The following is a 118,422-nucleotide window of genomic DNA, read 5'->3' on the forward strand; positions in this document are numbered from 1 at the left end:
TATAGCAAGGTGATAATCTCAATAAATACATTACTTCACTCTTCTGCCGTTTCATTTCTTCCCAAAAGACATGCATGGATGTAGAAATGTGCATTACAATGCTAAGAGCTGTGTGAGATGCTTTAGGCTAGACTTTTTCTTTAGACTTTACCGACCATAGCAGAGAAATACAAAGCTTTAAAACTCTTTAATCCCCCCCTAACACCACCTTTTCCTCACAACTGAAAGTTGATCTACAAGGTGAAATCAATGAGACATCAGAGCTTCACCCGCAGCCTGCACCCGAATCTATTTCAGGAAGCAGCTCTGCCTCATCTTTAAACATCCTGAGATTTTCTGTAGCTTTCTCCGACACACCAAGTAATGCAGAGCAAAAGTTGAAGGAAAAGACCTGAATTATTCAGTAGAACTGAGACAAACAAAATAATCTAACAAATCTAATCAGGGAAAAAGAACGTCTCTAACTTCTTGCGTTCTCGGGTCGTTCCGACGTGCGCTTGTCTCAGAGGCAGAACAAGGAGGTTAGCCAAGGCACTAGTGATGGTAAAGCTGCTTAGCATCACTGTCACTCTTTGCAGTTGTTGAGCACCAGGGTGCTCTGGAGCTCAGGTTCCACATCAGCAGATTACCCACACCACAAGGGATTGAAGGGGATTTCCTCGCTTCCATTTCTGCTGTGCTGTTTGTTAACCTCAATGTAAACATCAGCAAACAGAAAAAAGACTCACTTTCTGACAAGAAGGACTGCTTAGACCACAGAACCAGCAAAGGATTACACGAAGACACAAGAGACACTAAAATCTATGAAAAAGGATAGTAAATAATAGAGATAATAGAGATAGATCATATTTATGGGTGAAAGGAAAAAAAATAACTGTGTAGAAGGCAAATAATTAAACATATTTCCTTTATAGGTAAATCTATATCTAAACACTGAGCATTATTTGGTTAAAAATACATCTAAATATCTGAAATATCAAGATCTAGAAAAATATTTAGTCAGAACTAGTTAATATTGGTTTAGTAGCATTTGAATCTACATTTTGAAGACTAACAGATATGGAGTTGAAATAAAAATGTTGTTAAACATTGGATCTATCATGTTTGAACCGGAAGCCTAACTTGTTCCTCTGGAAGCCAAGCAGACAATGAAAGCAGATAAAGTTCATTTAAGAAATGTGTATCTATAATTAGTTATTTCTGTATTTCCTCTTGTTATGGAGTAAAGTTGTAATCAAGGCAGCAGCATCTCTGTCTAAACCATGTATAGATCTAAATTAAACCATCATCTGCAAATGGGATATTCATTCCATCCATCAATCTGTCAAAAAACTATCACGCGGACACACTGTGTATACTGTATATATCCCATGCACATTCTTCTTCTTTTACCATTTGAACTGATGTAACAAGTACATTTCTCCACTGTGAGATCAATAAAGTCAATCTATCAATCCATTTTCTCCTGCTTATTCCATCAGGGTCAAGGTGGGACTGCTGCTGATCTCCGGCAGTCTGTGAGTGAAAGGCAGGATCCACCCTGGACATGTCGTCAGTCTGTTGCACAGAGACATACAACCATGTCACCAGTTAACCTAACAGTCATGTTTTCAGACTGTGGGAGGAAGCCGGAGTACCCGGAGAGAACGCAAGCATGCAGAGGGAGAACCTTCTTGCTTTGAGGCAACAGTATTGTAAACAGAGCCAACGTGCAGCCTCCATGCATTTCTGCAGGTTAGTGTGAAGTTTTACATGAATATTGTAAAAATGCTTTGTTTTACGGAAGAGGAATAGGGCCACTGAAAAAAAAAGTTAACTAATTTTTAATTTTTATTTCAGTTTAACATGGGAAAAAAGTCAGAATTCTGACTTTTTTCTCAGAATTCTGACTTTAATCTCAGAATTTGACTTTAACCTCAGAATTCTGACTTTAATCTCAGAATTCAGACTTTTTTCTCAGAATACTGACTTTAACCTCAGAATTCTGACTTTAATCTCAGAATTCTGACTTTAACCTCAGAATTCTGACTTTAATCTCAGAATTCTGACTTTAATCTCAGAATTCTGACTTTAATCTTAGAATTCTGACTTTAACCTCAGAATTCTGACTTTAATCTCAGAATTCTGCTTTAACCTCAGAATTCTGACTTTAATCTTAGAATTCTGACTTTAATCTTAGAATTCTGACTTTAACCTCAGAATTCTGACTTTTTTCTCAGAATTCAGACTTTTTTCTCAGAATTCTGACTTTAATCTCAGAATTCAGACTTTTCCTCAGAATTCTGACTTTAACCTCAGAATTCTGACTTTAATCTCAGAATTCTGACTTTAATCTTAGAATTCTGACTTTAATCTCAGAATTCTGACTTTAATCTCAGAATTCTGACTTTAATCTTAGAATTCTGACTTTAACCTCAGAATTCTGACTTTAATCTCAGAATTCTGACTTTAACCTCAGAATTCTGACTTTAATCTTAGAATTCTGACTTTAATCTTAGAATTCTGACTTTAACCTCAGAATTCAGACTTTAATCTCAGAATTCAGACTTTTTTCTCAGAATTCTAACTTTAACCTCAGAATTCAGACTTTAATCTCAGAATTCAGACTTTTTTCTCAGAATTCGGACTTTAACCTCAGAATTCTGACTTTAATCTCAGAATTCAGACTTTTTTCTCAGAATTCTGACTTTAGCCTCAGAATGCTGACTTTAATCTCAGTATTCTGACTTTAATCTCAGAATTCTGACTTTTTTCTCAGAATTCTGACTTTAGCCTCAGAATTCTGACTTTAATCTCAGAATTCGGACTTTAATCTCAGAAATCGGACTTTAATCTCAGAATTCGGACTTTTTTCTCATAATTCTGACTTTTTTCTCAGAATTCTGACAGCTAACAAACATGTTAGCATCAAGCCATAGCCATGTCTGTTTTGCGACTAGCTCTTTTGTTTTAATGACCTTCTGCTCCTCCATTAATGAGGGGACCCCTCGGGCACGTAAAAAGTTGCCTAATTCACTGGCCACCTCAAACAACTCACATCTTTGTCAGTGAAGTTGAGTGCTCCACATCTCTGAGAAAAAAGTTCTCAGAATTCTGACTTTTTTCCCCATACTAAACTGAAATCAAATTTAAAAATCAGTTAACTTTTTTTTTTTTTTTTCCACTGGCCCTAATCCTCTTCCGTATTGTTTTTAACAAGAGAAATTCTACAATAAAAAGATGTTCTCATAAGAAAAACTGTTTGAAACATGAAAAAGCCATGTAATCTTTTATAGGAGAAAGAAAAAAAATCTTTAAAAAAATAGTACAGCTGAAAATAAACTAAACTTTGGCCTCCATGCAGACATACTGCACCAATCTAATGGTGAAACCTGGCAAAGGTAGTATTATAAAACCAGCTGGAGAAGCTAGCTGCTGTTTAAATGTGATTGCAGCAATAGGTGGTTCTGCAAAGTATTGCTTTAGGGCAGTTGTTCCCTACCATGTTCTTCGGGGGGCCCTGCCCTGCATTTTTCAGGTTTTTGGCTGTTATCTGATTCAAATGATTACATTACCTCCTCAGGACCCATCAAGGGCTGCAGAAGCCTGTTGATCACCCATTTCCTTATGTCAGGTGTGTGGCAGCAAGAATACACCTAAAACATGCAGGGTAGTAGTACTTTGTAGGTGGAAGGCACTAATTTAGGAGTCTGGAATATAGATGTAAGCCAAACACTTTAGTTTTTTGTTTTTGTGTTTTTCATTTCTAAAGATAAATACAAAAAAATGCATTCCACTTTAGAATCCTGCTCTGGTTTGTGTTAATCAATCACATGTAGTTCATATAAAAAGAGGTGCAGGTTGTGTAAGATTTCCAGAAAAATAAAGGACAGTTTTTTTTTTTCTTACTGTTTTTAGACTATTAACAATTAAAACTGCAATTTCAAAACTGAAAAGTCTGTCATGCTATTTTTTCACAGGTTCAGACCAAAAATCAGAGATCCCACTAATTGCTGATAAAACTTCTTAGAAAGCATCAAAATCAGATCCATGCATGACCTCAGAGATGATGTTTAAAGATAAATAGCTAATTTTTACATCTAAAACTGTAAATATATTATAGCTTCTTTCTCATCTTCCTGTTTTTCATCTTTTTTAGATGCTACACCTCGCGATCATTCAATTCATGCACAAGTAATCAAATAAACAAGCTTGTCGAGGACAAATGAAACCACTGCAGAGTTCAAAGCGTGATTTCTTTGTAGTTTTTTTTTTTTTTTTTTTTGCAGGGTTTGTGATCTGAAAAGGATGAAGGGTGTTTGCGTGGGAGCCACCAGAGCTAATGCAGTGATTAATGTTTAGCTGCATGTTGTGATTCACAGAAATATGACTAAATGGTTCACTGAGTGTGAAAAGGACTCTGACGCCACAGTGTATGTGTAACACACACGTTCACACACACACACACGGAGGAGCTTACTGAATGACTGTGTGATCTAGTTAGTGATAAATGTTCAAGGATCACTGGGTCAAAATGAAATTAAATAATTTCTAGCCCACTGAGTAGACTGCTGGGATGTTTTTTTTTTTTTTTTTTAAGGTGCTGATGTTTTCAAGAAAGATGACTCCATTTTGGAGCAGGAACAACAAAACACTAGAGCATTATCACATCTTCCACCCCGGCAAAACAAAAGAGGATGACAAATGTGTGCAGTGTGCCGTGCTTTTCCGCTATGCGTCAGAGAAGACAAAGAATGATGGTATTATACCCTTTTAATGCCACAGTTTCACAGTGATGATATTCCCCTCATGACCAGATGTCTTTTGGATCTCTTATATGTTGTTACTAACAATGCGTTCTGTCAGACTCTGTTGATCGATTTTTTTGGAGCTTCAAAAAGTCAGAAACTGAAATAATCTTTAATGCACAATGATTTTAAACACCAAAAAGTTCAAATGCTTTACAGCAGGCAGGATCTAGAGAGACACTTTGATAGTCTTTGGCTTATTGAAATTAGTTTTAGGTATTTTCTCTCTAAAACTTTGGCAATAAACAAGTCTGCAGCAGGTCTAAAGATATAATCATGCATTTAGTTTTACCAATATTGAGAATGAACTAAATGATCAAATACACAGAATAGATGACTTTCATATTATAAACAGCTGAAACATTCTACATATGGAATGCTCATTAGGGATGGAACGGTTTATGAAAACCGTCAGAACCGTTCGGTTCGACTGTCTCGGTTTGGTTCGCGTGTGTTGCGTTCGGTTCATGCGCTGGTCCTTTTTCTCATATGCGAAGCGAGTAGACTCCAGAGCAGAAGGTGGCGGTACTGCGAGCCAACCACCAGTACTAAACAAGAAGAAGAAGCGAAGCAGCGTAGCCGGGTGTAGCAGAAATAATCAGTTGTTGTGGAGAATTGTGTGGGTATGGCGAGTGGGTCTGCTGTATGGGACCACTTTGCATTTAGTGACCTACGATGACGGCGGAAAGAAAGTTCTGGATAAAAGTGCAACAGCGTGCAAGCATTGTGCAACACATTTTGTTTATGCTAACAGCAACACGACCAACATGTCAGGCTAACAATCAACATATACCGAACAGAAAACCATGACCACGAAACCGTGAACCGAACCGAACCGTGGATTTTGTGAACCGTTCCACCCCTAATGCTCATGTTAAGTTAAACATTCAGCCAAGCCTATTTCACAAATAAAATGTTTACTGTAGGCTAAAATTTAAGTTTATGTGCTGAGAAAGAAAACAAATTTACTAGACGAATACTTTCCAATGTGGAGAGTCAGTCCATCTAAAGCCCCGGTAACACATTGACAATTTAGACCAGCGTATGCCTGACGTATGGAAAATCTGGGAAAAATGATGGCATACATTGGATAAGTTATGAGGACGCTGAACCACGCTGGAACACGCTGGCATACGTCGACATACGGCGAGTACATCAAGAAGTTTTGAGCATGCTCAAAATTTCTCGATGTATGCCAGTGTATGCCATACGTGGGGCATAAGTTACAGGTTAGTTATCTGATTGTTGACATACGTAAAGTGTAAGTAACTCATAAGTATTGGTGTCCAACTTATCCAAAACCTATGAGTAACTTCTCTTCTAGACTTCATCCCCATCATTGGGTGTAGGGTGAAGGTGAGTGTGATGGATCCTCCCTGCGTTCATGCCCAACGGCCACGACCAACAAAATCCTAGCAGACATGACACTGAATCTGCTGCAACTGGAAACCTTTCTTATTCTTTTAAAGGCATACTATGCAAAATTTTTCAGTTAATTAATGTGTTCCATAACGTTTTGGATGATTAAATGAGTCATTTCAGGTCGAACAAAGGTTTTCCCAGCCGCCCTGGTGGTCTGTAGGAGAAATAACGTACTTGCAATTGCAGGAGTCCTCGGCCCGCACCCACAGGCTCAGAAGTCTCGTGCATCGTGAGAGTCGATCTTGCTTTACGGCAAGAACTGCTACACGCCCCCAGTGAAAGGCATGCTTGTTGCTAGCGCAGTGGCGATATTTGTGAGGTTATCATGGCGAAACCAGCGAGAAAACAGCGAAAGCTCATGTCGGAGCAGTTTTCAAACTCGAAAATTGGAACAAAATAGTCACTTACCGCAGTAGACATGGGGATTCGTTGCATTCGCCTGTCTGCTAAGCTCAAAACAACCGCGCCTGGCTTGATGGAGAAACCAGGAGAACAGCTGAGCATATTTACGACAGTGCACTTTTACTTTCGCCTCGCTGGAAAATCAACACCTGTTGCATAGAGTACCTTTTATTTATTCAGTTTTTTGGGGGGACAGGTGGTATCGTCGCTGCACGCCTCAGGATTCTTATGTATCATTTCCTGGGCATTACGCTGCTGTGCGTTATACATAAGTTAGGCTGTCGTTAGACATAAGTTCTGGACTTGTTTTAAATACTCTATTTATACGCCCAAAATTGTATAAAATACATAGTAAGTTCAGCGTATGCCAGCATTTTAGGAGATCCTGGGATGTCGGGCATACGCCGGCTAGATTGGCAAGGTGGGACAGGACCCTAAGAGACCATTAGACAGTAGAATTGTTTTGCATATATTCAATAATACAAATAAATAATGGTGATTTAACATTTTCTACACACTTATGAAGCCGGTGACAATATAAAATAAATACATATAATTAAATTGTAGAATCAACAGCTATATATTTTGATTCCTAATCATCATAGCAATACAAATGTTTCCACTGCATCTCTAAAGGGCTTTATTTTTGGTCAAATATCATATTTCAGGTGTCATACACTTAGACTCCATCTATCAATGATATGTTATCAGAGTTCGATGGAGTCTAACCTACATTAAGCCCAGGGGAAGCAAACATGACATTCGGACCACATATCTCAGGGCTAACAGAGTGACTGATAGCTACTCATACGTAGCATATACACTATATTGCCAAAAGTATTTGCTCACCCATCCAAATTATTGGAATCAGGTGTTCCAATCACTTCCATGGCCACAGGTGTATAAATTCAAGCACCTAGGCATGCAGACTGTTTTTACAAACATTTGTGAAAGAATGGGTAGCTCTCAGGAGCTCAGTGAATTCCAGCGTGGAACTGTGATAGGATGCCACCTGTGCAACAAATCCAGTCGTGAAATTTCCTCGCTCCTAAATATTCCACAGTCAACTGTCAGCTGTATTATAATAAAATGGAAGTGTTTGGGAACGACAGCAACTCAGCCACGAAGTGGTAGGCCACGTAAACTGACGGAGCGGGGTCAGCGGATGCTGACGCGCATAGTGCGAAGAGGTCGCCAACTTTCTGCAGAGTCAATCACTACAGACCTCCAAACTTCATGTGGCCTTCAGATTAGCTCAAGAACAGTGCGCAGAGAGCTTCATGGAATGGGTTTCCATGGTCGAGCAGCTGCATCCAAGCCATACATCACCAAGTGCAATGCAAAGCGTCGGATGCGGTGGTGTAAAGCACGCCGCCACTGGACTCTAGAGCAGTGGAGACGCGTTCTCTGGAGTGACGAATCGCGCTTCTCCATCTGGCAATCTGATGGACGGGTCTGGGTTTGGCGGTTGCCAGGAGAACGGTACTTGTCTGACTGCATTGTGCCAAGTGTAAAGTTTGGTGGAGGGGGGATTATGGTGTGGGGTTGTTTTTCAGGAGCTGGGCTTGGCCCCTTAGTTCCAGTGAAAGGAACTCTGAATGCTTCAGCATACCAAGACATTTTGGACAATTCCATGCTCCCAACTTTGTGGGAACAGTTTGGAGCTGGCCCCTTCCTCTTCCAACATGACTGTGCACCAGTGCACAAAGCAAGGTCCATAAAGACATGGATGACAGAGTCTGGTGTGGATGAACTTGACTGGCCTGCACAGAGTCCTGACCTCAACCCGATAGAACACCTTTGGGATGAATTAGAGCGGAGACTGAGAGCCAGGCCTTCTCGTCCAACATCAGTGTGCGACCTCACAAATGCGCTTCTGGAAGAATGGTCAAAAATTCCCATAAACACACTCCTAAACCTTGTGGACAGCCTTCCCAGAAGAGTTGAAGCTGTTCTAGCTGCAAAGGGTGGACCGACGTCATATTGAACCCTATGGATTAGGAACGGGATGTCACTTAAGCTCATATGTGAGTCAAGGCAGGTGAGCAAATACTTTTGGCAATATAGTGTATGTCTGAGCATTGTTACAGGAAACTGGAAAAGCCAGAGAAAACTCCCAGCAGTAACTATAGTACCTATACTGCAGCTAGATAAACATCAAGAGGAGATGTTTTTCCAATAAACAGTCTTTCAGAGTTCTCTGAAGGTTTTAGTAGATAAAGTGTTTCCCTGAAGAACAGGAACATTTTAATGGATTTTTACCCTCAAGATAGAAGCGTAATATATGTGAAGGCTAAGCTGATGTCACCCAAGATTAAATACTTTCTCCATTTTGTAACATTTTCCTATTTAAAACACTCCTACTGGTTTAGATAAGTTATTCCTGCATTGTTTGATCTTTTACCCCTAGGAGACGCTTGAACTGTAACTTTCAGGTTTTACCGACCAAAGGCCGCTGGAAACACTGCACTTTCATATAAGTCTTCTTCAGTATTTTGGAATCTGATAGCAAATAAATTTAGACCAGCAGACTTAGAAGTAAGTCAAGGAGCCGCTTGCAAATTCAAAGCCAGATTCACCGCACTAGATTAAATCCCACATCAGAACCACAAATAAGTCCAATCAAGTCTGTGTAGGATCTGTTTTGTTGTTTAACAAAAACCTTTAGCGAAGTTAGCTCTCTTGTTAATGGGGAACTCAGACTAGTGTAAAACGGCGCTCTGGGTCACGTGACTCATTTATTGACTGATCAGACCCTCTTAACTGAAGGCCGCCACATACGCCACGACGTACTGTGGGCATACTGACTGTCTCAGAATGTCCGCCCTAACCTCTAAATCCCTCAATTTCTATAAAAAGCGGGGACTATATACAGGACATTATAGTGAACTCTATTAACTGACCGTTTGGACAGATGATCGCTACTTTTCATCTCCCGTTGGTCATATAACTCCGCCTAAGCGCATAGTCTGTGCCATCTTTTATTTGCCGCCACAACAAATCCAGTGATTTGCGCATTCTCCGCACTAGACAAGCAGGTACAAATCCGATGATTTGTTGTACCTGCTGGGATGAACCTGCTTGTCTAGTGCGGAGTATGCGCACATTTTCTGCGGAGGGTGGAGACTTCATAATCAAATGTATCAGTCATGGCGACAGTGGCGTTGGATGTAGGAGTTTGCCCTGCAATCGAAGGGTTGACGGTTCAAGCCCCGACTCCGACTTTCAGTGTCGTTGTGTCCTTGGGCAAGACACTTCACCTGTATTGTCTACTGATGGTGGTCAGAGGGCCCGGTGGCGCCAGTGTACGGCAGCCCCGCTTCTGTCAGTGAGCCCCAGGGCAGCTGTGGCTACAATGTAGCTTGCCACCATCAGTGCGTGAATGGGTGAATGAATGTAGTGTAAAGCGCTTTGGTCAAGTCTCCTAACATGAATAAAAGCGCTATATAAGTACATGCCATTTACCATGGCATTTCTAACCTCCGCTGTGAGATGCTCTTCAAATTTTGCCTCCATTTTGTCCACGAGATGGCGCCAATTCTCTACTTATCTGCTTGATGTCACATAAAAAAACAGTTTGATTTGACCACTGTTTCTTGAGCGACATTGTGTAAGAGTACAGGCTCATAAGAACTAAACCTATCCGGTGGACGTTCGCTCCTTGACGTTCGGACCTCAACTACGCCTTAAAGGTATAGTGGAGGATGTTCTTTTTCCCAGTGGATCATCAAAATAAGTGGTCCTCCTAACTGACAATCATTCTGTTGATATGTTTACGTAAGGCCTTCCTACATTTTCAGTTACCATGGTGAGTCTGACATAGTGGAGAAATTACAAATCTTCCATTGGAAAGTAAGCTTTTATCAGCGATACAAAGAGCAACTTTTAAACAGAGCGTGCACAAGGAGACATGGGCTTGTGCATGTTCTCACACGTGTTTAATAGGGATTCCCACTAAGGAGCGGGTACAGGATTGTGCATGTGCATTTTTTTTTTTTTTAGTGGAGAGGGCAGGTCTTTTCAAAAATTTGCGAAAATCCTCCACTACACCTTTAAGTACACATTGGCCTTTGCGGAGTCAAGTGCATCTGAGTATATGCCTTTACATAGACAAGTTTAGGAGAATAGAACATTGACCTCAGAAATCATTTCATATATTTAAATTAAGATAATACTTGGTTGAAATGTTGGTGTTGCCTTCAGAATCTGCAACCTGTCTTTTAACTGAAAATGTAACATTTGTCTCCAGGCTTAAAATCTCTTCATCTGCTTCCTAATATTGCATTTATATTACAAAACTCAAAATCACGACTTTAATGTTAGACTGAAAAGTGCTTACTTCAAATCGCATGCATGGATCGGCGCCTTAGCTACAATTCTCTGCCCTTCTGTGTTGCAGCAACTCACTTTAAGCATAATACTGCCACCTAAAGGTCTGCAGTGAAAAGGTCAGCGTCTTACTTGGGAGTGTCATAGCCATTCAAAAAAATTTGGAAATTTCGATTGCTCAGCTGTAATTTATGCTATTCCAGTGTTCGTATTAACATCCTCACACCTTTGAGAGCGCTTCAGTCAACCAACCAGTCTCTCCTTGATGTTCAGTATCAAAGTTAAACTGTGGAGGCAGCTGCTGTTGCTGCCTCCAGACTGGAATAACTTACCTCCACATGTCCGCACCACTCAGAGCAGAAAATTATTTAAGTGTCTGTTTAAAAACTGTTTTTTTTTTTTCCTGACCTTTGATGATGAAACACCAAATAGTCCTTCGAAGTCTTAAAGTGTTTCCTACTTATTTCTTATATAGTTTTATTTCATTTGCAGTTTTAGGGTTGTTGTTGAAAACGTAAAGGTGTTTGGTAAACTGTTGTTTTTAAATTTTATAAATGGCGCTGACATTGGCCAAGGGTTTAATAGCTGGCTCTATATTTACATTACATTGTGCATTTTCTGCTTACAATATATTCTGTAAATGAGAAAACTTCATGGTTCACCAGGAGGTTCAAAAGTGACAAAGGTATTTTTCCAGTTTTTGTAAAACACTTGAGTTCCTTAAAAAAAGAAATCCCGATTCGGTTTTACGGATTTCGGTTTTCTCTTAAGCCAGAAATACTATTTTGCTTAAACTCATGCATGACGGTGCATTTGTTTTGTCTATGCATAAAGTCTCAAACAGTTCTTGTTGCCATATCAACCTGCGGGGAAGCTCTGGAGGATGTGTTTGCTCGCCGTGGTGCATGAGCCCATTGTCTTCCAGCTTGGATCTAATCCCTGTAACGAAGCGGCTGTTGGATTTATAGACACTCGTAGAGCAGACGGAGGGAGGTTCCCCTGTTCGCTGAGATAATAGCAGTGCACTGAAGTGGAGTGGTTTATACACACACACACATGAACACACACACAGCCTCTTAAGCTCTGCATGTGGCAATTATCTCTCCTCTCAGCAGCTTGTGGCATCTCCCCCATCTCTCTGCTCAACCTCGCCTTCTCTCATTTTATTAATCTCCTCCAAACTTTTTCTTCTTCTTCTTCTTCTCCTTCTTTCCTCTTACGTCTCACTATCGCTCCTTGTGATGTTTGTATCCCTCTTCTCATCTCTTTTCCAGCATGTTCCTTCATCTCTTTTCGTCAAAAAAAAGGAAGTAAAAGAAGGCACCACATCCATTCAAAGTAAAAACCCTTAACATTTTATCTCTGCTCATAAAAGCAGCAGTTTTTTAGTGCAGAGGCTTTGCACTACAGCAAAACATGCACTATAATAGAGATACAAAGCTGCACTACAAAGAAACAGAGTTTGCTTTGAATTCCACACTGATGTAGTTTCTTTTATACCACATTTTAAGAGGAGCTTTCTAATGCCTTTCTCCCCAGACACTCACACTCCTACTATAAGTCTTTTGTATATGTGCACAATTCTTAGAGCTGTTGACCTTTGCTCACTGATTAGCAGATCAGGGTTTGTAAAATTATGTTTCATTGGTTAAAAAACTGGAGCTTCAGATGTTTTATTTGGTAGATGACCATCACATCCCTGAATCAAGATGAAATCATTTTCATCAGGAAAATTGAAATCTGGAGAAAGTGTAACCATCCATAAACACGCAGCTATCTCCAGAAACAGAATAACTCTTCTCTCAATGAGATAAATACCTGGAGCCTTCAGGTTTTACGGGGGACCGCCTGTCTTCAGGTAAAAACCTTCTTTCTCCACTTTTAGGTGATTGTGGCCTTAGGATAATTATCATCAATAATGTGTGACTTTATTACACCCTAATATTACCCGCCTGTTGTGTGTCAGAACTGATGTTTTGCCAAATAGTTTATCTACTTAGAACAGTTCCTCTGTCATCTTCATTCTGCATTTGGCAAAGATTTGGGAATGGAATGAGAGCGGTGTCCTTCAGCTAAGAACAAAGTGTAATATTTTGATATGGCTGGAGCCATGGATGTCTCCTCATCTGCAAAGGTGAATGATGTAATGATGTGATGATGTGGCAGACTGGAGATGTATAAAATGCTTTACGAGATGCAAGCCTGATTGGTAAGCAGCTGCCTTCTGTAACCCTAAGCAACTTCTCTGATCCAGTAAGATTACAATTTCATAATCTGTTGTCATGTCTCCTGGTTATTTAATACATATACTTAATGAAGTGAAGTTTGTCCAGACAGATTTCTTTTCAGGAAAAAGAACCGGTGAGAGAAATCTTCAAGGTGTAGACACAGAGCTTTATAAATAACAAACCAACAGGAGCAGGCCACTAATTCAAAGTAGTTATTCACTTGGCATTGTTTTTAGTTATAAATGTTTAGTTAAATGCTGACTGGACCGGACCAGGTATTCGCACCGAGCCAGCCGGGGACGGAGCGGCCGAACCCGACCCAACAACGGCCTGCCGTACCGTGATTCCCCCCGCTTGCCCGATATGACAGGTTGGGGGAAGCACGGGGCCGCCCAGATTCGGGTCAGGTTCGGTCGCTCCGTCCTGGACCAGCCCCGAGTCGTCAGCCCCGGAGCTGACCAAAATCCAGGACGATTTTGAAATTCCCCCCTGACATTTTTTTTTAGGTATAAAAAGTAGGACATGTCCAGGAAAAGAAGGACGTCTGGTCACCCTACCATATCAACAATTTGATGTTTCAGTGAGTGGGTGCTTGTTGCTATGATGAGTCTTTGCTCAGCAGCTTTGTTAGTTGCCAATGAGTGCACAGCTCATCTAAATATTCATGAGGCTTGCATTAGGGGTCATAGAACAGCAAATATGCCATTTTCAGCCCAACCAATGTTACACACCCTATTCAGAGACCTTAAGGACCAAATACCCTATAGAATCATTCTATGACCCCTTCAATAAACAAGGATAGAAGAAAAAATAAGAGTAGTTGAATTTAAAGGGCAAATTTACAAATTTATGCTAATATAAACTGGATTTAAATGACAAAATTTGAATGTATATTTATTAATAAAAACAAAAATCATGACAGACTACAGACAATAAAATAAAAATGAGTCTACACACTGATTTTGTTGGGACGGTTATACAGAAGGATCTACGATGATGCTTCTTGGTCCACTCACATCAACAAACAGTGCAGTGCAGGTCCAGTTACCGAAGCTGTGCTGCTCGATGGAATGATGCCGATCAAGCTCCTGAATTTCACAATCCAAACAGGAAAGAGTTCCAGTGATTTTCATATAAAAATCAAACCAACATATTACAGTAACTTCACTAATAAAAACATTGAATCTGTAAACTGGCCGGCTTTTGGAGGATTAAAAGATTATTAAAAGATCATACAATAAACACAGGAAAGCAAATTTTCCCCTAAAACTCCTGGAAAATTGTTAACCCATATGGGAACTTTATTTCTCTTTAGTGCAGTTTCCGCAGCCGGTGTTACAACAAAATCTGTGACCCGTTATACATTGTGACCCAAAAGAGTTGAACATGGAATTTAAGTTATTAGACATTCGATTAAATGATTAAACTCACAACGCATTGATGTTTCACTGTATTTATAAAAAAATATAAAAAAATATAAATACAGTGGTCAGAGGAAAATAGGCTGGAATATGTAATGGGTGCAGAGAGGGACAAAGTGGAAAGATGCAGAGAAGAAATTGGACAGAAATTGGTAGATGAAAGTGGGATGAGAAGTTAGGGTAGAACATTTTAAACGTGTCGAGTTTGATCCGAACCGTGTTGATGGAAAAATTAAAAACTTAAATGACAAATTATAAGTTTTCCAAACTTTTCAGCCTTTCTAAATTTAAATCGCCTCACTTTTTTGCTCTTCACACAAGTTCCTGCACAACCAAATTGACTTGAAGCCAAATTCTCCCTTTAGGGAATTCAGCCAGAGTGTAGGAAGCAGTGCAGAGACTCTGCCATGAGAATGAAGGTGTTCCTAAGAATACAGAACTACAGCAGCTTCAGAGAAGAATCTCACCACAGTTTCTCAGTTTTTTTAGTCCCACCAGAGAATGAGGTGCCATCATTCCCTCTGCCAAGTGCCCCTGAGACCCCAGCTACAGTGTGACCGAGTTAACATATAATCACATAGCAGCACACCCTCCTTCACCACTGTCTACACACACACTTCATTGCTGTCCTATAAGAGATAAATGAGCCCCATCAGCCCCCTACCTCCCTGCTAACAGATGAATGTCTGTGTGTATCCCCAGTTTTCCCCTCCTACACATCATTCTCACTTTTAGAACACGCACACGTTCTCTCACACAGACACGAAGTGCCTTATGTCAGCCCAACAGCGAATTTCCCTCCTCTATCAACACAACAGATGATGCAAGGCGATGAACACAATACACGCTTATGCACATTAGCAAACCACATATGCACATGCAAAACCGCTCACACTTGCGCACGCAATCAGACACGCTGTCAGAGGCTGCGGACGAGATATTACAGGAATCAAGAAGCCTATCATCGAGGGGGAAACGTGTCAAAACAGCAGATGCACACCGTGATGTAGGTGGCAGTTACATTGATGGATTTTAGGCTCGTATGTGAGATCTGATCCTGGAGCCAGCTGTGCTGCTCACCACCAGCAACTACTCAAAACTACCCACAGTATAGGAAAAGCTATTAGTATCTTGGACTCATAACCAAGCATCGTTCCAGGTGTATACCCACTTACCTGCACATGAAAACATGGGGGATGCTTTCTTTTTCCAGTGGGCTAGATTCATTAAATACAAGCTGGATAGGATCATCAGTTTATTGCAACACTTTTACGCCAATCAATGAACCTCACTATTATGTCACAGAGTGAGTCATGTTGCTGTAGCTCATATGGGAAGCTGGATAACGGTACTGGTGTCTCTGGGTCTACTGGCTGGATCCTGGTCACTTGCTGCCACTTCGAGGACCTGAAACTGTTATACAGGGCCGTCCCAGGCCTCAATGAGGCCAAAATTAGATTTTTTGGCTAGAGAGGAAATGCAGTCGTTTTGATTCAGGTGTGCTGGAGCAGAGGGAGGGAGAACAGTGGGAGCTGAGAGCATCTGATCAAAACCTTAATTCGTTTACCTGTTTACAGTTGTGACTCAGTCAGCCCCTCTCTGAACTGTGATGATTCTGCCCATTTTTGAACTTTCTGCTTGTTTTTTTTTTTTTTTTTTTAGTTTAGTTTGATTTGGTTTGATTTTTATCATTCTGTGTTTTCTGGGTCATTGGTTTCATTTCCATTTTGGGTCATTCTTGTTGTTTTTCCAGTTGTATTTGAGTTTTTATGTATTTTTGGTTACTCTCTGTTGTCCCCTTGTACCAGTTTCCTTTCCCCTTAGCTCCCTTCTAGACCCTTCCGTCCACACCTGCTCCCAATCAGTTGATTACTCCAGTCTTTGTTCTATTTAGCATTTTTACTTCTCCTCTGGAGTTACCGGTTGCTGGATTTTCTTCATTCCTTCCCAAACCTGTTTCCTGTTTGATCTGGTTCCTTTGTTTGCACTTTTAGTCTTAGTGGAGATAAACCGATATGTTGGCAGACCAATATTTTTGGCCAGTATTAGTGAGGGGGCAGGTGTTCACTTACCTGACTCCGCCAGATGGATTTGCTCCGCATATCCATCTGGAAACCTTCCGTTGAAGTAATTTTGGGAAGTGGCGAAAATACTGGTTAGCTGATTGGCCTATGTTGGTGATAGACGGGCCAAATAAACCAATCAGATCAATGAAGCATATGACGTACTAACAGAGCGATGACGAAGAGGAACCAATTGATAGATTAAACTCTTGCTGAAACCAGTCGGGAGAAGAGCAAAAACATCTTTTCCTCTGAGAAAAGCCTCCAGAGCAGTGTTTTGCTCTTCTTTCAGTGAAGAAATACTCTGTAATTCCGATAAAACTTGCTCGATAGCCACGCTAACGCTAGTTTCATCGGCTGAAGCCGCCATGTTCTTTAGACTGAACTGTCGTGCTTCTCCTTGCGTCACACCTCAACCCGCCTCAAAGCCAACGCTGATTGGATGTTCGTTTGGTGAACGGCTCCAAATTTTCTTTAACGGAGAGTCTCCAGATTGATCTGCGAGTGAAACCTTGAAAGCTCGCGAGATCAGGATGGTCTCACGAGGCTAGGTGTTCACCGACTCATTTGTGCTTTCACCAGCTCTCCCTTTGGTTAATGTAAAGGAGATGCCAAGTTGTCCATCCTTCATATTTTGTTTAAATTTTTCTTTTTGCTTAAATTGAAACTTATATGACATCTGTTATCACTGTGTCATTTTTTATCATCTAAATGGAGAAGATAAAAAATATTGACTTTAAAAAAAATACTGCCAATATTGGAGCATTTTATATCTGACTATAATATTCAGTGCTGAAATCAACAGTCTGATTCTCAGATTTTTCCATACCTATAAATAAGTAAAAGGTACTGCAAACATTGCTATCTGCTATACTTTACTTGTACGAATCATCTAGTGTTACAAGAAGTAACTAAAATAAACTAGTATACGGTTTATTTACCATAACAACATTGTGTAGTCAATACTTATTGATATCAACTGCAACAGCAATGTTAGAAAACAATCTGTAGCACAAGAACAACAAATAAAATAGCTTTAAAATATATGACAATAAGAAATTGCATTGTACAAAAAAAGACCTAATTTAATTAAATACAGAATAAAACGTCAAACAATCTTTATTCAACAAAGATAATTTTGTTTCTGAGATGTTTACACTTGTTCTTCCATGACTGTGTGTTAATATGTTCCCAAGACTAAGTATAAGTGATGATTTCTACATGGTTAAAGATATATATCCTTTTCTAACTTAAAACAGATAAATACAAAGGCTGTGTGTCATCTGCTCTTCTAAGCAGTACAACAGGATATCATGTATAAATCTGTTTTTGTGAACAGAAAACAGTTTAGTCAGTAAACTGGATAATGAAGGCAGGCTGTAAGTAACACAGGACAAAAATCAAATGTCTCATACGTAGACTTGTCTCCTCAGCTTTTTAAGAGTTTATAGGTCATGGTGGTAGAACATCAAGTTCAAATTTTGGTTAATTATTGTCCAAAAGTAAAAGTTCCCCTGAAACGAGGTGTAAACATTAAACAAATGCTTGATTTTGGTCAAAATTGCTGAGAGTGAACAAATTATTTTGCATATCTTTGCTTTTTTTTGTTTTTGAATGTTTCTGTTTATTTACGTCAAAGTTATGGTCCACTCACATCAAGTGTGGAGTTTTATGAGTCATTCATAATCCATCTCATCAGGTTCTGATTTTTCATCATTAAATAAAGCAGCTAAACCACAACAACCACATTAGCATCAAGCTACCATAAAACCTCAGAGCCATAAATGACTGCAGAGCTGCTTTATTTGTATCCCTCTGCAGGTCCTGGGGTGTCTGCTCAGAAAGCAGGTTAGTTTGGGTTCAGAGAGAGTGCAAACAAACCGGGGTTTAAGAGTTCATACAGGCTCATAAAAACAATAATGGAGCTAATGCTATATCCCCAGAGGGGTTCTTTGTGATGAAGTGCTGTGATCAATTAAGATAAATCAAAATAAAATCATTTAAAGCTACAGTGTGTAATTTTCAGCGACATCTAGCGGTCAGACTACAGACCGCAGCAACATGAACATCTCCCCCCCACCGCTTCTCCCCCCCAACAGTACGGCGAGCGTTACGGGACAAAATTTCTTCTACGACGTCCACATCACCTACCCTCTCAAGTGATGAGGTTTGTTTACATAGATAATTTTACAGATAGTATTTCATTAGTCTGTGTAGGGTATAGATTTCATGTAGACTTAAGATAATAAATATACCCGTTATTTTTTCTACATCGTTTTGACGTCTTGGTGAGCTGCTTTGCATGGTGATATAAACAGACGAAGTAATTGTAGTCATTAGTTTAACAGCGAGATTGTGTTCGCTGGAAGAATATATATCCCCCGTTTACAGAGTCCAAGTCATTTTGGTGGCACGGGGGTTACAACGCGAGGGAGAGGGAGAGGACGAGGGCGAAGGCAGGGAGGCCGTGCAGCTAGGGCCAGGCGAGAGAGGGGAGCCAGCGGGGTGAGAGCAGAGGAGGAAAGGCTTGAAGATCTCCAAAGGAGCCGGAGAGAAGTAACCGAGGTATATATCCAGAAAATTATTTTACAGAAAATTACTGAATCATTACCTGTGAAACGTCAGGGACGTTGCTGAATAAGTATACTGGAGAGTAACAGCATCATCACGCAGCATGTTATTGTTTTAGACAGGTCTGAGCATCCTGTACTCCAAAAACTGCAGTGATATTAGACAATTGTGTGTGTAGGATTAATTACCTGTCCAAGAGAAAACTGGCAACTTGAGCGTCACTTTGAAAACCTTTTTCCTCCATCAGTGACTTCCATCGTGTAAATGCCGTGCCAATGTTGATCCGTGTTTTTTGCCGTTTCTTGTCACGCTTGCGTTTATTCTCGTCGTGTTTCCGCTTCTTAGATGACGGGGGTTCGGTGTCCGCCGCTTTTCGTTGTGATACAGAGTAGGCATGATCCTCCATTCGTCTGATGTTTGGCCACACAGTGCCAAACAGTTTGCAAAGTCACTCACGCCTGCCGCCTTGTTCACCTTTCTTGTTACTGAGGCGCAGTATACCTGCTTCTTCTTCTTCTTTGGTTTCAGGCAGACTAAACGCTTCTCAGGCATAATACTGCCATCTACTGTTCAGTACCGTCTCAGTTAATCTCTCTCAACTTGCCGTAGTTATTTTTGAGCGTCATGGGAGATCTCGCAATCGCTAGTTTGTTGCCTCTGCGCTTGCCGTAGCGCAAAGATGTCAGCCTCCATGGCTGCGAGACCCGCTCCTATGTAATTATAAATAACGAATTCTAAGGCAACGCAAATATTATGGTTAAAAGGCTGAGCTCATAGGTGATAATAAATAACATAGTTATGTATAATATATTAAATTTCTGACTTTATATGCCTGTAATTATTACACACTGTAGCTTTAAGGCTAAGATTAAATGTACTGAATGAGGAGATATTTGGGGCTAAATGAGTGATGTAAAGACAAAATGAGGAGTTTTATTCTGCAGTTTGTAATATCTTGACCGAACAGAAATAATAAACGAGCCATCAGTTGGAAATTGGACTTTTTCATGTTAAACATCTGTGCGTCAGTTGAAAGCTGTCAGAGAATCCAGATTGTGAAGATGGCTTGGTTTTTTTAAAACTATGGTTTCTTTGTTAAAACCACAAAATATAAGAGCGAGCTTTCAACAAAGTGAGATTTTGGTCCTGCTGATTGATAAACGTTATTATTAGAAGGTGCCTAACATTAGCCCTCCTTGCTACCACCACCTCTGTCTCTATTCCGCCAATCAGAGACTCACTTGCAGGCAGTGGGTTTTGCTGATTCGTCTTTACCTATTGTGTAAGACAGGGGGTGTGTTTGATTTCAGAGGCTGCATCCTCCAAGGACCCGGTCTATCTGGACTGGATCCTTTGAGGTCCTTGAAAAAAAGGAGGCCGGAGATGTTTTGACTATTGATTCAAACAGGTCCAGCCTTTAAAGGAAAAGTCCGGTCATATTCAGAATTCAAACTTCTGAAAGTATTTTAAACGTGGAATTTCTACATACTGTTCAAAAAATTATAAGTGTTTTTATTTAGGTTTTTATCTCCATGTTCGTCAAAGAACACTACTGCCACCTACTGGTTTGTGACGTCACGGTGCGGTATCGGCTGTTAAGCAAGCCCCAGTGCTGTATCTGGTGTTTGTCACAACGCGCTATTATCCAAGTCACAGTGTTTTTGTTTTTTTCTCTGGCAAGAAGTTAAATGGCAAATCCTTCCTCTTTAAGTTCGCAATCCAACGACAAACCCGTCCGTGGAGGATCATGAATGGGAAAGGGTAAATAATAATATTACAACATCCAGCTGCCATGCACGTGGGCATTGTCAGTTTCACTATAGCTCTGGTGAATTTCAATGGTGAAGTCCTCTAGAAATCTTCAATAATTGTTGTTGATTGCAGATGTGTCTAGTAGTTCCCATTGATTTTGCTTGTAAAGCGGGAGAATGGCGCTTTACACACCGTTTGGCGCTTTACACCGTGAATACACTCCTGGAAGATGTCAGGAGTGAGGTGTTACTATATTTGGGCAAAGATTTTAGGTATAGATAATGATCTATTGATTGTTCCTTGCTGGACTTTTCTGTCACAGTCTTAGTTCTGTTAAGTTTTCTTTTTAGTATTCAGTTTAACTTTGCTCCATGTATCCTAGTTTTATTGGTTTACTTCCTATTTTGTTGTGTTTTCTGGATATATTTGAGTTCTTAGGTTTTTATTTGTTGCCCTCTTGTGTTGGTCTCCTTTTCCCTACCTCCTTATACTGCTTTCTTCACACCTGCTCCCAATCAGCTCGTTAGTCCTCTCTTTGTTCAGTTTCTCATAAATACTCTCCTTGTGCAGTACCTCAGTGCTGGTTCCTTATCTTACCTTGTCTCTTCTCACCTTTCCCTGACTCCATGTGCTCTTTTCCCCCTGATGTCTCCATGGTTCTGGTTAAGTTTTACATTTTAAATTGGATTTTGGATCCCTGCCTCTGTTACATGTTTTGATTTCTTAAAAACTGCAAGACCCTCTGTCTCTCAGCCTCTGCATTTGGGTCCTAAAACCTCAACCAAACCTTGACATTTTCCTTTAACCACTTGTACGCTCTGTCGCCTTGCAACCCTAACAGTTGACACACAAATCAGGCAAAGAATGGATACCGTCACTACTGCTCTAGGTGTTAATAACATTGTTGAGGAGCTTCAGCAGCAGTACCATCGTTGCGAATATCGCATTTATAGTTCCCACCCTGCAGATATATTTGAATTTCTTCTTAAATATCAGCTAAACCCATTTGCACACGGAAGGATTAAAAATTCAATAAACCAAATATTATCTGCCACATATCTGACTCACAAACCATAAAAAAATATATATTTTCATTAATTTCATATGGTTCCTCTGAGCACGGAGCAGCCAGCTTGCTTGGACTCGCAATGAATCCTGGGTTAACCGAGGCTTTGTAGGATACACCGGACCCGTCCTTCAAAACGGGCAAAAACAAGGCTGCGTTTGTCTGCCGCATAACGAGGAGTCTTTCAATCCGAACAGGCCTCGGAGCCACACTATGACGTAATCAGCTTGCAAATCTAGACTTCGGAGGAAACAGCCCCTGAATTTGAACTCAGTGTTTTTCAACCCTGTTCCTCAATGCAGACTGTCCTGCTTGTTTTAGGTGTTTCTCTGCTTTAATACACCTGATTCAGATGATTGGAGTTCAGAAAATCCTGTTAATCTGTTATCAATTGGTATAAGGTGTGTGAAAGCCTGGATCATCACCGGGACCAGAGGAACAGAAAAAAACTATAAGAGACCGGCAAACAAAAACGTAAAAAAAAACATGGCCATCAACTAATGTTGCTAGTGCTACATGAACTTGCTAATGATAGTTGAAAAGACAAGTCAAATTCTTTTATGTAGCCTCTTTAGAAAATGATATGAAGAGGTCAGAATGAGATTGATTACGAATTATTTTCTCCTGAAAGTGAAATTGAAACTCAATTTCAGATGGATTGTATAAGTCAAACACAAGGTTATGATGCCTTTAATCAACTAATGACAAGAAAACAAAACCACTTCAAGTTCAAATTCATTCTGATGATCAGACAGATCGAGTTTTGCTTTTAGCTAAATATGCTCCTTAGATAGTAGCTGAGCAGATAAAAGAACAACAATTTTAGAAATATTATGGAGGAAATACAGATCTCTGTATGAAAAAAATAATATTTATCAGTATAGGGTTATAACAGCTAAATCTATGCAAATCAGGTGCAGCTTATGTTTTATTGCATGGTTTGTGTGTTCTGCTGCAGGCATGGCTAAATGTACACACATCCATCATCCATCCATACATTTAAAGAGAAAAGCATTTTGACCATAGGGACAAATATTTTACATACATCATTACATTTATATGCAATTTTCAAACAGCAGCAGGATGTAGGAAACTTTGCTCTGCAGTCAAAGTGGAAAAACTATCTGCAAATAAAAAAATGAACATCTGCAAAAGTCTAGAAAGAAATTAAATGAAGTTTCAAACTAAAGCAGCACCATTCCATTGTAATCTGATGAGAGGATACCTCTTGCTCTTAGTAAGCTTTAATACAAAGCCAAACCTAAGCTGAGTGCGGAACCGTAATCTCTAGAAGTGCTTATGCCATTAGGTAAACTGGAATCAGAGGCTGTCCAAAAGAGTTGGGTTAGTGCATCCAGAACGGTGTCAGCCCAAACACACTGGACCTCTGCACACTTTCCACAAGTGCCTGGAAGTATTTTATCTCTCCAAATGAGACTAGGCGGATGCTGTCAAAGCGACAAGCTCCTTATCTTCCCGCTGAGCGTCTTTCACACAGATGTGAACGGCGCTCCGCTAAGAGGATTTCTGTTTTGGTTGAAATTAATTTCTAACCAGACGGATGGATTGTAATTTGCTTATTTCTGTATGGAAATGAGTTTGTTTCTGTAATCAAAATTAGTTTTAGTGGAGAATAATTAGAAACTTTGAATGTGTGTGTGTGTGTACCTGTGATGCTCTGCGCTAACCTGTGTGTGTTTTTATGTTTCTTGATGCCTGCAGGCTGCAGGAGTTTAGCTCCTCTGTGTACTGATAAGCTCTCATCCTATGCAGAGCATCCTAGACAGATTCATACCAAACTGTGGAGTCTGATGGTAATGAAAAAAAATCAGTTTTTAAAAGAAACTGCTGCAGTACAAAGATTCTAGAAATATCAGTCCATCTGAGGTTTCACATCTTCACCTCATTTGCCTTCCTGATTTTGTGATAGCAGCCATGTTTTTGCATCTGGGGATTCGTACCTGTAGTGCCGCGTGTCTCTCAGGGCGCGGTCGCTGGGGATGCGTTCACTCTCTCTCTGGTTGAAGGCGTACAAGGTGTACGGGTCATCGCCGGGTTTCCAGCGCCGAGCGTTCAGGTAGCTCCGCTCATCAAACCCCTCCAGCATGTCCTCCCATTCTGCCTCTGAAATCTGAAAATAAGTCGGCGGTCAGATGAAGTACAGGATTATTCTAAGTCTCTGTTTTTAGACTTATTATATTTGCAAATAGAAGTCTTCCCACGCTTTCATTTAATGAGTATGTGTCAGTGATGGTTTTCCATATAGGCTTGTGTGAGAGTTGTTTTGCAAAAACTGTTATGGTAGGAAGTTCTGTCAGATCCTCGCTTAAAAAAAACTCTGAGAAAGGAGCTGAATATCTCAGAAATTAAATTCTTTGGCAGAAGTTTTTAGGTTAAGATGCCGTCTCTCTCTGTGAGGACTTTGAGAATCTCTGTAAATTGGGGCCTAGATTTGCACCTGAGCAGAGATAGAATGACGATTACTCACAGTGGCTACATTTCTTTAACCTTTTAAAGCCTGGACTATGAAATAATTGACAGATTATTTCTTTTTATATTGCAGTTTTTGAAGTTTCTGATAAATGAAATATGAAAAAAAAGCATTTGTGGAGGTAAAATGTATTTACATTAATTTTGGCACAATAGTTTTTTTGTATAATCTTTATTATGTTTTCTGTTCACTCCATGTGTCTTATAGTGTTAGTCAGGGTTTTTAAGAACAAAAATTTCACCCTCAAGTTACTGTAATTGTGTACTTTTTCTGAGTAGTTTGTAATTTTCTGAGTAGTTTTTGAAATATGTAATTTTTACTTTTACTCGAGTAAATTTTAACCTAAGTAGTTTTACTTTGCTACATTTAAAAACCCCTCACGTTACTGGGTAAAAAAAAAAAAAAAAAAATACTGATGGTGAAAAAATTTAATGTGGCCCTGCCTTGTAATTAAGTTGCTAATCACAACTTAGGGAGTATGGATGAGGAAAGGCCTGAAGAGGAAACATATTCTGGAGACAAAAATAATCCTTCCAAATATGGCCCTTGGCCATATTTGGAAGGATTATTTGTTTTCAAATGCACAAAAGGAAACAATGTGATAATGCAGTGCAACATGTGCCTGCCCAGCAAAACGGAGCTTTCGGCTTTTAAAACATCAACATCCAATTTACGAAAAAATGTGGCGGTAAGTTAGTTATCATGGTGTTGTCTGTTGGACAGTAGGATTGAAAATTGTTTGCACTTTATGGTAGAGGTAGCGACTGTCCTTGTGCTGTGAGGAAGTATGTTCCTTAGCCCAGCTGATCTTTTGCAAGTGTTGATGTCCACTGAAATAGGCCTTGAAATCGATTAAGACACCTTGTGCTCAATTCAATTCATAACTCATCCTTTTTTTGCATTAAATAACTAAAAGCAACTAAGTAACTTTTACTCAAATTACATTTTAAATGAAGTAATTTTGTACTTGAGTAAATTTTGAGATGGGTAATATTACTTTTACTCTGAGTAGAATTTAGACAGAGTAAAGATACTTTTACTCAATTACAATTTTTTAGTACCCTTTCCACCTCTGCAGAGATCTCAAAAACTATCAAATAGGATACAGTTGAGTTTAAAGGGTTTTACTACCGTGGTTTTCAGTTGAAGCCCAGTAGATTGGCTCTACTTCAACCTCACTGCAGAAAAACTTTTTTGTTTTTCTTTGTCTTAGTGTGGGCTTGAACGGATTGGTTTAAATCTGCCAACTTTCAGCTGCTGGTCTTTATTTATGGCTGAGCATGATAGATACAAATAAACGAGTTAATTGCTTTCATAAGTCCAGTTTATATCTTATGATTTTAACCCATTTGCCAATATTTTTTTGTATAGCAGTTTTAGTTTTATGACTCACAAAGCACTTTGGTCATCTAGACTCCCCCTAAAAGAGAAAAGAATCCAACTTGGATATTGATTTAGCCTTTATGAGAAACTTCCTACTAAACATAAACATTAAACAAACTAAAGCAAAGTTTAATTCATCACCTTTAGCACACATAGAATTAAATAATAAATAATATACAAACTGAGTGCTAATGTGTAATTAAACTACCAAGAAAAACTGCATTTCAGTTATTCTGAAGTGTTTCCAGCATTTAGAGGAAGTGTCATTTGGTTAAAAATAGGAAACATTAGCTCTAACTGCAGAGCAACACTTTTGTATCGCTCATCATCACATTGGATGAACAATGTGAGATTTAGTCATAAATGTCACATTCTGAGAGTCAGAAACTGGATGCTTTGCTGCATCTGCTGCTGATCAACCTTTTAAAGCATCTGAAGTCGTTTCACTGAAGGGGGATTCGGGACAGCTTTTAGCTTCAGCTCTTTGCTTTTTAATAAGATGAATGCAGGACTTAAGGTCCTCATTGCCTTCTCCATGTTTTGTGACTAAATGCTGCACTTTGTCTCTTGTAAAATGTTTGCTGTTTTAATCCTTGTCCAAGGCTGGATGGTTATGCCAGTAGAATATTCAGAGTTGATTGTTTTCAGATCACATCTAAAGATAAACATGGAAATCTGAGAAAGTTAAAATCAGCGTCAGGACCTTAACTCATGGTTTCTGTGGATTGAACAGGTGCAGCTCATGAAAGACCTTAGAAAAGATCTTTATTTCAATGATAAGTTTGGGTTCAGATTGCAATCAAGGAAGCTTCAGTCAGGATGTCTAGTCAGGGGCTGCTATGATGGACTGGTGTCCACAGTGTCTCCAACCGTCGATTTACAACCACTCTGAACATATATATATAGATATACAATACATAAATACATATTCAAGAAAGCCGCTTTAATGAACAACAACCTCTGACTCCATGGCAGTAAAATCTATGGTGGTCTATAGATCTATGGATCTATTGGCGGTCCAACATACTTCTCCTGAACATCAGAGCTTTAAAAACACGTCTTTTCCTTAAGTTCCTCTTTATACAACTACTATAGTTTTAACATAAATGATATATTAAAACCATAGATTAATCTTTTCTATCAAAATGATAAATTATTCAAACATGACATTTCCTCAGAATATCTAGAGTTGTAGGAAGAAAGTATAAAAATAGATATATCGACTGTTTACAAATGATTGTTTTATGACACTTTGATGTATCCAAAATATAAATATTGACTTCCTATTGGTGATTCTGCACCAATAGCAACAGTAGATTGAAGTCATGTCAGACGAAGAAATTACTTCTTCGTGGCATTACATTTCTTAGATTCAAGGAAAGCAAAAACAAAAAAAGAGGCAAAACAATGGTGAATGTCAGTTCAGCTTTTTAGTGTTTGGGCCGATTTAAGACGCAAAGTGGGAAGTTGGCAGAGGTTGTAAAGTTACAACTAAGGTCAACATTTGCATTGCTGGACTTGGTAGCCTGTTAGCAGTCAAGAGCTGGTGAGCACTAGTGCACCACAAACGACTTCCCATTCCCAAGAGGCGGACCCGTTCATCCGGTTCAATTTGCATGTTTTCTAACCCATAACAAGGCTACGTTGGGCTACGCTATAAAGCCTCGAACCCAACGCTAATTCTGACATTTTTAATTGGATGGGAAGCAAAACGTCTTCAAACTTGGAAACAAAGTCCTGTGCATCGTTGTTTTCAGAGATGGGAAGTAACGAAGTACAAATACTTTGTTACTGTACTCAAGTAGATTTTTCTGATATTTTTACTTTACTTTAGTACTTATTTTTATGGCGACTTTTTACTTCTACTCCTTACATTTTTACACAAATATCTGTACTTTCTACTCCTTACATTTAAAAAATTGGCTTGCTACTTTAGTTTTGAATCATTTCAATGGAGTTCCCGTTATTATTTTTCACGTCATCAAAACCAAATTCAATCTAATTGGATGGGAATCTACGTTGCATTTGACGCACCACTACAAGATGAATCGACAGATTCGGTGGTATTCATTCGCGGCTAAGCATTGCAGCTTGGTGGCGGTGGCGTTTAGCATAGTAGTATGGACGACGAGATGATTGAAAATGAACACAAGGGAGATCTAGTCCTATTGGCAGACATCCATTTAAAATGTAGGCAACGGCATGAAAAAAGTGGTTTCTACTTTTACTTTTATACTTTAAGTAAATTTACAAGCCTGTACTTTGTTACTTTTACTTGAGTAAAGAAGTTTAATCAGTACTTCCACTTTTACCAGAGTATTTTTTAACACAAGTATCTGTACTTTTACTCAAGTACGGAAAGTGAGTACTTCTGCCATCTCTGGTTGTTTTGAGGGTTTCAGACAGAAAAAGCAGCTAATAGATGATCATTTAAAGCCAATAATTTAAGCTAATTTCCTACTGTGCTATTATTTACTAACATACAGGTGCTGGTCATAAAATTAGAATATCATGAAAAAGTAGATTGATTTCAGTAATTCCATTTAAAAAGTGAAACTTGTATATTATATTCATACATTACATACAAACTCATATATTTCAGATGTTTATTTTGTTTAATTTTGATGATTACAAATGACAACAAATGAAAATCTCAAATTCATCATATCAGAAAATTAGAATATTGTGAAAAGGTTCAAAATTGATGGCCCCTGGTGCCACACTCTAATCAGCTAATTAACTCAAACCACCTGCAAAAGCCTTTAAATGGTCTTTCAGTCTAGTTCTATAGGCTACACAATCATGGGGAAGACTGCTGATTTGACAGTTGTCCAAAAGACGACCATCGACACCTTGCACAAGGAGGGCAAGACACAAAAGGTCATCGCTAAAGAGGGTGGCTGTTCACAGAGCTCAGTGTCCAAGCACATTAATAGAGAGGCGAAGGGAAGGAAAAGATGTGGTCGAAAAAAGTGTACAAGCAAGAGAGATAACCGCACCCTGGAGAGGATTGTGAAACAAAACCCATTCAAAAATGTGGGGGAGATTCACAAAGAGTGGACTGCAGCTGCAGTGAGTGCTTCAAGAACCACCACACACAGACGTATGAAAGACATGGGTTTCTGCTGTCGCATTCCTTGTGTCAAGCCACTCTTGAACCACAGACAGCGTCAGAAGCGTCTTGCCTGGGCTAAAGAGAAACAGGACTGGACTGCTGGTGAGTGGTCCAAAGTCATGTTCTCTGATGAAAGTAAATTTTGCATTTCCTTTGGAAATCAAGGTCCCAGAGTCTGGAGGAAAAGAAGAGAGGCACTTCATCCACGTTGCTTGAAGTCCAGTGTAAAGTTTCCACAGTCAGTGATGGTTTGGGGTGCCATGTCATTTGCTGGTGTTGGTCCATTGTGTTTTCTGAGGTCCAGGGTCAACGCAGCCACATACCAGGAAGTTTTAGAGCACTTCATGCTTCCTGCAGCTGACCAACTTTTTGGAGATGCAGATTTCATTTTCCAACAGGACTTGGCACCTGCACACAGTGCCAAAGCTACCAGTACCTGGTTGAAGGACCATGGTATCCCTGTTCTTAATTGGCCAGCAAACTCTCCTGACCTTAACCCCATAGAAAATCTATGGGGTATTAGGAAGAAGAAGATGCAATACACCAGACCCAACAATTCAGAAGAGCTAAAAGCCACTATTAGAGCAACCTGGGCTATCATAACACCTGAGCAGTGCCACAGACTGATCGACTCCATGCCACGCCGCATTGCTGCAGTAATACAGGCCAAAGGAGGCCCAACTAAATACTGAGTGCTGTACATGCTCATACTTTTCATGTTCATACTTTTCAGTTGGCCAACATTTCTATAAATCCTTTGTTTTTATTGGTCTTCAGTAATATTCTAATTTTCTGATATGATGAATTTGAGATTTTCATTTGTTGTCATTTGTAATCATCAAAATTAAACAAAATAAACATCTGAAATATATGAGTTTGTATGTAATGTATGAATATAATATACAAGTTTCACTTTTTAAATGGAATTACTGAAATCAATCTACTTTTTCATGATATTCTAATTTTATGACCAGCACCTGTAAATTGTGAAGCTTCTTCAGTCAATCTAAAGTTTACTCATGTGATACCTTTTAGATTCCCTCTAAAATCAGGCCATAACTCCTTTGCATTCATGACTACGGTAGATAAAAAAATAAAATATGTAGGCTTGAATTAGTTGCAGTATAAAAAACTTGCTAATTTATTGCATTTTAATATGATTTCATCCCTCGGGTGACAGAAAACCCTTGAACACAATGTTATTATTTCAGGGTAGTGACAAAAAACAAAGCCTTACGTTTGCAAAAAATATATAATGTTTTTTTACCTTCTAATCAACCTCAGAGCTTAGATGAGACGGAACTGGTGCCTAGAAGGCTTAAAATTATTTCTAAAACCTGCAGTGTTCTACACTTTAGAAAACAGACGCCAGTAATGAAAAAACATAAGCAGGGAGTAGTTAATAGGCTGAAGTCTGCTTTAAAAATGCTAATCAGGAAGCAAGACCCCAGATTTAGCAACTGTAAAGTCACTGATTCTGCAAAAGTGTGAAAGACTTTCTTTGCAGTAGAAGAAAATGCAAATATGACACACATCTAGTCCCTTTCCAAACAGCTGGTTGTGAAGTAGAGGTTCTTCTGAACTTTCTCTGCACTGACTTGAAGATGTGTGGTTTTGAACATCGTTTACAAGACAGTATAGAAAGATTCTGGCATGCAGGGGGTGTTGTGTGTTGCTTAGTGGCCCGGATGCTATCTGGACTTAAAGAGGAGAGAAGTGTGCGTTTCAGTGTGTATTTGTCTATTGCATAAGAGAGGGAAGACGTTGCTTTGAGGGTGAGATGTATAAAGAATGTGTTCCCTCCTGTACTTTCCGGATCATAAACACAACATGGGAGCTTCGGCTAAATCCCCTAAAGGCCATATTTCTCCCCAACGATCACACACACTGGCATATAAAGGAGATGAATGGAAACGCGCACATATATACACCTGCTCAGTGCTTCCATAGTGTGTGTGTAACAGAACAACATTTAGGGTGAAGCAGCTGTCTGGATGGAGGGATGCAGCAAACGACTCTTAGTCCACGTCCTCTTTATTTTACTATAGTCCTGCTCCTGCTTTTCCTCCGACTTCTCATTATTCAGCCGTACGACTTGCTGATGCGACACATTGTCTAAATGGGGCCATTAGGGGACTGAGAGTCGGAGCCCGTGTGTGTGAGAGTGAATGTGTTATTCCGTGTCGGCGGTTCTTCCCCTGGTGGCTGTAACAACAAAGCATGAAGAACGACATTAAGAGGGGAGGACAGGAAGAGGAAGACATGGGAGAAGACAGGGTCTAATGAGGAAGAGGAAAGGTGACGAAGGGGGACAAATGGGGCCACATGGGGAGGTGATGCTGTGGCGTCTCAGCGTTAAAACCCTGGGTTTAAATCCCGGCTGCTGTGTTTCGGTTCAAGGTTTGTTCATTTCCATGCATGCAGGAGTTTTCTTCTTCTACTATGGTGTCCCGCAGCGAATTATGCAATATGGCCAACAAGGAGAAACCCGATTGTGCCATATTCTGGTTTTCTGAGTCCAATGAGAGTCTAATAAGAGGCCTAAATAATAAGGAAAGCAGTGATCAAAGGTCAGCAACATCAAAATCTAATGATTTCTTAAAGTTATTTTACAGTTTAGTCAGTAAAGACCTGACAGAAATTTCTTCAAAATGAGACAAACTGAACAATAAAGGAGTTTTAATAACAAAACGTCCATATATATATCACTCCACAGGCAGCAGGAGACTGCTCCTACAAGGGGTGTCCACTTCCTCACTTCCTAATGTCAGCAACAATTTCTAGGGCATTTTAAAAACAACATAGAACCTATATTAATATATACAATATGAAGTATACGAAAGAAATAAACCAACACAAGTACAAGTGAAGCACAGATAAAAAGTGTGTTTTTAAAGGAGAAGTCCAGTCAGCAAGGAATAATCAGTCTATCGCTATCTATACCTAAAACTAATACGTTCATAGTTATTTCATGAATTTATCCGTTAATCAGTAAAAAAATAAAAATAATAATTATCGTCGCCATCACTGGCCATTTTTGCCCAAATATACTAACACCTCCCTCCTGACATCTTCCGGCAGTGACGTCACAATGCGGTAAGCCTAACGCCAAATATCCCCGCTTTAAGGGCTGGTTATACTCCCACAGCTATGTGCCGCAGTGAGCTTGTCACATATATTTTTTATTTGATTTATTCCACGCCACAATGGTCACGAACTAGCTGTGGGTCTAGGTACACCCGAGGCTGTGAGGAAGTGGGGGCAGGTTTGTGAGAAAACGGAGGGACATGAGGGCGAAATAGAGTGGGGATTCAGGTGGAAAAAAAGTCCCAGCGTTCTTGCGCACCTCGCTCTTCTAGGTGGTTGATCTTCACGAGCCATTTTCCACAATGGCGGTCATTCAAACAAAACAAGCCGGTTTTAAATACACATTGTTTTCAATACACATAGTGTAGAGCGGATGTAGATCTGACCAATCAGAGGCCTCCTGTCTGTGACACAGTCTGCGGTCAACTACAATTTTGGAGAGGTGCAGCAGAGAGTCTCCGGAAGTTTGCATTCACTGCCACACACACAGACGACCTGGTTTCTGAGTATAAATCAACCTTTACAGGTAAAATTAATGGGAACTACTAGACACATCTGCAATCAACAACAATTATTTAACCGCCATGGAGACCCAGGCCCAAAAAGGCCCAGATCTCCTGAATGATAAGTCATGATGGCTGACCAAGAACCAAACTGCTGCAAAACAGACTTTTTGCAACACATTTCTCTTGAGTTTCAGAACTTACAGAGCCAGACTGGATGAGAAAGTCTCCTAAGAATCCCTTGGTGTGAGCCACATGGACAAGAAAACCCCCATCTTGCTGTGAGCTTGCCTGCTAAGCTGCTGGATGAAAACTCCAGCATTCCAAATGGACATAGACAAAAAGGTTTGCAGGTCTGGCACAATTAGGCCAGGCCTGCACACAATATGTATTTTGATGACTTTGATCATTTCATGCATTTACTGATGAGTAAAGACAACACTAACAGGATGGACTGCATGCTATGCTATAGTAATATGTTTTGAGCTGTTGTTGAAACTTGGACAAGCTTTATTTCACTAAGGGTTTAAACACTGATATAACATTTTTCTTGTGTTCCTCATATGCTCATTACATTTCCATTACCAAGTATGACCAAGAGTAATTTAGTCTATTCGCTGCTAGTTGTCAGGACTCCTGTCTGTGTGTTTGTGTTTCTGTGTTTGTCTCCCTTCCTCCAAAAGGAGGCGCCTGGTTCTGGTCCACCTCCTCACACACCTGCTGATGGTTTCCTCGTTAACGGAGTGTTCTTAAGCTGCTGACTGCCACTACCTCGACGCCAGAGTGTTTTGCTGAGTCAAACTGAGTTTTTGTCAACCCGAGTTTTAACATTATTTTGTCTTTGCCTCTTGGCAGGAAGTCAACCTGCAAACTGGATTTTTCGGACCTTCTCTCCCTGGAAGGATCATCTGAGCTTCAAACTGAGCTGAATTTAAACTGGAGGTTTGAATCTACTTTCCTCAAGAGATCGTTTGAGCTTCGCACTGAGAAAGGGATTCATCTCCACTATGACCCGTTCAAGTACCGCAGGAAATCTGAGTGGCAGTCAGTTTCTCTGTTCACCTACAAACAACCGCATTCTGGGTAAACCCTGTTCCGCCCTCCACCGAATCAGACAAACACTGGAACTACAGCATACAGAATGGAGTCAAAGATTCAACAACTTCTCTGGAAATGTGAGTCAGCAACCAAATCCTCTTCTCCATGTTCACGAGTCAAGTTTCCCACTGAGCCTGAACTAATCGCTGTGTCAGTTCCGGTTGAGCAGTGTTCAGAGCAACCCTTCTCTCTGCATTATCTCTTCAATAAACCTGTTAAACCTTTTCCCCTGGTCTCCCTGTTTGGTCTTCTGCATTTGGGTCTGAACTTTAGTAAAATCCTGACACTAGTTATTTCAAAGAAGGTAAAGAATCATTTGACTAAAGGTTACTGGTTCCTCATTAAGCGAATCATTTAAGGGAACATTATTTGGCCTAATAATGTTTTATTCACCTCATGGATTTGCGTTCGGAATCTTATATTTTGAGCAGAAGTTGTGGTGAATTTATTCCATGTCTGTGCAGAATTAAGTGTTTGACCATGATAAGTGCTCGAATCACTCTTTCATTTATTGTTCTAACACACAGCTAGTAGGGCGTGTGTTCATAAACAATATATAACAGCCCAAATAATATCTGATTAAATAAGATATTCACCACCCCTAACAGGGAGGGAAATAAACATCTTAAAGTATCAGAAAATATGAATATATGAATTGAATATAACAGTTATTCACAACATAAATATGGCATCCAACCTGGATGGGAATTGAATATAAATTCACAACACATAGAATATGTATAAAACACAAAATAAAAGGAAATAGTTTTAAAATGCTTTGCTCCCTATGTAAAAAGGACATTTGTAAAACTCAAAATATGGAAAACAGGCAGATAACTAAGAAATAAGTTACTAGATAAAAGAATAAAATAATCTGAAAAGAAAAATGGCAAATCCTATGAAATAGAAGAAAAACAGCATGTAGTTAGTGCCTGAAATTGAATAGAAATGAAAAGTGGATTTAAATTGCAACAGAAAAGAAAAAAAATTACAGATCATTTTCACAGGAAGAAAAGTCACTATGGGAGAAACCAACTAATAGGCTGATAGTGATGACAGACGCAAAGAGGATTAAAAAAGAAGAGAAACTGTGAGAAGTCTGTATAGAAAAGGTAAAAAAATATATCACTCTAAAAAAGAAAAAGACAATAAAAGAAGAAAAGCTATGAGAGGTGGAGAGAAATCAAGTAATAAAGAGTCTGATGGAGAATTAATTAAAGTGAATCATCATGAGGGTTAGATAACAGGAACAAGTAGAAGGACAGAGGAAAGAGACTGCTGAGGACTGAGCAAAACTGAAAAAAGAGAAAACAGAACAAAGAAAACAAAGATTAAAATAAAAAAAAGGAAGAAGAGGAGGAGAAAAGAAAAAATGGAAAAACAAGAAAAAAAAAAAAAAAGAAAAAAAAGCGATTAATCTTCTCTCTGTTTAACACACACCTGCGGCCTCCCTGCCTCAGCATGGGTTTTTTTGTGTCTTGTCTCGCTAGGAGCTCAGGAGAATCTGCGTTCAAGGTCCAATCCTATTTACAAGACACAGACAAACACACAGCTTGTCTTCTTAATGCGCCGTGGCATCCTCTCAATGCCTCTCACCGCCGCTAACATGAACACAGACATTCAATTAACAGACCTGAGGCACCAACCGCTGGACCAACCGTCTGGGCCTGTATGTGTGCTTCACCACCAAGGGAATCTATTAATTCATCCAGACGAGACGGACTGATACTTTTAGAATTATAATGAGAAAGTTAAAGCTTATACACACACACACACACAGGTGTCACGGTCAATGCATGCGCTCTGACAGCTCTCAGTGCAGAGAGACAGCAGGGCGGAGGACACACTGAGGAACCTGCAGATTAAAACGCTGCTCTTGTAGCAGAAAGAAAGTGGATTTCTATCTCTACCAGAACCTCCAAAGACTCGAGCTGGAAGATATTATGATCCATCAGCGTGAATCTCTGAGAGGGTTACATTCAAGAACACATTTCTGACACTGAAAACTGTTTCAAATCTCTGGTCTAATGCTGTCTTAAAACACCTTTACACCTTGTTTCCTTCGCATCAAGCAGATCTTTACTTTGCAGAGACTTTTTTTAAGTAAAATAATGTAAATCTTTCCTCCAAGTTTTAAGCAAGCATCATTTCCATTACCTATACACACTTCTCCTTAATAACCTCCCTTTTAATTTATTTTAAAGCTGGAGAATAAGAGCAACAATGGAATAACCAAAAAAAAAGAAAACAGTATTTTGGAAAAGAAAGAGGAACATTATGGGTTTTTGGACAAACAAATTTAGAATATTAACCTGACTCCGCCAGATGGATTTGCTCCGCATATCCATCTGGAAAACTTCCGTTGAAGTACTTTTGGGAGGGGGCGAAAATACTGGTTAGCTGATTGGCCAATGTTGGTAATAGACGGGCCAAATAAACCAATCAGATCAACGAAGCATATGTCGTACTAACAGAGCGATGACGAAGAGGAGCCAATTGATAGATCAAACTCTTGCCGAAACCAGTCGGGAGAAGAGCAAAAACATCTTTTCCTCTGAGAAAAGCCTCCAGAGCAGTGTTTTGCTCTTCTTTCAGTGAAGAAATACTCTGTAATTCCGATAAAACTTGCTCGATAGCCACGCTAACGCTAGTTTCATCGGCTGAAGCCGCCATGTTCTTTAGACTGAACTGTCGCGCTTCTCCTTGTGTCACACCTCAACCCGCCTCAAAGCCAACGCTGATTGGACGTTCGTTTGGTGAACGGCTCCAAATTTTCTTTAACGGAGAGTCTCCAGACTGATTAGCGAGTGAAACCTTGAAAGCTCGCGAGATCAGGATGGTCTCACGAGGCTAATAGAATATGTGCTTTAAAGGTAAAGTACGGGATTACTTAGTCCGGAACCGGCCGTTTTTGCCTAAATACAGGTGCTGGTCATAAAATTAGAATATCATGAAAAAGTTGATTGATTTCAGTAATTCCATTTAAAAAGTGAAACTTGTATATTATATTCATACATTACATACAAACTCATATATTTCAGATGTTTATTTTGTTTAATTTTGATGATTACAAATGACAACAAATGAAAATATCAAATTCATCATATCAGAAAATTAGAATATTGTGAAAAGGTTCAAAATTGATGGCCCCTGGTGCCACACTCTAATCAGCTAATTAACTCAAACCACCTGCAAAAGCCTTTAAATGGTCTTTCAGTCTAGTTCTATAGGCTACACAATCATGGGGAAGACTGCTGACTTGACAGTTGTCCAAAAGACGACCATCGACACCTTGCACAAGGAGGGCAAGACACAAAAGGTCATCGCTAAAGAGGCTGGCTGTTCACAGAGCTCAGTGTCCAAGCACATTAATAGAGAGGCGAAGGGAAGGAAAAGATGTGGTCGAAAAAAGTGTACAAGCAAGAGAGATAACCGCACCCTGGAGAGGATTGTGAAACAAAACCCCTTCAAAAATGTGGGGGAGATTCACAAAGAGTGGACTGCAGCTGGAGTGAGTGCTTCAAGAACCACCACACACAGACGTATGAAAGACATGGGTTTCTGCTGTCGCATTCCTTGTGTCAAGCCACTCTTGAACCACAGACAGCGTCAGAAGCGTCTTGCCTGGGCTAAAGAGAAACAGGACTGGACTGCTGGTGAGTGGTCCAAAGTCATGTTCTCTGATGAAAGTAAATTTTGCATTTCCTTTGGAAATCAAGGTCCCAGAGTCTGGAGGAAAAGAAGAGAGGCACTTCATCCACGTTGCTTGAAGTCCAGTGTAAAGTTTCCACAGTCAGTGATGGTTTGGGGTGCCATGTCATCTGCTGGTGTTGGTCCATTGTGTTTTCTGAGGTCCAGGGTCAACGCAGCCACATACCAGGAAGTTTTAGAGCACTTCATGCTTCCTGCAGCTGACCAACTTTTTGGAGATGCAGATTTCATTTTCCAACAGGACTTGGCACCTGCACACAGTGCCAAAGCTACCAGTACCTGGTTGAAGGACCATGGTATCCCTGTTCTTAATTGGCCAGCAAACTCTCCTGACCTTAACCCCATAGAAAATCTATGGGGTATTGTGAAGAAGAAGATGCAATACACCAGACCCAACAATTCAGAAGAGCTAAAAGCCACTATTAGAGCAACCTGGGCTATCATAACACCTGAGCAGTGCCACAGACTGATCGACTCCATGCCACGCCGCATTGCTGCAGTAATACAGGCCAAAGGAGGCCCAACTAAATACTGAGTGCTGTACATGCTCATACTTTTCATGTTCATACTTTTCAGTTGGCCAACATTTCTATAAATCCTTTGTTTTTATTGGTCTTCAGTAATATTCTAATTTTCTGATATGATGAATTTGAGATTTTCATTTGTTGTCATTTGTAATCATCAAAATTAAACAAAATAAACATCTGAAATATATGAGTTTGTATGTAATGTATGAATATAATATACAAGTTTCACTTTTTAAATGGAATTACTGAAATCAATCAACTTTTTCATGATATTCTAATTTTATGACCAGCACCTGTATAGTAACACCTCACTCCTCTTGCTGCAGTGACGTCACAGTGCGGTAAGCCTAGCGCCATTCTCCCCGCTTTAAAAAAATCAATGGGAACTACTAGACACATCTGCAATCAACAACAATTAGTGAAGATTTCCAGAGGACTTCACCATTGAAATTCTCAAGAGCTATAGTTAAACTGACAATGCCCACTTGCATGGCAGTTGGATGTTGGAATACATCCAACTGTATCCACGTTATTTCACCTTTTACGATTCCTGTTCCTCCACCGACGGGTTCGTGGTTTGATTGCCAAAATAAAAAGGGAGGAATTGCCATTGAATGTCTGGCCAGAGAATAAAATAATAGCACGTTGTGACAAACACCAGATACAGCACTGGGACTTGATCAACAGCCGATACCGCACCGTGACGTCACAAACCAGTAGGTGGCAGTAGTGTTTTTTTTTTCTTTTTACAAACATGGATGCCTCCAGTAAAGCACATTAAGATGAAATTACTCTTAATTAAAAACACTTATCATTTATTGGACAGTGTGTAATAATTTCCTATTTAAAGTACTTTCAGAAGTTTGAATTCTGAATATAACCGGACTTCTCCTTTAAAGATTTTTAGAAAAACTTTCAATTTAATTTTACAGATCAATTACCTTTTTTCCATTCTACCTTGAATTCACAAAAACACCTTTATAGTAACCCTTTATGGTGCGCAACTAGTTTTTGGAAACAAAAACATCATCTTATTTGGTAGATTGAACGATAATTATTAAAAAAAAGACAGCTTTGGGATCATTCTATTGTTAACTAGACGAATTATTTGCTGATGTAGTTTAATATTTATAGAAATATCTGTTTGTTGAAGAACAGGGTAGAAATCCAGCCTAAAATCTGGGCAACAGCTTGAAAATGATTGTCATTGAGTAAAAAGCTTTACTGGCTGTAACCAGAGAGGAAAAAGGCAGAGAGAGAACAGAGGGACATGAAGCAAAGACTCAGCACTGGTAGTAGAACCCTGTGACCTCCACCCATATGCCAGGTGACACCCTTTGGTTTCTGTTTTTAAACAGAAAATAAGACTCATGTCTAACGGTTTGTATCAGGCCACATGCAAGTCACACTAACACAGACTGAAGGGTTTGGGACAAGCGTTGGGTGAACAACCTTTAACCCTTTAAAGGTCGTTCATCGGACAGAAACTGCTCCGCTGTAGCTTTATAAAATTGACATTATAGATTTTTATTCTTCTGAACTCTAAACTGACTTCAGGTCTTTTCAGTAAAAGATAAACTTCACTTTGCGGGTGAAGATTCTCAGTCATCCAGGTTGTAGTCATTCCAAAAAATGTTTAAAAAAAACAATCCACTGGACTTTTTTTCCAAGTTTGAGGACGTTTCTCTTCCCATCCAGGAAGCTCTTTCAATTCAAAATTTCAGAAATAGTGTTGAGTTCCAGGCTTTATAGAGTGGACCAAAAACAAAACCTTGTTTTGGCTCAGAAAACATGCTGATTGAACTGGACAAACAGGAATCGTTTGGGTTCTTTGTTAGCCTGCAATACCTGGTACCCGTCTTTGTCCCGAAAAGGGGAACGTTATAAAGGCGAGATGTTCTGTTCCTCTGTGAGGGGGTGGGGGTTGCAATGACAGTGGTCATAGCCATTCCGTAAAAATTCAAAAAATATCCACTGGACTTGGTTTCCAAGATTTCAAATCTTGGAAACCAAGTCCAGTGGATATTTTTTGAATTTTTACGGAAAGTTTTTTGTTTTGTTTTTTCAGAATAAACTTCACTTAGATCTTAAAGCGGCACCATTGCAACAAATCTTTTATGGCTTAAAATAAAACATCTTCTACTTAAGTAGCTTTAAACTAAAGACTGGGCGCAGCGGTGGAGCAGGGGTTAAGCATGTAACCCGTGTAAGAAGACTGGTCCTTAAAGGAATAGTACACCCAAAACATGATTAGCCTTCATTTTCTACTCACCCCCATGCTGAAAAACACTCTGGAGTACTTTTTTGATATCTCAAATGCATCTGGAGATCTGGGAGGCTTCTTGCTGTCTGCTGACATTCAAATAATGGAGGTCTATGGTGCCCGAGACAGAAAGGTCCATAAAAGTCCACAAAAGACGTGTCAATATTCCTCCATACTGCTCGTCCAATGTATTCCAAGTGTCCTGAGTGGGTAGCATCCAGAATTTACTCGAAACGAAGTCATTTAGAATATTTTTAGAGCATAAACAGTAGTGTATAAGATTTCCTGAAAGCGCGCACATGCGCGCTCACGACGCTACGGAAGCCGGCAGACCAAACCAGATGAAAGTGCGCATTCAGCGTCTGCTCTGCCAATAATGCAAGCGTAGAAGAAGAAATGTGCTGTTTACCTGTGCAAAGAAAGAAACAACGAAAGAAAAATGTCTGAGGACTTCAGTGTTGAGGAAGAGGAATGCGCTGGTTTGGTCTGCCGGCTTCCGTAGCGTCGTGATCGCGCAGGTGCGCGCTTTCAGGAAATCCTATACACTACTGTTTATGCTCTAAAAACATTCTAAATGACTTCGTTTCGAGTAAATTCTGGACGCTACCCACTCAGGACACTTGGAATACATTGGACGAGCAGTATGGAGGAATATTGAAACGTTTTTCGTGGACTTTTATGGATCTTTCTGCCTCGGGCGCCATAGACCTCCAATATTTGAATGTCAGCAGACAGCAAGAAGCCTCCCAGATCTCCAGATGCATTTGAGATATCAAAAAAGTACTCCAGAGTGTTGTTCAGCATGGGGGTGAGTAGAAAATGAAGGCTAATCATGTTTTGGGTGTACTATTCCTTTAATGCGACCCTCACTGGTTCAAATCCCAGCCTGGTTTTCCACCTCTATTTCCTGTTACCCTACTATAAAAACAACGAAAATAAAAGCCACAGGTGCCTTAAAAAAACAAATACTCCCTCATTCTTAAAAAAAAACCCACTTATTTCTAATCCATCAAATTATTTAGATTTGGGTGGGATCTGATATTGTCAAGTTCTCTGTCAATAACAACTTGAAACAACTTGAAAGGGAAGTCTCTTCTGTGAAACATAACTGGTGTCCATTCAAGGAGATTTAGTAATCTTTATTATGATGGATATAATTTTCCTCCAATCACACAGCTAAAAACCCTCAAAAGAGACAGAAACATCTAATTACACTGAGAGATCAATAAGAAAAGAAAAAATAATCAATTTCCACCTATTTAAATAATTTAATCCTAAAGAATAATAAAGATTAAGTATTTTATAGTGAAATTAAACAGCAATTAATAAATTAGCATTTTTATCAATTTATCAATTTTTTCTGCTTTAATTAATAAACACAAAGTGTATTTTTTATTTATTTATTTTTTCCTTTTAATAATATTAAACAATCAACCAGATAATCAGAGTCAGTCCATGTGAATAAGCCTACTTCATGTTGTATTTCCGTAGCAGGGATATTTAATTATTAAAATCTGTTTGATGATTAAAATGTAACGAAAAATAAGAAACAAAAAAAAAGTGTGTACATTCTTTTTCATTGCACGGCTTATGAGGCACTAAATAAAGGAGAATGAATAAAACAGAGGAAGTAGCTGGAGTTTAATGAGCTTTTACAAGGTGAGTTATAATAAAAGTATCTATTATCCCAATTTACAATCTATCAGTTCTGTTTTAATTCAGTTTATGCCTTTAGCTCCATTTCACAACATGTCATCTAAATGCACCGTCACTCAAATTGGTTAAAATTTTAGTATCTAAAGAAACATTGTAGGAAAACCGAGAGCATCTGTCTGATGATCCATCATTTTACCTCAATAAGCCTTTCTTTTTAATTTTCCTTTTACCTAAAACATGACTGTACATAAACATACTTCTATAGAATGTTCCCTTTATCATTTATTTAATTTCCTCTTAAGTTTATATGGTTATATGGTATCAAAGTACTCTGTCAGCATAGGAAACTGAGCTCATAGTGCTTGTTTGTGCACAAAATCTTTGCCATTAAAGGTGATTCTGATTCTTTGAGTCTCTTTCTTGAAACTCGTTATTACTGTCTAGGGAGAATCCCTTTTAATCGCTGCCTTTGCCATCTCTCTGTTTTAGGATATATGTGGCGTCTCCTCCCTCTCATCTTATTACAGGATCCACAAATGTGAGTTAAAACTATTATTCCAGCTTCTGGGAGCTGAAATGTAATTAAGACGGCCCGGGGGGAAAACAGCGTAAAATAGAAACTAGAAACTTCTTATGGGAATTGTGGACACGGGTCGGCAGAGTTTTGACTACCATTATGAGTCTCTTGTTCCAAGAATTTAATAAAAGGATATGGAAAATACACCAACTCTCATTTTACAGTGATTTCTGTTCTTTATACATCAGACCTCTTGTTAGGTATACGGATATGGATTTAGCCGTTTCAAAGTCTGTTCTAAAGAATTACAAGCTCTTGCTGTTGTACTCCTGTCGGCATCAGCCGTCTTATATTTTGCGTCACAGCTTGTCACAGCGATTCAAGCGCAGAGGCAAAGAGCTGAAGAATTAAGGAAGATTGGCGACCGCTACTAATGAGATAATGTTTCTTTGAGGACATGTTTGTGCTTGCCTGTGTCAAAGGAGCAGAATTAAAGCTTTTTGCAAGCTGTGTGCAACAACCATAAGAACCGTAGCTAGCATAAAAGCAGGGCATTTTTAATAAAAGGAGATATTACAGAAAAATCACTTTCTGTTAAATCCTGTTCCTTCACGTTAAAATCTCCAGCAGTCAGATGATGAATTACCTACTACAACCCAAGCATAAATCCTGTGTCTGTGTCTTTATTATCTCCCTTTCTGCTGCACAACATGAACACACAAACACATGTGTCATCCCCCTCCATTATATTGTGATGAATCACCTTTGTAATGACTGTAATAAAGCATCAAAACAAGTCTTATTTCCATTAGTTTGCTTCGATTTGCTTAAAGGCAAATTAAAGTCGGAGAGATGGTGGTTATCATTTTAGAGAAGGAGGAGAATTTCCTTATTTTCCTGTGTACTGCAAAATGATCCGACTCAGACAATACAGCCTCCTCCGCACTTATTGCTATTCTCAGTAGAGATGTGTACGAAGCCTGACAGTATATCAGTCCTATTTACAGATTCTCACATTGCAAATAATAATCTTTGATCTTAGTAAAGTTATTGATTTAATTTCCTTTCTTTTTTATTTAACAAAAATTCAAACAGTGCTTTTATCGTTGTATTGCTTTTAATATGTATTATTACCACCTTTTGACAACAAGACATGAAATGGTTTACTAGAAAACTTGGAAAATACAAAGAAAATGTGCATAATTTCTTTCAATCTAAAGGTTTATGTTCCTAACAGAGCACTTTGCTCTCAATCTGCAGGTTTACTAGTGGTTCCTAGAATTTCTAAAAATAGAATGGGAGGCAGATCTTTTAGTTATCAGGCTCCTTTCCTGTGGAACAAACTACCAGTTTTAGTCCGTGAGGCAGACACCCTGTCTACTTTCGAGGCTTAAAACTTTCCTTTGTGATAAAGCTTATAGTTAGAGTGGCTCAAGTTATCCTGAGCTATCTCTATAGTTATGCTGCTATAGGTTTAGACTGCTGGAGGACATAAGGACCCCTTTTCTCGTCATTTTGCTTTATTCTCTCTATTCTCCCACTCTGCAGGATTTGTTAGTTCAATCTTAAACGTTATGCTCACTCTGCTTTTACGTATAGTAGCTTCAACTGGTCTGTTCCTGCAGATGGCCGCTCACACTGAGCCTGGTTCTGCTGGAGGTTTCTTTCCATTAAAAGAGTTTTTCCTCTCCACTGTTGCTACAAGCATGCTTAGCGTGAGGGATTGCACTCGAGTCAATGAGTCGATGCAATCAACTGGTTTTCCTTAGATAGAAAACTGTATCATATGGTTGAACTTTAAAGTGTTTTGAGATGACGTGTTGTGAAATGGCGCTATATAAATGAATTGAATTAAAATCCATAAAGGCCTGTGACGATAATAACTTACACTCGACAATGAACTGTTGCAGAAATTATTGCAATAAACAATCGTATTGTCATTGGTTTTAAATCGTAAGCGCTCCCACACTGCAGCAGTTAGGTTCAGCTTTGCAGGCATTTCCAGCTCTGTTTTTCCAAATCACATCCAGCATATCTCTGGCTTGCTAATCCTCAGCACGAGGCTCTTATCCTACAACTGCTATGCTAAGAAAATGAGAGGATAGGTAAGGGATGAGTGGAAACCGTTATCCCTGATTGAGACCTCATGTCATCGAAGTCTTTAGTAGAAAGAGAGGAAAATAAACTATTGAGTTTATTAATGTGATTCATTTTTTTTGTTTGTTTATTGTTAGAGGCCTAACTCCATAAAGACCAAAATAACTTAACTAACAAGACAGTAACTTAAGCAGTGCTGTGGTCTATCATAAAAGAATAAAAACAATATCCATGGGCACTAAATGAAGGTTGCTAATTAACAGGAAGGTGTCTGGAGACTCAAAAACTCCAATATGGCTGCTTTTCAAATCGAACTCTTTGATAGCCAGACGATAGCCTGAAATATTTAAACCATGCTTGTTTTTAAACTTGAAACACAAGTTTGACCACAGCTTAATTCTTATTCCTTTTCACCTGCTTAAGTTTTCATTTTGAGGTTTTACTTTCTCCTTACTGGGGGGGGGAATCGATTTGGCAATATATCAGGATTTTGCGGCTGCCTGACGTAATTATTGATCTTTTAGTTTCTAGTATCGAAAACTACCTGAACGAACTCTATAACCGCAATGAAATCCACCTCTAAAAAATAAACGGTTGCATGATAGCTCCGTTTGGGATTAATACCCCGAGTCTGGGTCCACAGTTTCCATTAATGAATACTCAGCTTGTGCTGTTGGCCGTTCCCCTTTTAAAATGTCTAGAATTTCCTCAGACCTAAGCAAAAAATCGTTTTTTAAAGCCTCTTTTAACTTCTTCCATAACTAAACATTTGCTGCTGAAACCACAGATACATCGTTCCTTCTTAACGTTTGTATTTGTCAGCTGCTTTGGGAGTCAACATGGAAAACCAAGCGGTAAAAGGTTTCTTAGTTGACCTGACTCTCTCACAAAAACATGGTGTCCTGTGTTTTGCATTTTGGGCAACACTAAGAGAAATTTCCTTCCATATCAGATATTCTTTCCAAAAAGAAAAAGCAAGAAAACTTTATTCATTAACACGGAAGATGATTAGGGCCACTGGACAAAAAAAAAAAAAAAGTGAACTGATTTTTAAATATTATATCAGTTTAATATGGGAAAAATATGGAAGAGGATTAGGGCCAGTGGGAAAAAAAGTCTGAATTCTGAGATTAAAGTCAGAATTCTGAGATTAAAGTCAGAATTCTGACTGTTTTCCCAGAATTCTGACTTTTTTCCCATACTAAACTGAAATAAAATTTAAAAAATCAGTTAACTTTTTTTTTTTTTTTTCCACTGGCCCTAATCCTCTTCCGTACATTAAGGAAACTCTCTACTATCAAATTAAAAAGCATAATTTAAAAATGCTTCAGTAAAATGTATTTATTAGGAATGCTAGTGCTGCTTAGAAGCTGATCTGTCTCAATATGGGATTTTTCTCTTAATAAATAAATGTTCTCATAATAAAACATCTCCAGTATGCAATTATACAACCGCCACAAAGGATTAATTTATTCTCCTTTTTGTTTCTATACATTTACTATGAGAACTAATTAATATGAGGGGTCCTTCTTAGAGACATGGCTTTGATTTTGCTGGGATTTCATGGCCTGTCCTTTCTTATTAGTTTTCAAGCCACCTTGACCATAAGAGAAGAGCTTTCCGAGGGTCATTCTTTAATAAAACGACATAAATAGCAGAGAAAAAAATAACCACGCTGAGATGCTAACTATATTTTCAAGCTTTAGTCATGCATAGCGCACAAGAAAAGGGCTCTGCAGAAACGAGGCAAACACATGAATATGGATTCTCAGCTGCGGATTAAGCATAATGCGGCAAAGCTGGAAGTGAAATCCTTAATTCAAAATCCTCACAGAGATAAGCATTGGGAAGACGGCTTATAGAGGCTAAAGGAATAGAACAAACAAAAGAAAATGGAGATGGGTGGCATTAGTCACAGCGAGGTCAGATGCTGAACAAACCATCAAAGCTAGATGCATCTCACAGCACCGCTGAATTCATTTGCACTGTTTCTTCCACTAAACATGTTCCCTGAAGTGGCCTAATTAATTTTCTTGTTGTTTTTAATGACTATCTTGTTATGCGAGGAAACAGCAAACTGCTGTGTAAGACAACTTCAGATCTTTAGATCAGTGTCAGAGCGCCGCCTTCGCTCTTTGTAGCTCAGCTCACTGTAGAAGCCGCAGAGACGCCGCCATTGGAGATGGTGGATCAGTGCTTCACGTCCCGTTTAAACTAGAAGGGTAGAAGTAGAACTTTTAGAAAAACATATTTTACAAGGAAGCTTCAAAAGTCGTAAAACCACTGTTGTTGCAACAAGAATGCAGTGAAAGCTGGAAATAATGAAAAAAAATAACCCATTCTCCATTAAAACTCCTTTCTTTTAACTTTTTCTTATTTTCTTTTGATAAACATCAATGATAGATGACTCCTGAAATCACTCCCTCTGACAGTCCAATTACTGATACTTTGTTTAAATCAAGGCTAAAAACTCATCTGTTCAGACTGCATGATTGCCTCTCTTGTTATTCATATTGTTTATTGTTGATTATTTCTACTGTCCTTGGGTGTTTTGAAAGGTGCTTTAAATAAAATAAAATATTCCTGTTTTATTTGCTCCAATAAACAAGTTTTTTTTTTTTTGTTTTTTTTTTTTTTTTATAATCCTTGTTTCATCATTTTCCCCCATAATTACTGTGATCCAAATCTCAGCATGAACAAATTATTCTAATCCAGCCTTTTGTGGATGATTTCAACTCTTAAGGAAATTATCTGTCAATAATCTTTTGAGTTCTAATCCTATTTTTGTTAAATAACAACCCAGATTATTGGAAACATCTATTCTCGATAGTTTCATCTTCAGCAGGCATTTTATCAAACTTTTGACACTTTACATCCCAGCAACACAAGCAGACAAGGAATCAGAGGTGTCAAGTTATTAGTTACGAAAGATTTATCAACAATTATTTGAGTTTTTATTTTCATGAGGAGTTTTTAGTTTTCCTCCCCAAGTTTGAACACATATTTGCTCTATCTTTCTCCTTACTTTCTCCAAACTGGCCTTCTACCTCTAAATATATAAATAAAAGCATGTTAGGATTATTTTAATGATGATGTGTGAGCCTGTTAAACCCTAACAATACCTGCGTCTCGTGTGTCAGAGCTAATAGTTTATCTAATTAGGATAGTTCCTCTGTCAGGATAAAAAGTCATTTTCATTAATGTATGCAGGTGGCAAAGATTTGGGAATGGAATGAGAGCAGTGTCCTTGATCTAAGAACAAAGTTTCATATTTTGATAAGGCTGGAGCCATGGATGTCTCCTCATTTACAGACGTGTATGATGTAATGATGTCGGTAGATTACAGTTGTACAAAAAGCTTCTCTAACTTTAATAGGGGCCACTTTAACAAGATGTGAGCCCGGTTGGTAAGCAGCTGCCTTCTCTAACTCTAAGCAACTTCTCTGATGTGAGTAAGATTACAATTTCTATCAAAATCTGTTGTCATCTCTCCTGGTTATTGAATATATAAACATTATGAAGTGTTATGTAAAGATGCTGTTGAAGATTCTGAGTCATTCATGTCATAGCCATTCTAAAAGGAGATACATTTTGAATTGAAAAAGCTGGATGGGAAGTGAAACATCTTTAAACTTGAAAGAAAAGTCCAGAGGATTGTTTTTAATTTTCTTTTTTTTACTTTTATTTAAAGAGTTTTTCTAGAGTGTTCTTTTCTCAGGAAAAAAAAAACTGGAGAGAGAAAGATTCAGGGTGCAAACAGAGCTTTCCTTAACAAACATGATGCAGAATCTGCAACAAGGCTCAGAAAAATCAAGAGCATGAAGAGAATCTGTCCAGTTGGAGCCCAGTTAGTTTATAGAAAAACAAAGATAGAGCCATGATGAAGACAGGAGACTGGGAAACTGACTCAGATTCTTAGACATTCTCCACCCATTCCCCTTTTAAGGTTTAAACTGATATGATGAAAATGTTTAAATTTCTACTGTAATGCTTTTTGTAGCTTCAATGCTGTAAAACCTGATCTTTACGAATATGCAGTTTCTCAGGCAGGACTTCTGTTAGTTTTAATCTGTATTATTATGTCTGAATGTTTTCTTTAGAATAAAGCTAGAAAGACTAAAAATTCCATCTAAAATCACATGGAGGAAAATGTTTTTTTTTTACCTATTTAAGAATTTCGTTATAATAGTGATGTTATGAGATGAGCCGAGGCTTCGAGGCGTGTGTCGAGTATTGGAGGGGGCGTTTCCCGAAGCGCGTGTCGAGGCGTGATTCAACGTGTCCGCTTCAGAAAGTGGTTCTGAATGCGCAAGAATTTTGAAAGGCATCTAAACAGCCTCAGTGTTCAGTCAAGATGTGGGAGTTTGGAGGAGAGATGCTCTCAGCTGGATAAAGTTTGGATAGATTCTAATAATAGATTGGTTGGAAAACCACCAATCTAGTTGCTAATTTGGTTAGAATAAACAATGTAATGATCAAAATTTGAGCAAACCACCGGACAAAGCCCGCGTTAATGAGTCAGTGTTAAAAAGTATTTTCTCCTGAGTGAGATCATTTACATAGGGGGCGTCAGCTGTAAGAGTCAGGCTCCCACTCTAGAGGTTGATGGTTCAAGACCTGTCTTTGACTTTTGAAAATTTCGATTAAACATAATTATTTTGGCTGATGAGACTAATTTGCATTTTTTTGCCCGAGTAAAAATAAAGATTGGGTAAATTAGGTCGGTGCAGCGAAAAGATTGGTTGAACAAAACTTCCAACCTGATTAAAACCAAAAAACGTGGAAAAACTATCATGTTTGAATAAAAATGACTAACACCTTTCATTTTGCTCATCATTACCCAATTTGCACAAACACTGTCACTTGAGTTTATTTCACTAAAATGGCAGAAAAAACGGTTCACCTTAAATTATTGTTCTAAGAAATTTTACACTTAAAAAAAACGTACAAAAGATTTTATTATACACACCAACCATTAAAGCTGCAGTCTGTAACATTGAGGAGAGAGCAGACTTCGACTGAAAATTTGAAGAAAAACAGGTTTCACGCCACTCCCCCACCCTCTCTGCTTCACTCATGCCCCACCTCCAAGCTCCACCCCTCTCACAGCATCTGCTACCGCATGCGACCAGAAGGGGGGGGGGGGGATTCAGCGTGTGAGCTGTGATTGACACTCCATCAGACGCTCCTCTGGCTGTGATTGGTTGTTTTGACTCGTCCCGAATTATTCTTTCCAGATTGAAATACAGGCAGTAGGCGGTACCAATTGAAGCAGTTTTTTTTCACAGGTTACATATCACATGTACTGCTGTCTGGGCATAGGGACAGTTTTAGCCAATATGACAAAAAAGTGATTTTTAAAAACTTACAGACTTCAGCTTTAATAATTTAAAGGGAACTTAAAAGGGGAAAACAAGTTGCAAAAAAGAAAATCACAGATTTTATTACAAACTGTAGTTCTGCACTCCACCAGTAGGTGGTGACATGTTCACATGAAGCCTCATGAACTGTGGGGATCGTTGAAGCAATTTGGCCAAACGGTTCAATGCCTCATGAGGCTTCATCGCACCATCACTAGTTTTTAAAAGTTATTTGCATCCTCAAAAAAAAAAAAAACTTAAATCTCACAGTTCAGTCGTTAGTTTTACCAGATCCGTGTATCAGGGTTTGGTTGAGGTTTTTAGGATCAAAATTCAGAGGCGAGGAGGCAGATGCGGGTCTGGTAGTTTTAATGCCGTACTCACAGGCAACTGAGGCAGGAATCCAAAAATCCAACATATTAAACCAGAAACTTGGACACATCAGGGGAAAAAAACATGCATGAGGAGCCAGGAAAAGATGAGGAACCAACACTGAGGAATTGCACAAGGAGAGTTTATATGGGAGACTGAATAAAGGCAGGACTAATGAGCTGATTGGGAGCAGGTGTGAACAGAGGATTCTAGAAAGGAGCTAGGGAAAAGGAGACCAACAGAGGGCAACAGAGGGCAATCAAGAAATACACCACAAAATAGGAATTAAACCAATAAAACTAGTACACAAAGAAAAGCATGGACCAACATGAAACTGAAAACTCAAAAGAAAACTTAACAGAACCAAGACCGTGACACCGTGTTTTTTTTTTTATTTCTTCCCCTCAGCCATCTGTACTTTTCCTTAAGTGTTATAATTATGAGTAGATTTTACACCTCTGCATGTAGTAAACCTGTTTTGAACATGTGAGCAGACTTTCTGTTGAGATGCACACACATAAACATTTTCCATACTAACAGCTTCTATCGATGCCAAATACTTTACTTCATTCAAGTCATTCCAGAGAAAGTCTTGTTAAGTCTAATCTTCTCCAGGAAACTGAGGAATATTTGGTTGGTTTTGTTTGTTTATAGCTCGTTTCCGTTCTCCCTGAGTGCTGGGTGGAGGAAAAAAAAAAAAAAGGTTTCCTCCTAAATTACAGCCTGCTTCCAACCATGTCGCCTTTTTTTATTTCTTTCAGAAACCCTCAGATTTTAGAGATGTGTTGTTTGCTGAAAGACTAGTAATTATTCACAGCTCAGTCTACAGCAGAGAGCCCTGGTGGTTGCACTCACTCTTTGATACTCTTGTAGAAATGTTCTTTATAGGAAAACACGGGTAAATCATGCAGGTTGGAGGTCAGATATTACTCACCGCTGAACCTTTGCTTTCTTTTAAACCTTTTTAGCAACTATGTACATATAAAGAGCCATAAATGAAACCATTTTGAGTGAATCTGTATTTCTGTGGTTTCAAACACTCTTAGACATCTCATTAATTTAGATTTCTTCTAAATGTGACAAAATAAAAAAAGCTTTTTCCTTTTTCTTCATTATTTTGAAGAAAATGTATACGTTGTTTTAACACTGCCATCAGCAGGAGGTCGAATGTTGTTTTTATCGTGTTTTCCGACCCTCCGTTGTGGTGTTCAAGTTTTTCTTGGAAACTTTAAAGGTAAGGTAACCCTAATTTGACTTGAACTGTTTCTGCTCTAAAAACAAAAATCAAAGCCTTGGTTGCATCAGCAATATGTGGTGGATCATTTTGTTGGCCTTTTATGTTTCTCATCCTACTGTTTGTTTCAATCCTCTATTTAACCCCCCCTCAGCCCACTTTCCTCTTCCCACTCACGATTTCTCTCCATCTCTTCTTCTTCTCTCTAATTTCATACAGCCAGACTCCCCTGCTTATTTTCTTGCCCTGTCTCCTTTGTCTTCATTTATTTTCACCTCCTCATTCCTTCTCCTCTCCTCCCTGGGTGAAGTGGCTGCTGTTTGTTTGAAGTCAGGGCTTATTGAGCTCAGGTCTGGGGAGAGTACCCCAACATCAATACTACTCCACAAAGACAGAGAATATACACAGTAAGACAAACACCACCTCATCCATTTTCTCTCATCTTTTTCTCTCCAACGCTGTTTTATCCGCCCTAGGAACGAGGAGAATACACTTTCACATCCAGGAACGTCTCTGTCATCAATTTAAAGCCTGGTATAGATCTCTCCTTGAAGCAGCGCGGCTTGTTTTGTTTCTACATTGTTTTATTGTCCGGCTCAAACATCTCTGCTCATATACCCAACTCACACACTTAAACCCAATATTTAGCTGGATTACTTAGGAACTGGTTTCTCTGATTCAGCTGTTGTGATTTATTGGCCTTATCTGTAAAATGATCATGAGGAGCTTTATGAAATTTAAAGTAATTAATCATTTAAATTTAAAACATTTAGGGATGCACAATATTAGGATTTTGGCCGATATCCAATATTTTAAAACTCATGTAGCCGATAACTGATATCGATACCGATGTTAAAGCTGGACAAAAATAAGTAGTCATTGAAAATAGCAGTTTTGTTATCCATTTCTGACACTTTGAAAAATAATATACTCAAATATATTTTTATATGCTGATATCAAATTGATTTTTAAAAACGCGGTATCGATCTATTTTACTTTCAAAATCTCGTGAAATTTCATCGTTCTGTTACAAACTCTCCTGATATTTAGCAAATTCTTGTGAGATTTTGTTAGTAAAATAGATCGATACCGCGTCAATATATCAACATATAAAAATATGGCAACATTTCGTGAATTTTCGGGGGATTTCGTAGCATACCGATGACATATAGCAATATTTCATTAGTAGAAGAGCTTGATATGGTGTTTTTAAATGGCAATATATCAGCATATGAAGATATTGTGATATTTTATTGTATCAATATTTTTTCCCTCATCTTTAGAAGTTTTTAAGTCTGTAAAAAAGAGGTTTTTGAGGAAGAAGTAGTAGTATTTATTTTTTTTTTTAGACTTTAGAAACTCAGAAGCTGATCAAATATCGGGTTAAATATCGGTGGGGTGGCCGATGTCCGATATTCAGTTTTATGGCCGATACAGGCTAAACCAAATTCTGAAAACTGTATTGTTTTCAGAATTTGGTTTAGTGTTTCAATCACAGAAGATCTATGAAATCAAAAGACAAATTGAATTATAGGTTCAGTATTTTAATGATGTTTTGTAGGAGAAAATGAGTAAATATATAAATGGTTAAAAGAAACTGATTAATGAGTGACTTAATTTGGAGGGGAATAAATTGATCTCAGGTAATAAAGGAAAGCCTCCTTTTGTTATTTTTTACCAGGAACTGTCATTTCAATCCCATATCAAAGAGGTTTCTAGAATTTCCTTCTTTCATCTGCAGAATATTGCAAAAAATATTATTAGAATTATAAATATCTGACCTAAATCTTTAAAAGTGCAATGCAAAAAAAAATAAATCTAAATAAGTCATTTCTCTCTTAAAATAAGTGCATGTTTTATTGAAATTAGGAGGTAAGGGAGACACTTTGCCAATGGAACAAGACAATTCACATTTAAAAAAAGAAAAAATCTATTGCATTGTCTTATTTCAAGTGCATCTTATCAGATTATCTTATTTTAAGAGTAAAATACTCATTCCATTGCAAATCGTCTCATTTACCTACTCAGATTAAAAGGTAAATACACTTAAATTTAGCCTAGCATACTAGCCCCACCCGCCAGCGGCCAAAATCCTTTTTGTAAGTTTGGTCTAGCCTGGATCAATGCCCCAGGCCCTAAATCTGGCGGGCCAATCACAACACAAGATGTGTTTTATATGTCTAGATGCAAAGCGGACGGGTTTTGAGGGCGTGATGACAAAGCTGCACGACACAGTAGCATGCACTGCAGCAGCAGCAGCTTTCAATAGAGCACTCCATTGAAAGTTAAAAGTTCTCTTTTCTGTTGCTGTTGTTCAATAAAAGTACGTTTTAAGATCATTTGAGGCGATAATATTATGCTTTAAAGCGTCACTATGTGATCCCTTTACCATTTTAATGCATAATATGAAAAAAAACATTTCCATAGTTGAGAGGACAGCGGCAACCAGCGGACCTTCGAGGCTAACGCCAGCCAGGGCTAACCGCAGCACGCCTGCAGCGGCCCTCTCTACGCATAGTCTTGTGTGAAGGACCGCTGGCTCTGATAGCGATTTTTGACTCAGCTTTGGAATCAGTTTTGGAAGGATTAGACTTGGAACGTAAGCAGGAAGAGGCTCTACGCTCATTAATCATGAGAACGTATTCACCGTTTTACCGACAGGCTGTTTGTTTACACTCCCTCAACAGCTTTCTGTCACGCTTCCTACATCAAACTCAGTTGCTCTCATTGGTCAGAGTGTTCGCCATTAGGCACAGACATGGTTTGAAAAACAACAGGCTGTTCTCATCAACAATCTTCCAATGTCTCATTCATCAGAGCCAGACTAAATTACACATTTAATCTCACATTTACTCTGGTTTACCAGGCTAACTTAATTTAAGACATTTTCATTTCTTTGTAGATGGTTTTTGCTGTATGCTGCCCTCTATGGGTTGAAGGGTGACTAATGCATTTGAAATTTCTATTGGTTATAAACTACAGCTTGGTAAATGCCTATAACAGCAGTTTATTTAAGGTACTGTGATTCTTTTGTCAAATTCAAATCAACTGTTTATTCAGTTTATATATATATATATATATATATATATATATATATATATATATATATATATATAGCGCCAATTCACAACACATCATCTCAAGCTACTATACAGTTCACCAGATCATCCAGTCAGACTGATTCAAAGTTTTCTATCTAAGGAAAACCAGTTGATTGCATCAACTCATTGACTCTTCAGCAATCCCTCACACTAAGCATGCTTGTAGCGTCAGTGGAGAGGAAAAGCTCCCTTTTAACCAGAAGAAACCTCCAGCAGAACCAGACTCAGTGTGAGCGGCCATCTGCTGAGGCCGACTGGGGTTCAAGGAGACAGAAGTAGAGATACAAAAGGCAACTGTAAAAGAAGTTACTTCTCCCCTGCATATCCCACTCCTTTTTTTCCTACACTTTGCAGTGACCCTTAGTGTCTTGGGGCATTTTCTATTTGGGTGTCTGGGTTTGGGTGTTTTTTCATTAATCCATTTGAGCTTGTCCAACCAAGGTTGGTAGCCTAAAGCTGTTTTGATGAGTCAAGCAGCAAAGGATGTTAATATATTAAACTCTTTTAAAAATGGCACATTAATTAGCTTATGTCTCATACATTTAAATTAAACTCTTTTGTCTTAATGGTGAAATACATTTGCCTTTCTTGGTACAGAATGGTTGGAAAAGAGACCAAGAACACATGGAGGTTCATTTAAGGCTAAGTTTTTATAAAGTTTCCTATCAATTTTTATTATTTTTAAACAAAGACAAGTTCAGTCAGGAGTTAAAGAGCAGCAACTGGGTATAAGGAAGTAGATCTGTATTTGTTTCAGGTTTTGTCCACTGCACATCAACCTCTGACTTCTGACCTCCTTGTGTAGGCAGCCAAGCTGCGATGAGGTGGAGAGTCCCAATGGGGATCAACACAGGATCAAATTGCATATTCATGGTGGAGGAAAGTGCCAGGCATAAAAGCTTCTGTTATAGTTTTTTAATATTAAAAACAGCTCCGGAGAGCAGACCAGATAAACAGACATGTGCTTTTCCGGGTTTTCATGTAATGTGTGCCTGATATTTACAGACTTTTTCCAGCAACCCTGAAAGATTTTAAGTCTCTGTTCAATCAAGTTCGTAACCATGAAGAAAAACAACCAAGGCTGATTTTCTGAGAGTGTGTGCCTTAATGCACGTGTGTTTCTGCATGCATATTTATGAGACGACAGATGGGAAGTGATTTAAAAGTTACCTTGTACAGATGCACATTTTACCCTTCACACATGTATATAAAATCAACCTATGCAGTGAAAAGCAGCCAATGAATACAGAGGAAAAAAACAAATATATATATATATATATATATATTCTGCAATAAAATTTAAAAATACTACTGGGAAAATTTTATTTATTTGATAAAATTGGTAAATGCTAAGTGCTAAGTGCTGTAAGTGTTACAAACTGAGAGCGGGTGGATTTAGAGGAGCGTTTCAATTTAACATGTTTCCTGATAGGTATTGCATTTTTTTGGACCAATCATCAGTATTTTCTGCCTGCTCCAGCAGCCACATTTCTTCTCCAATTCAGTCCATTCAGAGAGGAGTGAGCAGCAGCTCCTATTAATCAGCGGTTTGCACATGTGCGGAGATGATCGTCTGGGTTTTTTTTTTGTCCCAATGAAGTGTATGCACTGAAAAAAATCAACACACACAAAAAAAAAACAAAAAAAACAAAACATTCTGTCTATTTTCCCTGTGTGATTGTTTGACTCGTAACCACAGCCAAAAATCACAGCACATCCATTGTCTTTATTTTCGGATTCGGAGGATTTGTGTCAGGAGACGCTGTGGTTGCAAATTAAGCCTCTTAAAAGTGTTTGTTTTAAGCGAAACAGAACATGTGTTTATCCCCAAACTTTCAAAATGTGCTGATGTTCAGGGGCAAAGATGGAGACATGTTATGAAATCAACATAAAATAGATGATTAAATATTGGCCTTTATGAATCATAAAAGGTAAACAGGTCTGGCAACATTTACCGCCGCCCTGTGTAAAGATTTTTTAAGTGGCTTAGAGTAAATATCATTTATTGCAACAGCAGAGTCTGAAAAAAAAATTCAGTTTGAAAAGGTTTATTCAATAAGTTGACAAAGATTGTTTTTAATATAAATCAATATAAACATATATATTGGGAACCCTTCCTTTTAAGAAGAGAACAACATTTGGTCTACTGTGCCGACTGGGTTGGAGCAAACAGAGACGGGGATCATAGAGCAACATTAAAGCAGAGTTATTTGATTTCTGTAGAAGCATTTCTGAGTGGATTTTAGCCACAGGTTTGAAATCATTATCCTGCTGAAGGATCCAAAGTTAGGCTATCCCAGTGGTGTAGTCTATGTGATACGCGGGTATACGCCGTATACCCACTAGAAAAGCTTGTGAATTTCCGTATAACCACTTAAAAGTGCCCAATAATGTTCACACCGGACGCAGCAGATGCGCTGCAAATGCTCTGCTGCTCGAGATTGAAAAATTAAACTTTTGCTGCTTGACGCACTGCGTCAACCAATCAGAGACGCTGATCTGGGAGCTGACAGGGAGACAGCCAGATCACAGATGATGGAGAGCACTGTGATCACTCCTCTGAAACAGTTTATTAACGCCTAAATTAACTTAAAATGCTGAAACCTGCCAACAAAGCGTCTTTGCTTTTATCATCCTGGTGCCTGCAGTTTGGATTATGTACATGAAAACCACCTTCCAGCCACCGCAGCGAACCACCAGGAGGCGACCGGGCCAGAGGCTGCTGTTGAATGGGATTCCTACTGACAGCGCACCGCCGGTATGTGGGGGTCTGAGCGGCTCCGACAGAGTTAATATTGCAAGGCAGGATGGTAATCTGGATGAACTGACTGCACTGATTACGTTTTCAGGTGGATTTTCTCGCTTAAAAACATTAAAACTACTTTATTCCCACTGATCACAGTAAATATAGCTGCAAGGCAGAGAAAGGATAGAGTAGGGAGCTATCCCCATTATGGGAGAAGAAACAGAGATGGTGGAAGAGTATAAATACCTCAGTCTTCACCAACAGAATCAAATGGAGACACAACTGTGAAGCTGTCTTATAAGAACAGAGAGCAGACTGTAGTTCTTAAAGGAAAAGTCTGGTCAGCAAGGAATAATCAATGGATCATTATTTATAACTAAAACCTATACGTTCGAGGTGATTTAATGAATTTATCAGTAAAAAAATAAAAATAGTAATTTCGCCGTGATCGCTGAGTCCTGGACCGGCCATTTTTGCCCAAATATAGTAACGCCTCACTCCTGACACCTTCAAAAAGCCTTTAAAAATAAAAACAAGAGTAAATTAATAAAACTTTCCTTATTTCGAAGGAATTCTTAAAGGAATAGTACACCCAAAACATGATTAGCCTTCATTTTCTACTCACCCCCATGCTGAACAACACTCTAGAGTACTTTTTTGATATCTCAAATGCATCTGGAGATCTGGGAGGCTTCTTGCTGTCTGCTGACATTCAAATAATGGAGGTCTATGGCGCCCGAGGCAGAAAGGTTCATAAAAGTCCACAAAAAAAGTGTAAATATTCCTCCATACTGCTCGTCCAATGTATTCCAAGTGTCCTGAGTGGGTAGCGTCCATAATTTACTCGAAACGAAGTCATTTAGAATGTTTTTAGAGCATAAACAGTAGTGTATAGGATTTCCTAAAAGCGCGTTCACGAGTCTACTGAAACCGCGGCAGACCAAACCAGATGAAAGTGCGCATTCAGCTCGGCAAAGAACTCATGCTCTTCCTCAACACTGAAGTCCTCAGACATTTTTCTTTCGTTGTTTCTTTCTTTGCACAGGTAAACAGCACATTTCTTCTTCTACGCTTGCATTATCGGCAGAGCAGACGCTGAATGCGCACTTTCATCTGGTTTGGTCTGCCGGCTGCCTCGGGCGCCATAGACCTCCATTATTTGAATGTCAGCAGACAGCAAGAAGCCTCCTAGATCTCCAGATGCATTTGAGATATCAAAGAAGTACTCCAGAGTGTTGTTCAGCATGGGGGTGAGTAGAAAATGAAGGCTAATCATGTTTTGGGTGTACTATTCCTTTAAGGGTACCACTGACTGCACTGGCTGTCATATTGTCAAGAACTAGATCGTCATCATGGGTTGGATAAATGAAGCCGTATTAAAGGAGGAATGTTACATACAGAGATGTAAATAAATATGATAATTTAATATATGCACATTACTTCGCTACGGAAATAAATCAAAAAAAAAAAAATAAACCGACGCAAATAATTAAGGCAAATATGGGAGAAAGTTCAACTGTCTAAGGAAAAAATATTACCTTTGTTAGAAAATATTCATTTAAAAGGAAGCTGTTCATATATACTAATTTAGGTAAAGTCTAAACTATTTAGACAATGTTTTTGTGTCTCAAAGTATTTTTTAGTCATTAAAAAGGGGTTTCATTTAGTTTGAATGAAATTTACATTAAACAGTTTGATTAGTTCTGAATCTTTTTAGGTCAAATATTGGTCCGATGAAGGTTTTGGGATAATGTTGGTAAAAAGGTGCAAAGTTAAATCTGTTATGATGTAACTCCAGGATGAATCCAGCCAATCAGCTCTTTCTTCCCTTTAATTTCCTCCATCTTTACTTTCTGCTTTGACCCACAGGCTGTAAATCTTTACTCCCAGTGAAAGTCGACAGAAATCCAAAAGTGCTGTTAGAGACAAACACAAACCAGCATGCCGCATCCTCCCTGTTAGCATCTTATCAGCCTCAAAGCCTTGATTTCCGTGTTACAACCAAGGTTACGTTTCTCAAACCAACACCGACAGTACGCCGTCATAAACGGCGGAGTCTTTCTGTCTGTTCTGCACGATAAAACTTCCTCCATCTATAATTCAGAAGATATTTCTGCCCTCCACAAACATCCAGGCAGGGCTCTTCAGAAAATGCTTATCGAATCATAGCTGTTCGAAATTCCTCACCTCCCCCTGAAAAAAAGCCTCCCTTCCCTGCGTGTGTTTATATAAACGCCCAGGATTGGGTTCATGTGAGATGAAGAGGGCAGGTCAGCAAACACTGCAGAGCAGCTTGCAAGCGGGGCAATAATTCAGCCTCAGCAAAAGGCATCAATAAAAAACTAACCTAACAGAGGAGACAAAGTGCATCACGTATTTGTTTTTTGCCTCCGCTTCTTCCTCTCAGCTCCCATCTTTTACACACAAAAAAAAATCCATCCCCTTTCTGGCTCACCTTTAGACTTAATCAAACTTTTGCAAAAAAATAGGACAATAATTGACATTAAAAATAATCTAAACAGCTTGAGGAAAATTTGACAGCAGCTGTAGCTTTTTACTGCGGTTCAGGGTTCAAATGTGGACAGATCAGGGGAAAAAATAATTTCAGAGGAGTTGAGGAGCAGGAAATCCTCCTGGTAATATTGCTTTCTTCCCGCTCTTAGCGAAGAGATTAACAGCTAATGGAGCGGATATATCTGCTATTAGCCCCAGCAACCACAACAAAAACAGCCATGACAACCCTGACAGCTTGGAGCGTGCACTGCTTAAAGATGACAGCTGTAACAGCAGCATTACTTACAAACACCACAAGCATATCGGCTTTATTCCTGCTGCAGCTGGTGGCTGATATTTAAGAAACAAAAAACCAAAGTGGGACTAGCATCTGTCCAGAGAGCAAAAAAAACAATAATCAGAAGGTCTGAGCCAAAAACACAACCCTGAGAACCTTCAGAGGCTGAAACAACACTCATTTCTGCAGAACTGAAATTGTTTTTTAAAAAACAGGGACCAATGGTTTCCCACTTGGGTAAGGCTTGGTCCTAAAACATAAATACTTTCAAACCAGGTACAGAAATATGGGTTTATTTGGAAGTACTCTGCTGTATTTGTTGACGAAGTTGGGTTTTCAGAGGCATTCTTGCAGCTTCTGCATCATGCATTTTTAAAAAGACAGAGTTCATATGTCCTGTAGGGTGAAATTAGAGAATTTAAATTTAAAGTGAGGAGATATTTACAGATGAGACATTATGTGACGTCCAAATTTAATTTCTTGTAGATTAAATTAAGATCCAAGGAAGCACCATGCAACTTATTAGTTCAATAAATTAATTTGGTTTTAGTGGTGAATCATCAAACATGTAACTTTTTATGCAGAAATCTTTGAGAATAACACGGAAGATGATTAGGGCCAGTGAAAAAAAAAAAAAAAAGTTAACTGATTTTTTAATTTTATTTCAGTTTAGTATGGGAAAAAAAGTCAGAATTCTGACTTTAATCTCAGAATTCTGACTTTTTTCTCAGAATTCTGACTTTAATCTCAGAGTTCTGACTTTAATCTCAGAATTCAGTCAAAATTCTGAATAATTCACAAGCAAACAAACTTCCGACATGGAGAACTTGTTCAGAACGGAGAGGTGGAGATGTATCGGTGTGTAATACATGGTTGAGACTGAAGACAGTAGCTCTGCATCAAGTTAAAGTCATAAAGGACTCACACAGTCTCTATAAGCTACTGTCTACCCACATTGAATACAACAGAAAATCCTTAATTGTCCAAAATTCAGGAAATGCTGGTTTACAGCAGCAAAAAGATTTCAGAAAAAAATATGGACCTTAGAAAAATGTATAAGATGACATAATAGTGGGCCTTAGTCCTCGATGCGGGTTCGAATCCAGCCTGTGGTCCTTTGCCGCGTATCTCTCCCCCTTTCCTGTCAGCCTACTGTCAGAAAAAACATGCCACTAGTGCCATAAAAGCTAAAAAAAAAAGAATAAAAGAAAAACATAATTCTGAAGAGTTAAAAGATGAATAATAAAATACTGTACTGTAAAGTGTTTTAAAAGTATAAAAACTGTGCACCTGGAGAATAAATAACCAATATCCAGCTATGGACATTCTTACAGTAATGGATATTTAAAAATAGCAGCATCAGAGACGTGAAAAATAAGATAGAAACTGTCAAATCAGCATGAATGTAACAACTTTTTGAGGTTGTTGGGAATAGTGGTGGTTATAGAGTCTTACAGTCTTAGTGAAGATAGCAAGGCCATGCAGCTTCACACAGGTGTCACACCAGTTTTTCCTGCAGGAGGTTATTACATAGAGAGAAAAATGATCCAGAGCCATCTCCTCACCACTTGCTCTAAAGGGAATGTTGGGTTCAAAAATGTAGGTTCATAAAAGAGAAACTGAGTCCACACAGAAGAGGGATTTTTTAATGGCTTCCGCAGAAGGAGAGAGCTAAATTCAGCTACATCTACTCTCTGGTGGGTTTCCTCAGCAGAAGCCTTTTTATTAGCAGATCATAACACATGGGGTGGGTTACAAAATAGAGTGTTCTTCTGGCTAGGCAATTGATCAGGTCATAAGACAAAATGCTCCTCCAATTGAATCACAGAATAGAGTGGTCTCCTGATAACTGTGATTAGCCTTGCACAAACATCAGCAATTTTCTACCACCGTTGCATTACAGTTTGCAGTAAACAGAGTGAAGCGTCTCCTTTCTCCAATGTTCCATATGCACACACATTAACTTTATAATCATCATTGAAGAAACCTAACAGGGAACCCACGACTTAATATCCTTGTTGGCTGATGTCTCAGATTCATGTAACAACATAGCTTTAGTATCTGCGCACCAATGACCTGTATGTACTCTTCTGTGGATGAAAAGTGTGTGTCTAAAAGAATGATAGGAAGACAAAGCACTATGAATTAGGGCAGAGGCGTGCACAGACATTTTGGGGGGCAGGTGCTCGGGGGGGGGGGGGGGGCACTTTTTAGCGCACGTGTAACACTTAATTATTAAAAAAAAATAAACGCATGTTGAATGAAATTTGACTTTTATTTGAAACATTCTCTAAACGTGAGTTTTCAATGGAAAAAAGTCACATCACCAACAGAACAGACTAAAGCATACTTCTTTCATCTGGCTCATCTCCCTGTTTTCCCTCACCCATCGGCTCTCCCTCATCCTGGTCTTTTTCTGTCTCTGTGTCTTCCCTGAACTCTTCCTCATCTCCTGTCCTGTTATATGTTGATGGTATAGAGCTTCCCTGCTGTGACTGGCTACAATATATTAATAATAACCATCATGACAATAATAATAATAATATTGATAATAATAATAATAATAGCTTTAACAAATATGCCACATTAGTTTAAATAATGGGCTATTAGGGCAACATGACTGGAAGTCTTGTCACGTGGATATGACTTATGGTAGCCTACAAAATAATAGCTATTTTAATACCTGCTTCACAAACCACTTAAAAATAAAATGTGAACAGCTTTTAAGATTTTTCAATACGATTAACCCTCCTTTCTTGGCATTGTGCTGCAATTACTAAATCAATATACAATTAAGACAATAAAGAGACCAAAATGTGTTAATTTATGTTGCCTAACAAAACCTATACAACAGAAAACGTTTGTCTTAACACATAGATTTGTACAGAAGAGGATTAGGGCCACTGAAAAAAAAAAAAGTTAACTGATTTTTAAATTTTATTTCAGTTTAACATGGGAAAAAAGTCAGAATTCTGACTTTTTTATTGTCAGAATTCTGAGATTAAAGTCAGAATACTGAGCAAAAAGTCAGAATTCTCAGCAAAAAGTCAGAATTATGAGAAAAAAGTTAGAATTATGAGATTAAAGTCAGCATTCTGACTTTTTTCCCATACTAAATTGAAATAAAATTTAAAAATCAGTTAACTTATTTTTTTTTTTCAGTGGCCCTAATCCTCTTCAGTAGATTTGCAATTGCAAACTCTACCAAAATTATTTGTAGCCTATGTGGTCGTCCTCACGTTATCTGTCATTGATTTGGGCCACAGTGTAAAACTTTCAGAATCAGAATCAGGTTTATTGCCATTTTTAGTGAAGGAGTTCACAAACTAGGAATTTTTTATGGTACAATCGTGCAACATGAAACATATAATATGGAATAGGTAAATAAAATTATAAAAATATCTAAAAACTGTGGGTATACGTCATGCAATAAAATAGACTAATGTATACACTTAAGATAAAAAAATATGGATACAAAATATAAAAAGTAAAATAGCATCTTACAAGGAGACAACTAGTTTATCTGGTGACCAGTCGGCAAAATGCGTGTTTGGTGCTGCTGAATGAGACATTTTAATGCACAACAAAATGATTCTGCTTGATCTGTATATTACCTGGCTAATGGGGCACGGGAGAAGCAGCCTGTCAGCGACCGTTCCTGCTATCTGAAAACTGCTATGATGCTGCGCATCTGGCATGCCCTGCGGGCGACCGAGCGAGTTCACGTGACAAAGGAAGAGAGAGAGGCTGGTCGGGTGTGCGAGAGTAGGTCGGTCATTTCGGGGCATTGTTTCAGTCGTTTTTAATGGCTCAGGTTTTCAAAAGATCATTTCAAAACCGACCTCAGTAAAATCTTAATAATATTAATAATAATAAAAAAAAAACTGAGTTTCAAAAGGGCATTTTCTTTGATAGAGGGCAAACTTCCTAGTGCTTTAGCACCACCTAGTGTCTATGTGTGCACGCCCCTGAATTACGGGCACCCTTATCAGATATTAATATTAATAACTATCAGATTATATCGGCCAGCATCTAAGATATCCAATATTGGTGTGCTCTGTATCTGTATAAAGTATCTGTAACTTATTGTTTAAAATAACTTGGAGTCAGTTATTCTCAAAGCTTTTGTTGTTCACCGTTTTAATAATAGCACTTGGTCAAGCCTTTTAAAAATTGTACAGAACAAAATAAGTAATAAATGTAGGCTTGAATCATGCTAATATTGTATCGGGTAAATATGAGTATCGCTCGATTCTCAACGCTGCAATATCAATGTCGTATCAAAAATGTAAAAGTTGTATCAGGACAACCGTACTATGAATGAGCAGAGAGTTTTTTAATTTTTTATTTCATTTCCAAATAATCGTAATAATTTAACTTTATTGTTCTCACATTGTAAAAATTTACCTCTGAATTTAACCTAACCCCTTGGGGAGCAGTGGGCTGCCATTGTGGGGAGCCCAGGGTGCAATTAGGGGTTAATTGGCAGTCTGTGGGAGTGGCGTTTGAACTCAGAACCTCAGGATTCCAAGCTCTATGCCCTAACCACTAGACCACCACTCCCCCAAATGTTGAGGTAAAAGGGTGATGAAATAGCAGCTGTCCACTGGCTGCCTTTCTAATCTCCATAAGCACGACCTCATTGTTACGGCAGGAATTATTTAGACACCTGCTTGGTGGAAGATCCACCTTCAAGTTCAAAAAGTTACACTAAATTACAGGTTTTTCTGGTATTCCTGTCCACCTTCATGGACTTAAAGAATGAAAACATTTTGCTGGCCAAAACATTATGCCCTTTCATCTTATTATCCTCCAAGTTCACTATCATAGCCGGTAGAGGAATTGATTTTACTTTTTTTTATGAGAAGAAATGAGAATGAACCAGTTTTAAAGCCATGGCTATCAGATGTTAAATAAACTCTGACCTCGTTTAACCTGAAACTAGCAGCAGAATTAGAAGTCAATCGGAAACTGTGAGACTTGTTAACCCTGCAGAGGGGTTGATTGAATGGTCACTGGGGTAGAGGCTGTTGTCTGACCTGGACAGGTCACCATCCATAACAGGACAGGACACGGACGCAAAGGAGAAAAAGACAAAAAGCACACAAAGCCATGTTTTGATTTTTTAAATTGGTAAAACTGATAATCTGTTAAAAATCAGACTTTTGACGGATGTTGTTAAAAACTTTAATAAAGTTGTTTCTGTCAGTGAAACTTTAATATTCACCTTTCTTTATGCTTTCTGATTAACAGACAGAGTAATATTGTCATAATCGGCCCTGATAGCTGACCTTCATTATTGACTTCATTCACCTGCAGTTCCCTCCTCACCCTCTAATTATCATTCATCTTATTCACCTGCTCCCTCTGCTATGTATATATCTGGCCCAGATAGGTCAGTTTTAAGTCCCATAAGCCTGGCTCCTAGTTGGGGACCAGTTTAAAGTTCCTGCAATTATTCCTGGTACCATGTCTTGTCTCTGTCCCTCAACCACTGCGCCTGTGCATGTTTGTCTGAGCTCGCTGTTGGACTCGGTGAACTCTGGACCTGCCAGAACGCTCTGTGGAATCCTGGAACCCTGTATCTGTCTTTTCCTGTGTGGATCGGAACCCCAGACTGGGCTAAGGACTCCTGGATTCCAGAACTGTTCCTGTCTGGTCTGTTTTCCTGACTTGGATCAGATTTCTGCCTGCTCTCTGGGGTTGCTGCATCGGGGGACACTGATAGACGGCTCAGGGCCGCATTTCATTGGCAGTGCATCAGCTGATCCTGTCTTTGATTGAGAGGATGGACTGAACTGTTAAACCAGGTAAGTGACTCTCCTGTCATCTCCTGTCAGTTTGTGTCTGTTCCGTTAATTATTTTGTTTGAATAAAGGCTTTGAAATTTCCCACTGACTGTCTTACCTTGAATACTGGGTCCATCTGTCCGATTCCTGACAAATATAGCTTTAATAAATGATTAATAAAACGTAAAGGTTTTTAGCAACATTTTCTCCAACAGTTTCTTTGCAGTTTTTAGAGTAACTGAATACAAGCCAAGTCTTAATACAATATCAGGCCATTTTCAGAAAAAACAAACATCAAAGCTGTGAAAGTTTATCTTAATTGATAAAATTACAGATAAGAGAAAAACCAAATGGAAAGCCAGAGTCCTGCATGGCCAACCTACTGCTGAGTGAGAGCTGACATGTTTTAAATAATAACCTACCAGGAAATGCAGGGAATGCATTGATAAAAGGTTGGGTTAAAGCTGGCTGTGACTGACACTGAAAGGAGAAATGACACGTGGAGCCAAAATGACTGGTGACAGTGAAAACAGCTTGTACTCTGTCTGCTCTGAACCAGTTCATTTACTCCCTGTCGACTCACTGTTGTTCCTCTAGTAGTGGGTGATTCGCTTCTTAGCTCTTTATCTCTTTTCCTCTCATCGTTCTGCTGCTCATATATTTCTAAATGATCTCATTTTATCTTCATCCTTTTCAGGAACCAAATATTCTAAATGTGGTTTTGTCCTTTTGTGCCGCTTCTCCGTTTCAATCTGTCCAATTTCCTTGTTACTGATCTCTCCGTTTGACTTTCCTCCCGTTACCTTCACAGTTTTGCTCCACATGTCTCTGTTATCCTTCTTTCCAACTCTCTTTATCCTCCTTTTCCACTCCACTCTCTATAAACTAGATTGATAGCTCAATCCTTCATACATCAAGGTGAGAATTACAATTTTCACACCAGCACACACAAAATGTCAGCAGACAATTACCCAGCCATTCACGCAGCGTTTGAACACACACTCACCCACATACCGCGTCTTTCCTCCATCAGACCACTTTGACATTCACAAAGCGGCGCAGATATGACTGAAGATGACGTCTGAAGGAGAATATCAGCAGGGACGGCAACATACAGCTGACCAGTTATCAGAAAAACACCTAAAAGCCTTTCTTTTTTTTTTTGACAAACACGTAAAATTTTAAATCTTTAGTTGCATTTATTTGGAATTTTAGACATATTTTTTTACAAGATTTCCAATAAAGGAATAAAAAAAGATCCTTAATAATCTAGATTTAGGCCAGTTTGTGTTAAAGTTAAATAGAAATGACAGAAGAGCATCATTGTTTATATTTTATCATCCAACCATCACCTCTAGCCATCTTCCTATTCTGCATCCGTGAGAAAAAGACACTTAAATTTCTCGCAGTTAAAGGGAATAAATGACTATTTGAAAAGGTATCATCTCTTTGGAACACGATTTGAAATTTTATTAACTTTCACTATAGATTTCTATGCGTTTAAACCCAGGATCCTTCCTGGTTTAAATTATAAAAATCAAAGCTTTGATCTTTGCTTGCTGCCTCATCAGTGTGGACACACACAGAGCCTGCCCTGAAAATGAGTGATGAATAATGTTAAGTGTATGCTCTTGTTTAAAAGTGCACTGTGCAACTTTAAAGGGTAAATATTACTTCGCCTTTCCCAGAAATGCCCCTAAAATGACCCAACATCTGAAACGAGTTTCCCTCTATTGGCAGCAGTGGCCTCTATAGGTAACCTCGTGAGACGATCCTGATCTCGCGAGCTTTCAAGGTTTCACTCGCTAAGTCTGGAGACTCTCCGTTTAAGAAAATTTGGAGCCGTTCACCAAACGAACGTCCAATCAGCGTTGGCTTTGAGGCGGGTTGAGGTGTGACGCAACGAGAAGCGCGACAGTTCAGTCTAAAGAACATGGCGGCCTCAGCCGATGAAACTAGCGTTAGCGTGGCTATCGAGCAAGTTTTATCGGAATTACAGAGTATTTCTTCACTGAAAGAAGAGCAAAACACTGCTCTGGAGGCTTTTCTCAGAGAAAAAGATGTTTTTGCTCTTCTCCCGACTGGTTTCGGCAAGAGTAGCCTGGCTTGTGGTTGTGTTTACGTCGTAGCTCTGTTAGTTCGTCATATGCTTCGTTGATCTGATTGGTTTATTTGGCCCGTCTATCACCAACATAGGCCAATCAGCTAACCAGTATTTTCGCCCCTTCCCAAAATTACTTTAACGGAAGGTTTCCAGATGGATATGTGGAGCAAATCCATCTGGCGGAGTCAGGTTACTCCATAGGCTCCATCAGTCAGTTCAGACTGATTCGGGTTGGACTCTCTGGGCGTGACATGGTGCGTGCTCTCGTCCGCCCCGCTACCATTGACCAATACATGAGAGAGCACATGTGATGGCTTTTATAGACTCTGCACAACAGTTACAGTAGTAAGAAAATAACATTTTGGCCTGGTGCAAAAAGCCAAACTGGAGTCTGGTGACAAATCAAGCTGAGGGTAAACATTGAGGAAGCTTTCAGCATAGAGGGAGCTGATTCCTCCAAGATGCTTTGCTCAAATAACTTAAATAATTATAACTTTCTTAACTCAAATGATATTTAAACTAGGGTTAGGCACAGAGGATTGATAATCGGTCTAAACGGGCTCCAACCTTTCAAATCTTGCATAAACTTTAAATTTTCTATTTACAATTCCTAGTTTCGCTTTCAAGTCCACCAACTGGAAATTAAAGTTTCAACTGTCTGTTTGTGCGCCACCATATGTAAACATAAATTAAAGTTTAACAATAACCATTCGGCTACCTTCCACACCGGCGATAGGATTATATTATATCTCATGTGATTAAACATAACAGTCTAATGTAGGTTTTCAGAAGGAATTTGTTGCTTTTATTCATAGATAAACAGAGAACAGAGCCTTTTTTATGCTTTCTCCCTCTTTATATCTTAATAGATACTCGCCTCATTTCCTATGATCCAAGATTCCAGGTTTTTATTTGCCATTTGTACTTAACCATCAGTCAGGCACACTGAGATTCTTGTGCAAAAACTCTGTCACTGCTTTAAAAAGTATAGAAAATATAAAAAAGACACTGAACAAAACAATGCTTAAAATATAGAAATAAAAATGCAAAAAAGGTACAATACTAGTGCAATCATTTTCAATAAATATAATATAAATAAATATACTTGTTCTTTTCACTGGGAGTGGACAAAGGAAGAGGTTATGCATTCTAGATCAATTAAAAACCATTTTAACGTAGAGCTGCTAGACTGAAATTTTAAATGTAACTTCATTAATTATTTATTTAAATTAATTTGGAATCTGTTTTACATGATGAAACCCACTAACTAAGTGACGGAGTATAAAATTGCATCGTTCTTCTGTCCACAAATGTAAAACATCACGACTTCTATGTCTGGTTGAGTGGAACTGAGCTGCCATAAACAAATCTGAGGAGAAACAATCTGTCAGTATTCCTGTTTGTTATGACCATCACTGCTTTTTTCCTCCAGACACTAATTGTAGCAAAACACAACAGTCAGAATAAGTTAAATCAAATAATATAATTATCATTTATTGCTTTAGTACCTGCAGCATCAGGCACTGGATATATGTAAATATATTTGCATGTTTGTTTGTCTTAAAGAAAGCTACATGTAAAAATGTGACCCTGTGAAAACAAAATTTATGTTGGATTTTATAGATTTGATATTTAAACACCGGTTAAAAATAACTGATAGTTTACGGCAATATTTAAAAAATTAGAAGTTCAAGGAATTGTATTTTATTGAAAAGTTCAGACCAGTTCATCCTGACAGAACAACACTTATTGTTGTTTCGTATACACATAGCGTATATACATGTATATACATTGAGTATACAAAGCAAAATTTTGTTTTGTGCAGCTTTCATAACATTTCTATAAAGAGCAGCAGTGATAAAATGTAAACAGTGTGGGAGACAAAAAAAGAGTGCAAAAAAAACGCACTGATATGGAAGTTCAGAGCATTAAATATAAAGGGTGCAATTCTGCAGTGTTTCAGTTTGGTGTTATCAGTGTGACACAGAGTCTCAACAGCTCAGCTGTCTGATGGCGGTGGGGAAGAAGCTGTTTTGTGGAACATTATTCTTAAAAGACTCTGAAAAAGGAATCTGAATCAGAAACGTTAAAATTCAAACAATGTCTTGCCCTAATAATGATGCTAAACAAAAGACCTGCGCAGTCATAGCTGCAGACAACAACGTTTGCCCACTTCCCCCTTTGGTGTCATTCCAACTTCCTGCCACAAGGGGCAAACTTCTATAAAATGCCAGATCCTCTTAGCAGTGTTGCCAACTCAGCGACTTTGTCGCTATATTTAGCGAGTTTTCGACCCCTCCAGCGACTATTTTTCAAAAAAGCGACTAGCGACAAATCTGGCAACTTTTTACGGTGTCACTGGCGGCTTTTGGAGACTCTTACTGCTCCCGCAGGAGTCCCTCTTAGCGCTGCAGTCAGAGCCGCAGGATGTTTACCCTCAGCGTCCAGACTGCAAATGAAGCACGCATGTGCCGGGATTAACGGAGCAAATTGATCATTTGGTGCCACTCCGCCCTGACTTACATTCAAGGCGGGAGCGAGCGGGATGTAAATGTAAAATGTTATTTGGTCTAAATATATATTGTTTAGTAAAGTGAGTAAAAATACTATTATATAGTGTTTTTACTCACTTTTTGTCTTTCTGTAATGACATTATTTCTCCCACAGCATCAATAACAGGCACATCACTTCCTGTGGCAGATTATGCAAATTAGGCGATGACGTAATTTAGCGACTTCTAGCAGCTTTTAGCACAGCCAATAGCTACTTTCCTTAGTGAGGAGTTGGCAGCACTGCCTCTTAAGTGGTTCTCAGTTTTTGTAATTGAAAAGCTGAAGCCTTCTGTTCCTTGATTTTTTAAGTCTCTATTTATCACTAGCAGTGTAATGCAATGACACACACTGTGTTTCCATGCTTCCAGTTGTTTGTCCTCAGTTAATGATACTTAAAATGTAGCCCACTTTGAAAGGGAGGGGAGAAAAAGACAGCATATAAAAGAAGACAGAACTTTAGAAAGCTTCACTCTAAAGGAGATCAGATATTAAAATATCAAAAGAAATGGAAAAACATTCCAGATGTTTTAACTTTTGTCGTAACAGTTATAACAAGCGAGACACAGTAGGGAGAAAATGAGACGGCAGCAAGTTTAACAGCATTAAAACGGTCAAACTGAAGCCGGTTCAGTCAGTGCTGAGGCTGCACAATACAATCTCATTTAATGGGCTGAGATGGACTGAAGCGCACACAGAGAACAGTGGTAGACGAGTGGTAAAATGTGAATCACAGAATAGACAGCAGAAACCCCCAACTCCTAGGGAGGAGGAGTCAGAGCTGGAATCCCTGCAATGGCAGACAGATTAAGAAAAAAAAACTCTAGGATGGTTTTCCTCCTCTGCCCACAGCTTTCCACAGGCTTCATTGGGGAGGCCACAAACTGAACGTTTTGATCTGGCTGAGAGAGCATCTTCTAAGAAACATTGGATCCAAAGTAAAGTACAGTGTATTTTTATTACATCCAGCAGGAAGAAAGCTAGCCAATCACAGGCCACCCCTACCAGGTGATTTCTTGTTCCCAGGTGGAGATAATCCACAAACCCTGGAACAAGCAGGAATGTTCTAACTTATTTGATTAAATTGGTTAATTATTAGTGTTGCCCCTATGCCATTTTTTGGCTGTGCCCCGATACCTGGCTGTGCAGTATCGGCCCATACCGATACCATCTGTTCGAAATTGATGTGTGTGTATATATGAAGAACTGCATAGTACCGTATTTTCACGACTATAAGGCGCACTTAAACGTCTTTTTTCCCCTCAAAATGTGCAGTGCGCCCTATGGTGCGGTGCTCCCTATGTGTGTTGTAACTGCGACTTTTGAGACCACCTCATTGAGGAGATGATGAAAGAGTGGCTGAATGTAAGGAGACCAGGTGTTTTTTTTCCACTCATCACCATCGCTGTTAATATGTAACTCCATGCGTGCCCATCTCACAGCTGATGTGAAAAACATGGGGAAACAAATTAACCCTGTGCTCGCTGTTCAACCGCTGGACATCGGTGTGAACCGGACCCAGCAGGTGCAGCAGAAGCAGCGAGTTTACATGCAAAGTCAATGGTTGACGCGCGAATAGGTGCAGCAAAAGGTCCCGCAGCGCGTTTTGAGCAGCAGGCGCTGCGTCGGGAGCGTTTAAGCATCTGACGCACCGCCAACGCGCTGCTGCTGCTCGAGATGGAAAAATTGAAGTTTTGCTGCTGGACACGCCGCATCAACCAATCAGAGAAGCTGATCTGGAAGCTGACAGCGAGACAGACAGCGCTCTGATGACATATGATATTAACGCAAATGAAAAAGGCTGGATGGATGAGGAGATGATGAAAGCGTGGCTGAGGCAGGTGTATGTGAGGAGAACAGGTGGTTTTTTCATCGCATCACCATCGCTGCGTGCCCATCTCACAGCCGATGTGAAAAAAAAGGTGAATCAAATGAACGCTGTGCTCGCCGTTATCCCTGGGGGTCTGACAAAGGAACTTCAACCGCTCGACATCGGTGTGAAGCTGCCGTTCAAAGTAAGGCTGCGAGCGGCGTGGGAGCGATGGATGACAGACGGAGACCACAGTTTCACGAAAAGTGGAAGGCAGCGCCGGGCAAGTTACGCCACCGTTTGCGGATGGACTGTAGATGGACTAACGTGTCTGCTGGCTCTGTTGTTCGAGCTTTCGCAAAAGCCGGCATTATTTCTGAGGAGCACGGAAAGTGACTCTGACAGCGAAGAAGGGGAAACTGGCATGTCTGATTTAGCGCAGCTGTTTAATTCAGAAACAGAGGATGATGACTTTGATGGGTTTGATTAATACTTTGTAATAAATACATGAATAAAGCACAATCATACTCAGTTTTGCTCCCACTCTATTTTTCTACCTGAAAACTTAATTCAACAGCAGCCTCTGGGCCGCGTCTCCTCCTCTTCACCGCGGTGGCTGGCAGGTGTTTTTTCATCTAAATAATCTAAATCTTGCAGCTATATTTGCTGTGATCAGTGGGAATAAAGTAGTTTTAATATGTTTTTAAGTGAGAAAGTCCACCTGAAAACTTAATAATTGCAGTCAGTTCATCCAGATTATCTATTTCTGTCGGAGGCGCTCAGACCCCCACATACCAGCGGTGCACCGACAGTAGAAATCCCTTCATCAGCAGCCTCTAGGCCGGGCAGCCTCCGGGTTCACCGCGGCGGCTGGCAGGTGTTTTTCATCTAAATAATTTAAACTGCAGGCACCAGGATACCGGTAATAAAAGCAAACATATTCCGTCGGCAGGTTTCAGGATTTTAAGTTAATTTAGGAGTGATCACAGCGCTGTGTCATCTGCGATGTGTCTGTCTCACGGCCAGCTGCCAGGTTTGATTAATACTTTGTAATAAATACATGAATAAAGCACAGTCATACTCAGTTTTGCCCCCGCTGTATTTTTAAATACGCAGTAGAGGTATTTAAAGGTAGTAGAGGACATGTACCTGTATATAAAAAACACGCCCTATAGTCCGGTGCACCTTATGTGTGTGTTAAATACATAAATGGGACACATAACTGAGAGTACGCCTTTTAGTACGGTGCGCCTTATGGTCGTGAAAATACGGTACTTGAATGTAGAATAGTTGCCATCATGGCTTTGTCAAGCTGCTGCCTACCTTTGTGAAGCAGAAAAACAGACTAAAACAAAGTGAATCTAGTAGAACTTTTTATTGCCTACCTGGAATCAGTGACAGTAGTTGAATAAACTTTTGGTTCTCAAAATGGTATCGGTGTCCTATTTGTTGATACTCGCCGATACCGATACCATCATTTTAGTGCTGGATTGGGGCCCGATACTGGTATTGGTATCTTTGCAACACTAATTGTTATCATATTAACCACAAACTAACAAAAGAAAGGAATTATTAACATATTCTAACATTAGAGGTAAATAGTCACATTATTCCGTAAAAATTAAAAAAATATCCACTGGACTTGGTTTCCAAGATTTGAAGACGTTTCGCCACCTCTTCAGGAAGCTTTCTCAATTCAAATGTCTGGATCTGCATTGAGTTTGAGTCTTATATAGACAAAGCCTTGTATCACTTGGAAACATGCAAATGGTAACCGATGAATGGGTTGTTTGGTTCCATTGTTAGCCTGTAATATCTGAAACCTCTCTATGATTCTGAGGGTCAGTCGTTATAGGGGGGGGATTGTCTCCTGTAATACCTGAAACCTGTCTATGATTGTTAAGAGTCGTCCTTAAGGAGGTATTGTTCACCGGCTGGAGCGGGTAGGTCCCTCGTTCCTCTGTGATGAGGGATCTACCCGCTCCAGCCGGGAATGACTATGACCGGGATGACTGAGAACCTTCATCAGCATAGTAACATTATACGCCTAGAACAAAAGCTTTAGCTCAAGCTTCAGTCATTCCAACAGTCTGAGAGATTTCGCAGCATATCCTAACTTTCAACCATCTTGAAATCAAACGTCTTCTTGCGCCTTTTTACACGTGATCTTGAACTTTCCTTTTTATCCCAACTAAGCTGGGAGTTCCACATTTGCCTTCATTTATTTTGGATTACAATAATTGCTGTAGGCGTTTGGTATCATCTCGTTAGAACAAATGGCATGAAATGAACTATGAAACCGGATGTTGTGTTTCTTCCTAGCCCTAACCCCAAAATCAGGAACAGCATCGCGTATCTATGCTCATAGGGCGTTGAACGAGCATATTATGCGACCAGTGTAAATAATTTTACTATTTTAAACAGAAAGCTGTGACACGTGTAGCCACTTTGCTTATGTGCTGTTATGCATCAGTGTATTTACTGCTCAAGACAAAGTTTTTATGCCAGGATTCTTCACTAAAACGTTGCATGCAACCAGAGTGAATTATTTATGCATAATTAAAAAAAATAATAATAACCTGACTAGATGAAACGTGCAGGATTCTTGCTCTTTTCAGGACTAGTTTTGTGTTTTACACAGAAAAAGAGAAAGTTACGTTTCTCTCCTGTTCATCTAAGAATCTTCTAAGTTAAAGAACTGCTCAGTTTCTGGCAGTTTCTGGCGAACCTGGAGTGTACATTGGTCCCTGTCTGGCCACCCCTGTGAAAATGAAAATATTATGCCTCTGCCACAGATATCTAGTGAATGCACCCCAGCCAAAAAATTAGCTGCTGGAACCTGGATGACTGAGGTAAAGTGTCAAAGAGATTTGCGAAGAAGAGACTGTGTCTTGTTCCAGGACGGAGCAGTTTTCCTTTCACTGCCCTTAGTAAAACCACAACTAAAAACGTTGGTTCAGAATATAAAAGGTAAAATATTGTTTTCATTCAAATAGAACAGACCCTTCTTTGAGCCCTTCCTTGTTTATCTGATGCATAGGAGACAAATGCAAGCAATTCTGCAGTCAAAATGTTTGATTATATCACATCCTCAACATTTATGGAAATCCTATCAGTTTTTTTTTTTTTTTTTTGAGTTGACAGAATCATTTATAAAGGATGAAAGAATGAGCAAGGCTAAAAATGCAAAACACCCCTTCCTTATGCTTTTGTGGGAAGCACAGTTGCTGGTGCAGGAATGGCACAGTGATTGCAAATTGGCTGTCTGTGTGTAATATACCAGCAACAGTCTGTTCATTTAGCTGAAACCTGCAGGAGCAAAACAAGAAATCAATGCAGTTCTAAAACACCTCACTTACTTATCTGTAATTTTCACAATGTTCTATTTTATTGCAGTCCAACATTTAAGTGTCCACAGTGAGAGGTAGCATGAACCCTCTGCTCTTTGGATAGACCAGCATTTCACTATTATACTGCAATGCAAGGGAGCCTCAACTTAAACCAGAGCAGAATGCACACCTGAACAAGCTGTTCATCTAAAATGAAGCAACGGCAGAACTCTGCATCCATACTTTTTTACAAACCACCATACACATTTGTTAAGTTTGAGATTACAGACCATGCAGGTGAAGAGATTAGGTGCAATCTTCATTCAGAAATGTTTTTACAGTGTTTTATTGTGATTACACTGTTACAAGTACAGCGCAACAAACTTCACTCTCTGCATTTAACCCATCCCCTTGGGGTTAAGGGTCTTTTGCTCAGGGACCTAGAGTTGCAGTCTGTGGGAGTGGGTCTCGAACTTAAATTTTAAGCTCTATGCTCCAACCACTAGGCCACCACTCCCCCTTCATGCAGCCCCAAGTCAAAAACAGAGAGGATTTCCATACATGTTGATGATGTGGTACAATCAGAAGGTTCCTAAATATAAATCAGGAACCTTCCTGTTAAGTTGCATTACAGATCAAACATGTCTGTTTTTTTTATCCTGGACAAGGGCGGCCAAATAATTTAATATCAATGCTTGTCTGTGGTGCGACTTTTAAACAAATTTCAACTATTTTGATACACATTACAGTCTATAGTTTGTCACTGAGTGACGTTTAGGGAGCATCTTTTTAAAGTTGAACAGAAAGAGGTAAAACACCACAGACACTAAGCCTGTTGGTGCAGCAGTAACTTAGACTTAGACATCTTTTTATTTCAATAAATTTTGTTTAGTACAGCTTTCAGACAGTGAATGAGCAGCAGCTTCGCAGTGAAATAAACATTTCCATAACATAAAGTGCAGCAGTAATCAAATGTAAACAGTGTAGAAAAAAACAAAACAAAACATGGTGCAAAAATGCATTGCCGCACAGTAAGCTGTGCTCAGCGACAGGCTAAGCCAGCGGTCACCAACCTTTTTACAGCTGAGGGCTAATTCAGGGGCACTGAGTCACAGGAAGGGCTACCAATATTGACCTATGAATGGCAAGGGTCATTGTTCACCTAAATTTCATATATTATATACATATCTTAATCATTTCTTTAAATTTATAATTTTCTTTTAGACATTTTCATTTTGAAATCTCTATAAATGCTTAAATGTCATATATGATTAAATGATAAAATGTTCTATAACCCAATTAAAAAAAGAAGAGCAACAGAATACAGTGAAATTTCAAACGTAGCTCACTGTTGAGTATTTTCAGAAGACTCTAAGGGCACCCCTTGTGGTCCTCGAGGGCCCCTTGGTGCCCACGGGCACCATGTTGGTGACCCCTGGGCTAAGCTATAACACAGTAGGTTTGAGCTTAGCGTCTATGATAAGGTGACCAAACCCCCGTTTTGGATGACCTGTACCTGGAAAACAACATAATTGCAGATACTCTGATTTTAGCCTCTGATGAATGATGTGGACAGCATGAGGGTCTTAAACAATAGCAGTTTGTGCAAGAAAAATGTTACTTATGTCGTCAATATCTAGATGAGAAGTGAAAAGTAAACTGAGCATTTATTAACAACCAAAACAACACAGGTCAACAGTAGAGCAGGGGAGGAGCCGTGCCCAGGATCTTAACAAGAGGTTTTTTTAATGATGTCAATAAGGGTTAGATGTTTTAGATTTGACTGAGGACCTAGTTTGCATTTCCAGACCTGATTATGAGTTGTTTTCCTATCTTATTATAGTGATTTGTAAACATAGTGTTTAAGGCTGAGGTGTGTTTGTCTTCCTAAACACATCTAAGTTATTAAAAAAAATAATCGAGGTAATAACAGGTAAACTGAAAAAGCCAAGAAGCCATGAACTGAAATATGAAGTAAATGTGCATTTTATTTGCTGAGCTTGTAGCTACAAATATAAATAGTTAAATTTTTTTCAACAAGTATCTCTTATCTTTTATTGAGAGAGCTTCTTAGATTTTCTTATTTTCAAAACAGGCATCTATCTGGGCATTTCTACGGGTCTTCCCACTGTTTTCATATCGTTTATATCGATATCTGAAATAAATTTTATCAAGAGAAATAGAGATTATATTAGCGGTTTGGGTCATTTCATCCAGCCGATCCTGGACCATTTAAAAAAAAGAAAACTTGGGCATTAAATGTTTCCAGTTCTATGGAAGCAGCAGTACACAGCAAAAATGGATCTAAACATAAGGTAGAATTTCTTGAAATATAAGCAAATTTTCCTTAATTTGAGCTGTTAAATAAAATTACAAGCCAATAGGAAATAAGTTATTAAGTAGTTGAAATTAGAAAATTGGACTTAGATAATCACCTTATTCTAATATTCTTACTCAACTTTGCAAATAAAAGGAAAATGCATTAGTTTTAAGAACAGAAATAATATTTAAACTATTAGCTGCTCTAAAAATGATCACAGTTTTTCTAAACTACCTTGAAACGGTCAGTACTAGATGTACTCCTATTTAAACCTGTTCACACTACTCTAGTTAAATGTATATAAACAATCTATCCCATAGGGATGTGGGGAAAAATCAGATTTTCGGCTGCCCAATATAATATAGATCTTTCAGTTCCTAGTATCGACTTAAAAACGACATTTTTACCTAAAACAATGAGGGATAATGGGTTTCATCTGCACCACTGCTCTAGTAGATGGCGCCATGGAGCCCTTTTGCTGTGCAGCACAGCACTGTTTCTGTACTTCAGGCAGTCACAGTAGAAGAGATGGACTGAATCAAACCAGAATCAGCATAGATTCTGATCAACATATAAGGAACTTGCTTTTTTATTTTTTTATCGATACATTTCATTTTAAAAGGTGGGTAAAATATTGCGATACTGATCTCCAGGTCTTTTCTGACCCAGTTATAAAATGCACTGAAAGCTCATCATGAAAAGGTATTTATACAGTAATCAGATATTAAATGCAAAAAATGCCGGGCGGATTCACAATAGATTGAAATAATATAACTAAATTAAAATTGTATGGGGTAAATTAAGGTCAATAAAAACGTAAGTGTTCTTTAAATTTGTAAATTTAAGATTTATTGTTGTTTTTTGTCAGTATATATGTGTTCAGAAGTTACAAATAATAATTATTAATAAGTTGCAGTTTTGCAAAAACATGAGTACAAATCCAAAATTACAAGAATGAATCTACAACCTCTGATGAAGCTGTTACACTCATGAGCAGTTGGGTGTTAAGGTTGTTCACCAACCGTCATTTAATGAGAAGAAGAGGTCAAAGAATTTGAAATTTATCATTAATGATATATTTGGTGAAATGCTGGTAAAGATTATCAGTCATCCAGGTTGTAGTCTTTCCAAAAAAGTAAAAAAAAAACCAATCCACTGGACTTGGTTTCCAAGTTTGAAGACATTATGCTTCCCATTCAGGAAGCTTTCTCAATTCAAAATGTCAGAATTAGCGATGAGCTCAATGCATGGACCAAAAACAAGCCTTGTTTTGGCTTAGAAAACATGCAAATTGAACCGGACGAATGGGTCCGCCCCTTTTGGAATAGGGGTCATTTGAGTTCTTTCTTAGCCTGCAATACCTGTCTATGTCTCTGAAAGGGGGGGTCATAAGAGGGAATTGTTGGCCTGGCTGAACAGGCGAGGTCTTCTGTTCCCCTCTATGAGGGTTGGGGTTGCGATGATAGCCAGAAGGAATCAATTCAATTGCTTAATGGTAGGTTTTTGTAAGCCACCCCCTCTGTTTATGGTTGTTTTTTTCTTTTTTAACATAAATGGCTTCCTTCACGCCCCTCTTAAACCACCTGTCTTCTTTGTGCAAAAATTTCATGGTTCAATTTGCATCTTTTCTAAGTCAAGACTTTGCTTTTGGTCCACTCTATAAAGCCAGAAACTCAACGCTTTTTCTGACATTTTGAAATGAAAAAGCTTCCTTGATGAGAACCGAAACATCTTCAAACTTGGAAATAAAGTCCAGTAGTTTTTTTTTTTTTTTTTTACCTTTTGTGGAATTTGGTGAAATGCTTCTTTTTTTTAAAAATATGCTTGATACGTTTGATCTACAGCTCTGATTTCTGGAAAAAAAAAATGTGATCAAAATCAGACCCTTTCTGGAGTTTAAATTAAACTTATTTTAAAAACATAAAAATATCACTTCCTTGGAGCAAGAAGCTTAACACAGAGGGGAAAAAAGAACTTTAATATTTAAACAAGTCAACAAATATTTTATTTTTTCCTTTTTTCCAAGCTGTAAGGTTTAGGTTCAGTAAAAGAGGGCAAACTATCAGTTGACTCCAGTGATTTATCGGCCCCTGAACCTTTGGAAAAAGGTTTGTTACCCATCTGATAAGACTTTTACACAAATAACGCCCTCAGAGCCAGGAGCCAGTTTAGTTAGCCAACCTGGTGCCCCACTGCTCTACAAGCTTCATATAAAACATTATTAGCATTATTCCCACCCTGGGAGCTGGTTATAGCTCCTCTGAAAACTCATTTCCCTCTCCTCTTGTCCATGTGAATACCTCCTGATAGGGAGAGGGAAGGAGAGAGGAACAATAACCGCATTTCATACGGGGAAATGAATAATTTCAACTGCGAATGCGCCTCCAGTTTGTGTATGTGTGTAATTGTGTCACTTAGTGTAGTGCGAGGCCTATTGTGTTTGTGTCCTGTCCTATTGTGGAGCGGCTGGGCGTTGTGATACACAAGGCGAGCACAGTGATTGGAGCATCGATCATGTTTTTTTAGGGAAGGACGGACAGAAACCTGTAGACAAGTCAGAGATGGTAAACATCTGGTTTGCAGATAGAATTCCAATGAGATTCAACACTTTAAAGATTAAAAACAAAACAAAAAAATAAATGATGTCAGTTACCAGTTTTTAAGTGCAGTGACAAAGAAGGAAGGTAGATGGTTCCCAGGACTCGGTGTCTGATCATAAGAACCAATGAGATCATCACTGAAGCTGCACAGAGCAGCTGGCTGGGAAAGTTTGACCGTTTCCATTCAGTTCCTGTCAATTAGTCATCTTTAACCTCTTAAAACCTACTAAGTCGCCGGCGACCTGGTGGACCTTAAGTTGGGATAATAATTCAGAATGCATAAAATTCCACGGGTAAAATTTTTTACCAGCAGGTGGAGCCATTGCGCGCAGCTCCAAGCTGACACCAAAAGTTCATAGCCCCACAGCTCTGGAACTGTTATAGCTAGAGGTCTGGAATTTTCTACATTTGTAGTTGACATGGTGTAGAACACATATAATGCATTAAAACCTGCTTTTTCTCAAGAATGTCTTTATTACTGCTGTTAAAAAAAGACCTATCATTTTCGAGAATAAAAAACAACAACTTTGAGTCATGTTTGAACTGATAAAGCTTGGTCTGTGTTCTACTCACCCAATTTTACATTTTATATATTAGAAAACTAGAGGGTGTTAGCTTTCAAATAATGTATTGCACATGTAATTTGGGATTACAGTTCCTAAGTTATTTGCTTTTCCATCTGGGTATGCAAAATAGGCGAGGATTACCCAAAATGAGGTGGATGTTAAGAGGTTAAAGCACAACCATGACACTGCAAAGGTATTTTATTTTATTTTTTTGTTTGTTTGTTTTTATTTTAGAATAAATAATACTTTTAAAAAGATCTAATTAAATAAACAGCAACAACAAAAACACCTAAAAAGGAGCAATTTCAGCATTTTAGATGCTTTTAACCTTTACCTGGAATAAAAAATAAAATAAAAAAATCTATATTTTCTCGAATAAAAATGTCCTGATCTGGAAGAAGCACTTTCTGAACATCGACAGATTGTCAAGATGTTTGGTTATGTGCAGACCAACTATCATCCAAGGACCTTCTCTTGCAGTGTTTGAACTTCCGCACATTTACAAAATCTGCATTTTGTTGTCATGTTTTTAAAATTCACAAAAGATTCAGATTTAAAAAATGCTTTGTTGTTTGCTTTGTTAGGAAATGACAGAACTTCACCACAATTTGCATGTTTGGCCTTAAGTTTCTTATTACTGCCACCAAATGAACTGGAGCGGACTGGTGTGGTGCAGTTTTCACCACAACTTCCCCATAAATCCATAGACTAACCTAAATAGTATTGCTTAAATTCCAAAAGACAAAGACTCTAAAATCTCTTTGAATGTTTGACCTGAAATCACAAACAATAATAATAATATCAAATATGATACATTTGGCATTACAGGGTTAACTCATATTAGTGCTTTAAAAAAGATAAACTAATGCAGAAAGTTTAAGAAAATATTTCAAAGGAAAATATTTTCTTCTGGCTTTTTATTTAGAGTCCAGCAAAAATAGGTAATTTCAATTCTTCAAATGTTCTTCATTTGCAGTTTTGTTAATTTTGTTGTTAACTTTTTCACGAGGGAATTTTAACTTTCTTCAGATAATACCGACTTCAGGAACTATCTGGGAAAATGCCAAAAAGACGCCGGGCCATCTCTCATTCAACATACTGGGTTTTAAAAAAGTTATCAGCTTTATATGAATTTCAAAGTAAAGGTGATGTCTTCATTATTAGAGGCAAACAGGTTTAATCAATGTACTAACAATAAATCTAAGAGGCCAATACCTTTCAAATTATCAATGAATCTATTATTTAAAAATTTTAAAAGCCTATTTTTGCAGTGACTCCTCATTGTGTTGTAGGCAATTAATTGCATTTGAAATAAAATAGCAATTTAACAAAATTAAACCTTCAAATTGCAGAGGCACGCAATTTTAGCCACATTACATTTAACACGTGTAAGACACAAAATGTCTCTCTGCAACCATTTAGGTGGCAGTGATGTATTTAAAGTGGGTTTGCTGCTGCGCAGAAATGAAGAGAAAATTGCAGCTAGCATGCAGATGCATGCATGCAAGTAGAAGTAAGCACTTTTACACATAAAGGTTACCGTAAAGTCCTGCAACAGGGGACTCTGCACCAGCAAACTTTTAAGGCAACCGAAACCCTAAACTTAAACACCTGCAAGCTTGTGATTAGTGCAAAGGGAAATCAAAATAAAATGACAATTTTGATTTTTGGTTAAATCATTCAGCCCTACTCCTTGTACAATTAATATCATCCATTTGTCTGAGGCTAAGGAGTCGAGCTAAAAGACAAAACATCCTGCTGAATCTCTTAAGACATCAATGACAAAGTAATTTGATCCACTGAAGCAAACATGAACTTTCAGCTGTAGTTAAGCCAAAAGTTGCCATAGTAAAGCATGGTGGTGGCAGCATCATGCTCTTGATTCACCTCCCTTATCTACTTTAAGAAAAGTCAATAAAATCATAAATATTAATCAAAAGAAGCCTCCATCAAAGTGTAGTTCATGGATTTCATTCGTCTACAGACAGACAAGAGTAGTTTCTTTATTCTTTTGTACCCCCTCCCTTATAGATTTGTTTGTTTTCAAGGTGAATGAAACAGGATGAATGAAAAAAGTTTTAAAAGGACTTATAATTGGTCTCATTTTCTATTTTTATTTATTTTTTTTATATCTTCTGGGTTGTTTTTAACAGTTTCTAAATGTTTCAGCTTAAAGAGTTTAATAATATATGGGAAAAATCTAACTTTATTCATGAAAAGTGATAAAACAAAGCTTGTTCACCATCAGATGTTGGTTATATTTAGCTGACAGCAGCTGCAGTACATCTAAACTATGAAGCATTTGGAGAAATAAGACCAAGAAGCAACGCAGCGGTCAGTCATCCAAAGATTCAGAGAAACGTTCAGTTCCGGTTCAAAGCGTCTCCAACCCCAGTTTGAACATGTATTCTAGTAATGAGCCCTCCCACCAGATAAATCCCAATTAATCATGTTATTTCCGTAACAGGAGCAGACAGTTTGCTCAAGTGAGGATCACAGGAGGCCGTCGTTACCTGCCGACGGATCCCACAGCTTCACAACGGCTGTGAAATTCTGTGGGATTAAGTTGGCAGCTCTGTGTCTGGTAGAGTATTAGCAGAAATGCATTAAGGCACGTGTGTAGTGACTTCAAAACATCCATTCATCCACATCCACGCACAACGAGACTCTGCTGCAGAGATTCCCTCATTAGCACAAACCTTCCAGAACAATCCAAACAAGATTGTTTTCCTCCTTTTCTTTCTGTTCGTGATCAACCAAAGCATTTTATATCTGTTTCTATCTCTCCAACAAAAGAAGTTTATTTTCACTTCAAGTTTCAAACTGAGAGCTGAAACAAATAATCGGATTAACTGGGATTATTTGTTATAAATTGATTACTGAAATAATTGTCAACTAATTTAGTATTAGATTAATCGTTAACTGGAGTATAGAGACTGTAAAACGTGCTTTTGGCTGACAGAGTGACCCACACAGGGCAGGAATTATATCAAAATAAAAAAAAATTAATAGATAATAGAATTATCATTTAAAATAAAACATATATATATTTTTTTCATCTGTCAATATGCTCTACCCTGAATTCCTAAAATGGAAAAGTTTTAGTTTCACCTGGTTTAATGTTATAAAAAGTCTTCTTTAAGGAACCTTTGGCTTTCCAATTATTAATCAATTAATCGAAAAAATAATCAACACATTAATCGATTTGCAAAAAATGTGTTAGTTGCAGCAAGGGCTGAAATAAGTAATCAGATTAATTGTGATTAATCGATTATTAAAAATAATTGCTAACTTATATAGAAATCAATTGTTAACTGGAGTGTAGAGGCTCATTAACATAGCTTTAGCTGACATAGCAACTCATTTAGAGCAGTAATTATATCAAGATTGTAAAAAAATATGTAAACATTTTGCATTTAAGATAAAACAAACTTTCATCTGTCAATATGCTCTATCCAGAACTCCTAAAATGGAAAAGTTTTAGTTTCACCTGGCTTAATTTTGTAAAAAGTCTTCTTTAAGGAACCTTTGGCTATCCGATTATTAATCAATTAATCGAAAAAATAATCAAGAGATTAATCGATTTGCAAAAAATTAGTTGCAGCAAGGGCTGAAACAACTAATCAGATTAATTGGGATTAATCGATTATTAAAAATAATTGTTAATTTATATAGAAATCAATTGTTAACTGGAGTGTAGAGGCTCGTTAACATAGCTTTAGCTGACATAGCAACCCATTTAGAGCAGTAAAAATATCAAGATTGTAAAAAAATATGTAACAATTTTGCATTTAAGTTAAAACAAACTTTCATCTGTTAATATGCTCTATCCAGAACTCCTCAAACGGAAAAGTTTTAGTTTCACCTGGTTTAATGTTATAAAAAGTCTTCTTTAAGTAACCTTTGGCTATCCAATTATTAATCAATTAATCAAAAAATAATCAACAGATTAATCGATTTGCAAAAAATTTGTTAGTTGCAGCAAGGGCTGAAACAAGTAATCAGATTAACTGTGATTAATCGATTATTAAAATAATCATCAACTTGTTTAGAAATCAATTGTTAACTGGAGTGTAGAGGCTCGTTAACATAGTTTTAGCTGACATAGCAACTCATTTAGAGCAGTAAATATATCAAGATTGTAAAAAACCAGGTAAACATTTTGCATTTAAGATAAAACAAACTTTTTCATCTGTCAATATGCTCTATCCAGAAGAAAAAGTCTTCTTTAAGGAACCTTTGGCTATCCGATTATTAATCGATTAATCTAAAAATAATTGACAGATTAGATTAGATCGATTTGCAACTGAGACAATCAGCAGAGAATTTAGTTTGGGTCAATTTACAGTGAGATTAACAGATAATGAATCTAAATACAAGTTCTGCTCAAACAAGCCTCAAAAACAGACGGAATGGTTCAGAGATCCAGAATCAGACTGAGGATGTCATTATCCCAACCAGCTGAAGCCCACCATCAATGGATTCATTAAACATTTGTATTTAGAGCAGCAAGACAAAAGGAAACATGCAATATTCCAATATACTGGTGAAAGTTGTGATCAAATTATGACTTGAATTAAATAATAAAACAATTAAGCTATCAAAAAATGACAAATGTTAAAGATGTGACTTGTTTTTCTGCTCGAGGACACAAACAGACACACTTCCTGGTTTGAGCTTCCAGCAAACATGGACCCCAGAAACTGAGCCGTTTATCCATTAACTAGAAAACATTGAATGAATGTATTTCATTTCAAAAAGTTGCCTTTTGGGCGACATCTGCTCGGTTGGATTTTCTTAATGACTTCCCCGCTTTACAGCCTCCATTTCTTGTAAAACATTTTTATGCTGCGTTAAACAAGTTTCACCAAATATATTGCAGGCACACAGAGCCTGTATGCGGCATGCTTTAATATCCAACAAAAAAAATGTATTGCAGTACAGGCAGTTTTTCGCAACATGCATTTTACGTGAAGGGATGATGATAAACTTGGAGCTTATTGTGCAGCACTAATGTGAGAGTACGTGTTGGATCAGACAGAGTTCCTTTATGGTTCATAACATTTTAACTTCATTCTAAACCGGAAATCTCAAAACACAATATAAGCCTTGAACCTCTGTGGAAAACTCTGAAAAGATGGAGAAGAAACAAGACAGACATGATTATGGATCATTTTTAAACTGCTGATTACCTTTTCTATAAAAGAACTAATAACTTTTGATGTTGATGAAGTTGATAAAGGTTTATATATTTGAAAAAATGGTATTAAATAAAGGAAATTGTCTATCATTGTGGAATCCAGCATCTCTTTTTCACTTTTTGAAGGTTATTTCAGGAGCACAGTTTTTCTTCTGTTAAAAATTCCAATAAAAATCCTTAAATCACGGCCCATAATAACTGTTAATCAAGCAGGTTTCAGAAAAAGCTACAACTTACATGAAACATTTATAGTAAAGTCACTGGTAAAGGATTAATTACATATTTCTTATCCCCTTGATAAGAAGTTTAGTTGTTTATTTCTTTACATAGTGCGTAAAGAAATAAACAACTAAAAATGCAGATAAACATGGTTTAATCATGTTTTACCTGACTGCTCTGAGCATGTCCCATGATGTCAGAGAAGCTGTTTAGCAAAGAAAATGTAAAAAACATCAAAATTGTGTCACAAAAGTCATAAAACATTTTTAAAGATGTCTATTAGCATTCTTTAGTGAGTTAAGGATAGAAATAAGTAGTTTTAGTACCATAATTACATTATTTATGGACACCCAGATGTATATCTATGGAAGAGGATCAGGGCCACTGGAAAAAAAAAAATAGAGATAACTGATTTTTAAATTTTATTTCAGTTTAACATGGGAAAAAAAAAATCAGAATTCTGACTTTAATCTCAGAATTATGACAATAAAAAAAAAAAAAAAAGTCAGAATTCTGAGAAATAAGTCAGAATTCTGAGATTAAAGTCAGAATTCTGACTTTTTTCCCATACTATACTAAAATAAGAAAAAAAAAATCAGGTAACTTTTTTTTTTTTTAGTGGCCCTAATCCTCTTCCGTATATATCTGTTCATGCATGCGCAGAACGGATCGTGCTTCCGGGACGGATCGTATAGTGACAGTTCCCTCATGGACTGGAAATGTTTGCTAGTTCCTCCAGACCAGATTTGGAGAGAGTTTGGTTATCAGTTAACTCTGCTAGTTGTGAAACTAATCAAGAAGCAGCAGAGGGAGCAGGTAGAGGGATTTTATTTAAATGTAAAACATCAACTCTGGGTTGAGATAACATTAAACTAATCTAATATATTATTTGTCCTGTTATTGAAAAAAATTCTAGACTGGGTAAAAATGGGACCAATCTATGGGGCAGATCTAATCACGTTAACCCTGTAATGCCAAATGTATCATATTTGATACATACGGTTTCTGAAATGTTTTGCGTCTGACACCTTTTGCACAATTTAATGGTAAAAACTTTGCTCAAAATCCTATTGTACACAATCAGATATACCTGATAACAGAGCGCAGAAGACTACACAAAAAATAATATTGACTTATCGCATAGTAATAAATTATTAATATCAAAAATGTGTTTCTGTTTTTACTTTTTTACATATATGGTTAAAAGGCCAAATAAGGACTTCAAACAAAAAAAAAAGTAATTTTCTGTTTCGTTTTATTCTTGGATCGGCCTTCAAAGGGTTAAAAAAAGACAGTGACGATGAAAATATTACAGCAAACAAGAGTTCTGAGATCAGATCAGCATCAGATTAGCGCAAATATCCAAAGAGAAGTATCAGATGAGAAGTGAGAGAAGGTGTGTTTGACCAATGTTGTCATGGTTACTGAGGTCAGACACACCTGGATTAATCAGTCTATCTGGTTATGAAAGACAGGAAACAGCAGCTGGTTAAAGTTCAGGAAGTAGTGAAGCATAAAGGCCAATTTACATGAAGGAATGGTTCATTACAGACGGTATCTTAACAAGGGATTAGATTTCACCGCCCAACAGGTAATCCAGCCGGACCGCTAGCAGGGGAATATTCTCATAAAAATCTGACTGCTCTTAATTTGAATGCTGACACCAAGGTTGGGTCCAACGTAACTGAGGCAATATTGTGAGCTGTAACAGCGCCGGGCTCAGTGGAGTTTAATGACAGCTTTCCACTGCTGGATTGTGAGGAAATAAAATAAAATAAAAAAGTTGGCTTTACAGTTTAAAGCTGCGGCTTTAGCTCTTTACAGAACGAGATATCCAAACTGATTTCCTCCTGAAACAACTCTTTCTTTATAGCTTCCACTTCAGTGCATCACATCATCACAGAAATATAAACAAACAGTGCAGGTGTTCTCGCAGCAAAGCATGCATCTATGCCCAGAACTCTGTGAAAGCTTCAGATTAGAACCCAGTTTGCATTTACAGCTCTGTCTTATAACCTGGAGAGCAGCGAGCGACTGTTAGAGAAACTGGGAACAATCTAATAGAGGCCGAAATTAAATGTTTATCCGATCACTACATCCAAATACAATGTATATATATTTTTACATAAACATATAAGAAATTGTATTATCCGTCTTCTGGAGTTACTGCCATCTTTGCATGGTTACTGCATTAAAAATTATGATAAAAACTTGTAACCTACCCCCAAAATTTGTGATTTATGTAATTTAATGGATATAATATGAGTAAACATACCAATATATTTGTACGATGTATAAACAAAGAAAACAACTTTATTTTAAACAGAGTTGACTCCAACATTATGAATTTTTTAATTATTAAAAAATTTTAACCAATAACATTTTAATTTTCCTGTCTTTTTATTTTTATGCAATGTACAAATATATGCAAATAAAACAAACTGTATATATTTTTAGGAGAATTTAGTAGATAATTTAGTAGAAACGGTTAATCGCCTTTGAGGCAGACATAAGGATTGTCTGAGAACCAAATTATTGTGAGTTTTGAGTTTGTCAGTTTCAAAAGCATGGGAAATCGTCAAGTCTGCTTTGAAAATCAAAAACTGTTATTTTTTGAAGAGATGCTTACAAGAATATGCAGCTCTCTGCAGCATTTATTTGGTCTGTAAATTCATGCTTTTACCAGAACAACGACAAAAAAAGACAAAGACTGATGATCCCAGATGAATGTGCAGCATCCTTTCCACACAAACATCAATAAAAATGCCTTTCTATTAAAATCCTTTCATCTCTCTGTTGGAGATGTTCTTTAAATGCAACTCAGCTTCTGATGGAAAGCAGAGAAACTTAAAGGTCTGAGATTTTAGCTCCAATGAGCAGAAACTAAACAACTCACTGAAACATCAATAAAATATATTATCTTTAGCTTCCTTTTCATACAAACAGTGTTTATTTCTACGATTCTACAGATTCAGGCATTGCTTTTTTTTCATTATTTAAAGTATATATTGTTCTCTGAATCTTAGTTTAATCAGAGATTCCTAAAAAACTTCCAAATAAAAGGTAAAATGAAGGAGATCAGAGCAAGAAGCTGAGAGGAAAGCCTGCAGTCCAGAGATATAAAATCTGGTCATCTTCCACAGGTTACTAATAAACTTTGACAGAAAGTGTCCCTGTATGGACAATAAGGGAAGTTCATAAGAGCTGAAGATTCCTAAAGTGAAAATAAAGTGAAAAAGTGTAATAAAACTGAATCAAATCAGAATATAAAAGGGACTGAAAGCAAGCAGACTGTGGGAGCGATCTGAGCTGAAGAGGATCTTTGTGGGATGTTTGCTTTACATCTAGTCCTTGAGTTTTATGAGACCAATTACTTTAAGCACCACACATTAGGGGACCTTTACTTTACTGAAAGTAAAAATGCAATTTGCAGTTAAATAAACTGCCCTCTAAAAAAGGACACAATAAAAGAGTAAGCTGAACTCTTTCTTAGTTTCTATCAGGTTCTTAGTTTTGCATCAACTGTAATAATTATAAACTACGGAAGAGGATTAGGGCCACTGGGAAAAAAACAGTTAACTGATTTTTTAATTTTATTTCAGTTTAGTATGGGGAAAAGTCAGAATTCTGAGAAAAAAAGAAAGAATTCTGAGAAAAAAAGTCAGAATTCTGAGATTAAATTTAGATTTCTGAGAAAAAAAGAGAGAAACAAAGTCAGAATTCTGACTTTTTTCCAATACTAAACTGAAATAAAATCAGTTAACTTTTTTTTTTTCCAGTGGCCCTAATCCTCTTCCGTAATAAACTGCAAGTTTCCTTATAATGAAATTCTAAATGCATTTCTATTTCATGAGTTCTGTGAATATTTTACCTTAAACTCAACAAACACTGACATAAAGTTGTGTCAAACATCAGGAAACGACTAAAAACAAACATGTGGAGAAACTTCTCCCAAACAAACAGAGTGGAGCTGCTGGATGGATGGTGTCTGTCCTTCACCTGCTCGTTCCCAGTCTCTGCACCTCCTCCTGCTCCTGCTGCTCCTCCTGCTCCCGCACCGAGCTCCGGTAACTTCCTCCGACTCAGCACCAGCAGGTAAACCAGCGCTCCCAGCCACACCAGCACCGCCACGGCCACCGCCAGCCTCCGACAGAGACGCTTCATTTTCCGCTCAGGAGGAGCCGACGGCGCCGGCAGCCCTGCAGCTGTCAGAATCCCATTTTACAAACACGATGCAAATAAAAGAAAAACAACAAATAAAAGCGGCGGAGATGGCACGAGCCTGTCCGCTGCGCGCGCGCCGCGTCGCGCTCTTAACTCTGTGGATCTCCGCCCGGATCCACGTGCGGGCGGGCGAGGTCTGAGCGTGTTACGGAGCGAGTGGATGAGCGCGTTTCTGGGAGGCAGTCCTGGACCCTGCTGGAGGTCTGAGTGGGATGGAGGAGCTCCACCTGCCGACACCCACAGCTGCTCTCACGTCTGCAGCGCGAGGGAAACCAGGTGTGCCTCTTTGCTTGGGACTGGATGGAAGGGAACGCCTTAAAGCCACCAATTACATCCTATCTACCTGGGAAAATATGTCACACAGAGCGCACAGCTCTAAAGCAGAAGAAAATGATTTAATTTTAATATTTTGTGAATTTACTTTTTACAAATAACACTAAGTGTTGCAGATCTGGTCTCCAGGGATTGTCAAGGTTGATTGGTCCTTAATAAAGCAAGTTACCAATCAATTGCATACCCCTTACAAATGGAGCCCCTGTCCCTCAGTGAGATCTAGAAGCAATTAAATTCAGTTTATTTCTATAGCGCCAAATCACAACACATGTCATCTCAAGGCACTTTACAGTTCAACCAGATCATCCAGTCAAAATTATTCAAAGTTTTCTATCTAAGGAAAACCAGTTGATTGCATCGACTCATTGACTCAAAGGCAATCCCTCACACTACGCATGCTTGTAGCGACAGTGGAGAGGAAACGCTCCCTTTTAACAGGAAGAAACCTGCAGAACCAGGCTCAGTGTGAGCGGCCATCTGTTGAGGCCGACTGGGGTTCAAGGAGACAGAAGCAGAGACAATAAGTAACTGTAAAAGATGGCCCCGTCCAGGAAACACACAGCCCGGCAGACGAGCTCTGAGCCAGAGGATAAAGAGAGCACATCCAGCCAGAGAAACAGGACTACACCGAAAAACAGGCCGATCTTCAACATCTATATAAGGTGTTGATGGCAGCAGCACAGCTGATATTTCTCTCCAGGATTCTCCAGGTGGCTTGTGGATCTGGTTGACCGTTGCCTTTTATATCTCTGCTTCTGTCTCCTTGAACCCCAGTGGGCCTCAGCAGATGGCCGCTCACACTGAGCCTGGTTCTGCTGGAAGTTTCTTCCTGTTAAAAGGGAGTTTTTCCTCTCCACTGTCGCTACAGGCACGCTTAGTGTGAGGGATTGCCTTTGAATCAATGAGTCGAGGCAATCAGCTGGTTTTCCTTAGAGATCTTTGAACCACTCTGGCTGTATGATTTGGTTGATTTTTCTCTGTAAAGTGCCTTGAGAGGACATGTGTTGTGAATTGGTGTAATAGAAATAAACTGAATTTAAAGGAGCCGTGGACCGCAAAGTGACCACAGGACTCTTTCTGATCAGCTATCTGCTTGGTCGTGTTCAAATGATGGATCTTACAGCTCTGGTAGATGTCAAAGGTTGGAGTGTTGTTTTTAAAGTTTTCCCCCTGACCTGTCTGCTGGGTTAAATCTAAAAGTGCAGCTGTTATTATTTATACTGAGATTAGATAAGCTCTGTTGGGTGACCTCTGAGGCAGCTGGTTTCACACGATTTTATTTAGGTGCATTAGAATAAATAAAGGGGTTGAATACTAACTGAAACCAGATCTATAAGCTTAGTTCTTTAACCACATGCCCTGTGTGTTGGTTTATTTAACATGAAAAACCAGGAAAAGACAATAAAATGTATGTTGTTGCAACATCGTAAAATTTTAACATAAAATTTCTCAAATTCACCTTTTGTCCTGCATTTAATCATCCATGTTAGTGATATAAATCTGATCCATAATTGTTAAAAACAAAACAAAAAGTGACTTTCCCGGTGAGATTCCCGTTTCCTGATGGGGGCAAGAAGTAATCAAAAATAAAAACATGTGATTAACACAAATAAAACAAGTAAGATTTACTGGAAGCACAGAGAATAAGAAAAAGGCTTTTCCATTTTCTAGCTGCAGTGGCTCCAAGCACTGAAGGAAATAAAGGGGAGAGTCAGTTATTCCAGGTTTTATTTCAATAAATTATCAGACATCCCACAGAGGATATAGCTCTGTCTTAGAGTTCATGAATAAAACATGTGGAGCAAAGTATAAAAAATGATCCCATTTATCTAAGAAAGGAGCTTTAAGACTTCCAACTGTCTTAGTGCCCCATCTAGTGGTCAAGTAAAGCAACTGCTTCTGCAATTTTACTGATAAGAGTATAAAGATAATATAGATTTTCTTAAACATTAAATCATAAGAAGATACTCCCGCATATATAAAATATTCACAATAATAATAAAAAAAACTAAAGCTTGGGATTAACAAGGACATAAACCACCTACATTCTGGATATGTATTCTGCTAACTAAGAAAAGATGCTTACATTTGATCAACATTTTCACTCAAATTTCTTATTTTTCATGGAAATATCCTTTAAATAAAACAATGAAACCATAGATTCACATTCTGCGGCTGCTGTTTTACCGGTTTTCTGACATTTAGGCATTTATTTTACAGCTGAACAGGTCAGATCAGTCAGTCTTGTCCATATTTTCTTATTTTTTCGTGCATTTTCTTGCAGTAGATTAAATCCAGTCATTTGTTGCACAGCCAAACGACGACTCTAAACCGTCTGCTTTGCATGTTCAGTGATAATGACTGTCATCTTCACACCTTGAAGGGAAATATGCTTTTTCAACTTAAAGGAATAGTACACCCAAAACATGATTAGCCTTCATTTTCTACTCACCCCCATGCTGAACAACACTCTGGAGTACTTTTTTGATATCTCAAATGCATCTGGAGATCTGGGAGGCTTCTTTCTGTCTGCTGACATTCAAATAATGGAGGTCTATGGCGCCCGAGACAGAAAGGTCCATAAAAGTCCACAAAAAACGTGTCAATATTCCTCCATACTGCTCGTCCAATGTATTCCAAGTGTCCTGAGTGGGTAGCGTCCATAATTTACTCGAAACGAAGTCATTTAGAATGTTTTTAGAGCATAAACAGTAGTGTATAGGATTTCCTGAAAGCGCGCACATGCGCGCTCACGACGCTACGGAAGCCGGCAGACCAAACCAGATGAAAGTGCGCATTCAGCGTCTGCTCTGCCGATAATGCAAGCGTAGAAGAAGAAATGTGCTGTTTACCTGTGCAAAGAAAGAAACAACGAAAGAAAAATGTCTGAGGACTTCAGTGTTGAGGAAGAGCATGAGTTCTTAGCCGAGCTGAATGCGCACTTTCATCTGGTTTGGTCTGCCGCGGTTTCCGTAGCGCCGTGAACGCGCTTTCAGGAAATCCTATAAACTACTGTTTATGCTCTAAAAACATTCTAAATGACTTCGTTTCGAGTAAATTCTGGACGCTACCCACTCAGGACACTTGGAATACATTGGACGAGCAGTATGGAGGAATATTGACACGTTTTTTGTGGACTTTTATGGACCTTTCTGTCTCGGGCGCCATAGACCTCCATTATTTGAATGTCAGCAGACAGCAAGAAGCCTCCCAGATCTCCAGATGCATTTGAGATATCAAAAAAGTACTCCAGAGTGTTGTTCAGCATGGGGGTGAGTAGAAAATGAAGGCTAATCATGTTTTGGGTGTACTATTCCTTTAAGAGCATCATCTCCCCCTCTGTCTTTAGCCCTGCAGAGAGGGGGGGCTACTCTCCTAACATCAGCACCAGATGTAATTAGGGTCTCCATCTGCAAGGAGGATCTTTTTGTAGTTTTTTTAACTGTAACACAGTTCAGAACAATAAGTTATTTTAATTCTATGCACTCACCAGTTGCTGAACTCCAAGTATTCAGTGCATCTTATTTAAATATGAACAGTGATAAATGTGCTTGCTATGCTTTCATTGCTGAAGGCTAAATGTTACCTTGACATCATTTCCTAATCAGCCTCACTGGCTCTGTAGTTCCATCTAAAGAATGGCAAATATAGCGTCTGTTTGGTGAAATCCTAAAGCAGAGATATTTTATCTGAACCTGCAATTAGTTTTCAATGAAGCAATCAGTCTGATCTCTAAGTGGTTTAAAAAAACATCACCAGGTGAAAGAGCTGTGCTCAGGCTGGAGTATATGCTGCTGTGCTTTTCAAACACGTCAAAATAATGGATTAACACGAAGTCGGCGTGAGATTCACTGAAAGGCTGTTGGTCTCACAGATCAGAATGACAACCTTTTATTCCACGTTTTATTATTCAAGCTGGATTCATTTAATACTTTATATCATTTCCTAAACAAAGATGGAGGGAAGTGAATGGACTCCAAAGAGCAAATAGAATATAAATATGTTATACTAACACTTTAAAATCATTCAGCTCATAGCAACAGATGTCTAGGAGGCAGAAACGTGGATCTAACTGAATTACCTGATCACTGAGGCTGTTTAAACCTCAATGATCAATGAAGCCAAAAAAATTTTTTTCTCTACATTAAAAATAAAATTTTCTTCTAATCATCTAGGATGTCAATTTCTTTGAAAAAAAAAAAAAATAACAGATGTTAAACTAGTCCAGGATCTGCTGCATCTGCAGAAAACCTTCCTGTTCCAGCTAAACTTCAGCTCTGTGGTTCTGTCAGAGCAGAACTTTTAGCTCCCTTTAACATCTAACAGCAACATTAGGAAGGACATAAAAGTCTTTAAATTAGAACGTCATCAAAAGCGGTTTTATTACACAGTGAAGTTCAGATATTACATTTTTTTTAAGGTTTATTTCTGTTCAGTTTGATGATTGTGGCTTAAAGCTGAAGAAAGAGTGAGAAAATTACAACGTTCCATTAAATCAAGAAAATAGTTTAGTTTTTTTATAGAAATTTTTGGGACGATGTGGTCTGATAAAGAGTAAACTCATATACAGTACATGTTTAAGCCCGAATTATTTGAAATTTAAAGGATTTCCCTACGACATTAAGGAGTCCTATTATTTGTTATTCACACATTTTTTCTGAGCATAAGTAAAAGTTGTAACAGATAATATGAAGGCTAAATGTTACCTTGACATGATTTCCTAATCAGCCTCACTGGCTCAACAGTCTTACATCAGACTGTTGAACCTTTGATCCACAAACCGAACTCTGCACCTATTGCACATTATCGGGCATCAAATGCTGCTGAACGTTTAACTTTTAGCCCTTTAATTGTTCATGTCATTTCTATTTTCAATAACGCATTTTTTGCACAAATGCCTATTTGCACTGAACCACTGCAACTTGCACACTGTCTCTTATCCTCTGCACTGTTCACACTTTCACTGCTGCACTTTTTGTATATTTGTATAACTTGTGCCATTGGAAATATCAATGCAACGTTCATAAGCTGTATGTAACGCAATTTCGTTCTGTATGCACTCTGTACATACAAAATGACAAATAAAGAAGTCTAAGTCTATGACAGATTCTTTCAAAAAAGATGAAAAGTCTTTCTAAAAAAAGCTGACTGTTATACTGCTTTACTTCAGGCATAAATGGAAAGTTAGGTGGAAGGAGGAAGTGCACTGCCAGAAAATGTAATCTACATAAGTCATTTTTTCATAAAATAATTGCATTTTTTTCTTGAATTGAGGAGGAAAATTTGACATTTTGCCAATGGAATGAGACAATTTACATTTAAAATAAGAAAAAAAATTGCGTTGTCTTTTTTTCCAGTGCATATTATCTAATTATCTTATACTAAGAGTGAAAATACTCATCCCATTGGAAAACTATCTCATTTACCTGCTCAAAATAAGGGTAAATGCACTTAATTTAAGACATTTTTACTTATTTCTAGATCATTTTTCCAGTATGCAGCTAAAAAAAAGATTCACTTGGAAAATTTTGCTTTAGAGTTGAATGAAAAATGATATCAAAATCACTATCTTAATATCAAAATTTCCAAACTGCAAAGGTTTTCAAGGATGTAATATTTACTTAACTAAAAAACTCCCACTGCCATCAGATAGCAGTTCTTAGAGGCTGTGAAGCTCAGAGTGTTTGCTGACTGTTCTGGTTAAAGGAATCAAAAAAAAAAAAAAAGCAGCCAAGCAGCCGTTAATCAAAGGTAAACCAGAATAACCAATGCTAACAGAAGGAACCATTTGGTCCTTAACTCAAAATGTTAATGTGGGTTTAAAGACATTTCAATTAGTGGAAGAAAATTGCAGGGGGGATATAAAAAAAAAATGTAACTTTAAATTAAACAACCAAAACTTTCGCAACCGCCATGCAGTACCTCCGTTGACCCATAGCGGTCGCGGACCCCCGTTGAAGACCTCCGCTTTAGGTTAATAGACTATATTAATTAGGCTATGATTGCTTCCAGGAACAATAAATATATCCATTTATTTATTTATTATTATTTTTAATTTTTTTTACAACTAGAATACTGTATATACTTGAACTATGGATGTTCTGATATTGATAGATTTTGTTGACTTTTGTTCTCTGTTTAGTAACATAACTTGATAAAACCTTTTCTAACATTTTAAAGTATAAAATAATACAATTATGTATGAGTCCTGTTAATATCAGTCACTTCTCAAAGCTTCATTGGTATTTGAAAGTTGTTATCGGGACATTTGAACTCAACTCTCCTGTAATAAGATGCAGCAGCACTGGTTGGGTTTATGGTGTCCGATGTATGGAAAGAAGTCGACAAACACAAATGCACCATCCTCTAATCCAGTTTAATTTCCTCAGCAGAAAAATAAAAGTGGAACAAGATAAAATTAAGAGAGAAAAAAAAGGACAGAATTATGTTCTTGTTTTATACATTGAACTAAATATGCCACTCTATGCTAGGGTGTAAGTAACTCAAACTGATATAAGGTTAAATAATTTTCTTCTTTAAAAAGATACAGAAAGATAATCTTTTTTTTCTGTTTCTCATAAACACTCAAAGGAAAAACAAAAAAACACATATGGAAATGAGAGCCAGTCCCAGAACTTCTCCAGAATCCTCTCACGCTTCAACGCGTTCTCAGAAAAGGCAGGAGAGGCGAAGGAGGGAGGAACGCCGGGGTGTGCATGAGGGTTAGCATAGCCAGTGGTGTTCCACGGGTTTTCAACCCGCATCAAGTTTTACGACTTTACTTTGCAGAAGATCCCGTTTCTGTCTCAGTTCTCCAGACTTCAAGTTTAAAAAAAACAAAAAAAAAGCAACTTTGTATAGTCCGGCTTTCCCTCGCTGCACAGCGGGTAACGCTGCTCTCTACGTTTATTCAGAACCTGTTTTCAACAGATTTAAACCTTTAACTTTTACAAACACTGGTGCCCAATGCCCAAATGAAAACAATGAGGAGGGAGCAAACTTCTGCAAGTCATGAACAAAACATGTTAGAAGACTGAACAATATGCACAGCACGGAGTCCAAGCAGTCAGGCTGTGTGGGCGAATCCGGAGCGAGCTCAAAGCGTGGCGGCGACAAAAACACAACCTCAAAAAAAAAAAGGGGGCGAAAAAACAAACAAATTTAAGAGTTCACCTCATTTCTGCAGCCAAAGGATCAATGAAACAATAGAGACGGTTTAAATCTGTGATGTCACAAAGTGGAAACGGCTCAGCCAATCACGAATGAGAAGTTTAGGAAACGTAAACTTGTTTTTAATTTTCCACATCAGCGTGTTTTCATCACAGGTTTAAACCACATTTTATTCCTGTTTTTATAAGTGAAAGCTCAGAGCCAGACAAGGTGACTTATGCTAAAATCCACAGAAAGGTGAAAATAAAATTCTAATCATTACGTTTCTAACAGCTTTTTTCAATCCCAAAGAGAACGAAATCCATCACAGAATGATTTCAACTTAATTAAACACCATCGAACTTCAGGTGACATTTTCTGTCCAAGTTTCAGTGAAAACGAAAAAAAAAAAAAAAAAAACAAGGTGTGGTTGTGTCCTTCCTCTCCGTGTTTGGAAAACCAGTACCACTCAGAGAGACAAACCGGGACGGCGGCGAGGAGGATCTGCTACAGAGGATTTATCTGATTGGTTTCTGTCCGTTAGTGTTTCCTCCTCATGAATGTTAATATTTATGATTTAGTCCATGTGAGCAGAGGCAGGGACTGGTTGGAAAAAAACTCAACTAATCACCACCACAGCCACACATTTAAAAACATGACAGCATCAGACCTGGACGCCGTGCTGCTGCGGCTAGAACCGAGCAGAATGAGATCCTGGTTCTGATGCTGCACATGGATCCAAATATGATGAAAGGAAAAAAAAATAACAGAACTAAGGAAGAGACCCCCTGATGGTGACCTGAGGAGTGGCCACGGGGCGGAGCTGCGCCCACGTCACGGCAAACGGAAGAAAGAATCAAACGGCTGAAAAAGAATCCAGATGAGCCAAAAACAGGAGAACAGTTCCTGTGATGAATGCTTGATGAAAGCCTGACTGGATCCGTCTCTGAGTCCTTCCTCTGGAGGAGGGGAGGGTGGGGTTAAGGCTGTGTGTGTGGGAACATGCTTGACTGAACGGGGCCCCCTAGTGGCCATGAGGGGCCTGGAACAGAACAGTCTGAACAGATGCTCCAGGCAGGAAACCAGGACTTCAACAAGCTTAGATCCAGATTTATTGGGTCAGATGCAGGATGTTAGAACCTAACCCCGCCCCTCCCCTCCTCTTCGCTTTAACCACCCCTCCCCTTCCCTCCCGTCACCCAATATTTCCACCTCCTTTTCCTCTTCTTTGTAAGTGCCTCATCTCTTTAACGGGATGGCTGGTCACCAGGTGGCCAATCAGGAGCACTCCTCCCCGATGCGTTGGCATGAGCGGCCCACCTTACGGTCCAGCTTCACCATCTTGAGCACGGCCTCCTCGCGCCCGCGGCCCAGATGGTCGAACACGCAGTCGTGCTGCTCTGGTAGACGGTGTAGCATGCAGAAAACGTAGCCTGGAGGGCAAACAGGAAGGGTAGTGAGGCAGGAGGCGGGGCTAGGAGAGGGATTTTATCCAAATAAACACAAAGTAACAAAGAACTCTGAAATTAATCATAATCTAAAATTCTATAAATAGGAATTAACAGATTAACACAATCTTCTCGGTCTCTGAGGAGAGGGGTACCCTACTGCAGCAGAGCGCCACCATGATGGATCATTATTTATTTGGACTCAATTCAATAAATTCTTTAACTAAAAACTTTAGTTAAAGAATTTATTTTCAACTTTGAAAAAGCATTTCAAAGTTGATATATACAGTCAAAATTTCCTGAGAAACCTAAAGGTCATTAAGGTCATTAAATGTGAAACGTCTCATTGAAAAAAAAACAGCAGCTCCCTGCAGTTCTGTCTTTAAACACATAAATACGCCTGTTTTTTTATTTATTTATAACCATCCTTTTCTACCTCCAGATGTGAATTTACACTTTCTCTCCTGCTAGAAGGTGCAGCTCAGCTCAGTCCTGCCAGGAAATCCATAACGTCTCTTCTGTATTCAGCTCTTTCCTTTTTTTCCCCCTTTCATTCTGCCAGGCAGCCCCCAGCATAATACCATCACCGCCATGTTTTATGAGGCTTTGGTTAAAGCAGAGATTTTCTATTCCACGGAGCGCCTTATGATCATTCCTCTGCTGTACTCTGCCAGCAAGGATTTCTGGGGATTTTGTTTCAACAAGGTTTCTATTCTTGTTCCCTTTCCATTAAAAGATACATTTGTAAACAGATCATTTTAGTTTTAAACTAATCGGGCAAATTCTGACTGCATGGATTAGATTTTGGAGTGTCAAGATTTTAGGGCAACTAAAAAACACCTTTTAAATCTGAAATATCCAATTAACTATGTCCTGCTTTTCTATCAATCTATATGATGAATCGTCCAAATGGATCCTTGTGTGGGAACTAGGAAAACTTTTATGAGCTTAAAGTCGTAGGGAAGCGGCTGTTCCAACCGTTGCAGTTCCAAATTCTCCCGATTGGTGCACGACTTTACACGAGTGAATAAATTTAAGGTGATCGGTCGATTATCAAGATTGTTGTGGCGGAAGGTTTGCATGCACGTTTGGTTGTGGCCGGTGTCTCAGAAGCATCTTGCTAACCAGTTAGCAACTTAGTGCTAGCAGGTTCCCAATGGGAAATTCCATTGGGACCAAGTAGCACTAAATTGGTGACTTAGAAACAACACTGTCAAGGAACGCTATGGACAGAGGAAACATGCAAGAGGAGGAGAGTTTAGTGTCGGAGGTCGTGGATGAGTCTCCTCCGTCATCCATTTTTTATTTAGAGGAGGAAAGCGGGGACGAAGATGTTGTGGAAGAGGACGCCAGGGCAGCAGAAGCTTGGTTTGGTGTAGAAGGCTTCCAGCCGTACATGTTTGAGCCCTTGCCTCGCAACGCTGCCAGTTCTGTTAGCTCTACGCCTGCTGAAGACACAGACGTCCATCCCCGTGAACACTGGGACGGAACTCAATGAGAAAGGAAATCATTCTGATTTCTTATTCCAACCGTTGCGTATATTAGCTGCGACATATGAATAAAGATGCATTGACCGAAAAAATGTGATTGACAGATGACCGTTGATATACGATTGGCTGAATTTAGGTGTACAGGCTGACGTAAAACTAACTGGCCTGCATAAAATAATGAAAAAAATAAAATAAAATTTAAGAGAGTATTTTCTTTTTAAATAGACATTTTCTAACTTTTCGGACAATATGGTCTAATAAAGAGTACATTTATGTTCGTTTTTTAAGCCAGAATGATTTGAAATTTAAATATGACGACTTTAAGATGAGTCCTATTATTATTTGTTATTCACACTTTTTTCTGAGCCAATAAGGGAAATAAAGAAAATCACTGAAATTAAATACCGTATTTTCACGACTATAAGGCGCACTTAAACGTCTTTATTTTCCCTCAAAATGTGCGGTGCGCCCTATGGTGCGGTGCGCCTTATGTGTTTTGTAACTGCGACTTTTGAGACCACCTCATTGAGGAGATGATGAAAGAGTGGCTGAATGTAAGGAGACCAGGTGTTTTTTTCCACTCATCACCATCGCTGTTAATATGTAACTCCATGCGTGCCCATCTCACAGCTGATGTGAAAAACATGGGGAAACAAATTAACCCTGTGCTCGCTGTTCAACCGCTCGACATCGGTGTGAACCGGACCCAGCAGGTGCAGCAGAAGCAGCGAGTTTACATGCAAAGTCAATGGTTGACGCGCGAATAGGTGAAGCAAAAGGTCCTGCAGCGCGTTTTGAGCAGCAGGTGCAGCGCGTCGGGAGCGCGCCGCCAACGCGCTGCTGCTGCTCGAGATGGAAAAATTGAAGTTTTGCTGCTGGACGCGCCGCATCAACCAATCAGAGAAGCTGATCTGGGAGCTGACAGCGAGACAGACAGCGCTCTGATGACATATGATATTAACGCAAATGAAACGGGCTGGGGAGATGATGAAAGGCATGGTATGTGAGGAGACCAGGTGCTTTTTTCATCGCATCACCATCGCTGCGTGCCCATCTCACAGCCGATGTGAAAAAAAAAAGATGAATCAAATGAACGCTGTGCTCGCCGTTATCCCTGGGGTCTGACAAAGGAACTTCAACCGCTCGACATCGGTGTGAAAGCGGCCGTTCAAAGTAAGGCTGCGAGCGGCGTCGGAGCGATGGATGACAGACGGAGACCACAGTTTCAGGATAAGTGGAAGGCATCGCCGGGCAAGTTACGCCACCGTTTGCGGATGGACTGTAGATGGACTAACGTGTCTGCTGGCTCTGTTGTTCGAGCTTTCGCAAAAGCCGGCATTATTTCTGAGGAGCCGCGCTGCACGGAAAGTGACTGACAGCGAAGAATGGGAAATTGGCATGTCTGATTTAGCGCAGCTGTTTAATTCAGAAACAGAGGATGATGACTTTGATGGGTTTGATTAATACTTTGTAATAAATACATGAATAAAGCACAAACATACTCAGTTTTGCTCCCGCTCTATTTTTCTACCTGAAAACTTAATTCAACAGCAGCCTCTGGGCGCGTCTCCTCCTCTTCAGCGCGGTGGCTGGCAGGTGTTTTTTCATCTAAATAATCTAAATCTTGCAGCTATATTTGCTGTGATCAGTGGGAATAAAGTAGTTTTAATATGTTTTTAAGTGAGAAAGTCCACCTGAAAACTTAATTGCAGTCAGTTCATCCAGATTATCTATTTCTGTCGGAGGCGCTCAGACCCCCACATACCAGCGGTGCACCAACAGTAAATCCCTTCAACAGCAGCCTCACACGGCTGCTGGCAGGTGTTTTTCATCTAAATAATTTAAACTGCAGGCACCAGGATACCGGCAATAAAAGCGAACATATTCCGTCGGCAGGTTTCAGGATTTTAAGTTAATTTAGGAGTAATCACAGCGCTGTGTCATCTGCGATGTGTCTGTCTCATGGCCAGCTCGCAGGTTTGATTAATTTGTAATAAATACATGAATAAAGCACAGTCATACTCAGTTTTGGGCCCGCTGTATTTTTAAAATACGCAGTAGAGCTATTTAAAGGTAGTAGAGGACATGTACCTGTATATAAAAAATGCGCCCTATAGTCCGGTGCGCCTTATGTGTGTGTTAAATACAGAAATGGGACACATAACTGAGACTGCGCCTTTTAGTACGGTGCGCCTTATGGTCGTGAAAATACGGTACTTAATTTAGGATCCTGAGGGTTTTTATGGACGTTTTGCTCTCAGTGATTTATTCCTAAGCAGCAGTGAAGCTGAGACACTGACCGCAGCGACATGAGCCCAGCTCCTGCTGCACCAGCTCTAGTTTGGTTTGGCAGCGATAGCAGCGCCGGCGGTTCTTCTGTTTGGGCGTCCCGCGGGCCTCCTCTCTGTTCCCCTCCTCCTCTTCTGTCCGTGGTTGTTTCTCTGGCGTCGCCTCGCTCTCTGGGCCTGAGGCTGGGTGAAAAAAACAAACAGCAGGGTTACATGTTGGCGCTTAAAGTGGGTAGGATGAGGCGGGGCTGCCGGCGGGAAGCAGGAGAAAGCCTACCTGATGCCCCCTGACGCGGGCGTTTTGTGGGCGTGCAGAGTGTGCCTTGGGCTGTGTCTGTGGATGTCACGCCTGCAGATGGAGAATTACAGGATGAGCGATACATAAGGAGAACTGACCTCATTCCACGGCCAACGTCCTATTTGAGGGGAAGAGGTTAGAAATCAGGAAAAATCCACATCATGATGCTTGAAAGCAACGTTCTTAAAAGGAAAAACATCACATGATTTATATGTTAGCAAAGCGGAAGATGTTACCTTCAGAGTTCTGAGGAGTCTTGTTGGACATGAGTTTAACTTGAGAGTGAAGCAGGAAATGTCAGTATGCAAGACAGCTACTCTACATTACATTCCTGACTGATGGGGTTTGGAGCTTTGAACAAATGCATGACTCAGCACGGCTAAATCGGTCTAACCTGAAGCTGAGCGACACACTGCGAGGACAATTAAAGGTCCAGTGTGTTCAGTACAGTGCCATCTAGTGGCAGCAAACTGGAAAAACCTTCTGACCTCACTATAACGAACCAAACGGATCAAACTATGACAGTCTGTCATTTTTCTATTAAAGGAGCTTTCATTCTTCAATGGGATCCAACTTAACATTTTCAGACATAATCTTACCAAAACAAGGCAACATAATATAGCTAGTTTAGAGTTCTAGTTACAAACTTCTGGTTTTTCTTCAATAGAATAATTACTCTTGAGGTGGATTTCAAACAACAGTTTATATGTTGAGCTGAAAACGAATCTGGTCAAACATCAAGAAATCGCCTCCCGTCTGTCAAGGAGAACTTTTTTTAGGCTACGTTCACACTGCAGGCCTTGATGCTCAATTCCGATTTTTTTTTTGTGAAATATGTTTTTTTGGCGTTTTTGCACATTTCCAAATATATGCAACTTTTAAGTGATCTCTTGTGTGAGCTGCAGCCATAAAATGCAAGTGTCCTGCATGCGCAGTAGAGGACGCAATGACATCACAGGCCAGCGTGCTCTGCGTTTACGGAAGTAAACATGGCTGGTGGTGTCAGAGCGATCTTTCCCAACCATAAAAACTCAATCTTTTCAAGATGGTGAAACATAAATACTGCTCTCCGCATCATCATCTGCATTGGTTATTGTTTTTCTTGCCGCTACTTCATAGCAAGACCCAGAAAAGTGAACTTTGTTGAGTATTAATGCGTTTAGGTCGGATAAATGCAACTTGGCCGTTCACACACAGGTCACATTTGAAAAGATCAGATTCGTATCGGATTCAGGACCACATAGCCAAGTGTTCTGGGTCGCAGTGGAAAAAAATCGTGTCTGTCGTATCAGACAGCCATGAAATGATCATATGCAGATCGCATATGGGCAAAAAAAAAAAAAAGGGATTTGGGTCATTTTAGGCTGCAGTGTGAACTTAGCCTTAGACCATTTCTAGAATGATTAGCAGCGACATCTTTCCAATGGAACCATGATTCAAATCAGACTGGTTTAAAACTTCCTCGGCCTCTAAAAGCTTGATTCAAAGCAAATTTAACAGACTCACAATATACAAACCAATTAGCATCAAACAGAAGTCAAACATACGAATGATTAAAAAAAAAAAAAAAACATTTGATCAAATCAGCTCAACATTTATCCCAACTTAACTTTGACTGGCACCAAATGAGTCTGAGAGTAAACTGCTGAGGTAGCATTGTTTGTGTGGAAGAAGAGACACCCTGCTTTCTACTCGGACTTAAATCGAGCTTTTCTTTGTGTGAATACTTCAAAGATTGGGTCCAGCACCATCTTGTGTCCAGTCAGAGTTTTACATCCTAGGTCAGCCATGCTCTCTATATGTCTTTGTACTTTCCCACTGGATACAAGACAAAAAGAACATCAAGTCCAATCTTTCTTCAACATGTTGCAGACAGAGAAATCACTTACTACTTTGTTAAATATGAAACAAGAAAATTTAGCCAAATTTCATTCACCTCTGAAATTATTGATCCATCGCAAAGCAGGCGTCTACATTATCCTGTTTGTTTTTTTTGGACTTGATATGCCTTAAGAAACAGCTTAGTTAAGAGGATAGGAATCAGTAACGGTCAAGGGTCTTACCTTCTGTCCGGCTGGAAAACATGGTGGAGGACTCTCCGGCCGACGGGGGCTCTGAGCCGGACGGCAGTGACAACGATAGCGACTGGCTACTGCTACTGCTCGTCTCGCTAATGAAAACGGATGACTGGCTACTCCCGCTGGTTTGCATTGGCTTGGAGGTGCAATCGTCCTCCGGCTGCTTCTTCTGAACATCTGAGGTTTGGAGACGGCAGAGGAGAGAAAGGGGAAAGTAGGACATGGGTGGATGGAAGCAGCGGGTCGGAGAGAGAAGCAAACGGCACAGGAGATGTCAAAACACTCAGATGCATGAACCGTTTAAGAGTCCAAATCCCCCTAAACCATCATATTACAATGGTTTATATAGCAATGAAACAGAAAAAGTCTGAACTGAAAATCCCATTCTAACCATCTGTAATGTGATAAACTTCTAACATGTCTATCGGTTTCTGAAGGCAATGAACTCCTCATACTTGCAGCCTTTTATACCCAGAAATCTTAACTTTCATTGACTCAACAGCCACTGAAACCCTTAGATTATTTAAAATGTGAAGCAAATAAACATTAGGAGAGAAAGACGGCAGTCTGACTAATTATTTAATTTGCACGAGGAAATGTGAGGTTTGTTTTGATAATAACGTTTGTTACCTTTCCCCATTTCAGCTTGTACTCTTAAGCCGGGCATACACTGTACGATTTTTTTTGTCCTTTTCGGGCCGACTTTCCAGTGTTGTAAGAATTTTTTGGATCGGGCCGACTTTCAACCTGATCGTGCATCGTGTATTGTACAGGGGGTAACGAGGGGCGATCAGCCTCTCACAACCAACCCCAGATCAGGAATCGTGAGCTCGGGAGAAAATCAAACATTTGCTTCCATTTTCCTTTTTATCTTAAACAGTTTTATTTAGACTTAAATTTTATTTTGTCATTTTGTGCACGGTATAAACAAGACATTTCGTTAAGTACAGCTCTCTAAACTATTTCATTTTTTAAAGTGCAGGTAAGAAGCGGTGATAAAAACATTGTGATGAAAAAAAATTATGTAAACATACGACTGTATAGTTACAGCTCCAACATTTCAGTATTATTTTAAAGGAATATATGTATGCATCGTTTTAAGCAACAATCGTGAAATTGTCGAGAGCCGTCCTTGGCCGCTGCCTTGGAGCGCCGCCATGGTAACCAGTAATTTAAATAATTTAAACCAATAATTTAATCCCAGTATGGCCTTTTTTTAAATAACTGGACACCGTTTTATTTTCTGTGATATTTTTTGTTTTCTCTTGGAGTTCAGTAGGGATGTTTTAAACAACTAAACACTCTAATTTGATTACCCTTCTTTAGTGTCCACGGTTCGGTTCACGGTTTCGTGGTCATGTTTTTTTTCAGTTCAGTTCGGTTGAGTATATGTTGATTGTTACACCGATATCCCATAAAAATGAATGAAATTAATGAAAAAAAAACCTAAAATAAATTAATGAATTGTAATTATTTTTAATGATCCGTGGACACCCTGGATCATTTCCGCATGTTTTGCTGCTTTGAATTTAATCATCTCGCGCATGATCTCTACGATCTCCAAGGAACTCAGAGGGGAGCGGACGGGAGCCACAGTGGGGGCTGTAGGCTTTGCTTTGCGCAGGCGGTCTGGAGCGCAGCAGGGCGAAGCGGAGCGCTGACGGAGTATGAGGGATTTCGGGGTTAGCCTGACATGTTGGTCATGTTGCTGTTAGCATAAACAAAACGTGTTGCACAATGCTTGCACACTGTTGCACTTTTATCTACAACTTTCTTTCCGTCATCATCGTAGGTCACTCTAAATGCAAAGTGGTCCCATACAGCAGACCTATAAAGTGCTGCTGGCGCGTCTTCCAACTCCTGTTCTTTCCCACTCGCCATACCCACACAATTCTCCACCACAACTGATGTTTTTCTGCTACACCCCGCTACGCTGCTTGTTTATTACTGGTGGTTGGCTTTGGTCGCAGTACCGCCACCTTCTGCTCTGGAGTGTACACGCTTCGCCTATGAGAAAAAGGAGCAGCGCATGAACCGAACGCAACACACGCGAACCGAACCGAGACAGTGGAACCGAACGGTTCGGACGGTTTTCATAAACCGTTCCATCCCTAGTTCAGACGCAGCTAAATCTCACAGCTCTTGTTTTCAGTGGATTTGTTCTGCATTTTCCACTCCTGCTAAGAACCACCATCATATTTTCTGATTCCATTCTGAGCATCGGTGTCTCTGAAGGCAGACTTCGGGCCCTTAGGTCCTCTGTGTCTGCAGCCCCCAGTGGTTGCCATGGTCACAGACAGAGCTGCAGCACATCTTCAGTGCACCCACCACAGCAACACGGGTGTCCTTATTGGGAAAACTTTATGCTTCTAAACATCTTTAAACTTTAAATGAGGGCGTTTCTATGTCTGGGACGGAAACTGACATTTAAAACCCATCTATAGAGCTAGAGTGACACTTCTTCACTCTTTTGGAAAGCAGATTTAAACGGTTTAATCTACCAGAGTCACATTTCATATTAAAGAAGAACAGTTGTGGTTTCTTTCAAACAACGGCTCAATCATTCCACCTCAGTGACTTTAACTACATGAGAAACGGCTTTAAAAAGGATGAGCGCATCATCCGTTAGAAGGAGCTGAGACAGGGGACCTGAAATGTATTCATGCATGTAGGGATTTAAATCTCTGTAGTAAGGTGGTGACTATAGTGAGGCAACAAGTGTTCAGGCAAACCTTTGTAAAACAAACACGCCCAAAACTGGCTTCATTTAGATGATGGTGAATAGTGTTCAAATTAGGGTATAAAAACTGATTGTGTATTGTTATTCAGATCTAATATTTTTGAATAGTCTCAACCATCAGAAGAAAAAAAATCTAAAGAATGTTAGAAGAATTATAAAATAAGAAAAAAAGGTTGATCTGAGTACGAAAATAAGGAGTTTCTGTGCTTTTTGAGGCCAAGCTTGGTATCAGGTTCATTTGGTAGCGCCACTAAGAAAACCTGGAAAAAACAAACAAAAAATAAAAAGGAAGGTTAAAGAATGACATAAATAAAATAAATTATTATCCGTTTTGTCCTCTAGCCTACAAACAGCCTTAAGCCGATTCTGCAGTCGTGCAAGACTTTTTTTCAATCAGGCCGAGTTTCAGCCTCATGGTGCGTCATGTGTCACGTAGTATACAGGGGGTAACGACCACCTCCCGATCAGGAATGGTAACAGCGTTCCTACAGCATAAGGCAAGTTAAATTCAAGACTTTTTAATGCCACTTGAAATAAAAACTTAAGACCAAATTCACAAGAAACACAAGAAAAACCTGCTTGCGACAACTTAACCCAAAGGTTTATTTTAACATAAACCACTGCACTAATGTATAAAATTTTGAAAAGCTTCCCATACAGGAAGAAAGCTTAAAAAACACACAAATGACAGATATATTTGAACAATTATTTAACTGAATTCACAAACTTTGTTTTAGCAGGGAACAAAACAAATCAGTTTTAAAGCCACAACATAACCAGTGCTAAGTCTTTTTTGCAGCTATTTTTCTTTGTATGGTTTTTTTTAGTTTGTTTGATTTGGTGATAAGTGGAGGCGTTGCAGAGACAAGGGTGGAACTAAACTGAGAAAATTTCTCGGTAACTCCATTTTGACGCTTTGTGTTTCGCGCTTCGCATGTGCGACTCCACTGCCTTAATTCCCATCGTTCTGAGCTTGAATCACTTCTTGCACAAAATCCACTGAGCCTCATGTATGTTCCCTGGTTTTAGCCATGGAGAAAACTCTTGGCTGGAGCCAATTTTCATTACATTTACACTTGCTCATGTTTTCCAGACAAAAAGTAAACGTCGCATTTCCCAAATGTCCCGGCCGCAACAACGCTTTTATTGGTTCCGCTATCGGGACGGAACCAATTATGGCTCGCCATTATTGGTAAAAAATAAGTCAATTTTAACGTTTTATTTAGATTACAAAAATAAATCCCATAAAAATAATCCTATTTATGATGTTTTAAAGATTAAGACCTACGAAAGACTGATTTAGCACATTTTAATACCAATTAAGGCCTTTGTTTTATTTTGAAGAATTCAATGCCTTTTAAGACTTTTTAAAGGAATAGTACACCCAAAACATGATTAGCCTTCATTTTCTACTCACCCCCATGCTAATCAACACTCTGGAGTACTTTTTTGATATCTCAAATGCATCTGGAGATCTGGGAGGCTTCTTGCTGTCTGCTGACATTCAAATAATGGAGGTCTATGGCGCCCGAGACAGAAAGGTCCATAAAAGTCCACAAAAAACGTGTCAATATTCCTTCATACTGCTCGTCCAATGTATTCCAAGTGTCCTGAGTGGGTAGCATCCAGAATTTACTCGAAACGAAGTCATTTAGAATGTTTTTAGAGCATAAACAGTAGTGTATAGGATTTCCTGAAAGCGCGCACACGCGCGCTCACGATGCTACGGAAGCCGGCAGACCAAACCAGCGCATTCAGCTCGGCAAAGAACTCATGCTCTTCCTCAACACTGAAGTCCTCAGATATTTTTCTTTCGTTGTTTCTTTCTTTGCACAGGTAAACGGCACATTTCTTCTTCTACGCTTGCATTATTGGAAGAGCAGACGCTGAATGCGCACTTTCATCTGGTTTGATCTGCCGGCTTCCGTAGCGTCGTGAGCGCGCGTGTGCGCGCTTTCAGGAAACCCTATACACTACTGTTTATGCTCTAAAAACATTCTAAATGACTTCGTTTCGAGTAAATTCTGGACGCTACCCACTCAGGACACTTGGAATACATTGGACGACCAGTATGGAGGAATATTGACACGTTTTTTGTGGACTTTTATGGACCTTTCTGTCTCGGTCACCATAGACCTCCATTATTTGAATGTCAGCAGACAGCAAGAAGCCTCCCAGATCTCCAGATGCATTTGAGATATCAAAAAAGTACTCCAGAGTGTTGTTCAGCATGGGGGTGAGTAGAAAATGAAGGCTAATCATGTTTTGGGTGTACTATTCCTTTAAGGACCCGTGGGAACCCTGGGTAAGGTCGAGAGAAAATCAAACATCTTTGAAATTCAGTCGACCGCCGTGAGGCGTTTGTGGACAAATTCTGCCGTTGAAGCAGAGCTGCCAGCTGATTCACCAGAATCCTGAGCACTGTTCAGGTGCAAACAACTGAGTTCTTCTGCTTCTTCTTCCAGATTGAAGAGTCCGACCAGCGCCATCTCTGGGCGCTGAGTCCGACGTGTGGTTTTTAGACGTACAGTGTGTGCAGGTAGATCACATCAGAACGTCGGGCCACATAGTGTGAGAACTTTTTAACCCTGCGGTTTCGTCGTAAAGTTTGAGCTTTAGCTTCGTGCAACAGTTGAAAATATCGCACAGTGTATGCCTGGCTTTAGAAGGCTCTTAGATTTGCTTCCTATCACCTTTTGTTCTGACACACTGCAGCCTTCACTGTTTACTGATATGCATAGAAAAGGGTTGTTAGACATACTCACCAGCAAAACATTTGGAGCATAGATTCATTGTTTTACTGGACCTGTAAGAACAGAGGAAAGAGTAAGAGTTATTCAATGGACACTGAGAATGTCTCTCCTTCTACAGAGAGGAATCCATTACAGATTTCTATTCACAGAAGACAAAAACAAGCAGCTCTGAAATGAACAACCCATCTAATAAACACCAGCTGGATTGTGGTCCTTTTTAATCTTCACACGACAGTTTTCTATCATCCTGAGGGAAATCTAACAGCTTTCATGACCTCATCTACAGCAAGGAAGCTCTTTTATTCCTCCATTTACAAACATTGTTTAGAGACGGATCCTTTGAATCCCAGGAGGAGAATGAAGACAGGAAAACGAACGCAGAGAAGGATCTGAGAACCATATGGCTGAAGTTTAATGAATCCCGTGACACTTTCTGGTGATGGCGAATCTCTGTCTACTGGTTGGAGAATTTTATATCCACCTTTTTTTAATCAGCTTCTACTGATTCCAGCAGCTATGAATCAGCATTAGAAGCCCTGTGATTAGCGTTAGCTCCTACCTGTAGCTCTGTTTCTAGTGATTGATGATGTGATGTAATCACAGTTCTTTGGTCAGATGGCTCATTGCTGCATAAAAATGACCCTGATATATTTCTACCTCTTGTCCTCTTGCAGGATATAAGAGAACATTTATCCTGTTGAGGTCTTAGTAAATAAACTAATCTTTTTTTTCTCCAAACACTGAGGGGTCAGAGAATCTATAACCTCCGAGTCTGGTCTGTATCACCCCCCCCCCCATCATAAGTGTCTTCATTGTCCATGCCCTAACACATTGGGTTCTATTTTGTCCCGCTCTGTCCTCTCCACAGTACCAAAGCAGGAACTTTGTGGGATAATATTCCAATCATCGCTCTGATAAGTATGAACAAATTATTTCTCCAACAAGGTGATGATTTTTTCAATGACTCTTGTGCCGCCACCGCAAACCTAGATATAAATCGTTTTATAAAGGCAGCAAGTAGCACCTTAAAGATTCTGAGCGTCTCTGGATCAACTTCTCTTCCATTTTTCAGGAAACCCATTTTCCATAAATAGCTTTGTTCTGTCCATCCTTCCAACCACTGGGCAGCAGCTTCCTTCTCGCACCAGTCAAGGATGTTTTCAGAGCAAAAAAAACCCTTTACTCTGATTGTTTGCTCCAAAGCAATATTTTTTTTTTCAGTTGTACTTTTTGCAAGTAGATTATAGTTCAGTTTAGGGCTGAAACAATTATTCGGATTAATCGATTATTGAAATAATCACCAACTAATTTACTAATCTATTCCTTGTTAATTGGAGTATAGAGGATATAAAACAAGCCTTTAGCTGACAATTAAAGCAGTGATTATACCAAGTAAAAAAAAAAAAATATATATATAAACATTTTGCATTTAAGATAAAGGTTTTCGTCTGTCAATACGCTCTATTCAAAACTCCAAGTGGAAACATTTGAATTTGACTTAGTTTCATTTCGTTAAGGCTTCTTTAAAAAAATCTTTGGCTAGTTCAGTTACCTTGCAACCAAGATGAATCGTTGGGATTTTTGGGAATTTACAAACTCCTGACAATACCACATGCTAGAAGCCGATAGACGCCTCGATACAGAAACTATTTGGACCAATGAAATGCAGTAACGTGTATGACGTCACAATAGGAGTCAGGTTGAAGGAAAACAAAGATGGCTACTCTGGTTTTAGCTGGAATACCCTAAAAAAAGACATGAGTTGTGCCTTAGTGGATTGGAAGATGTTTGCACATTCCTCTCAACTGGATTTGGTAAGAGTTTGATTTATCCGTTCACTCCGCTAGCTGTAAAACAAATCAAGAATGTAATATGGCACGGCTGGTAGTGCTGCTGTGATTGGCTAATAGCTCGACATGGAAGGCAGGTACCACTTGGTGATTTACCCAATCAGCTTGAAGAATTTTACTGAATGTCCCACCCTTCTGCGGGTTCAGATGGATGCTGTTCAGAATTCAAATTTAATTATAATAGTTCTTTGCAAAGCCACTGGTGTGATGATGATCGCTGCTCCCGTTGGTCAGAAAAGGACAGATTAAAACCACTATTGGAGTCCTGCATGCAGCATTTCTGTTTTTATCATTTCTGGCTGGTATTACAGCTGATAAAAACCCACTGAGAGTGTCAAGAAGAGCAAAGTTCTTTACTCTTTTTGTAAAGAGTTGGAAAACACATTATCAGGTAGCAGAGTTTGACTGATACACGCCTTTGTTTATGAGGTTCATTCAGTTTACTTTTGTATAACCGATTCCTGATATGTGCTGCAGATTTTCTCAGAACACATTTTTTTAGCTAATATTGTTCTTACTTCCTGCATTTGACATAATAGCAATGCCACAATGATAACAGTGTTATATTAGACTCAGTTTAAACAGAAACAAAACCTTTATTATCAAATCAAACAAAACATTAACAAAGAATGTGATCTCAAGGTTTAAGATGAATCAGTAAAAGAAAAACAAATACTAGCAGCTCTAAAAATCAGTGAGCTAAAACATCAGTCTACCTCTAATTTGTGGAATCTCTAAGAGTATCAGATCATTAGTGGTTAAAGGAAAGGAGGCCACTAAGTGAAGGGAGGGTCGGTATCAGGCTGCAACTTTATTTTTGTAACCTAAAATATCCACGACTACAAGAGAAGACAGTGGTCTATTGGGAAAGGAGCATTACTGTGATCTACAACAGAGACAGGCCAGAGCCTTGGGTGATGGTGAGCAGGATCGCTTACAGTTAGGACAAAATAACAATAGCCATTAATGAAATGTTTTAAATGTTAAAGCCATGTATTGAACCTTTATTAAAGAAAAATAAAGATAAATCTACAGGATCCGGTTCCACCTCCAAGTTAACAGTTTCTTTATCAAATTATTCACCAACAAATTGGCAGGTTTTCCTTTTATCAATTTCGACAAATGACCTTTCAGGTCAAATGATGAAAATCTGCCCCCTTCATAAGTAAATTAAATGGAGAAAATGTTAAATCATCTCCATGAATTGGGAACACAGCAACATCATCAACTTTGTTTTTAAATTCTTAAAGAATTAAATTAAAAGAGATGAATGCTTTGAAGCGTAAATGTTAATCTTTTATAACTTGATTTTCTGTATGCTTTTAGCGCAAGGCCTCCATCATGGACGCTGCAGCATTCTTTCTTTTTTTTTTATTTTTTATGAGCGATGTTTGCTAGGAGGTATTCATTGTAGCTCGGAGGTCTCAAACTCAAATCCTCAAGGATCGCGGTTCTGCTACTGTCAGATGTATCCCTTGCCTTCATCATCAAATCAAAGCGCTTTACTACCCGACTCGCAGCAGTAAAACTCTGCTAATAAGCTCGTATTGCAGTCAGGGGTGTTGAAACAGAGACGTACTTAAAAGATGCACGACATTGGCCCTCGAAGATTTGAATTAGGGAACCTTGTTGTAGCTACACCAGAATTGACATTAAAGTCGCAGGGAAGCGGCTGTTCCATTGGTTCCAGTTCCGAATTCTCCCGAGCGGTGCCCAACTTTACACGAGTGAATAAATTGAATGTGATTGGTCAATTATCAAGGGGGGCGGGATTGTTGTGGCGGAAGGTTCGCAAGCACCTTTGGTTGTGGCCGGTGTCTCTGAAGCACCTTGCTAACAAGTTAGCAACTTAGTGCTAGTAGGTTCCCAATGGGAAATTACATTGGGACCAAGTGGCATTTAGCACTGACGCTGTCAAGGAATGCTATGGACAGCCGAAAGATGCAAGAGGAGGAGAGTTTTGTGTCGTAGGTCATGGATGAGTCTTCTCCGTCATCCATTTTTTATTTAGTGGAGGAAAGCGGGGACGAAGATGTTGTGGAAGAGAACGCCAGGGCGGCAGAAGCTTGATTTGGTGTAGAAGGCTTCCAGCCGTACATGTTTGAGCCCTTGCTTCGCAACGCTGCCAGTTCTGTTAGCTCTACGCCTGCTGAAGACACAGGCGTCCATCCCCGTCAACACTGGGACGGAACTCAATGGGAAAGGAAATTATTCCGATTTCTGATTTCAACCGTTGCGTATATTAGCTGCGACATATGAATCAAGATGCTATGATGGAAAACATTTGATTGACACTTGACCATTGATATATGACTGGCCGAATTTAGGAACTAAGGCCGATGTATAACTAACTGGCCTGCATAAGATAACAAGAAAAAAACAGATTTTAAGACAGGATTTTTTTTTTTTAAATATAAATTTTCTTACTTTTAGGACAATATCGTCCGATAAACATTACATTTATATATACGTTTATGCCAGAATGATTTAAAATTTAAATATGACTTCCAGAAAAGAAAACTGGAGCCAGAAGCTTAAAGATAACCAGGATCTAAAACGTTTGTGTATTTTTTAAACCTATTCGCCTAAACGAAAATGATTAGTTATCTTATTTGATTGGTTTTGTGGCCCTATGTGTTTTAGTCAATTGCGTAAATGTGCACATGTTTTTGGGAGAGCAAAAACAAAAAACAGGTAAAATATGGAAAATAATTTAAAAACTGACAGAAATTTTAGTAAAAACAAAACCCACAGATCTGAATCGCAAAGAGATCACACAGACTGTCTTTACTAAAACTAAACAACAACAAACTCACATATATGCTACTTTTTCAAATTGTAGAAATTACTCTTTTTCTTGAATGGGGTAATTTGTCCGAGTAAAAGCAGAAAGTTAACCATAGATCTATAACTGATTTTATTATGTGTGTAAATGTAAATAAAAATATGCACTTTAATGTTGAAGTGTGTATTTAAGCTGAAAGAGTAACAGACTTTCACTGGTTGAGTAAAAAAGCACCAGGATTAACTCAGATTGTGCTTTTTAGGAGTTTGTAGACTTCCTAAAACTTGCTGTAAAATAAAGCCTTAGATTGTTATTTTATTTTTACCATCTAATTAGAGCCTTAAAGCCTTAAGTTCATTCATTTAGAAGCTGAAAACTGCTCAACAGGCTCTAAATTTAAATGGTGGGCCAATAAAACCCATTCCAGTGAGGAAGGTCCTGTTCCAGGATGAATGTAACAGTAAAAGTGGAGCAGGACAGCCAGCAGGGTCATGAACACCCAACGGTACCATCTGGGTCACCTGACACCGACAGGTGGGCTCAGATTGACCAAGTTAAACCCAGAAAAGAAAAAAAAATCTGATGGGTGACAAGTCACGTGACAAGCATAGAGTAACGAGACCATGTCAGAAGATGGGGGGGATGGAGGTGGCCTCCAGAAACCGGAACCTGTAAAGTACAGAGAAATCCGCTTCTAACAGGCTGCAGAAACCAACTGACAGCTCTTTGTGTCGCTGGTGGATGAATTAAAGATTATATGAAGTCATTTCTCCTGTGGGGCAACATGAGTGAATCACATCCGGTATGCAACACACATCCACCAGTTTAACAACAACCGAATGGGGGAAAAAAAAGAATAAAACAATTTAAAAAATGCTTCAAAATACAGCGGATGTTAAAGGTGCATAATAAAAGAGCAGTTATTGGTTTCAGTTTGCTATTCTTTGAAAGGACTGAGGACAAAATGGTTGGTTTAAAAGGGAACCTGCTGCCAATAAATCATTCTGTCACTCGCGTACGTCATCCCCCGGCTCCACGAACAGATTTAAAACACCCATAAATACATAAATTGGAACCATAAATACGTTTGTACACGTCGTATTTATACATTTAACGGTTATTTTGTAGTTTTTTAAAGCGATAACGGGCTTATCAGCTAGCTTCCCAACCCCCACCGTCGGCCTGCTTCGACAGAACAACAACAATGGGTCTGAGAACATTTCATCCGGATTTACTTTTCGCTTCTAGATAAAGGGTTTAAAATTTATTTTTAGTGGTCAAACACTTACCCCCAAAATCCGCAGGGACACCGGGGAGGTAGAGAGGAAGCTTTGCTTCGTTCACTTGTGTCTCCCATGACTTCCAACAAGAAAAAAAGAAAAAAAAAAAGAAAAGAAAAGCACCGATAAGGAAACGCGAGGCCGGGGATGGGTCCGGGGCCTGGTCCTGGAGAGAGGAAAACGGTCCAAGTACCGAGTAGAACCGAACAAAAGAAAGGAGGAGCGTTAATTTCCTTTTTAAAGTCCAAAACCCGGAGAGGAAGGGTGGTGAACGCGTTCCGTTGGGGCCGCTGGGAGGAACAAACGGCTCGGTTAGAAGTGGAAGAATTGAACTATCAGCTGGAAGTTAGGACGCTTCTATCTGGGGACGGAGTCAGGGGGGGAACCGGTGCTTTACGCCGGAGCGGAACGCGGAAAATAACCACCAGCCCCCCGGAAAAATGGATGAAACACGATTATGGCGACGTTAAGTAGCTGGGAGGATAAGATAAAAGAAAGAAAAAAATAAATAGACCAAGGACTTCCCCTAAGAGCCGCCTGGACCACCCCCATTCACACGTAGCTGGTACGTTACGTTAGGCCGGAAACGAGTCCATCAAACCAGAAATGTCAATATTGGACACGAAACAAGAGCGAAATAAAACCATAAAAAACCTTAAACGGCAGAAAAATAACCCAGAATAAAAAAAAATGAAAATAAAGAGCTGAATTTCGCTGTTAGTGTCAATGTACCGTGAATTAGTGGAAAGGTTGGCCTACTTGCGTTTATTGGCTTTGCTTTAATCTGTTTACCTGATTAAAGTGCAGACAGCCAAGAAAGAAAGTTTTAATCAGCTAAATCAACCTAATTTAATTACATTAAGGGTATTAAAAAAAAAAAGAAAAAAAAACAATATAAAAAAGCAAATCATTAAATATAATATTGAGTGGTTAACATGGTTCATACATATTTTTTTGGTTTTTTCTAAATTTTGTGAAAATATAAAAAAAAAATGCAAGTTAAAATTTGATGCTACAACCATGAAAACAGAAGATAAAGTAGGAAAGATACATTTTAGTCATTTGAAACAAACAAAATGGATTAATCTGTGCAAATAGATGCTGTAATTAAACCGTAATGTTGCTTA

The 118,422-nt window shown here is 38.9% G+C and overlaps 2 protein-coding genes across 2 annotated transcripts; both read right to left on the reverse strand.

Annotated features, from left to right (window-relative positions):
• Positions 1–14,137: 14,137 nt before the first annotated feature.
• LOC119776132 (polypeptide N-acetylgalactosaminyltransferase 14-like) lies at positions 14,138–91,075 on the reverse strand. The gene is made up of 3 exons (XM_038274403.1): positions 90,579–91,075; positions 24,003–24,172; positions 14,138–14,256 (listed from the first exon to the last, which is right to left on the reverse strand). Exons 1-3 carry the CDS (start codon positions 90,741–90,743, stop codon positions 14,181–14,183), a joined length of 411 nt encoding a protein of 136 aa, XP_038130331.1. The 5' UTR covers positions 90,744–91,075; the 3' UTR covers positions 14,138–14,180.
• A 6,418-nt stretch (positions 91,076–97,493) lies between these two features.
• LOC119776130 (AN1-type zinc finger protein 3-like) lies at positions 97,494–117,828 on the reverse strand. The gene is made up of 6 exons (XM_038274400.1): positions 117,305–117,828; positions 111,393–111,433; positions 105,873–106,064; positions 103,789–103,860; positions 103,524–103,688; positions 97,494–99,718 (listed from the first exon to the last, which is right to left on the reverse strand). The coding sequence occupies exons 1-6, from the start codon at positions 117,370–117,372 to the stop codon at positions 99,564–99,566; spliced, it is 693 nt and encodes a 230-aa protein (XP_038130328.1). The 5' UTR covers positions 117,373–117,828; the 3' UTR covers positions 97,494–99,563.
• Between the last annotated feature and the right edge of the window lie 594 nt (positions 117,829–118,422).

Source organism: Cyprinodon tularosa, unplaced genomic scaffold, assembly GCF_016077235.1.
Source record: "Cyprinodon tularosa strain WSP-4 unplaced genomic scaffold, ASM1607723v1 ctg910, whole genome shotgun sequence".
Lineage (NCBI taxonomy): Eukaryota > Metazoa > Chordata > Actinopteri > Cyprinodontiformes > Cyprinodontidae > Cyprinodon > Cyprinodon tularosa.

Coding starts and splice junctions, on each gene's coding strand:
- LOC119776132 (XM_038274403.1), bottom strand. CDS start 90,743: ATGAAGCGTCTCTGTCGGAGGCTGGCGGTGGCCGTGGCGGTGCTGGTG. Junction 24,173..90,578: donor CAGAGACTGGGAACGAGCAG/GTGAAGGACAGA, acceptor ACTTATTTTCAG/ATTTCAGAGGCAGAATGGGA. Junction 14,257..24,002: donor AGAGACACGCGGCACTACAG/GTACGAATCCCC, acceptor TGTGAAATTCAG/GAGCTTGATCGGCATCATTC.
- LOC119776130 (XM_038274400.1), bottom strand. CDS start 117,372: ATGGGAGACACAAGTGAACGAAGCAAAGCTTCCTCTCTACCTCCCCGG. Junction 111,434..117,304: donor TGTCCCTGCGGATTTTGGGG/GTAAGTGTTTGA, acceptor CTGTTCTTACAG/GTCCAGTAAAACAATGAATC. Junction 106,065..111,392: donor ATGCTCCAAATGTTTTGCTG/GTGAGTATGTCT, acceptor TCCAAACCTCAG/ATGTTCAGAAGAAGCAGCCG.